Source organism: Corvus moneduloides, chromosome 1 (genome assembly GCF_009650955.1).
Source record: "Corvus moneduloides isolate bCorMon1 chromosome 1, bCorMon1.pri, whole genome shotgun sequence".
Taxonomy (NCBI): Eukaryota; Metazoa; Chordata; class Aves; order Passeriformes; family Corvidae; genus Corvus; species Corvus moneduloides.
Window position 1 is genome coordinate 82,705,495 of NC_045476.1, and position 144,179 is coordinate 82,849,673.

The following is a 144,179-nucleotide window of genomic DNA, read 5'->3' on the forward strand; positions in this document are numbered from 1 at the left end:
GGAGTCTTTAAATGATATGCTCCCTTTCCCTTTCCCAAAGTGTGCTTTGGGTATTTAAAGACTATCTATTTTGACTTTTCTTCATTCTACTCTGTGCATCCTTTCATAACTCACCTGAGTCTGAAGTTGACAAACTAGGAGAAAAAGCATAATGCTGTTTTGCAAAACTTCCTTTTACATTCTCTCACTGTGTCTTGGGGTGACTTTACAATGTGAACCCCCCATCACCTGCTCTATGCCCAGACATGAATCCTGTGCCTTTCTGTGCCTTTAAACTGGGTCCGAGAGAAAGGGGGGAAAGAGCCAAGCAAATTCTTCGGCATGGTTTGTGTTTCAAGGACTCACACTCTCCCCCGTGTTCTCACTGCTGCAGAGCCAAAAGCAGCACTTTCCTGCTTAGGAAAACTTTAGCAGCTCTCTGCAACAAGGAAGAGTGTTGCATTATCTTGCTTTTTAGCTAGCTTCTTGTTTGTTAACTGAATGGTGGCTGCTTCTTTTTCCTTCTGGAACTGTTCAGCAACACCGGAACACCATCACCGGGAGGCCCCACATCGCAGCCCAGAGGGGCCCACACAGCACCCCAGCTCTGGAGAGAGCAGAGCCACATCCACAGAAAGGACTCTGAATCTACCCAGGTTTTCCTCCACAGTGAGAGGGTTTATTATTTAACACCATTCATTCTTTTTCATGCCTGCGTGCACCCTGCTTGTTAAATAAATAGGGTTTTTTTCACTTTACTCTGAGAAAAGTTTCTCTGAAGCTGGTGGGGGAGGGGCTGCAGAAACCTGACTTCTATTAGAGGATACGTTCATTTCAGACGTTTCCTCCGAATTTGACTCAAACCAGAACACACCATCAGTCCACATTTGCCTGATGGTTTTCTTCTTTTCTCTCTTAGTTTACTACTGTCCAAACCAAATTGTAATCTAACATGGCACTAATGCAAGATTGTTCATTGTCATATCAATGATGTATCCAGTACTCTATAATTATTTTCTGTAAGCTTTTCAGCACTTTTAAAATTGTATTTTTTTCTTCATGGATGCTAAGTATGATTTAGGGTTTTCAGAGCACTTAAGGCAGTAGAACTGAATATTAGTAGGGTCTTAACCCTGTTTAATATTGGAATTCATAAGTGTTTTCTTCCTTCCTTTTCACTGTTGCCCTACTTAAAGTAGGACATTTTGTAAAATAAAAGGGCTCAGAAATAGGGGAAAAAGAGTTCTGTGATTACAATGTCCTGAGTGCTGAGAACATGCAAGCAGATCTCTAAAGACTATCTCTAAAGACTACACAGAGTAACTCTCAGTTATCACTGCATAATTTCACACTACTGATATGAATGATAGGAATACAACTGGTAGAAATACTTAACCAAAAAAAAACCTACTAAGATTATCCCTTTTTCTGAAAGATCAAATTGAAAAGCAGCAAAGTTAACACTGATTGAAGGAAATGCATTATATTACCTTTTAAAATCTGCTGTCATTTAACTTTCAAACATTTGCTAGAGGTTTTTTCTTTAGTTCCATGTGTTTGGGGGCAGTGGAGAGAATATATGCACCGTGATCTGGTAGGTAACATGCATATCTGCATTATAAGAAAGAAAATACCTCTGACAAGGTAAATGAATTTATTTAGTTGGTAGTCTTGACATTTTCCATGAAGCAATAGAAGTTAGCCACTGGATTAATAAAACTGATTTTTGTTTTTGTATGAATGCCCAGATATGAAAAAATATCTTGTTTTGTTATACACAAATATTCATTTTAGTGACATGGAATTAGTCTTAAAACCAGTCTACGTACAGAAGACTGTAACTCTTATAAGCCACTGCAACACAGGCATTTCTTCATGTGTGTTTTGAAGAGAAAAGCACTTAAAGCAGTTATTTTATGAATCAAAGAAACATTTCATTTGCAACATGTTGCTGCAGATCACAAAACCGGTATACCTGCATGACAAGCATTGTATCCTAGTGATGCCAAAATAAGGAAGAAATCTAGGCACCTGGTGAGTGACCATTTTGTTGCTAGACTTAGGCACGTTCATCAACCGGGAGGTTTATATTGGATCCATTAAGTGAAAAAAAAAAATTTTTTTTTAGATGTTTATTCTAAAAATTGCAAGCAACTTGTTATGCTTGTTTTTTGTGAGAACAATACGTGGAACAAGAAAAAGGTTATTTCATTCTCTGGCTCTTTAATTCAATTATATCCTAAAACTCATTGTGTGCTTCAAAAATAAATTAACTTGAGATGTTATTCTGCTCTCCATCTGCTGCATTCCTGTAAATGTATTACTTCCGCTCCTAGATCAGTTTAAGTGATTTTTTTTCCTATCAAACCCATAGGCATATTTTCTTTTTTTTTTAATGTCTCTGTTCCAGAAATTGCCTTATAAACCATGTGACTCCTCTAGTTTACTCTTTTTTTCCCTTGCATGAAAAGCAACCAGTAAAATGCAGCTAAAGGCTGTTTTATAACTATGCTGCTGTAGCCTCTGTAACAGCATGCTTCGTGTTTTCCATCTGTGGTCTGCGTCTCACTCGCAGAAGAGGGTTTGTGACTGTAGAGCAAATGATCAGAGTACAGTTGTACTGTTGCCCCTTGATACTGAGAGGCAGAAAATGGCAGAAGAAGCTACTTGAGATAACCAGATCTTGGGTCTGAATTCAGCTGATTTCCTCACTCGTAGCTGTTCCCTTCCAAAGCCTTTCTGCTTTAGTTTGATTGGCTGATACTGCTCCTCAAGGTTTCCACAGTAGTATTAGCCATGATAAATAAAAGATGCAAAATGTCTATATAGCACAGAATATTTCCTGTCTGCTCTTCGTGGTGTAAGTATAACTTTATGATCAGTGAAGGAGTAGAATAAACTTGTGCGTATTTCTCCCAAGTATTAAATGAATCTTGAATTAGTAGCATAGCTAAATATTTATGGTAAACTAATAAATCAAAATTATACCTGGTTGATAGGAGCTCAAGGATAAACATTAAGTTTCACTGGTTATGAAATGGGAAAACTACAGCACTTTTCTAAACAATTTAAATAATCTAAGCTATAATAGCACTGTCCGATTTTGAAATCTCTATATACATTTATATTCAAATTATTAGGCATGGAAGTCAACCATGCTTTCATTGGATTAAGAGTAGCCTGTCTGAGACTTTGTCCAGGAGGCCAAAGAAGTTGGTAAAATTTCTTTAAATATATGATTTGAGACTGGGCAAACCAATTATTCTTGCATCTGTTTTTCTCTTGTGAAATACATGTAGTACTTTTATACCTTAAAGATTTTTATTATGTGCAATTTGCATTTTTGAAGTTGTTTGGCATCCTTAAATGAAGATTTATTAAGAAACGCAGAAATTAACAAACCTTCAAGATAGATATATGTGCAGTTGAACAGATGTCTGTCTTGATACCTTTATGCTGCACTAATACTGCTTTCATAGAGACAAAAACTGAACAGCTGTTGAGTTTTCAAATGAATATAGTGAAATTGAGCATTCATGTCATGCCGATAGTGATCCTACAAAAAAAAAGACCAGTTTCATGCCACTGCTCCAAGTATTTAGTACAATTAGTCTTAAGAAGTCCTATGTAACTGTTTTGTCTAACTGTGTTATCTGAGGTTTTGAGCTTTGAATACCTGATTTAAGTCTTACGTCCTTCACAGAAAAGCCCATCACTTTTAGAAATCTGTTTCATGTTTTTCACTGCTTGTTGTACATGGGTGTGCTGGTTTTGTCTAGGGTAGAATTCAATTTCTTCACAGTAGCTGGTATGGGGCTGTATCTTGGATTTGTGTTGAAAACAGCGTTGATAACACTGGGATGCTTCCACCATAGCTGAGCAGGGTTTGCCCAGAGCCAAGGGCTTTTCTGCCCCTCACCCCACCCCCCACCAGCAAGGAGGCTGGGAGTGCACACGAACAGGGGACAGGAGAAGGCTGGGATAGCTGATCCAACTGACCAAAGGCATATTCCATACCATATGGTGTCACGCTTAGCATACGTATCAGGGGAAGAAGGAAGGGAGGGGACACATTTGGAGTGATGATGTTTGTCTTCCCAAGTCCTCATAACATGGGATGAAGCCCTGCTCTCCTGAAGATGGCTGAACACCTGCCTGCTGAACATCATGGGAAGTGGTGAATGATTTCCTTGTTTTGCTTTGCTTGTGCGTGAAGGTTTTTCTTTGCCTATTAACCTGTCTTTATCTCAACCCACGAGACTTTTCCTATTTCCTCCCCCATTCCACAAAGGAAGAATGAGTGAAAGGCCATGTGGGGCTTAGATGCCTGCTGGGCTTAAACTATGACAATGGCTTATGAGATTCAGAGGTTTCTAGATGATTTACAAAGGCGACTGGGACACAAAAATCCTATCTGAAACACATACACTATTCAAGTTTTCTTTAGTCAGTGTCTGTATATTCTAAATCAGAGTGAGAAACACTCTGAAACTGTAAAGAGCAGAAATCTAATCTGATTTGAATCATATCTTTTTCTGCACAGACTGTGCCTCCTCAGGGCTGATTCACCATTTTTTTGTATCAACCAGACCAATTTTCTGAGAAAAGGCAGCTGCTATTGTCTTATTCTCTTCTCACTTTGCCTAGGATGTTCTGTATCTCACTGGTATATAATGAATCCCAAAGCATCCTCCCCAAAAGAGAAAATATTGGGAATTTTCAATCTTCTTCTTTTGGGAACTTGTTCAAACAGCAAGTGAACTTAGAGGCAGCAATGATTCTTTTTCAATTTATCCTAACACTTACTTTCCTCAAGGGAAATGAGTTCCAACATGGAAGGTGAATACTGTAGGTAAGGAATGGAAGCATTAAGAAATTATTTATTATCATCTTAGATTCTAATTTCTAAACAGCCACATGTCTGGCTGTTAAACCTTTGTAAGCTACTTTGTGAGCTACTGTGTATGAGAAGGTGGAGAAAACCAAAAGGTGTTAGCTATCCGTGAGATGTAAGAAAGAATATAGTAACACAGAAAAAATCCTTCATCTTTAGAGACAAAATGATTCAGTTCTCTGAAATACTAATCTAAGTGTAATGGTGACCTTTCATCATAGTTTTATTTTATTCTCATCTGTTTTCTAAGATGATAATTTTGAGTTTAGTGATGTATTTGTTGTTTCTAATTTTCATAAAAGGTAAAAATGGACACATAAACCATTTATTTCTTGATTTGCTACATAAGCCACTAACTTCAGTAATTAAGGCAGTTGACCCAAAGTGTTTTTAAAGGCACTTCACTCTGTTTAGATTAACATCTGTCTTGTTCAAGGACTCTATTTCAAATGAAATCCTAAGTATGTGACTTCTGTTACAGATGGTAACCATAGGTATTTTCTCCTTCTTGGATTCTGAGGAACAACTCTTCTCCTACCTATCCTTGCCTAATAATGGCTTTCAAACTCTTCTCAAACATAACCTCTGAAAATGAGAATATTTCCTTTCTAAAGCTTCACTGCCAAAAATGTGGTAATTCCCAGTATGTGTAAGAGTAGATCTCTTTTTCTCAAATTAGATGGATGTGAAAAACTTGGTAGCTAAAAGTTCTGTAAGTGAGTAAGTTATCAGTAAATGATATGAAATTATTGCGTTCTGCTGAGAAAATTTATGAGCATTTCTGGATATACTTTTGATACTGTGAAAACTAGGAATAGCTTATTGAACACAAATAGAAAATTACTCCGTTTAACTGATCTGTATTCCATTACAACACATGGAAAAATTGGATATTCTGGGTACTTGCCATGCCATGGTGTTAAAAACGAGGCCAGCAACCTTTAAAAGGTAAGCCTGTTTATTGTGAACAGTGGAATATTGGAAACGAGGCCCCCAGGATAAGCCCAGGGCCTGCGCGACAAGCCAGAGTGAAAACAAACAGCGTGACACACTGGGTGCTCCCTTGGACTTTGAGGAGGACCTGGTGGGTTCTAAAGTCTTTGGTACCACTGGAGTGGTGCGTTTCTTAATCCTCGCACTGACTGGTCCTTTTCCTGTTCACTGGTTGGTCTATACCTCTGTGTATTCCTGACCAATCATTTTTGAATAGTCCATTTATTGGTTAGCTCGTTTTCCAATCATGGTCTAGGGTGCCATCATCCTCTCCAGTACCTTATGAGGTAATGTGCTGAAAGGTTCCTTCTATTAAATCCATTGGGTCCTTGTTATACCCCCGTCCAGTGGTTACATTCCAGTATTACACCTGTACATCAGCGCATTTAACTTAATAACTCATAACTCTTTATTATTACACTGATTATATCAATGTAATATTATTATTACTATTATTATTAATACTATTATTATTATATTATTAACCCTTGAACAGCCCCCTACGAAAGCCAACTTATCCATAACAGTAGTAGAGTCTACCATACTAGAGTGGAAATATAGCTTGCATTTCCTGAGTCCTCTCTCTTGATTCAGTGGAAGGACATACTTCCTATTCTACAATTTAAGAAGTCTGTTCATGCTGTTGAGTAAACTTACTGATTCTACTAAAATTCAGAAATGCTTCACATTAATTGAGGCTGAGTTTCATGCAGTCAAACTACATGTCAGTAATTACATGATTTGCATTAACTTATCTCCAGTTATCCTTGATATTCATTGATCTATTTATACACATATAAAAACTATTAAGAGAAGTTACTATTTAGGTCATTAAGGCAAAAACTGTCCATCTCCAGATTGACATTCAAAAGCCAGAGTTAGGAATTTAATGGCTCAGTATGATAGATTTGTATACTTATGAAAAGCGCTGGTATCTGTGATAAGAAACCATGCAGGACCTTATTAGTAGTTTTTTTAATACTCTCCTGAACCTAGATGTTTCATAATAATTAGAAAGCAGGTGGAAAGCCAATTTTCACTCCATTTGCTTTTGGACCAGGTAGGAAAACAATTAATTTGACCTAACATGATGGGGAAAGTAAAAACATAAGTGGTGGAGCTAATACAGACTTTCTGCAGAACTCAAGAATCATGGAGAATGCCTTGCAATTTTCCTATTCTGTCTCTACTTGAGCATAACAGCCAATCATCTTGAAACAAAGTAAAAATACTGGATGAAAACTAAGTACCCATCCAACTTCAAGTGTTAGTCCTAAATTATACCAAGAATCTATGAAGGAGAATGAAAAACATCCTGTGTCCAAATCATCATCTCCAAGAAACTGTGGGATGAAATCCAGATACAGGAAGTGGATAACATCCTACTGCAGTGAATTGAGAGCCACAAAAAGGAGCTGTAAAGGTGCAAAAGGGAAGAAGAAGGCGAAACACTCCTAATTACTGAGATGTCTTCCAGATACTGAGATGTCTTCTTCATCTCTCATAGGCAGTTCCACTGGAGTAGTGGGCAGGAGAAATGCAGCAGCTGAGGAGCTATGAAACTGATGGAGTCACCACCATTAGTTATGGCAATTAAATTGTAAAGGAAATGGTATGAGGTATTCCATCAAAAGTTGTAGGTAGCTGGGATGGTACATTAGCACAACTAACATTTTTTTTTCCATAAGACAAGATCAAGAATGTCTCATACACCATTTTCCTACATGAGTAGGAAACCAATCAGTAAACCAATATATTGGTTTTTAAGTACTGTATGCCCTCTTTCCCCCCAAAATTAAATTTGCATCCACACACAATCAGCATGGAAAAATAGGAGTGTCTTGTCCTAAATTGACGCGAAATGTGCAATAATCATGCAAAGGAGAATTTTTCATCCAGAGAATGAAATTCTTTGTAACAGAGGTGATCAGAAAATCCCATGGTTAAGAATCTTTAAGCAGCTAAAACGGATGGGATTATCACAGTGGTTTAATAGAGCATGAGAAGAGGGAACATAGGCAAAGAACTTTTCAAATCCTGGCAAACAGAATAATAAGCAGACAGTAATTCATAGGTTGAGGAAATTTTATTGTGAAGATATTATTTTCTAAGTTATCAAAATGGAAAACTTGTCCAACAAAATACCATTTCTCTAGTGCCAGTCTGAAGAGTGCTTAAACGGACTATTTTCCAGTAATAGAGCTTATAGTTATTGTAACAGTAAAATAAACATTAATTGTTGGCAGACATAGGAATTTTAGAACTCTCTTGTGTAGCCCTGCATTTCCCAATAATGCACTGTTTTTCTTAGAAGTTACACCACTTTCTGTACTGTAGTAGTTAGTAAGTCCCTCTATGGATGTTCAATGCTTTTAGCCTTTCTCTGCATGGTTTTGTGACCAAATCTCCCACACAACCAGCAGATCTTTTCACAACCAAAGGAAGGGAGCAAGTGAAGTCCATACATCAACAAGCATTTTGGGTTGCAGCTGTGTGCAACACCTCCATTTGAAGTTTTAATCTTCCATTGATTTGTTTTCTTCCATCAGAAAATGAAAATTTTGTTGGTTTTATATCAATGAGGAAAATTTTAGTTACCTTTCACGTCATTTTGTGTTTTATTATAGCACTTTAAATTAAATATAAAGTTCACACAGTAATTCTGTAAAAATCCCATACGAAACAATCATAAAGACCATTAGGTATGCCCACCCCACAACGAAATAAATTCAAGCTGACTTACAGACATTGATGTTAAAGGAAAACCCCTTTGCAGCAGGAGTTGTCAAAATGTCTGACATGCCAACTGTCAGTATCATCCTTTTGAATTAAATCAAATAACAAAGCATTCAAAACTATTTAGAGTCCTCTGTAAAAGTTTTTGATATATTTTCTTCCCAATAAAAGGAAAACCAAGGCTGAATTAAGCAGATATTCCTCTTAACATATGCAGACAAAAATGGGCAGCATTAGTCGTGTTTGTTTTCTTAAGAAAAAGATAACTGAATATTTATTGGCTGTGGAAGTGAGTGTGTGATAAAGCAAACAATCACAGAGTTACTGAAAGAGCGGCTACTGGAGGGTATCCATCACTGAGTGAAAAAACCCAAAAATAGTTTCAAGAAATGTACTTTTTTTTTCTTCTAAGACCTTTTCGTAGAAAAGGATAACCACATATCTATGTGGATACATAGATGGATAAATATATCTCCGTTTCTGTGACTATAAACATGTATGAAAATGACAGTCAAATAATTTCATAGTTAATCAAAACAGCTATTTTGATTCCAAGACCATCTTGGAATAAACAATTGGTAATATATTTGTTTCTACGTATTTTCCTCCAATGCTATGCATTTCATGTCATTATATTTACAAGTCAAAATTAATGAAAGCTGATCATTATGGAAGTAGGCTGTTAATTAATTAATTAATTAAATTTATACACTAAAGACTTGGGTAATAATTTCTCAGGTTTTGAAAAGGAGCAGCCTTCGGTTTTCAGTAATGACGTACACTGGGAATTAGAAGATTTTGATTTCTGTTCCACACCTTTGTTCCCTAATGTCACAAACTACTGTGTAATCTAGGTAAACTTTTCTTTGAAGAATGGGTTTATAATTTCTTCCGTTTTTCTTGTTTGTTTAAATTTAAAAAAAAATATATATATTCTACTGGTTGCCTTTTGTTTTACAGTTGCACAATGCTTACCTTGCCTATTACTCTAATCTCGGTGGGAACTTTTAGATGCTGTTGGAATACAGATCATTTTTTTTTTTCCCCGAAATGAATTGTGCCATTCTTGAGAAAAGCATTCTGAGATAATTTTAGGCCTCTGCCTAGAAGAGTATCTACGGAGGTGCCTGTAAAATAAAAGTGAGTATATCATGGACAAAACTAACTTGCTAATAGAAATACCTGAGTTTAATTGGTGCTTAAGTGTTCATCAATTCCTGGCATTCTGTCCTCAAACCACAAGACTTACTGAGTCACACTGCAGCTTACTTGAAGGCAGCAGAAGCCTAAGTCACTAAAGCCTAATTCTAAATTATTAACTTGTTTTTCAACCTTATGGCAGATCTAACATCAACAGTGTTCTGTTTTATAACACCAAACAGTGCAGGTTGAGTAGATTATAGTCATCAGCGAAACTGCATTCACAGCTATTCTATTTTACCAAAACAGCATTAAAGTAGCTGAAGTACATTCTCAAATATCTCTCTACCTCTTTACTGTCAGTCCCTCATTTTTCTTCCACAACCACAATATCTCTCACAAAGATACTGTGTATTCCTTTTCAATATTGTTAACATATACATTGCTATATCTATCATTTTCTTCTAGCTTATCTGTTCTTATTTAACACTCTGACAGCAGTCTTGGGAAATAAAGAAGAAAACACATTTTGAAGTCACCCTCCCAAGGACTGGGAAGAGCTAAAGGTCTTTAATGGCTTTAGATACGCATTGGTGTGCCAGGAGATACTCAGTGCTGTCCTGGATATGTGAAGGAGATAGGCAAATGAAATAAGTGCTCTGGAACTTGAAGGTGTTCAAACCTTTCCATGAACCAGGTGACAAAATGATATAATGTGTGAGTGAAGCAGCCAAACCTTATTTCTTTCCATATATACATTGTCACATGCACAAGTTATATGTATGCATACTTGGCAGTGTTCCTAAGTCTTAGACTACCTGAGTGGAAAAAAGAAAGTGCTCAGTCAAGTGGAGTGCAGTAGAGAATTACTGAAAAATACTTTTACTTATACAGTCGTATTGGGCTTCTAGATATTTGCAGCTTAATTTGTCTATCTTTAGAGGACTTACATGAACTTTCTGTTCCAAGAACTGTGCAAGTTTCCTTCTGAAGTTGCATCTCATTGCTCTCGATGGCACTGAAACAAACTGTCACCTTCCAAAAAAATCCTGTCTCTTGTTATTCCCCCTGAGGAATAAAAGCTAAGAGATATTCAAGCATCTTACACTGTCAGAAGTCACAGTCACATTGATAAGAGTGGGAGGTAGAAGCCATTTTGCAACTGGATAGTCCTTTTGGAAAACACCCATGAGTCTCTAATGTTGAACCTTCAAAACACAAGAGAGAGCAAGCTATTCATTTAAAAAAAAAATTAAGAAAAAAACTAATTAAAATTAAAAAAAAAATAAAAGTCTTGAAATATTTCAGTGTACACTTTTTAAGTGTATGCACTTCGTTCTCTAGGGGGAAAATTCAAGGGAACTGCACAAAGCACAGCTTTTTCTATAGACTCTGTGTCATATTTAAAGGATTTATCTGTAAATGGATACACTTTTCAGTGAAAACAGGTATATGATGAAATCTCTCCAGACCTCACAAGAGGGACCGAGTGAGCAGTGTTTTATTTTATTACCTGAATAGTGCATCTACATATTTACTATATGGGATGTGCTCTGGGTGCCCACTGCAGCACCACCACTGTTTCACCTGTGTGTTTGGTTTACCTTTGCTGTGAAACTGCATTCTCAGGCATTGGATTTCTACAGGTACACCTGTGTATGTAGTGGTTACTCAAGAGAGGCTCTGTGGCCAGGGTGACCAAGGCCTGATGGGGTATTATACTCACATGAATCTTCCCAAGAAGCAACTTGTGATTGGGTTTGGGTGCTTCGTGGAAGATCACTCTTAGAGGTTTTCCTTCTTGCTGTTCAGTACTGAAAAATTATGAAGAACCATTTTTAGGACTAAACAGGCTTCCATCTTCAGAACGGGAATGTTTTCTTTTTCAAATTCATCTGAGTATTTTCATTTTACTTTTTTTACCCCATGGAGAGACAAGTGACTTGTCATAACTCAGGAAACTGTAGTGTATTGGCACACGACTGCATGGATAAAATGTATATCATATTCTTTTGATAGAAAATATTTAAAGCTCTCATTAAAGATATAGTTAGTGATATTTGTTGATATACCAATGATGACATGTTGGTTTATGTAATTTGGCATTCTATATCCACTTTTGTATAGTTTTCTATTTAATGATCAAGTATTTCTATAGAGGTATCATTTTGTATCATGGTTGAATTTTTCCTATTATTTTTTTTACCTGAAGCTCCTTACATGCCTTGTTTCCAATTAGAAAAAAAAACCCATCGCATATACAGGTGAAAAATTTGGTGATCTGTAATGCATGAGGTTATTGACTTGATGCACATTGTGTCCCTGGTGTTCTTGGGATAGGTATCTTTAACTTGACTATTTTCATAAGGTCGGAAGCATGGTTCTTGCACCACTAGATCTGTGATGATCAGTACTAATGGGCCATTTGTCAACTTCTGCCCAGGGTGAGTGCTGTACCGAACAAAAACAGACTTGGTGAGCTAGAGGCCAACTCAGATGGCAGCTCTATCAAAGCTGCTTAGATTATAAGCACGATATTTCCATTCTTTAACAAAAGGAAAAACACAGTCTTTTGCATTGCCAGTAGTAGGGTACAGCAGGTAAAGCCTCCCATAGATGCCCAAAACAGACAAAAGGATATGAAATGAAAATAGTCTTAAAGTGCAAGAGGACTCTTTTGTAATAGAATCTCATTTTGGACATACAACTTGAAGTATTAAACTAGTTGTATGTGCCAAAGGAAGATGCTTCTTGTTTACTAGCTCTGACAGTCAAATGACATGGTTTCCTTCTCAAAACTCTCTTTGGAAAGACTTTCTCTTTTTCAAAACTTATAAAAGGCAATGAGACGTTGCTGTGGTGATCCTGTCTAATGAAAGCTTTATGTCTCCCTGGCCAATTGGCCCCCTAGATCTGACATCAAGAGCTTGCTGTTTCTAAAGCAGACTGCCTGAATCAGTGCTGAATACCACTAGTGGGACAACTGTGGATGACAAATATGTTTCAGACACTTCTGTGTGTATTCTCCCATCAACTTTATTAGCGTGTGTAACATATACACTTCTCTAGTTTGTGCACACATCATGCATTAAAATTGAGCTCAGCCCTGAGTATCACCAGTAATTTGTTACCAATTGTGGTAGTTGTGACAACATAGCACAGTTCTCTGTTCCTTCTGCTGAGACCTCTGCCTTAGCCACTTTCATTAATCATTAATCATTAATTGTTCCTGATGTGAGAGATATTCCCACTGTTTCAAGCTGAGGAACCTAACTTTTCAGGATGATGGTAGACAAGCTGTTGTAAAGTGGGTATAACCTGCAGGAAGTGGTACCCTCAGGCCTATAGAAGAAGCAAATTATAAATATGTGATGCCCCATCACTCATTGTGTGTTAGTAGTGAAACCATCTGGATCGTCTCCTACAGACATCTTTCTGTTGTTCAGAAGCTGCTGATCCGGGAGACAATACCCTCTGGTGGGATGGGGGAGTAGTCTGCCCCTAACATGACGGTTATCATTTAGGAAATATAAAGTGCACACATGTGGATGTATCCCTAAAGGCGCCTTTTTCTTGCTACAGAGCACAAGCTCACTTTCTTAGAGTTAATCTATAAGTAAAGAGGTTGCCATCACCAGCCTTTTAATATTTGTGCTCTTTTTAAAATAGCAAAATAGAAAATAGAACTGTCTGAATCCCTCCTTTCATCTCACAGATGGGATCCACTTCCAGCTCCCACACTAGCTGTAGCACAAACTAGGAGACTGACAAAGCAGTCTCTGTGCCTGGTGATCTGCCCTGAAAGGACAGAATATATTTTAAAACGTTAATAGAAAAAAATAAAAGTGCACTTTTCTCACAAAATTTCTCATAATCTTGTGTATGAAGTGATGAGTGTAGTGTTTTGTATTCTTCTAAGGAAATGTGCTGCTGCACCAGGATGAGGATTCATCTACATGTCATGGAACACTGGTGTGATTACTGCACACCAGAGGAGCACAGCCTTGCAACCCTCAGCACCTGCTAGAGCAGGTTCATTTGGTTAAGCTCAGAAACTCACAAAAACTCGTTGGAAGTGTCAGTCAATACACGGGCTGAAGATACAGGAAATAAGAAAAGTTTAAATAAATAAAAACAAGTCAGCAAAGATTCACACGACATCATTATCAGAGGCCATCACAATAGTGCTTAGCCTAACTCCTTAATCCCAGCTGTCTTTTTATGTGAATTAGCCAACAAAAGATTGCTTTCTACTACTTAGATGGCGTTTACTGTCCTCTCAAAATTCAGGCATTTCATCTTCCTCAGAAGAGATGGTTAGCATTTTCATATACACGTGATCAATATCAGAGATCAAGATAAATTTTTACAGTCCATTAAATTCAGCTAAATTATGAGAAAAGAATTTTAAATTTAAATAGATTTTTTGTGATAACTGTGATTTTATTTAGTTTTTCAGGCAAGCATGTCCTTTCCTCATCCAGCCTCAGTTTTTCCTATGGCTTGAATTTTAGTTTCAAATCTTCAGTAAATTTTATTGACCTCTTAACCTTCCAATTCACTTTTTATTTTAAGTGTCCTTTCTCCCTTCAAGTTCCTCAAAATCCGCATCTTTTGTGTTAAACTTTTAGTTGTTGATTTTAAGTAAACAGGTGCACTTGGTTTAAAGATTGAACAAATCCTAGTCAGAAAACAGAGAATTTTTAAAGTTTTAGATTCATGAAGCTGGCAGTCAGTCAGCCACTCAGTCCTATGACATTATTCCCTCAAAAGCCTTGCTCTGTCTTTATTTAAACTTTGTTTAGATATGTTTTCCAGAGGTGAAAACTTTTTCCACAGACATATTTTTTTGGTTTTCTAGGGGAAGTTTTTGGTTTTCTCCCATTTGGCCCCAAGGGATGCTGAGCAGGCAGGATTGCTCCTGGGCATGCATTCTGCTGCGAGCCCCTCTGTGACTGGGGGAGTGGTGCCTGTGCTGTGATGCGTGGCCACAGCTCCAAGCTGGCCACCTTGTGCCAACAAGGGGAGCTCCTTGGGAAAACTCTCAGCCAGGCTTTTGCAAGGCAGTGGAAGGTGTGCAACAGCTGGAAATCACTAATGAAAATTAATAATTTCCCAATTATCCTCTGTCTTAGAATAGACCCACTGCCTTCTTGTGTTCTGAGCTATTATTTACACCTGAACCAGTCTTACAGGCCACTGCTCTGACACCGCGACATTTTAAGTTTTTCAGGACAGACGCACATGATTCCACAAAGCAAGGGGTAAATAAAGCTCTAATTCTGCAAGTTCGATGTAGTTCTTTCAGCCTGATTTTCTTCTAATCCAGTTGAAGTGAGAGAAGAAATTAGACTTTGTTATATTTTGCCTTCAGAGGTTCTTTCATTTTCATGGGATTAGCAGGTCAGTCACTGTATGTGGCTTGCTTATTCTGCCACTTTATTAGACAACTCAGTGCTGCAATATTATAGCAGGAGCAATAGGCTTACTACATTTGAAGTTTAAAATAAGTAGTTTTTGAACATTATCAGTGTTCCAGGAAAGAGGATGTTTAGAACTCTTTCATAGGTAAGGGAAATGGATGACCTTATTAAAGTATTTGGCTCTAAACTTTAAAATGTTTTTCCAGAAATGACCTATGCCGTCTTTTACTGCAGAAGTGAATATTTGGGGAAAATAAAAGTAGATCAAAAGAAGGAACTTAAAAATGAAACCCTTTTGAAGCTCTGCTGCATTTGCTGGTAGCATGAACTGTTTTGCTTACACATGCATATTTATCGTTTTATTCTCCTGAAGCCCACCACAAAGCAGAAAATTTCTTTTTATCTGATATCAGTGAAAATGGTAACCCTTACTGATATCACTGTGCTTTCTAAACGAAGTATTTCCTGCCTACCCTTGTCTGACAGAACTATATATAACCAATATATGGATATAAGGTAATTCTGATGTTTTTCTTTTCTTTGTAAGCATGTGTCTGTGTATATATAAACACAGACCCGCCATAAATGTATGTAATCTATACAAAAGCAGAAAATGCAAAGTAAAGTCCATTTCTAAGGGGTTTTTTTATATTCTCAAATCCTATAGCTATATTACCTAGCTTAATGTTCTCAGCAGATTTTGTGAAGAGATTCACACGATTTATGTAGTGTTTTGCATGCAGGAATTCTATAAAATTATGTAGGCATCTGTTCCTGCAGATGCTTTTGGAGATGTGTTGAGCTCTCAGATTGAATGCAGTTACAGTATGCACATTGCAAAAATTATGAATGTGTTACATCTTCTCCAGATAAGAGCCAAAAATTGATGTTCATTTGTTTTCTATGACCCATATATATGTGTGTGTGTGTGTTTGTGTGTGGGTGTGCACACACAGAACATAGAATTAGTGATGTTCAGTGACTGCTGGTTTTGAGACAATAAGCTAACATCCTTTTCATTGCTCTGACTTTTCCTTCTTGCAGAAACAAAAATAGAATATAAAAGGAATTAAAATATCTGCCCCTTTTTCTCGCTCCAAGTAGATAAGAGCCTATCAAATACCAGGTATTTTTGAAACAGCAGAGATACTGAATTTCTGCTGCTTTTTCAGTTCTCACAACAATGTTTGTTTTCAAGCAGATGGGACAGACACTATCTTTTTTTAAAACTCATTAATCCTGTTGAAAATACAATCAGAATTTTAAACTATTGATTAGCTACTGTGGTTTTGGAACATTTCAGAATGTATAGTTGATAATATATCTCACCAGTAAAATCACAAGCCAGTTCTATTTCGGATTATAAACATGGAAATAAGGTTAGGAGTTACAAGTATAGGCATTGATTTGACATGTGGAAATATTGTACAGCTGGTTTAAAAAATCATAAATCCAAAGATTGGGAAAAAAAATACAGAAAGCAATAATACTGGAAGGTGTGAAGTTGAAATTAGATAGTGTGTTGACAAGGGATTTTAACATCACCTGTATCAGAAAGAGGCAATTGTGATTTTTAGCTGCTCTCACCAATGCTATGAATTGGAGAAGCAATAAATTTTTTTCAAGCCTCAGAACTTCTGTTGCCATAATTTTTTTACGGTATCTTACCAGAATGCTATTCATAAGATTCCAGTTCAGAAAAGAGCAATGAAAGTTATTGTGAAGAAGAGAGAAAAATATCTGGAAGAAGAAAAACAAGAAACATACAACATGGAGGAGGATTTGACTTAATTTTAACAAGCTCATACATCTATTAATTATCTGATTAATGATATAATAATATAATTAGCATATAATTCAAATATTCAGATGTTTTAGCAGATGAGAAATTGTTTCATGTAATCTACCTTTTATCACAGGAGCACATGTGCAGGGTATCTATAGTACCATTTTTTGTACAGGAATTGTGACTCTGTGGAAAGAACAATATTCTAAGAGATATTTGAAGCTGAATTTAATTTTATGCCATCATTCATTCTCTATTGCCATGTCATATTTTACTTCATATCATCTCTGTATTGAACTGCCTATGAAATAACAGGCAGACTTTTTTGGCAAGCCTTTATTCATTTTGAAAATTCCTTTCCAGGAGAGAGATGAAAAATTATCTCCATTTGATAGGTAGAGAAATGGCACAAGACAAGTTAAAAATTGTTCAAAACATACAGTGATTTTGAATCTTAATCTAAAATGACAAAAGCTTAATTTTTTTCAAGTAATTTACCATTTGAATAATATTAGTAATTTTGAGCCACTCTTGTGATATTCATGAGCGCTCACTAAGTTCTATCAATAAATTCTGTATTTTGGTTATTTAAAGAGATGCAACATCAAAATGATGGTCATTTATGAAAGGCAGTACTGGGAGAAAAGGTTGTTAACCATTGCAGAGAAATTTTGAAAGAGAAAACAGCACCTACATCTATGGGGAGAAGTGCAGCTGCTCATCAGAGTAATGCATTTTCTCTGTTTCGCAAGAGGTTTTTTTCCTGGATCTTCCCCACTGTAAACAAATACCTCGGTGTGCAGTCATTGTTTTGTTCCTTGAAGGTGCCTGGTTCTAAGTACAGAACAAGAAAAATCTGCAGAGAATTGACTACTGAATTCTAAGAAACATGCCCATTAGGATTGGACAGACAATTTTAATTTCAGTCTTCTAAAATTTTGAGATCTTTGGTTTTGTGACCCTTTTCATATATTTTCTAAAAAGAGTCAGGAAAATTATGCACTTCAAAACTTAGACCACTGTAAAAACTGTGAAATATTCGTGACATTGACAGCGACTGACCTGACTGGTGGGCAATACTGATGCTCACAAATCACAATTTTTAGTTTGGAGTCAGATCTTTTTGTGTTTAGGAGTATTATTAAATGTAGTCTGTTTCCACCACCTCTTACATTCATTTTTGCAGGAAGGCAGGAGTGCACAGAGAGCCTGGGAGGGTGGAACTGTGTGGTCCTCTGGCAGCCTCAGCTGCACCAGCAAGCAGGCAGGTACTATTCTCCAGAGGAATGAGAAAGGGTATGTCCCTGACAGACTGACAACTGTGTGTTAAAATTCAAACAAGTACAGCAGCAGCAAAGCAACTGTGAGCAAGCAAAACAACAATAAAAAGTGCAAATAGCATTTCTTTATTATAACTATGACAATGGTTTCTTTTTGTTGCTATTTTAAAAATAAATAATGAAGTATTATATGATGAGGTAAATATCTATCATGGAAAGTTTCACCCTTCGTGCATGAAGTTTAGCAAAATTATAAGAATCTGAAAGTGGACCCAAGTATTGGAAAATAATGTGCAGGATTAAGTATAAATGAGCTAATATAAATTTATAAGTTGAGCAATGATCCAGAGAAAGATAGATGATAGATAGATAGATAGATAGATGATAGATTCTGCAGATGAAGTTGAAATTTAAAAATTAGAGAGGATGATATATCGATATCTTTTCAAGAAAAGAAAGAATAGTCATAGAATAACACAACATTTTGGGTTGGAAGTGACTTTAAAAATCACATTTCAAACCCCCTGGTATGGGCAGAGGCACCTTCCAGTGGACCAGGTTGCTGAAATCCCCTTTGAACACTTCCAGGAATGGGGCATCTGGATCTTCTTTGGGGCAACCTGCCCCAGAGTGTCTCATCACTCTCACAGCAAAGAATTTCTTCCTAATATCTAGTTTAAACCTGCTCTCTTTCAGTTTGCTCCTTGTGCTATCACTACATGCACTTGTACATTTTGTAGGAAGATCTATTTTATATCAAAGCATATGTTAATATTTAATTATTGAGAGATGCCTCTGCCCAAATTAAGGTGCAAGCAAGACCATATGTCAAATTCAGTAATACAGAGTTTTTTTAGCAATTAATGTGAGGTAGAGAGATAGAAAGGATAATAAACAGAATAGAGAAAGAGATCAAGTAGAAGATAGTCACCACCTGTGGATCCAGTGGTGTCTTGAAGGTCCCCCTTCACCCTGGGCTTCTCAGCGGTGGGGATCCTGAGGCTGTTCAAAACTTTTCACCATTTATATATTTTAACAAACAAAGGAATTAATGCTCTTATTCTATTGGTTAAAGTATTCCCTTTTTTCTAGTATTAACTAGTCCACATGCTCAGTCTTTCTTCTCTTCTTATTTGGTGGGTTTCTTGAGTTGGTGGTTTATGATTCCCTGCCAGAATTACCTTGTACACAATCAGAGCTGATTCAGCACAGTTGTTGTTTTGGCTTTCCTTGTGGTCCATAAATTCTGTGTTCTTTGTGTCCAGTATCAGTGATGTGTTCTTCTCCCCCCAGTTTTGTTAACCTCCCCCTAGGTCTCAGATAACACCTGGACAATGGTACCACCTTTATCTTACCTCAAGTTCTCTCTGTGGCGGCTTAACTTACACACCAAGTTCTGGGTATCCACGCAGGCATGTTTGGGGGGGCGTTCACTGGTGGTCGCAGATGCCAACTGTGACATAACTTGGGGTAATCTTTGACCAGTGATACGTGTTCAAGCAGTTGCTTTATACAGTTTGCCACAGTGGGAATTTTGGTCCAGATGTGTTAACCAGGATGAGCTAACCAGATCTCCCCTCTGCTGGGCCTGGAGTTCACGCCATCCTGGTACTCCATTCTGTGCTTATTTCATGGCAAAGTGCTTCTGTGGCCTGAATAGTGTTTGAGACAGGCACCTGTGCTCTTTAACTCCTTACAGTATATGACGCTATTTTGACCTTAGGAGTGAGTCTGTGACACAGTTCTTACAACTCTTTTGTAATAAACCAGTAATACGTAAGACCTTACAAAAAGTACACAGAGAAATTCAGCATTGTTCAGTTTTGCCTTTCACAGATTTCTAACAGGTCCAGAGCTAATATTATTCTAAGTGACATTGGGAGCCCATTGCTGTTTCTGGGGCATGGAATGATGTACGAACTACTTCTCCAGTTCCATATGCATCTGGAAGTGTTTTGGGAATGGTTGTTGTAATCATATTCATGATATATCAGAAAAAATGTTATAAAGACTAATCTTGATATTTGTACAAATTTCTTCCTGGGAGATCTTGAATTACTAACTTAGTAGTTATCAGAAACATTCAAACTCCCTTAGCTTCTGTTTTCTAATGCAAAACTTGTTTATTATGGACAAAGGGCTTCGTTGTCACCTACTTTTAATGGAAGTCTGGAGGGACTTGAAGGCATTAAGGAAATAATAGACAGAATTCTCTTCTGAGCTGTGTCAATATAAACCTGTTTCAGAAGTCCTATGATAGTTCAAGTGTTGAAAGTTTTTTTTTTTTAATAGTGTCACAGCATGTCACTGAAACCTTTAATTGTGTATACTGTATTCCCACATCTGCAATTATTTCATTTCACTAGCACGAAACTTCCTTGATATAGAGTATCTCATGCTGTCTTCTGAACACTAAGCAGTGAGGGAGAGGTACAGACAAGAATCTAAAACCTTGAAGTTTGGTTCATTCATGGCAGTTTGTCAATTTTCACCTGAAGGTTTTGTTCTGTTCATAGTGTGAGGTTATGACTGTCAAGAGAATTTCTGTAAAATGAAATTTTACCTTCTTCTAGGTGTCTCTTGAGCTGAAGAAAGATCAAGCCTGGCATATTTATAGCTCTACATTAGAACATCTTTGGCCATCACTGTCAACATATGTAAAACTTGCATGGAACAGCATGAAAAGACTGTTCAAAAAATAAAGTAGGCATACTGTAGACACAGCAACCAGCAAAACCCCTTAGTACACAGAACCTCTCAGTGGTTTTCATTATGCCTCTCTTAAAAATTCTGAGTTTGTGTTGAACGAAGATGTTCATCCTATTTACTAGCATTCATTACATGGCTAGTTGGATTTCTTTTTTAATACTTTGGCAATTGACAAAAGTATGGAAATTCTGTGCCCATCAGTGCTCAAATATAATTATCATTTCACAAGCCTTACTCTTTGAATGGGTAAGAATTTTTGTGAATTGATAAAAATACATGATCTTTGCCCCACAGACCACATATTGCTTACACAAACTGATATTGCTTGTCCATATGTGCCACAAATAATCTCATAAATTTTGCATGATATGGTCAGTGATCACAAATTCAAAAACATTCTTCTCCAGCACTGCAGCATCACACGCATGTATATGTGCAATAGAAAAGTATTCACTGGTTTCTTGTTTCTCCCACACAGAGTAATGTCAATCCTCCTCAAGCAGAGTTGTCTTATTTCATCTATTAGTCATAGCACTTGTCTACTGAAATTTGGTATAATTTGATGACAATTGAAATCACCATGTTACATTTTTCTTCCCCAAATTAGACTGACAAGCTAGGTAGAATGTTTGCAATGAATTTTCTCTTCAAATGTATCAAGGAGAGATGGGTAGCATAATCCTTGACTATGTGACTGCAAGAGATTTCCTTGTTTTTCAACTATCAATTTTGCATGAAATTGAATTAAGATATTTCTTAGAACAAGCAAAATTGCACTGACATTACATTGACTTCTATTGCCTAGAAGCAATGCATTAAATCTTTATCTGATTAGAGTAATGGCTACCTTATTGATCACATCAGTATTATCCTTCTGTGAGAGTTGTGTAAAAATCAGCCTCTTACAGAATTAACCTATTAAGTATGGCAATTATTAGTATGGCTGGCAGTCAGATTATGCCCAAGTTAGTAAGGCTTCCCTTTATTCACACTTGTTCTCCTTTGTACGGTCAGAAAGTTCAAATAAGATACTTTTCACCAGATTCTCCAGAAACTCTGTCCTCTGTAAATTTGAATTGCCCTCTTTATCACATATAAGAGCATCTGACAGGCATAATAGAGATGAAACTTGCAGTGTCACTTTTGATTATTTAAAATTTAAATTGGCTTGTTCAAATATACTGCGGATAGTTGTGGATACCATTAGAAATTTCTCTTGCCATTTTAGAAGTTTCAGTGTAGTGTATTCCTATGTTATATCTGTTTCAATTTAAGCTTCATAATTTTATTTTTAAATAACTTTTTCTATAAAGAGAATTTCTAAATAACCATTCAGGTGCATATAGAAAAACATTCCTAACTACTGCTATTCTCAGAATCTTGACTTTCAGGAGTCTTACATGACAAGTGAACACTGCAAAAATCCTAGAATATGATTTTGGGAGGAATCAATGGAGGATACTTAAATAGATGTTCTGTAATCCTTGCAGTTGGTGAACTTGTCGCCTCAGACTAGAAACCATATTTCAGAGCAAGGGAGCATGGGTCAGAGGATGCTGAGCTGTCACTTACAGGCACAAATATTCACAAAAATAGTGTTTTATTTTTAAACTGAGAAACATAACAACAAGTTTGTCCTTAATACTTCTTTAGAAATGCATACTTTAGAATTTACAGAATAACTAAGATAAAAACCGCTGGTGAAACAAAAGGGTTTATTTCTTATGCTTGAAGTAAAAACAACATAAACTATAGAAATTAATCAAATTCATTCCATAAACCGTGTATCACATAGCTGAAGTATTATATTTGAAACATAATACTTCCAGCTAGTGTCCCAAAAAATTAATAGTATTTGTATAATCTTGTCCTCTTTCCAAAGTAAACTAAACTAGAAATTTTGAAAGTATATAATGGATGGTAATTATTCTTTGGCTAGATCAAGGTTACTTGAAAAACAAGCAAATAAACAAAACCCCATGCAATTTAAATAGGTAGGACAGATGAAAAGTGAGATAGCAGTATCACAGCAGATACTGCAATTATTCTATCACCGTGTTATTTATTTACTTTTACTTTGAAGATGGAGATATTAAGGTAGGGAACATGACACAAGAATAGGACAGTGAAGCAGCAGCAGGAAGGGAGTCTGTAAACAGACACAGAATTGGGGTCCATTTATTTTAGTAAGTTCCTTCTTATATTTCATAATATATGTGTTTCCTGCTTCAGCATAGCTTTTATCTTATAATATGCATCTGAATGCCTTATGGTTTCCCTCAATAACCTTTCGATATTCAAACAGGGATAGTCAACAATTTGGTCCTTCCCTTAGCAACTCTCAGTGTAGCAGGAAATTTAAGAATTTGCTGATTCCTTTTCAAGGCAATAAGTTTTCTTTACCTATCTTTATTTGTAGACTGTTTTGTGATACCCTGAGAGAAGCTCATAGGTCATACTTTCTCATTCCTATTTTTGTCAATATTCATCATTGTACAATCAATAATTTATCAGCTGCTTTCCCACAGCAACACAAACTAGTGACACAAAACCAGCTCAAGAACATACATGTTATTCATGGCTCCCTCAGTCACTCACTGCTATTGTGATATCTCAGCAGTGTCTTTATTTATGCAGTTATCATGCTGCTACATGGACCTTTGGCCCAAAGCTATGCTGTAAGTCACTGGTGCCCATTCTGCACAATCCATTTTACTAAGTGGATACACTGTGTACTGGGAGAAGTGCATTTCAGCAATGAGTAACAAGGCAGAATCTTAAAGGAAACAAAATCTTTTTGCTGTTTTGTTGTAAACAGTAGTTGTCAAACTTGTGCAACATTTATTGTTGATCTCATTCTGGCACTTTTATAGCAGACGTTACCTTGCTATACGAACAGTGTGAAATGAGATCGAATAAGAGTATTACTAGCATAGAAGAGCCATACCAACATTCCTTTTAGTAGGACAATGAGTTGCTCTGGGAGAGGAAGGTGCTCCCACAGGAACTAAAGACTATTGTAAGCATTATCTCTTTCACCTAAACAGATAACAGGATTTAGAGATGAGGGCACCTCTTTGGTTGTGCTTTCTCTTGGGCTGTATTAGCAAGCATTCAGAGAGCTGAGGGAAGTAATTCTTCCCCTCTGGCATTTATAAGACTGTGTCTGGAGTACCACATCTACTTTTGAGCTCCACACTACAAGATGGTCTGTGACATAGTCATGGAAGGCAGTGAGGAGAGCTAATTTCTGTATAGAGATACATGATGGAAGGATACAGAAAAAACAGAATCAACCTCCTCTAGAAGGTGCACAGTAGTAGGACAAGAGTCAACAAAACCAACTTGGAGTTAGTAAGGGTTGGTTAGATGTTAAGGAAAAAGGAATTGACCCTGAGTGTGGTCCAACACTGACACAGGTTGCCCACAGAGGCTGTTGGATCTCGATCAAGTACATACTCAAAACCAAACAATATAAGGCTGTAAGCAACCTAATCTAAGTGGAGCTGTTTAGGGCAGGAGGCTGCTCTGGATGACCTTCTCAAGTATTTTTCAATATGTAAGCCTTGGATATCAATGATTCCACAAAAAAATCCACACTGCAGACTAAATAAATGCTTTACAATATGAAAGGAAAGTGATAAAGAGAACACTACAGAATTTTATATCCAAATTCTCTAATCTGTGTAACAGTGCCAGTATTTGGATCTCAAGGGGAAATGTAAAACCATTAAAATATATAAAAGTATAATAATATACATGTTTACCAAAATTCTTTATTATTATCAAAGTAGCTACAGAAATAATATCATGTATTTAGTGCATCTTAAATGTCTTTATTGTAATTGTGCTTGTCATTGCAGTACATTTACATTGTAATTGATACTCTTGGCTTAAGGTGCTCTGTGGCTCCTCTGCTGGCATCGTATTTTATCCTATTTGTCAGCCACAGCTTGTGATATGTTATGACATGACATAAAGCTGTGCAACATAAAAAAGGGGGGTAACAAAGGCAAGTAATCCACTCTGACATAATTTCTGTAGTGCAAAACAATTTTTTATTCTAATTCAAGCCTCAGAACAAAATACAACCTATCAGTTGTCAAGCATGACTTGTGCTAATGCAAATATATTACCTCCCAGAAGAAAAATAAGGCCTCAGAGAGACTATTTTTATTTTGTTATAAACAGTTATTTCCTTGGGTTTTATTATATAAGGCAATTAGACTTCTCACATAAAGCATATTAAAAGTGCACTTCCAAACTGTCTTTAACAGCATACCTTTTAATTACTGTGCAAGTTTCTTTTCCATCACAACAGCTACTATGATAGTAGAAGATAAAGTGTATGTTAAATCCTAAAACTACCAGATCTAGTCAAAATAAATTTGAGTCAAAATAAAGCCTGGAAAAATAATGGAAATGGAAGCAGTTTCTCTAAAAACAAAAAAATGTCCTTCAAAGAAATCATTTCAATATTTTTCCTCTTATAATGTCCATATAGCATCTCCCTTATGTCAGTAATTTTGTCATCACATGCACATTTTCAAAAAGAATTGCAATGGTTGTTGATTTTTTTTGCTTACCTCTTGATAGACTATCCTCAATTTATTGCATTTCTTAAGTTCATAGTAACAGTAGCTACAGGATTTTAATTTTTTCTGGAAAGATTGCATATTTGTATCCTCACACATAGATTATATATCATGTCTAATGATTTCTTGAACACACAGGATTTTAAGGACTTTATTGCCTTTTCAAGTGTTATGCTGATAGATTTATAGTGCTTTCATAGAAAATAGCTCTTACGTTTAAAAGATAATACTTCTGGTAACATAAGAATGATTTTCTCTGTAATACCCGTAATGTGCAATCAATTGGTGGTTTGCATACCCAGTTTCATATGCTTAAATTTCTGTTTTTAAATAGAATTGCAGCAGTAGGCCAAATGAGAACTAAATACTTGGATTAACACAAACAATCCCAAACCACAATGACAAAGAGTATCATAGAGAGGAATAAATTGTCAACTATCTTCTCTGGATGACTTCATCGTGCGTGCAACCTAAGGTTACATGTAGGAATGTTTAAGTGGCTCTTTCATTCAAAAATCAAGTATGGACATAATAAAAGAATGGTATCATTCTATATAGGATTTAAAAATCAAAGATTTCTTTTTTAAATTAAGACTCAAACTAGTTCCATCAAATAACCCAGGTATTTCCTAAGTATAGAAGATATTGATCTAAGATTTGTCTTAGCTAGGTTTAAAGAATGGTAATTTATATTATAAATTGTTATAAGCTCACAACTCTTAATGGTGTGCTGCGTGCTAGTCCAAAAGAGAGCCCGGAGGTCTAGCCACGGACCTGTCCACACTACGGGAGGCACACGCTCACAAATATACGCAGGCAGACAGGGTATGCTCCTCACCCAAAAGAGCTTCCCCTTGAACTGCTGTGAGCGCACACAACAGCAGAGGTGAAGAAGTAAAAGAGAGGGGACTCTCCGTACGCGCTCCATGCAGAAGTTTATTGCAGTGAACTGACAGGGACAAACAGCCAAATTGCTAGGAGGGTCCAGAGATCTTAGAGTGGGTACAGATAGGCAGGGAAAGAGATCTCAGCCAATGGGATAGGGGCAAGTATGTGGGGTGGACAGTAAGGGAACCAATGGGAACAACACATAGGAGGGACTTAGGGAAGGATCCAATGGGGCGTCGAGGAACAAAGAACTTTCTAGAATATATGCATATTAAACAAGGGAAATGAATATACATAGACTCATACATAAAACGGGAGGGGGGGGCATTAACCTATCGGGGGAAACATGCAAATATCAGAACAAAGGACTCACGGGTTCTCACCGTAACTGCAGTGATATTACTAAACTTGGGTTGCTGACCCCCACAGCGGGTTGTCTGAATTCTCATCAGGAGACAGAGTGGCTGGAGCCACCTGCACCACCACACTTACTCTCTGTTAAACTTGCATATATACCTTTATAACGAATAGATGAGAAATTGAATGCTTTTATGGCAATCCAATCTTTGCCAGTTGTATGTTCTACAATGAAATGATGTACTTTGATTTAAGTGTACTTCAATGAGATTATTTGGGGCATTATAACACAAGTCATTGAGTTGCCCTGATACTTTTGTAGTATCTACTGTACTCTTATTTGACATTCCCCATACAAGATAGGTTCTAAGAAGCCTGGCATAACAAGTTTTTATTTTTGTATTTTTGAAATGAATTTTTTTTTTGTATGAAACAGGCTGGGAAATCTATCCTATATTTTCTACATTTATTTTTCTATAATAAAAATATTTGATTACCTTTATTACCTTTGATTACATTATTATTGAATAAAAAATATTTGATTACCTTTCTATAGCAAGAATGTACCTTAAAGGCAGGAAAGCTTTCCTCTTGTTTTTCATTTAACATTTTCTTTGCTCTCTCGGAAATTTCTGAGAAACTGGAAGTCTCTCTCTGTCATTTCTTCCTTTGATTTTTGAATGATTCATTATGATAAAGATTAAAATGCAGTGAAGGACGAAATTATGTCTAATTTTTTATTCATTGAAGGTTTTATCTTCTAATTTATGTCCTGAGTTTTCCAGCTGGAATTTCAGCAGGTAGACTTGAATTTAGTAAACTCTGTTTCCTACAGTCTTGGGTCCCCTTACCTGGAAGAACTTGAGAGACATGGCTCATTCCTGATCAAGTTTGGGTAAAATCTGGGGCCTATTGACTCAGCAGATATTCCACTCTCTAATTTAAGAATGCCCATCCAAGTAGACCAAAAAATTCCTTGCATAGCTTTTGGGGCAAGACATCAGTGTTGTTCTGCTCTTCCTCTACAGGACTTTCTAATCATTTGCAGTGGCACAGCTACACTAGCAATTCCTCTTCTTTAAAGATTCAGTCTTCAAAGAACCACCATTCTGGAATGACCCCATTAAGTAATTCAAAAAGGCAAATAATATTGCTTGTTAAAATGCTAGTGGGGAAAACAGAGACATCTCTACGAAAAATGTCAGAGATGAGAGGAATTTCCAAGACTGATTCTTAAAATTATGATTTTTAATATGACAACTTTTTCTACAGAAATAATAAATAAGGAAAAAAGGAACAATGAAAATAAGGCAGATTGACCTTGGCTGGCTGCCATGTGCCCACTCAGCTGTTATCTCACTCAACAGGATGGGGGCAGAAAAGATTAAAAAATTCATGGATCAGGAAAAAAGACAGTATAATGAATGAAAGTAAAGGAAACAAGAAACAAAGCAGAGCAAAATGATTTATTCCCTTATTTCCCACCAGCATGCAGAGTCCAGCCACTTCCTAAGAACTGGGGATCAAGTATGAATTACAGTTACTTTGGAAGGCAAATGCCTCTATAACAAATTCCCCCCTCCAGGCCTTCCTCTTTTCTCTCCGCTTCTATTGATGAACTTTACATTGCATGGTGTGGAATATCACTTTGGTCAGTTTGGATCAGTTGTCCTGCCTATGGCCCCTCTCAAACTCTTACTGTTCTGCAACCCATTAGTCTTGGAGAAGGGGTTGGAGAGTCAGCCCTGTTGCTGTGCCAGCACTGCTCAGCAGTAGGAAAAGCACTGGTGTATTATCAACCCCTTTCTACAAACATCTCTATGAAGGCTGCAGTGATGAAGGTTAACTCCATTCCAGACATACTCAATACAGAAAGTTTGGATATTTGGCTGTTATTCATTGTTTACAGAGAAAATGAGAGTGAGCCTAATACACCAGGATGTCAGCTTATGTATCAATCACTTTTACAAGTTCATCTCTCATGTAGACAAATACAATCCTGCTTCATGTCTATCCACTGAGTGCTGATACCTTATAATTTTATAACCAGTTGTATTTCATCATGTTATTCTTCTATTCTTCTCTGCCCATCCATTTTCTGGTTCCCTTTCTTTATATTGCAAAACAATACAAGCTTATCACTGTCACTCTGAGGTTGATTAGTCCATCTTCCACCCTTCCTGTCACCTCTAATTCATTATCACAAATATTGGTGCAGACCACCAGTCTGAGCTGGAAGCTTCCATCATGCTCCTCATTTAAGCATAGCCAGGCTTTTTCTACTGCTTCCCATCATTCTGCCTACAAATACATGAGCAGTTTTAAATGTTTTTCTCTTCAAAAGTCCCCTTAAATTTTTCTTGTCTTGTGTAGCATATATGAAGTTGCTGATAGCCTAAATGTTCTGTGCTCTTCTCTACTACAATTCTTCCTGTAGTTTCATTGTTTAAATTTCCTTTAAGACAATTTTCAATGTTTGTACAGCAAGAACCTCAATGGAGTGAGTATGGGTCTCTTAACAGGACCATGTGTTATCCTGATAATATATTGATAAGTGAAAACCCACATGATTCACAACCAAATAGTGGTGATGAGTTGAGTTTTTTTCCCTGTTCAACTACCTGTCACTAATTATTAGGAACTTTAAACAGTTTTTAAATTAATGGATTTATAAATGGAATGGAGGGCAGCTTTTGCTATAATGATGAATGTTTACAGCATTGTACTAGAAATTAATACAAATAATAAAGACAAATATAAGTACTACATAGTGGTTTTGAATTCAACTGAAATCAGAGGTAAGGAAAACTTTTTAAATAATAAATCATTCATTGTACAATTTGTTCCTGCTTGTTTTGGTAGAGCTTGATTCTACTGCCACACTGGGTTGCTTATACACTCAATGTATTATTTCACAATGTGGTGTATGAGCAAGTAAGGAAGAGAAGTTTGAAGTGATGACTGCTTGGAATATTTATTTTTGTTAGTCAAGTCTTTTAAATTGGCTTTTCTGTCAAGATTCAAAACCTGCTATTAACAACTGTATTCTTTCCACTGCTCATATACTGAGGGAATTTAGTCAGTTTGCATATTTTATAAACTGAAGGACAAATAAACAAAAGAAAAAAGAAAATAAAATCAGGAAGCAGTCCATATTTCTAAAGGCAATGCCAAAGGGTTTCCAGCCTGAAGAGTGTTTAAAAAAAACAAACCTACAAGCCAAAACAACTTTGGAGACATTTTAATCTCAGTATAACATGGCCATCATCAGCCTGAGGAATGCCGAGTGAGAGATTAAGTATGTTTACTAACTTGAGATCTAATTAAAAAGCTGTGTGACGAAAGAAATTAAGGAAAATATTTCTTATAAAAAAATTCTCTAAATTAAATCCTAGCTGCTGACAGAACTTGGACTAAGAATAAAGCCGAGGATCTTTATTCAATATAATGCTCCTGTTGAAGACAGGCACATAGCAATGTTCCAGTCTGCAGCAGATGCATAAAACCTATTCATTTAAATGAAAATACATATAGAAATTTTCTCTTATGCCCTACCCACCTCCAGCAGAGTAGATAGGTATTTGGTTTTCTGAAAACAAGTAATTTTTGAAGGAATGCCTTTATACTCAGAAACTGTCATGTTTGTTTTTGAAGTAATTGAAAAGGCAGTTGAGGGCTTTCAGAAGATTATCAGCATTTTAATGAGTTGGAAACTTGTCTTTCACTAATACATTAGAATAATGAGCCTGATTTATTAAAATTTGCCAACTTAAAAACATTCCAGTGAACTATTCAGAAGGGAGTTGAGAGGAAGATGGAGGATCTAAGTTCTTAGAGAAAGAATAATGATTCTTGGGGCATAGACGCAAGCTTTCCCTGTGTTTATTTCTCCCTGCAGTTGTACCATTAGGTTACATCTATCCCAATTTTAGTTTGACACTTGCAAGAGTCATTCTAGCCCATTGTTAAAGTTTTTACAGAGATAACAATGTCATGGTGTCATATACTGTGTCATGTATAAGGGTGGTAAATTCTAATGGGAAAGTTGCCTGAAGTACTCGCTTCAACTTTTTCCCACCCAAATTCTACCTATTTAATTATTTTTCAAAGACTGATGATTTATAAGCACAAAACATCCTGTAATCTGCTTCATGAATGTTCCAATCTTTTTGAGTCTTTATTTCCTTCAGCAGCTTTTCATTACTTTTTAAGAGTTTTTCTCTTTCACTCTATCATTGGTCTTTCCTAGTTTCAAGTAGGTGCACCAGTGGTGGTGTATTTTTTCCTTAATGTGCATTAGTTTCTGTTTTCCTCAAATTCCATCATTACAGTCCTTCTAAGAGAGACAAAATTGACAGGTTAACTCCATAGCTCTTATATGAAAGGACTTAATTTCATCTTTGTTCAAAAGCAATGAATTTAAAATGTTTCTCTCTCAATGTTTATATGATACATTCATGTTAAATCAATATTAATAAAAATGTTGTAAGTAACATGCATAGAATTGTAGAATCACAAATCTAAAATCTAAAATATTGAGTCCAAATGTTAACCCAGCACTGCTGTGTTCACCACTAAACCGTGCTTCCAAATGCCACATCCACACCCCTTTTGAACACTTCTAGGGATGGTGACTCAATCACTTACCTGGGCAGCCTGCTCCAATGCCTGACAACCCTTTCCATGAAGAAAGTTTTCGTAATATCCAATCTAAACCTCCCTTGGTGCAACCTAAGGCCACTTCCTCTTGCCCTATCACTTGTTAGTTGTGAGGAAAGATCAACCTCTCCCCTTGCTACAGCCTCCTTTCAGATAGTTGTGGAGAGCAATAAGGTCCCTCCTGAGCTTTATTTTTCTCCAGACTGAAAAACTCTAGCTCCCTCACTGCTCCTCCTACAACCTGTACTCTAGACACCTCTGTGTGTTGGTGAAAACACAGTAAATTGATTGAAAAAGTCATTGATATTAGTGTTATTAGATGAGGCACAAATTAGAATGATAATTTTAGTTAAAATAGATTGAAAATAAGCCTGTATTTAAGTTCATTTCAGAGCAGAACTTGTGCTAACTACTTAAGGAGGATTTTTGCTTCTCTGAGATATGTTTTAGAAAGACAATATTCAAGATTTTAGACTTTACTTAGAGAGATTACTCAAACAGTGGTGAGAAAACTACCATTAACAAATAAGTTTTTCAGCTGTTATATATTGATTTTAATGTGTCATTTTAAATGTCACATTATTATTAAATTTTAAGCAAAGACTTACAGGAGAACCTATGTACCTTAGGTCTAAATGGCAACACAATTTTAGCCTAAGTACATAAATTAATATATTTTTATTTATTCAGTCATTTTCAAAGCATCTATTGTTCTTGGAAATTTTAATAGTGGAAAAAAAAGTTGGACTATATGACTCCAATGATTCCATATTCTGGAAAGAAATAGAAACATGATTACAGGAAGAACAAGGCATGTGCCTGCAACATTTTTTCAGAACTTCAGCTTGTCTTGAAAGAGACAGGAATAAAATTATTAATGACAGCTAGTCAAAAACATTATCTATTATTTTGGAGACTGGAAAGATCGGGGTTGGATAGATTTTCTTACTATTCTCTGTGTCTTCTGAGTGTTGGTTTTGCCCGGCCTGGTTTTTGGTAGTGAGGGGGGTACAGAGGTGGCTTCTGCGAGAAGCTGCTGGGAAGCTTCTACCATGTCCGGCAGAGCCAATCCCTGACGGCTCTGAAAATGGACATGCTCCTGGCCAAGGCTGGGCCAATTAGAGATGGTGGTAACACCTCTGTGATAACATATTTAAGAAGAAAATCAAAACAAAGTTTGGGTGCAGTTTTAATTCCAGACAGAGAAGAGGAGGAGGTGAGAACATGTGAGGGAAACAACATGGAGACACCAAGGTCAGTGAAGAAGGAGGGGGAGGAGGTGCTCCAGGCACTGGAGTTGAGGTTCCTCTGCAGGCCATGGTGAAGGCCATGGCGAAGCAGGTTGTCCCCCTGCAGCCCAGGGGTCCACAGGGGATGCAGAGATCCACCCACAGCCCGTGGGGGAGGTGCTTGTGCCACAGCAGGTAGATGCCTGGAGGAGGCTGTGATCCAGTGGAAGACCCAGTAGAGAGAGAGGGCCCCTGCTTCCAGGCTGGAGCAGCCTGTCCTTGGAGGACTGTACCCCATGGAAAGAGAGACCTACGGCACAGCAGTTCTGGGAGGACTGTGTGCCTCTGGGAGGGGCTCACATTGCAGCAGTTTTGGGAGGACTGCTGCTTGTGAGATTGGAGCCACACTGGAGAAGTTCACAGAGAACTGTCTCCCGTGGGAAGGCACCCCACGGTCTCACAGGGGAAGGTGTCTTCTCCCAGAGCAGCAGAAGAAAACTTTGGGTGATGAACTGGCCAAACCCCCATGCCCTGTCTCCCTGCTCTGATGGTGGGGAGGAGGGAGGGGTTGTGGGAAGAAAAGGTGTTTTTAAGGGCTTATTTTACTTTTCGTTATTCTCCTCTGATTTGTTAGCAATAAACTCACTTGGTATCTAGGTTGAACCTGTTTTGCCCTTGAAGTGTTTTCTCCTGGTCCTTGTCTCAACTCATGAACGCTTTGTTAAATTTTTCCCTCCTCTGCCCAGCTGTGGCAGGGGAGGGTGAGTGAGCGGCTCTCGTGGGTGCCTGGCGTTGGGCCAGTGTCAGACCACGACAGTTTTACTTTGAGGCATGCAGACATTCAGGTTGTATACACAAGTTCATTTAATACTGTGGTGGAAAGAACAAAGCTGGGGTTTTTTTACATCATCCCAAATACTTTATGGCTTGTGGAAGATATTTAGTGGTTGTCTGGAATGCCAAACATAGTTTTTAATCCTAATTTCTTTGTTTGAAAAGTATATTCAATGAAACGATTTCTTTGAAGTCCATACTTCATCGGTCAGTATCTATTTTCTAAAACACCTCATCTCTGAAGTGCACTTAAAGATTGTTCTCTTGAAAGATTGTGTCATTTCACACACAGAAAACTGCTGTTGACTTCATAATTTTGCCAACTGACATCTAATCCATATTGCTGTTATTTTCTTTATAAGTGGCTGATAGCTGATACTGAGGCTGAACTGATAAGAGGTAATAGATCTCTAATGCATTTGAGAATTTACAGATATTCAAACTAAATCAGTGTCACAGTGCTTCTTAATTTCCTACTGCCATGACATTCAAGTTTTGAAGAGCCAGTGTAGCTTGGATGCATGATCAAATGTAAAAAAAATGGAAAGTGTTAATATCCCATGGCAGAAATAAAACTTTTTTATCCCCACTTAAATATTGCCACTTAACATTTTATTAAATATAATAGCCTATGGTGCCCAGGTGGCTTCCTCCCCTGGCATCTTTATTAAATATTTACTTTGTTTAAGAGTCAACATAGGACAGAAAAAGCCCAGAAAATGCATTTTTAAACATTCTCTGAAGGTTCATATTAAAAAGGAATTTTTAACAGAACTCTGTAAAATGCATTTTATTTGCATTAAAAAATATTTCATATCATGTTTCTTCAAAATTTAGACAGTTGCACAAGCTTCAGTCTTGAATTATTCATTTTCAGATATTTGCTATGTAAAGACATAGAAGAGGAAAAACAATACCAACAAAAAAGGAAAAAAAAAATATCCTGTTTCAGATAACTTAAATGCCAATTAGCAGTTACAAAAAAATTACATCAAGCATGTCTACATGAGTTCATCATAATCCCATGACAGAAAATAATTCTATTCACTTTGGACAGGGGCTTTTAGCAACCTGATGTAGTTAAAAATGTCCCTACTCATTGCACATGCACATTGGATTACATGACCTTTAAAGGTCCCTTCCAAACCAAAATATTTTATAATTATATTATCTGAAATTTATTATTAAAAAATGACATGCAAGTTTTGGGAATGGAATTTGTGTGAAGGAAGTCTACAAAAAAAGAATATTATTGCAAAATTGCAGTAGTATCTAGATTAATCTACAATAGTTTATGTTTCTTTTTGCTGAAATATTCCCTAAGAGAGATGGTGTTTCAAAATTCTAAGAAATTTCAAAGAATGGAAGAAATTAAGTATCCACCTTTATTCCAATGGGAAATACAGACATAAGTAAGACTTTTCAAAAGGTAGACAAGTTGTCTGTGGCTAAGACAGAAGAGAAAACCTGTTCTTTCTCTGGAAGATTTGCTCCATAACGACTACCAAAACACAGTCTTTCTTACTACTGTGGCAATTTAAAGCACTAGCTGTAATCTGCAGGCATCATTTATTAGAGGTTACCATGTGTCTTGATCTCTTTTCTGAAGTGACCAGAAGGCAAGATTTCCTTTTGCATCTTTTTTTTTTTTTTTTTTTTTTTTTTTTTTTTGCTTCTGTGATAAACAAACAAGCATGGTAGAAACCACACTGAACCAGATTTGTTTTTTTCACAAGTCTTAGAAGGATGGTTTTATAGTAAGCTGTATTTCCAGCATTGCACCACTGTCAGTCCTAAGCAAAGATTGTTAGTTTCCAACGAATATATGATGGATCTAAACCTCATGAGATTACACATATAAGACAATCTTGTTAGCCTTAATATTCCATGCTTCTAGCATAAATTTTTGTTCCATTTTAAGATTATAAGAATTGGTGAAATGCTGTTTGAGCTACATCTTTAGAAAACAGATTCATCATAGATAGTAAAAAAACACCCCAATAGGATTCAAAGCAGAACAGGAGACTAAAATATCCATAATGAGCCCATGAGAGAAGAATTTTCATGTGAAAGGGACAGAAGATAAAGCTTGGACGTATGCCTCAGGTGGGCACTATATTGTCAGCACAGATTGTTTTGCCCATAGAGGAGCAAAAACTCGCTTACTGATTTTTTTAGCTGTATCACTGTATCACTCCTACCAGTTAACAAAAACCAAATCAACCCAACAAAAAACCACAAACAAACAAACCACCAAATAAACAAAAGCAAAAACATAGTCAAAGTTCACTCTCCAAGAAACATTCCTATTCAATCCTGGCTCAGAAGTCAAGGTGAATCAAACCAATAGGCAACTTACAAGAATTATAGTTCTTAGGGGTTTGCTTAACCAGCAAAAAAATGTGATTAATAAAATGGAGTTGCTCTGTAAGCAGTTTTTAATGTCTGAAGACTGGTAAAATTGCTGAGTTTAAGAAAGAAAAAAAATTATTTATTTTTGACAAGTTAACATGAACTCTTGCAGTCCAGTTCTATGCTTTGAAATATATTTGCCAACAAGTCACTGTCACTTTTTTCTCTTGCTGTTTTGAAGGTCCTGCTTTTAAAGTGTTATTCCTAGTGCAATTTATATTAGTTCAGGTCTGGTGTATATATGTACAAAGTGCTGAGGGAAAAATGTGATTTTTGAAAAACATCCAGAATCACACTTTGCGGAACAACAACAAAGACTTGTTTAGAGACAACAAAACTACCAAGAAAAAGCAAGCAAGAATTTTAACTGTACACCTGACATATCTGGTTTTTGCTTATTTCTTCCTTCATAGTAATTTGTTCCATGTTCTTATTCACTTTTAAAATGTGTTACAAATAATGTCCTGGCTCTTTTAAATGGAATACTTAGTGGGTATTAAAACGCACAAATAAATTTCATAGATGTGGATGTTTCTATTTTAATATTCTGGCATAATTTTTTATGGACTGTGCAAACCAATGCCGTAGACAATTTTTATTGAAGAGTTTCCTTAGTTGTGAAGCAGTTGATGTATCAGTCATAGCTGTCTTTCTGTAGATGCAAATTTCAAAAAGAATCTAAAAAGAAGAAAAAATAGCAGCAGAAAAAAATTGAAGATGATTTTATAATCCAACAGAACTACTGTTGTCATAGTACACAAACCCTTTCTATGTTTGGAGGTTTTTTGGTTTGGTTGTTTTGTTTTTTGGTGGGTTTTTTTTGGCAAAGATGCAGACATTGATATTGTGATTAACATGAAGGTGCTTATGGACTTAATCTTGTGTGATAAAAGCAACGGTAACTATAAAAAAGACAGTATTTCTATCGAGAAAGAACTAGTTCTAGAATCATTATGTAGTACAAAGGATAGAATATCCAAGTGTTTTTTTCTCTTCTATCAGACAGTAAAAGAAAAAAGAGTACAAGACCAAAATGAGGAGACCTTCAGCATTGCAACAGGCAAACAAGCAGAAAGAAAATTTGTTAAATGAAACCATCTATCCTAAAAATCCATTCTGAGGAGTTGGTTACTACTAAGATTTAATTAGCAACTCAGTACTGGGAGGAGAACCAATTATACAAGCACAGAGATTTAACTAGGGAGGCTGGATCCTCAACTACATCTTTTAAAAAGGTTCTTGTTTAGAGAGAGAGGGAGGTTTTTGCTTTTCTTGTTTGTTTTCAAAAAGTAGTCAAACCACTGAAAATAATTCCAAGAAAGACTGCAAATTAATTTTATTTTGGATTGCCATCCAAATTTTAGACAGGTTTCCAAATGTATTTTAACATGCTAAAGTTAAAAACCTTAGTAAAACATGTTGTCCCACACACACACACCTTTTCTGTACATGTTATGGCTTGTTCATATTTGAGACATAGTAGTGTGCTGATCTTTCTCTATGTATCTATATTTTCTATATATAGAAAACATGAAAAGTCATCCAATGTAAAATCATAAGTCTTCCTTATTTTTTAACACATATTCTTAACCTACAAATTTTCTACAAATATGTTTCTTTTCCTTTTATATTACTAGGTGATGTTTACTGTTAAAACATTTCCTTTTTATTGGACTACAGTATACCACTTAATCAATGAAAAAATATTATTGGTTGCTTTGTATTTAATATTTTCATCAGTAAAGCTTATTAAAATTCTCAATTTACAGGCATTCACTTAATTCTGAAATGCACATTATTTTGAATACATACAAAGTTAATTTGTAGCACAAGTACTTGCTTAAGTTTCTACATTAATTTAATCTTCAAATCTCTGCACTTATTGTCTATAGATACGACATAAAATATTTTTCAGTACTCATCAAATTCTTTAGTCATAAAGATTGAGTTTGTCTCTTAGACCTACTGCTGCCATACACTAGAATTCTCTCAGTTGTTCCCAAAGACAAGCAAGTGTTGAGTATCTGACACTTCTAGGACAAGAACTAGAAGTTTTTGAGAGTCTGAGATTTCTGCAGTTTTCCATCTGTGAAGCCAATGTCCAAATGGTTCTGAGTTCTGCAGGCTTGTGTTTAAATCCAAATGATGGGGTTTGACCTCTTTGTTACCAGCTACTGTCCTTATATTGCTATAACCTGGTACATAGAAAAACCAAGCTCAATTAAAACACGGTCATACATAACCAGCAAAAGGAAAAGGTTCAGAACTCTTCATAACCAATAAATAATGCTCACAGCCACCTTTTGAATGTGTCAATGATCCAATTTTGTATGCCATTTTTGGCAGCAACCACATTCGTGGTTAGGTGGAGCTGCTGCTTAGATGGGAGAGTCTGGAGTCAGGAAAGGTGAAAACTCATATTTTTTTCCTTCAATATGTGCTCTAGAAAAAAAAAAGACCTTTTATGCATTTTGCTCGTATCATGATGACTCCAGCCCTATCAGTGTGCTCATCTCCTCAGAAAAGTTGTTTCTTTCTTGGCCAGCCTGTATCTTTCAGAAAGTCATCAATTAATGTGTATTTACTGAGTTAACAATACTCAGTACCATGATTATACAAGCCAGTGACACTAGAGAAACAAACATTTTGAATACTTGTATCTAGAGAGCTCTGATTGCGACAAAATCTATATGAATAATATAATTTGATTTGGTATTTGGTATAACTATAGAAATCCAGAGTTACTTAGGACATCTGGATGCTTAGCACAATAGGCAATAAAAATTAGCAGTTTCCTAAAAAGCAGATTTTTAAATACTCATCGTAATAAGTATAATTCCACAAAATATACACCAACAAAGCACAACTTTGAGATTTATGTGCTTTGTTCCCTGAAAACTATTAGAGCTGTTTGGAGCTAAAAATGTCTGTTCACCTTGTAAGGTGTTATAAAAGTCCCTATTGCTTTTCTGAGTAAATTATTTTTCTGTAGCCTGAAGCTGCTAACAGTACCTGAAGAATTAATAATGGTTTTGGCACGGGTCTCCATGTATTCTGCCAGTTTCTCTCCCACTGAGCACAAGCACTAAGAATACAGGACTTGTGACTCCAGTGGGGTTTATTACATTTGCTTATGGTGAAGATGGCAGCAATCTTAAGTGCCTGTTGAAACAGGAGGGCAGTAGAAAAGATATCGCTGAAATACAACAACAAAAGAAATGAAAGTTTTCTGGACTCCATCAAAAAGCCCTTGGAAGAGTTGAGGTTATCAGGTACTCCATCAGTGCTCCACTGAGGAAGTTTCACTTCTTCCTGCAAAAACCTGTCAAAATTAACTGATTTTACCTACCTGAAATGTTAGACAGGAGTTTGAAAAATCAAAATAACAAAATCTGATGTTAATTCATAGCTTTGGTTAGCTGCTGGTTTATTAGTGTATTGAACAGTCATCTTTCTAGTAGGTTTGAAAAGTCAGGTGATGTTCCAGTACACTTAATGGGGCCAGGAACGTTGTATTTTCCTTAATTTCCTTATTTCCTTGTAAGGGTTCATGAAGCTGCTCTGGAGACTGGATTTAGGAGTTTTAGGAAAGTTTGATTAATAGGGATGAGCACTTTTTGATTATGATTGGTTTTACTTTTCTTTCCTGGTATGAAAATGAGGCCAGAGCAGGGTCCCATTATAGAAGTCACTAAGCAAACATATAATAAAATGCTAATCCCTGTCATAGAGACCTCACAGCCTAAACAATAGCCTGACATTTCAACAATGCTAATCTAAAGTATAGAAGTGAAATTTTATTCTCAGCGATATTTAAGCCTTAAGAAGTGTATATGAATATGAATACAACTTGCCTCAGAAATTAATATATTTTAAATTATAATTTTAATAAAATAGTATAATTCTGAAGTGGTGGATACTGTGTTATAGCAAGATGTCATATTTTTTAATTTAAGAAGTAAATTTTTGCAAATATTATTTTTTAGAGAACATAAGAGAAACTTTTATAGAAACAACCAGATATTTTCCACACACAAACATGCAAAATATTATCCTTTTGGGGAGAGCTTATATCATCTTGGAACTACATTTTCAATCATGAGTTAAATTACAGCGTTGCTAATTCTGAAGATCAAATTAAATCTCATACACATACCAAGAAGAGTTTGTTTGATCATTACGTTCATTTCTGTTCTATCCAAATTGAAGTAATGAATTTTACTTTGAAAAAGCTGTTCTGACTCAGTTTAGACATGTCATCCTAACTTTAGTGATACTACCAGAATACCTGTAGACAGTCCAAGCTCCAACAACGATCTGGTGAAACGACGTGGAAATAGGTGAAAGCAGTGCTCCCCCACCGCGATGTGTGCTGACAGCAGGTGGTGCTGTGCCTTTAAATTGAGGCAAACTGCAGCTCCCCCATCACATCTGCGTGTATAGAAAAGTATGGTTCAAGCTTCATCTGCCTTCCTTGGTAGGAGGGAACAAGAAATCTGAAGCACATTTTAATTCTTTTTTTTTTTTTTAGATCGGTATGGATTTACATAAATATGTGTTTATATATATGGTACCTGCTATTTCTGGTTTTTTAGTTCAGAAGTTCTTGTGCGAGTTGTCCTCTTTGTGAGGCTTTACAGAGCTAGCAGTCAGGTGGCTGATGTTGCAGTTAGAATTAATCTTCTCAGATATGACACTCTTCTTAAAGAGGAGAAACCTCCTGGTTATTTATTTAATGCTTTAAAGCCCGAGGTGGATAAGGCATATGGAGCTACCTAGAGTGGAACAGCTCACATCTGCGACAGGTTTCTCTTTGGTCGTCATTGCTGGTTTTTAAGCGCTTCGAATGCATTATTTACTTTTTTTTTTTTTTTTTTTTTTTTTTTTTTTTTTTTTTTTTTTAATGCCAGATCTGCTGAAGGGACAGCAAGGCACAGCCATATTATTTAATTTTCCTGGGAGAAGTTTGGGCTTCCCTCTTAAGTCCTGCTCCAGCTGTATGGTTTAATTAAAGGATAGATCTGTAGATGGTGGTCAGGACTCTCTATGTAGAACTGAAGCTGAATTTCAATGTCTCTGATGGAAATAGTCCAAGTAAGTAGTAAATTACAGCTAATTACCACATTCTTAGAGGATCTTGTAGCGAATATTTATATGAAATCTGAACCAATTCATTTAACCTGTCTCAAGGAAGGGCTAACAGTCATGCTAATCAAATGCACAGAATGTTATAGATCTCTTGAGATTTCTTCCTCCATAATAATTTTTATATATGAAGTTTCCTTTCTGTATTCATATAACTTCACTGGCAAATAAGAGGTTCAAATAGAATATCGTATATGGGAAAAAAGGTGTACATGCGGTGTTATGAAAAAGTTCATATCTCTTTATGAGATTTAATATGCAAACTCTGTGATCTGCTGGGTTAAAACATAGTCACTAAATCTATGCATTTCCTGGTTGTGAAGTATTATGAATGATGAGTCACAAAATTGACTTGTTAATTAAAATCCAGCTGAGCATTATAAAAGTATCACTACCACTGCATTCTCCATTGACTACATCTACAGAGACTCCTTTTCCATTTAATAAGACAACAAAAAAAAAAAAAAAAAAAAAAAAAAAAGAAGAGGTTAGTCTAGATCCTGATGGTACCTAAAACAATTACCAAATAAACTTATTGAATACCTATTTAAATACTTGCCTGCTAAAGCTAAATGAAAACCATAGTATTTCTTGTATTCAATTTACAGTCAAATGGACGTAAGGAAGAACATTATTGACAATCCAATTATCACTTTGAGCTGGATGTGTGATACACTTATTCTCAAAACTTAGCTTTCAGTTCTATTGATAGAGAAGCAAATGATGAATTCTTTCAATAAAAGCGGTTGTTAATATTAGAGTTGAACTGCATACTGTATTATTATTACTGTTCTGCAATTCAAACAAAATAGATACTTGTTAATAAGAGAATGATCTAATTACTTTTTAACATAAATGAAGAAAATAAAAGAGATTTCGTAGTATTCCTGTAGCTTTCTAATATATGCTAATTATAAAATATGTTTTGATTATATAACTGTTTTCAGGACTGCTGCTCATGTTGAGGGTTTTTTCTTAGGTAGTGTTAAAAATTAGGAGAAACCAAAATAAATACAACTTTCTTTTAGCCTTTCCACATATAGATAAGATTTAATTTGACATTTTTATATGAGTTGATTAAGACCCTGGTGTTTCTCATCCTGTGAGATATGGTAGGTACTAACAGAAGAGCATGGCTCTTCTTTATGAGAAGACTCTCATAAAGGATTTCATTGTTTAAAAAGGTTTCTCTTAAGCATACAATATTTTCATGTTTTTTAATTGTTATTTAATTTTTAAATTTAATTTTATTACATTTGAATATTCATCATATTTGTTCAAAGTGAGTATTTCTACAGTGATATGTGTTCTAGAAGGAAACATCCTGGGTTTGCTGGTGTTAAATTCATAAATTCTGCAAAAGACTAATTTTAAAAAAACAAACCAACAAACAAAAAAACATGCAATATGCAAGCTTCATTTTGCCTCCTTTTAATAATGCTCTTTTCATCACATGCTAGATCTTGTTTAAAGTTAAACATTTACTTAGCTCCTTCTTTGGGGCCAATGTTTTATTAATCATCTTACAGATGATCAATAAAATATTATTCTATTAAAATTTCAGAAAATATTTGGAATAATGTCATGCTTGCAGTATATGTCACTGAAGTTCATTGCAGTTCTTTTGGAACCAAGTTGATATAGTCATTAGCAGGGAAACCCAGAAACAGCTTGTACAGCTTTAAAAGTATGCTTGTCTAGACAGCAGATGAATGGAGAAGAAATTCTTCCTGCATTGGCCTTGAGCAAACTCTACACAAAATCACAAGTACTTATATAAGCCAAGACTGCAGTGACCAGACAGGAGAACTTAAAATCCTCACTCTAGATTATATGTTATGTAATCATGACTTGTCTATGTGCTATATATGAACATACATCTTATGTTTTAGGTACTCTGCGGTAGTGTAATGCATGGCTCATGGAACCCCAATGTTAAAAATTTATACGTAGAAAGAATTAACTCTACAGAAGGAGTAGTGATAGTATTCTTTCATCTCTCATTGTGTGCCATTCTTGGGAGAAAAAAATAAGCTTCAGGACAGAGCCATTAATCTGATCTTTGGTACACTCAGAAACATTTGTAGTGGTCCTGCAGGCTGACAAGAACTGTGAGCCTTCCCCAGTGAAATCCTTGTATTTGCTTCCCCAGTGTAGACCAAAAGGCTCAGTTTTTTACACAGAAGCCACCCTCTTCCTCCAGGGAATTTCCAACATCCAAAGCAGACTATGAAACCTGGTGAGCAAAGAGAACACAGAAACTCCCAACACTTGGTTCTGTCCTGCAGTCACCAAGAACACAGCAAAGTTGGCTGATGGCTTTCACTTCCTAAGAGCAAGGGAGCTCTTGCTCAAATATTGCCTCCCTTCCCCCTTCACTAGTGTGGAGGCAAATATTTACTCTGGTAGATGTTTGCATTTGCAGTCAAAATACATCATGAACTGAACTAAGGGCATATATCTGCACACTTAATTCATCTGTAGTATAGCTTAACCCATAGTGAAAGAGTTCAGATAAATCATGTTACTTCACAATTGTTGCAAGCTAAAAACATACAGTGTATGTGAAAGGCAGCTCAGCAGATGCTTGGTAAGCCACATTAGCTTGATTCATTATCAGTTCCCCAGGAAGCAAGGCCACAAATCGTATAAAGTTGCATAGGTTAAACTCTCAAGAGGTTTTCACAGATTCCTGGCATAGTGTATTCAATATATGACTGTCAACATATTGACATTTGCGAGTTTTACCTGAACTCTCTTCAAAACATCTTCAAAAGAGAAATTCTGCCCAAGATTAGTTATTATAAATGATAAAAAGGGTACAGCAGATATTGGAAGCATCAGAGTATGGGGTCAAACCTCAGGATTCAGGCAAGGAAGATGTAATCAACGCCACCTCTAAGTGTTGGCACGGACTTGATAAAAACCTCAGGGGAAAGGAAGCAGAGAGAGCAGTTTGAGCAGCTGTTTTCACAGTGTGCCAACATAACCTCAATGGGAAGTAAAAACTGGACAGAGTGGATGGATCTCGTGCTGCTAGTGCAGATCCTGGAAATGTTTTCCCAAGTCAGCATACACACAGACTCTGGTGCCATTCCTAAAAGTACTGCATATGAGCTGTGAGCATAAGCAATTAAGAATGATGGTAAGGAGCTCAGAGCAGCAGAGATCTCACTGAGCCATCTCTGCTGCTCAGCTCAGACTCAGGAGTATCAAAGACTCAATAATGACACAGTTTAACTGGAGGAAGCTTAATACAAAGCACACGTATCTTGCCCTACTAAGTCAGCCTCTCAATCTACAGACAATGGCAAAAAAAGGGCATTTTCAAGCACAGCATACTTCATGTTTTACTGATGCCTGAGCTTACATAATTTCCCATTTGCATAGTTAATACAGAGGTAAAATATGTGGAATCTGCTTGTGACCTGAAAACTTAAATAGGGGGCAGCACACTGGGATGAGCTTGGTGGAGCTGATACTTTCCTGATTGTATCAGAAGGTTAAATGATTAGTTTCTTCAATCATCCCAGCAGTGACTTAAGCCACTGACTGCCAAAATTTTCTTTGATCCATTCTCAACTGAAAAAATACTAACTTTTCCACATTCACCGTGTCTGATGCTGTACTTTTTTACACTCAGTCTGCTCTGCTTTGAGGAACTTACCCACATCTCTGATTGGAAGCCAGAAGAGTAAGCAAAACTTGGTCAGCGAGCAACAATTTCCTGAGGTTTCCATTTACGTTTTGTACATTTGTTAAATTCATTAAGTCATTCAGAGCAGTCGCCCAAAAGTCACGTTAGGGAGTCATATTGGCAAAAGGGAAAGTAAGCCTGATCATTGTCTTTATTAATAAAATAAATAAAATTTCAGAGAAATTAATTGTTGCAGCCCCGACAGGATAGGCACAAAATGAGGAAGCATTACTATAAAACTTTTGGGAACAGCTGAAGAAAAATCATTGGTTTTGTTTCCTTTCCATATCAGAAAATGTTCATGGTTATTACTTCTCTGTATATAATATATGAAACCTGGGAGTAAATTCAGGATAGTACACTTGGTTAATTTATCATGTTAATTTGAATCCATTAAAAAAAAAAAAAGATTACATGTCTTTTTATCTACCGTAACAAATAAAATTTCCTTTTTCTAAGGAAGTAAATCTACATACGATTTTTCTCTGAAGTCATTAATGAGCCTCAGACCTTAAAATCAATTGGATTTTCTTCTACCGGACACCTTGCTTCTCATGTTAATGTAAATAAAGCTCTTAATTTTATTTTATTTTTCCATTGGCAGGAAAATGGTGAATAGGAGCTCTCAGTCACAACCTTCTCCTCAAGATTTCTGCATTCCTAACTTCACCAGAACAGGCAGAGACAAGCTGGCAGTCAGCCTGGAGGAGGAGGAGGGGTTGACAGTCAGGGCACTCAGGCTCCAACAACTTGCCAGAGAAGTGCATGCCAATTTTACTTTCCCCCTGCAGTGAGAAAATTAGTTGGATAAAAGCCTTTCAGACAGGCAACAGGCAAACTACTTTTTTTCCATTTGTACACCCAGTATGGGATTTTTCTGTAAATCATCCTCTCTCTTTCTTCTCATCTCACTAATTTTAAAAAAAAATTATCTTTATCCCAATTTGCACCATCAAAAATACCTACAAAAAGTGTGGAAGGAAAAGCAGATGGATGCAGATAGTGTTGGAGAGAAGACTGAAGGCTGAACAGCTTTGTATGGTTAACTGGCTGGTTAATAGCTCATATCACTTTACAGTATTGCAGAGTAGCTGGAAGATTCCTGTTGAGGTGGAGTTGGTTGAAGGAAGCGCAGCACAGGGCTTCAGAGGTCCAGTGGACTTACAGAAAAAACGGTGCTGAGTAGTAAAAATGAAGAATGTTTAGAAGACCAACCATATTGTGTGGCCGTTGGAATCCCTGATCTAACCTGATTATTTGCTAAAATATGTCAATTAATGGATTCAGTTAAACTTCTATATGTAGTGCATAAATACAGTGAAAGCAAAGAGCAGCTTTGAAGACCAACAAATAGGTTGTAGGAAAGAAAAAAACATTCAGCAGCTGTGTGCCTAAACAGTATGGAGGAAGACACTGCAGTCTATCTTCTGTAATTGCTAGTTACAGAGTTTCCAGAATTTGTAGATCACAATGCACTTCTGTGGTTTCTTTCAAAGCAGGACCCTGAAGAGGTTTTAAATAAATGTTTACAGTTCATCATAAGCTTGGAACATGTAGTGCAGTTGCATATACTTAGTTTGTCACAGTGAGAAACATTTTAAGTTCATATTCCTTGAAGAACCGAGTAAGGACTCCGAGCTACTTCAGTAGAAGTATGCAAAACTTTGTGTCCTCCCATGCTTCTTCATATGAGTGATGACCAGGATATTTCTGTAACTTCCATTATTGACTTTAAAAGGTGATTCTAGATAAAAAGATTGCAAAAAAATTGAAAAAAAATAGCATTGATTTATTTTCAGGATAGTACTGTTACTCGTGTATTTTTTTAAACCGTACTCCCTCCTCCTGCAATCAATTTTCTGGGAATTTTTCAGGTTTTTACATACTTTAATTCCTTGGAAAATGTGTTGCTGGTTTTTAATTTACTTTTAGGCCTTGAAGTGTCCAATAATCAATTGGAAATATAACTAAAGTATGTACTGAGTTTTCATTTAGGTTTGTTTGGGTTAATTTTATTTTAAGAAAGAAATCAGCAGGACTCCAACTTTTAAGCAGTCTTGAGATTTTGGAAGGAAAGCTGATACTGAATTCTTGTGGCTGCTAATGCTGTGACAACAAATATTTGACTATGTTAGCAAAGAGAAAAAATCAAGCAGTGTGTCACATTATTTTGACTGATTGTGGACGAGGGAATTTAAAATTTAATTCTTGACTTTTTACAGAAGTATGTTGGATTTCAAGCTAGTCATAGACAGGAGACTCACATGACAGAAGGGAGAGTACCTTTATTTTTATCTACAAAATGAGGAGAGTACACCAGGCCTGGGTGTACCTGCTAAACCTTTGGCCTTGCTGAGGACTGGTCTGGTTGGGTGCAAGCCAGTAAATTGCAGAGGTACCAGCACCACAACAGGCTCACAGAGAATTCAATGCTTACTGTTTCTTTGCTGTGAAAAATGTGATGTTTACAACTTGGGCTAAGGAGAAGATGAGATACAACTTCTGTTTTGGGTATTAGGTCAATGAAATAGCTAGTTTCTCCAGAACACCCTACAGAACACAATACACTGGCTAGACTTTTTGCAAGTGCAGCTGTTCACTTATGGCTAAGCTGTAAGAGCTGTGCCAATGTACATCAATCAAAGATCTCCTTGACTAGGAAATATGGAAATACAAGAAATCAAAATTCAGACCTAAGCCACATCATGAGATCTTTCTGGGTATTACTTTGTGTTTTCTCCTCAGGTCTTCGGTTTATCACTTTCATGGTATTTGTTCACTGGACAAGTAAACTGTTGAAGAGGGAGAAATAAAGAATAACACAGTGTTGATTTATGGGACATAACGTTAAACTTTCACCGAATTTTATTAGCTAATAATATTTTTAATTCTCAGAATAATCAACTCCATCAAGTGTACAGTACAGCAAAGAGGTCAGCTGGGCACAATCATATGGTGGTGTTTCAGGGAATATCCCTCATGGGTGGATGGTGCTCAGTAAAAAGAGGGACTGAAAAGTGTTCTTGAGGAGTGGTCTAGATCTGTGAACTTCATTGTTTCTGGCAACTGAAACCAAAAGACAGTTGTCTATATTGAAAAGTGAACCTGTTGCAAACTTGTGGTTTCTGAAAAGGAACAAAGTTCGTCCTAAAGGTGTGACCTCAGTTAAATGTAAGTGAACTTCAGAAGAGGATTTTTTCTTGCTGTACATGTGTGTGCCCTAGGACATGAGAAGCAGACCAGGGCTGATGCAGCAGGTAAAGGATGTCCTCCTGCATTCTCAGCAGTCTGGCCAGATCTCCAGTGGCCAGGGGCTACCACAGGGATCACATCGCAGCTACTGGATCCTGATTACAACAGTTTTGTTGAAAGAACATTTATCCATATTTTGTTACATCTCAGACCTAAACAGCAGCTGTGTATCTCCCTTACATATATTTTTTTTATTATTTTTTTATTTCACTCCTGAAATGCACACTTCTCTGATAGAACCAAACTAGAATTTGGAAGAATCATCGGGGAAAGATCATAGCAATGTACTTAAATTATAGTATCAAGTTGTAACAACAAAATGGAGACCCTAAATAAGGCCATAACACAGGCTGTGTGAGTTTATATTAGCAATTGTATGGCCAGCAGCACCAGGGCAGTAATTATCACCCTGTACTTGGCACTCGTGAGGCCACACCTCAAATCCTGTGTTCATTTTTGGGTCTTTCACTACACGACAGACATTGAAATGTTGAAGCATGTCCAGAGAAGGGCAGTGGAGATGGTGAAGGGTCTGGAGCACAAATCTTATGAGGAGCAGCTGAGGGAGCTGGAGTTGTTTAGCCTGGAGAAAATGAGGGTCAGAGGAGACCTTATCACTCTCTACAACTGCCTGAAAGGAGTTTATGGCCAGGTGGGAGTCGGTCTCTTCTCCCCAGTAACAAGTGACAGGACAAGAGGAAATAGCCTCAAGTTGCACCAGGAGAGGTTTAGACTGGATATACAAAAAATTTCTTCACTGACATGATGCTCAAATAGTGGAACAGATGGCCCGGGGAAGTGGTGGAATCACCATCCCTGGAGGTATTTAAGAGATGCGTAGACATGGTTTAGTGGTGAACTTGGTAGTACTGGGTTAACAGTTGGACTCAATGAACCCAAAGGTTTTTTTTAAACCTAAATAATTCTGTGATTCTATGTAATTTGTGTACAGTTGTTTAGCAAACAAAGATCTACATGTATCTTTCTTTTCTATCTGAAATGATTCTTCTCTTGTTTGACTGAGAAATTCACCTGATTTGGAAGTTGTAGCTATAAATCTATAGTATTGGCAGAAACCTATTTATAAAACATGGAGATTTCACTGTAAGTTCTGGAGGAAAGTCAATGTTGCAAAGTGAAGTGTAAAATTATTCCTGTCTCAGTGTTATTTTTGAGTCATATATCTCTGCCTTTTATGAACAGCAGGCATATTTGGAAGAATTATGTCTGAGTCATAAATCCCTATTTGCCTGGGACATGACTAATAGGTGTCTTTAACACAGTAAGATGATATTACTGTCTTAGCTTGCATTTTTTTTTTAAGCTCTGAAGCACATACAACAGATGAAGTTTAAACAGTACAATGACATTTATCTATGGTCTATCAGGATGTTGTTACCACCCTCCTTTTCTGGTCCATTGATTCCAACCAGCAGATGCTGGAATTTATATGGGTCCCAAAATTTATTATTTCAATATTTAGCAAGCACAGTCAGCACGGTTGCTTTCAGAACCTGCTGAGTGCCATGGTCTGTGGGAGAAAAGGAGCGAGACAGTCGAGGCAGGGAAGGAGGGAGGAGATCATTGTTCGAGCACTCCCTCATGCTGCGTCGCCTGAGCTGTGACCAGGGAAAACAAGAGTCTGTTTAAATGAATAATGTTGCAAATCTTCCTGCTGTAGCTACCAGTGGGGGCCGGTCTGTTTGTAGGCAATTAGCAATGCCTTCTGTTTCGAATAGCTATGCATCTTGAGTGCAAAAAAATAATCTTCAGGAGCTGGTTTCTGTCATCCTCATTGTCTTGTAGAGAAGACAGAGAACAACTCTAACAACACATCTTAATATTAATATTTAATATTTGTGAATATCTCTGCTAGTCTAAAGTCTGCCAAGCATTGCTTATGAATAGGTTTTGAATTTTACAGAAGAGCTTATTATTACAGTGGAGACAACGCCACCTTCTCTACATGCCTTTACTAGTTTCCTCCTTGCCATTATCACTATTATTAGCTATTTATCTATCTGTTGTAGGTCAGGCTGTGCACTCCTGCACAGCATTATGCATGGTTACACTTGTTGCCCCAAGCTATTCCCCTAAAAAGCCAGTCTCTTCATAAGGGTGTGCATATGCACAGTGCGTTATATGGCACGCTGATACATAGTATAGCATGTAACAGGAATGAACAACGCTTGCTGTTTCCTGAACATCCTCAATTGTTCCTGAAAGTGTGTTACCTGCAATACTAATTTATCTTGGCTGGGCAATGTGAAAACACCATCGAGAAGTTTTTGTGGGAAATTTGGAAATTTTTTTTTCCAAATATTGAAGTTTGCACTTCAGTATTCCTGGTATGCATTTGTCCCTTAAATCACATGGGATTGTATTTACTCAGTCAATTAGATGGCCTAAATTCCTAGAAGAAAATAACTGTTGAGGAATAATGAATGAGGAATAATATATAATACATCATTAATATGGAAATTAATCAAAATTTATGCAGAAACTCACAAGCCCTTCAGCAATTATCAGCACTTTTTATAAATAAAATGGTAGCTGTCCAAGTATTTACAAACAAATAACATGCCCTACCACTATTACAGGCCTAACTGATGAGATATATATGCTAAAGCATCAACAAATTATGGTTTACGCTGTTCGATCAGTTCTAATTAATTCTAGATGTTCCTCAAGGGAGATTCTGTTCAAATGAACCGATTATTAGCAGTGAAGAGAGCTGGATGGTTACAAATGTATCGTTTTCTACAGCCTTCAGGAATGTGATAGCATTTGGTTGGACATGAAATAAGTCATTTAAATATGACACATAAAAGAGATTTTCTTCTTCTGGTAGAAAAGACCATCAGAGGTTTTCTGTATTTATTTCTTTCCACACCTTTTAGCTAGAAACATAGTGCAAGATAGTGCTGCAACGCCCTAAACCAGAAAGTGACTGACCGTGGCTAGGATTCAGCTCACCAGCCCCTACCTTCAGATAAAGCATGCTGGTGGTTATTTAGTTTAGTACTGGGGAGGAATTTATATTCTTTACATTGGAGGATGACTTTGTGAGCTTTGGGCTCTGCTTGAAGAAGAAATGTCATCCTGAGGTACCAAAAAGTACACATTTAAAACAAACAGCTGAAATGACAGCAGCTGTTGCCCCCAGGCTGATCAAGCTGAGCACTGAAAAGGATGATTTTATCTCCGTGCTGTGGAGACTGTCACTTTCTGATGCAAACAACTAACATGCAGCATTTCTTCTTATAATTGCAGGCAGTGTGCCACATATGAAAGAGAAACTGTGCTACTGCATCTGCCAGCCCTTGAAGGCTACAATTGGTGACACAGGCTCCAAAATTTAGACAATTATTTGAATTCCTTTTAATTTAATTATGCTAAACTGTTTTAGAGAAAGAATAAAAAACGAGGGGCTGTGAGAAAAATGCAAGGACAAAGTTGATCATTTTTGCTTTTTCTCCAAAGTAAAAACTCCTATGTTATCGTGCTTAATTTTAAATACATATTTAGATATGTTTGGAGTGTGGATTTCTAGCGTCAGAGATCTAGCTTCCTCAGACACCATTGCCTAACGAGTGGAATTATCAGATGTGCATCCAATCTCTTTGTGATTGAATTTTCATCACTGCTAAAATTTCATACTGCTTTTCTACACCCGTAATGTCCTTTGTAATTATTCCATGTTCTTAGTGTAGTATATTTATTTCTCACAGAATACCACAGTTTACATGTTTTTCAGGTTTTCATAGAGCTTGTAACTATTTCATGTCTTGTGTAGTCAGGAACGCGTTTTGGCTAAAGCAAGACGATAGAACTAATCAATGCTTGAAATATACCTTCATTGGAAAGCTAATTTCCTACGTTAAGAGAAATTGAACTCCTGGACTGCAGATGTTGCTTTACGCTACTTTTAATCAAGGATATTTGTTTTAGACTAAAAATAGCTCTTGAATAGACATTACTTGTCAAATACTTTCATTTTTTATTAAAAAGGTTAATTTTGTTTCAGAAAGTTGTCATTTCTGATCTCATTTCTGAAAATACATTGCTCTCCATTTACCAAAGAACTCTCAGACTGTAGTCTCTGTTCATAACCAAACTGAGTTACAAGCAAACTGTGTTTCTGAGTACAAAGATCAGGAACTTCACTACCAGGCTCCTCGGCTGCTTGAAAACCTCCTTCAGAAAGTTTATTATTTTAATTGTACAAGTAATCACAAAGAAAAACAACAAAAAAACCTGTGGAAAATTTGGCTTAAATACAGTTTCCATATTCTTAATATACATGTTCTTCAAGAGCAGTCAAAAGCAATATATCGTGAGAGGTTTCTGAAGAACCACTGAAATGTTCAAAGTGCTTTTTACAAGTTTAAGATATGATCTCATTACCATACTACTGAGGTAACAAGAAAAAAGTGTTCAAATTCAAATGTTTGAGTTCAAGTGGAGAGAGAGAAAATAAATTTGCAGAGAATTTGAAAAAAATATCTTTTCATTTTGGCATGCGCTGTGAATACTGTTGGCTCAGTGACCTGTAAGGGAGAGAAAAAAGAGGAAAAATATCCACCTTAGTTGAAGTGTGATTGTATATATACTATTGAGTAGGTGAAATATCATTATCTTGCCAACAGTATCTCTCTGTTGGCAATATATGCACCGGGTTTTTTGACAGAAGTTTATATGGGACCAATGTACTAAAGTACAAAACTTTGTGCTTTACATGTCATTAAAGATCTTTTTAAAATCATATGGTAGTAATGTAGGAATTACAAGAGAAATGTAACTTTGATGTCAGATTCTGATTTTGCCTGGCATATAAAATTGTCATTTTGGGACCCATAAATATCATAGCAGACCACTAAAGAAGAAAAGCTCTGAATTCCCATTGAGTTTTGTTACAGCATTCTTGCTATACTAATTGAATCTTGAATTACTAATTCAAATGATCAGCTGAAATTAACTCTGGAGACAGTGTTAATAGCAGAAAATACCATCACTATTTATTTTCACAATGGAAGAAATCGAATTATTTTAGTGAGGATTCAACTCTGAAACAAATTCCTTTGGAAGTTAATAGTCTCATGTAAGAGTACTCCTCTGCAGTAATTTCAGTGGAATACCTATGGACATACACTCTATTAAGTTACTACTGTTTTATTCACTGATGATCAGGCCTGCTAAATCTACCATTGCTTTCTCTCCATAGGTTTTCTTTATATTCAGTCAAATTTTATCGGAATGTGTCTGCCTCACATCTCTAGCCAGCATGGCAGCATGATATTTCTAAAGTATTTCTGTCGTTTCTAGGATAGAAAAGTCCAGTCCCAGAATACTCCCTTTTATTTTTTTATTTCTGAGAAACTGGTACATTTTCATGTTCCTAAGAAAGAGTCAGTGAATAACAGAGGAAGAGATTTAGAAGCTGGGTTAGAAGCTGAGTATTTTTCTGGCAATGGAAAGTTTTGATAGTTTGAAAAAGCACCGATGTTTACCCAAATAAAAAGTTTCTGAAATTCTCCTTTGTTAGATTTGTGTTTAAATCTTCTGTTTGTATATCCATTTATGCCTGCTTACTACACATTGCAGTGGTGTGGGTGGCTTATTTGTATCCATGATAGCTTCTTTATACTTCCACTTTCAAATGTTAAAGACATTTTTCTACTGAGAGTAATAAAACAAGACCAAAATCTGCTCAAGAGCTACTGCATTTCCTCTGTCTTAGAAATAAAGGATAGCTGATGGATATATAGTCCCTAGTGAGCTTTTACATGCATCTTGGACTAGACTTTTTGCAGAATCTAACCTCCTTCTGCAGAGAGACATAAGTCTTGCTTCCTTAGCTGCTGCTAGCAAGAAGGACATCCTCCATTATCATCAGCGCATTTCTAGATACTAATTTATTTGCCTTTATAGAGATGGTGTTAGTCATACAAATCTTAATAGACTTTCGTATTTGTGTTCCTCTGCATATTCAGTAAAGTGCGTAGTGAACTCCCCAAATCGGTACAATTTCACTGACTAAACATATATTTTACTAGAATGATGTAGCTAAGAATTACTGGGAACCATTTTTTCAAGATTTATCTCAGCTTCAAGCTTCATTAAAACACTAAGAATATAATGACATTAGAATTTTATCTCAGACATCTAATTTAATCAGAATTATTTCTCGCTCTATTTTTTCAGCTCTATAAACTTGACTTACGCAAGTTATTCTTAATGTTTTTCAGTCACAGTGCAATCGAAATCAAAGCTTTCTAAATGAAACAGAACTGATGGACATTACTGTATTTTAAATGATATTGCTTTCCATTTATTATATTTTTTTAATTTTTATTTTCTTTGCCCTAGTGTTTTTCGTTTGGTTGGTTGGTTTTTGTTTTTTGGTTTGTTTGGGTTTTTTTGTCCTGAAAACAGTCTCCCTGGTATGTATTTGAATAGGCAAAGTGCTAAAACATATGAGAAGTTACAAATAAAATATTGCCATTTACACCCAAGCAAACTTCCACAGTCCATACACACTTCTAAATTACTTGCTAGTTTCAGTTTTTCAGGTATTACTTATGCAATATTGTCATTACCTGGCACTTGCAAATTAATACTTTTAAGCAATGTCTGCCTCTATCATCTACTCACTTGTTTTCATTGCTTACAGGCTATGTCTTGAAGTAGATTAGAATAAACCAGAAGTAAGTAGAAGTGAATAGATGACATTGAGACAGTCTGCCTGTTCAGTTGGGGAAAGAAAGAAAACCAATGGTTTACATATTCAAAAATCAGATATTCTGTGATCTTCTCTGTACAGCAACAACCTCCCCAAAAATAAATGCATAAGGCAGAAGTTCCTTGCAAAAAAGTTGGATTGACACCCACCAAGACACCACTCAGACAAATCAGGAGTATCAAGTCTTACCTTTCTCTCAAGCATGGAGCAATGTCCATATATAAGGGGGATTACTAAATCAGTTGCACATAGTATTTCCTTCATCTTTATAGCATCCTTTCTTACCCATTTCTGGGAACAGGTACCACACTTTAAGCAGTGTATTTTAATTACTACAGGTATCATAGGATTATAAAATAATATCTTTGCACCATTTACTACCTTGTCTGTAAGTTCCTTTACTACCTTGTGTGTAGGTTCTTTTAGTTTCTGTTGTGATAAAAGTCTGCAATAACTGTATTATATAGGTTCCATGTTCTGAAGCAGAACAACAAGCCTGCATTTCTTAATGGATTAAAATTCTCTTCAATGTTTTTACATAATGCAAAAATTTCACCTCTCCTTGGATGTATGTCTATAAATAGCATTAGGCCTCAGGAAAAAACCTAACAAACTAGAGTGTGTGTGGGGGGTGGTGTCAACGAAAAAATACGTGTCTGCTTCACAACTCTGTTTTGATTTTCCTGACTTATCTACTTAAAAACAACATCAGGATGATTCCTTTGGTCGTCACTGTGCTTGTGACATAAAAGGGAGGAGTTGTTAGGACCCACTCTGTCCAAAGCAGAGACAACACCTTTTGGTACTAGTGGTACTATGCGTTGCCTGTTCAAAGTTCTTTTGAAACTGCAGTGTTGGAAAAAAATGACAAATATTTCAAGTTTTTTAACCTAAATCTTAGACCACTACTTCAGTATTCTCTTGGAAAAGCAAATTGTTCAAGAATACTTTTAATTAAAAAATAGAATGAGAAAATTAACCATTTTCTAATGATTGAGACAGATATCAATTACCTTGCTTCTTTCGTTTCTATAGTGTGAGTGGAAAAAAAAAAAAAAACAACCAGGGAGAGGACAGTATTCAACATTTCAGCAATAAACAAAAATCCCAGGTGTTCCTTTGATTTCTTAGTTATATGTAAAATTAGGAGAATGTGTACTAGTTTCTTGTCTATAGCTATTAATAGAACTTGCAATAATCTTGTATAGACCACTGTATTTTTTATGCTGCAACATGCACCTAGACCATGTCTGTTAAGTCACTGGCTGGATTTTTGTTCCATCTTATTTTTAGTGCTCTTTCTGCTAATGCACTTGGAAGCTTGAGCGAGCAGTCAGTGTAAATATACAAAATCTGTGTGAACAGTACTGAAAGTTTGTTGAAACAAACTCTGTAAAGCATTTAAAAATGTAAATATATAAGTTCAGAGATATCAATTTCCACATGCTACAACACTATGAGATGCAATTAAAGTTGAAAAAATAGATAATTGCTTCCATTCATATTTTCAGTACTATTAATTTGGTTCTGTTCTAAGCCTGATAAATGTTCATTATTTATTTTTGGCAGGGAGTGTGAAGGATCACTTGTGCTTTTATTTCCAACCTACTACTTTTTTTCATCTAGTAGTAGTGGCCTGTTTTCAGCAGGATGGATGGACGCACTGGCCTACATACAGCAGCAGTAACCAAGGTACAGAATCAAAGATATAACCCCCAACTAATAGAGGTTTTGTGGACTGCAAACATATGTTCTGTGAACACAGGGGTTGGAGGTCCCTTGATGCTTCTCGGGCATCTTTGTGGGGAATATTGAATGAAATACTACTGTGCTATATGCTGTATTCACTTATCCAGTGGCTGATAAATCTTGCCACCTCCAAAAGCCTTAGGAGAAGAGGGTAATGAATTTCAGGGTGATGTAGAGGTACACACTGGAAACAAAAGGAAGGGCACTCTTGTTAAGACTGACTGATGTTAGAGCACAAACTGGATGTGAAAAGACTAGAGGAAGCAAAAACTCAGTTGAATTGCAGCCCCTTAAAGACAATGCCAAAATACCCTGTAAATATTTTTACTCTCTGTACGCTCTAAGGCAACACTGCATCCCTGTGTATGTATGCTCAGGCTCAAAGGGTTTTTCCTAACCTGAATTCCAGGAACAAACCTTCAACTGGTTGGTAACTATGTGGCACTTTTCAGTGCTTTTATGCTTTGCTATGAAACATATCCAATCTTCTCCCAGAACAGTTTCTATCTTAATGAAAGTGTCTGTATTCAGATTTCACACATTAGGGTAGCAAAAAACATAAATGAGAGAACTTGTTAAAAGTTTTAAGAAACTTGTAAAAACAGCGTGTTGATTTTTGAGGTCAGAATAATAATTGCATCCACTTTCATCAGTAGATATTAAAACACTTTAAAAAGGTACACGTAAATTTCATGCTGCTCTTTTTTGGAGGACTTGCAAACAAGTACGTGCTATGACTTTTTTAAGGTCTGCCATGCTGTTCCAGTACAGTGATTTAACACATATCTAGCCTTTGTTTACAGAAAATATTTTTTTTCTTTATTATTTTCTTGTGAAAATAGTGCTGCTACTGCTGTGAAAACTAGTTTTAGATCTACATGTATAAAATTATTATTCAAGTGTAGCATACATGATGTAAACACCTGATGGAGATGAGTGCATAGTACACAGAGCACAGTTGCAATCTTAGCCAGGTAGAAATGTAATTTTAATAAGTATAAAGAACTGCTACTTATTTGGAAACTTCTGCAAGTTTATTGTGCTTCTTGAGAGAATCTTTGCCTGGATGTAACATCTAGACAAGTATATAAAATATATATATAATATAGACAACATATATATGTATATATTATATTATATATAATATAGACAACAGACTTTAAATAGTTGCCTTATAAATTAAAATAACAGCAACAAAATGTAACATTGTTTTAAAGATAATGTCTATTGCTTAGAAAAGGTATTGTATTGGGATTTCAGAGTTTCTGAGTTGCAGGAAAATAAATTTACCTCTCAGTGAAATAAATTCACTGTCTTGTTAGAGATGTAGTAAAATAAGAAATGTCTAAAAATGGATTACATTAATATGTATGTATTTATAATTGCACTCCTGTGAAAAAGCTTGCAAGAATCTAAGGTTAGTGATAACAATTTATGGAGACATACTTATCCCCAGAAGAAAATAGTGATAACTTTCTAGAACACAACAGTTTCAACAGTACTATCAAAATATGTAGTGTAGAAAACTTACCATTTAGGAAATTTAGGTCAATACAATACATTATTTAAAAGCAAAGTTTGTACAGAAATTTTAAAAAAACAAAAGAAAACAAAACTATTTTATGAAATACTGTCTGTGTACCTTAGGGCTGATTTCCATTCTATGATAACCACACATAGTTCTCATCTGTGCTACTGACATAAGTTTGTATTCCTTAATAATTGCTATAGCCTTCGCTGTCCTGCTCATTTTGATAATCCATTTGGTGCTGGTGATGCTAATTAAGTTCACACACAGCCAAGTTCAGTTTGCATCAATTTGACATATTTCAAAACTGTATGAGTTAGCTATATGAGTCTATTTGACTTACTGCTTTTGTGAATGCATCAAAACATGACTGTTTTACTGGTAAGTGAGATGAGTACTCATTTGTATGCGTTGGTGGTGGAGAGCAAAGCTAACTGAATTAGCAGGAAGGTCTTAAATGGGGATAAGCCTCAAAAGAAGGCTGCAAGAAGACTGTCCTGATGCTTTGTTTCATGTTTTCAGCAGAAGGCTAGGCAAAGTGTGACTCAGTGCTGGAATCACCAGCAAAGAAGACTATTCAGCTGGTGAAATCTGCTCTCCCTTTTTTAGCAGTCATTATGTCATTGTCTAAGATACAAGAGTAAAAACAAAAAATCGACAAATCCACAGAACACATTCTAAGAACTAGTATCAGTTGCAAAGTTGAAAAAAACCCCAGGTAAATAAACATTTTATATTAAAAGGTTTACAAATTAAATGTGGTACAGGTTAGGTTTCATGTCTAAAGGTGCATCTTCCAATGGGTAGATGGATAAAAACACTACAATGTGCAGACATATAGACATTACGGAAAGTAGGCAATTGGATGAGACAAAGATAGTGACATGGACAGTGACAAACTGAAATCTTTGGGGAAGGATGTAATCAGAAATACAAGAAGTTCAAAGTGCCTCATGAAAACACTGTTGCATCCTGTTTTGTTTCTCATATCCTGTGTTGATGATGACAATAAAGATGTCAGCCATGCCTGCACTGTTCAGTTCATAGAGTGCTCTGCACTGATTGCACGTGAGAGTTCTCTCTCATGTTTTGTTTAAAGTGCAAGTTCTTTAGAGAGGGGATTGATTATTAGGATAACAGCATGACAAAGAGAAGAATGGCATTGACCCTGCATAAAGACAGTGCTCAAATTCGAAGGCCTTACCTTTCTAATAATCCTGAGGATGTACCTTACTAGCACAGAGCACAGCAGCCCTATTGTATCCAGTATTAGACACTCAATTTTAGGAAACAGAAATCTGTTGAATAGAGAAGAGAGCAGAATAAAAAAAATGATCAGAATCTAGGAAGCAAAAAGTCCTGTGAAGAGAGATGGAAGGAATGGGGATTGTTAGAGATGATATATCTGTATTTCATATCTGCATTATATGAAATATCATAGCAAAAAGGAAGAGAATAATACGCATTATGCTAAACCAGAGTACATGTAGATCAAAACCCAGAGGATTAAATTTCAACCAGGCAGTTTCATGTTAAGCACCTGGAAAATCTTTCACTTGTAAACGTAGCTAAAATGTGGAAGAAGATAGTTGAGAGACTGAATTTTCTGTCCTTAGAGGTTTCTAGGGACAGATTAGACAACATCTGGAAATGACACCTGTGATTTCTGACTCTGCTTGTGACCTTAGGGAGGGATTCCAAATACTATCCAGCTCTACTTAGGATAATGCTGGATCTCTGGTTGGTTTCTCTAGGTGTCACTATAACAATCTGTATAAATAACTACAGTAAAAACAGAAGTCTGATGGCTACATGGGTAACTGATGAACAAGGTGGGAAATCACTTAAGAGGCAGGTTACCACTTTATTAATGTAATATACTGGTTTAAGTTTAGGGAGGTCTAACTGCAGAAGTTTCAGAAATTATAGAAGACACCATAGGCTCCTAGTAAGTGTACCAATAAAATTAATCTTTCTCTTTGAATCTTGTCTAGAATAAGGTTGCCCAAACAAAAGGAAGCTCTCAAAGACTGCTTGTCTGATCTCACATATACAAGTAAATATCTATCAATTAATAAAGTTCACAAGTGAAATCTCAGATACCTTTTACCTATGTTGTGCAGCAGCATGTGGGGTTTTAATCCTAATTTTACATGTGTACATGAGTGAATTCTCTACAGAAATGGCTAAACCTTGAATTCCACCAGGCACAAGTCAGGTGAATAAGTAGCTGCACAAATAAATTCAGTTATTCTCATAAATGTGTTTCCATGATGCTGCAAGGCTAAAAATCTCAGACTTTATCTTGGCTGTCATGGGAAAACTTTCTTTTAGACTCTATAAAGGGTATTTGTCCAGCTTGCATTTTCTTAACTGAAATCTTTGAAGGAGGACTCTGAGCATCTAGCAAGAGAAAGAAGAAACTTGAGGTATCTGGACCAATATTAAAAGAATTTGTAGGGATATAGGGGCAAAATTCAATCATGTTTGCTTCTACTGGCATGAAAGGACCTTTTCAAAAAGGAGGACTTCCAGTTCCTCTGGATGCATTTTTTTCCATGCTACATACATTTTTAACTTTAATGAGTATTCTCTCATAAATAAGTAGCCCTGTCTCCCCTTTAGAATGACACTAAGAAATGAGCTATTCATGCTTCAGTGTTTTCTTAAAAAAAACCCATTTTTAAAAACAAACGGGATTTTAAAACACACACATACTTCTTTATGACAGATAGCAAAATTGGAGGCTAAAATTAGCAGTTTAACTTCGTGGCTTTGCAAAGACTCTTATACTCCTTTGTAAATGATACTGGTCTGTTTTCTAGGGTTTCTTTTGAACTGTCAATTGTCAAACTTTAATTCAAACTGTAAAGCTGAAATAAAGATAATTTGAAGTAGTCTTTTAAGTGTTGCAGTAGTTTTGCAGCTAGTATGAACTTTATTATTGTTCTACTTCATTATAAGGGAATAACTAGACTGAATGAACTTTTTACAGCCACCTCTATGTTATCATTAAAGGAAATGCAAAACCAACGTTTTCCTTGTCATCAGTTAATAGGATTGACAGAGATGAAAGTTATACTTGCTGATGATCTCCTGGATTTAAAATATGGAATGTCTTCAACCCTTCTCCAGTAACTACACATTTAAACTGCTGTGATTGGAGGACACTTTCATGGCTTGTTCACATGATGGACAAAAAAGAAATTATTTCATTTTTTAAGTCCCTAGGAGTTATTTCAATGTCATGACACCCACAGCTTTTCCCACAACAAAGACAGGACCCCATTAGTTATCTTTCTAAAGAACATTGTAACAGGAGAACCTAGTGGCTTTGATAATCTATACAAACAGTTCTTAGGCCATGAGTTTTTTTCTGGTTAACTACCAGCATTTTCACATTCAACACAGTAACTGACTGTTTTGAGGAAGCTGGACTTTGAGGAATAGGTTATGTATTAGTTTTGAGCACACATCATATCTGTAAGGGATGAGAGAGAGCTACAGGACAGGAATGCTGCAGGACTGGGGGGGCTGACCAGCTGTGGAGGAGACCATTTCCCTACCGTCAATATTAGAATCTTTCATCTTTATGGGCTTAATGCTCACTGGGAGAAGAAGGTTTTGATTTTGTCGTGGTCCTTTATCTACATGATAGCTCCCAATCTATTAACTCTGGGAGAAGAAACACCCTTTTTTCATGTTATCTAGTATAAGGAAAAATCATGCTATGAAAAGCCAGTGTCCATAAAGGATACAGAGGAGTCCTGAAACTTTATTCAAATAAAGGGAGAGAGTCCACTGGGGCACATGCCCGCGGGGTTTTCTCTCTCAAGGTTTTGGAGGGCACAGCCTCCTGTTATCCTAAACTCCCGGCCGCATGTTGCCCTCTTCCTTTTCCCCATTGGCTGAGGTACCAGGAAGGTACAGCCTTCCTGAACTGCCTACCACATATTTCCCCTTGAACCTGTCATTTTACCCCAAAGTTCTGAAGTTCAGGCTTGTGCAGATCCACTTGTCTGTTTCAGGAGCCAAGCTGTCTGCGCTCTGCAACAAACCTGCTGCCCAAAATTAGTAGAGACATTAAGACCCATTTCAAAGACGTTAACACCCGTACCTTCACCCACAGAATTGTTTGTAAAGACATTAGCACACATCTTCCCTACCACTAGGAATTTTGTTTTAACAAGTATCACAGCTACATGCAGTTTGATTTCAATTGTAAAATATTGCGTGGCATGTGCAAAGATAGAGAATCTTAGTTTGTCACAGCTTAGCCTAACATCTGTGGTTTTATGACTTGCTGGCTGGCTGGAAAACTCACCAATCTCCTGCAACTGGACGGCAGTACGAGGTCTTTTCCACAATGTAGCCTGTTGTGCATATGTCTATGTACATATACAGATGCACAATATGATGAGTTTGGCAACGTCTCTTGTGCTTCTGAATTTTATGATGTTGGTATGCCTCAGATATACTCCATACTTTTTATTTCTTGCAGCACATATCCTGTATACTCACTACTCTCTGCAGAACGTTCTCTGACTTGATCTGAGAAGCACACATGAGCAGACTGATAAAGACTTTTTAAGGCTTCTCCAGTGATAAACTATGGATCAGGGGTATTTTTCTTTTGCAGGTACCATGCTCAGAACTGGCATCACATTGGGGAAGCAGTTCCCTGAAGGTCAGGGAGCTCTAAGCTTTCATGCAGCCACTACCAGAAAAGCTCAGCACACCCTACCCTCTTCCACAAGTTACTTTTGGAAAAGAGGGCTGATGAAACTGAGCCTAGAGGTCATACAAATTATCCTGACAGGCTGCAAATGGCCCATGAGCCAAAAGCCAAACCACCCTGAACTATGTCCTTGTAATGCAGAAAGTGGTACTTATTTTGGCTGAGAGGAAGGCCTTACCTCATACATGATAGCTGCTTTGTGTTTCCCAGAGTAGTTAGGCCTGTTTCCTTATTTGACTAAAATTAATGAAGTTGCTGCCTGCCACATGAAAATCCATGCACGTATCTGTAATTTATTTGCCTGTCTCTGCCAAATGAATATTGTTATATATAGCACTGCACTTTTTTCAACTAAATTGAGGGAAACCCAAGTGTGTTTTTACCAGGCAGGCTATCTAATTTGCAAGTACAAACTTCAGAATATTGAAATGCTATGAAGGTTGTATTGTCCACATGGAAGGGGAAGTGCTAATGTTACATGACTCACTTATCTCTGAGTCTGTGTATTTTAGCCAGGTTTGTTTTGTTCAAAATTTAATGTAAGTCCTTTTAAAATGTTCTATTTTTGCAGTAATTCATGTAGCATACCTTTACTTTAAGTCAGAAAAACAGGCTCTCAGGATTAACCTATTTTAAAACAGTTCTTGCTTGCAAATAAACACCAAGAAACAAACAAGAAGGTGGTATATTTACTATGAGGGTCTGGGAATAAAGTTATAAGGATCTAAAAGTAAAGTTATTTCTGCAAACATAAAGCATTCAATGTCCTTGATGAACTGGTGAGGTCATATCCACTAAATAAAATTCAGGACTGGCCAAAATAAAAATCTCTCTTCTCTAGGTATGTTATTGTGACTTTATATGCCACTATTTATGTTCTTTTTTCTTGTTTGATTGAAGTACAGGCATGTTTTGTGGTCAAAAATATAGAAAGTCGGTGGGGAAAAAAAATGATGATGTCTGGTTGATAGATTGGAGGGTAGTTTTTGTGGTGGGGTTTTTTGTGTGTTTTGAATTTCTGTGTGTGTGGGGTGTTTTTGTTTTTTTTGTGTGTGGTCTTTTTGTTGTTTTTTTGTTTGTGGGGTTTTTTTGGTGGGTGTTTTTGGGTTTTTTGTTGTTGCTGGTTTTTTGTGGTTTTTTTTTTTTTTTGGGTCAAGGGCTATATCTACCAGATTGCAAACACATCATCCTCCCAGTCAGTTGATTGCAATGTCAGGTTTTTAGTTTTCTCACTGAATGTTACCCAGCTTTAAAGAGTCCAGGTGGGGATAGTTTGGACAGTCAGAGCTTTTTTTAAAGCAAAAATCAAAAAGGGAGATTATCCAGCGCTCCCGAAGCACAGGGTGGTTTTCAAGCAAGGGGTTAAAACTACTTTTCACAACTCACAAAATTTCCAATGCAGACGGTGTATTTTTGTGGGAGGGGGTTACCGAAAGGGAATCCTCAATACCAATTGGCTGCTCTCTATCAGCTGCAGCTGAGCTCAGGCTGCTGCTGAAGTGCAGTATTGATCTGAAGGGTAAATGTGCAGGGAGCCTCAGAGAGCGGTTCAGTCGTACCTGAGAAGGGAACCAACCTCATCCAGTAAGAAAGTGGTTTCTACCTGCCTTTCCTGCCCGTGAGATCCTTTGTGAATGAAGGGGAGCACGAGAAAGGGCAATTTGTTGCTACAGCGATTGAGAGAGCGAGGTGCTGCCGCTGTGCTCGCTGCTGCTGCCGCCGGTCTGGCTGGTGCTGCTGCAGCTCCATGTAGCAGGTAAGGCTGCTTTTCCCTGGAAGCGGGAGGCGGAGAGGTCGGGATGGCCCCGCGGTGGCCGGGGCTGTGGCGTGGGGGCCCCTGGACCCGGGCACGAGGGGACGCTGCCTCCACGGAGGAGCCGCCGGGGCACGCGCGAGAAACCCGAGCGTGCGGGTTTAGCAGCCGGTATTCCCGGCTCATCCCGGTCTGGAATCGCCAAACTTCAGTAAGTTCCGAACAAAGTGTGCGAGTCCTCAGTGCCTGAGGGAAGAGGGAGCAGCGGACGGGGAGGAAGGAGCTGCACCTTCCCCTTCCCTCTGTGCAGGCGTCCAGCCCTCCAGCAGTCGGGCAGTGGCTCTGGGAGACACAGGTACCTGGGTGGCACAAAGGTGTGGGCTCAGCCACTCCGGCTGTGCTGGCTGCTGAGATCAGGGCTGATCAAAGGGAAGATACAGCGTGCCAAACTGGGCACTCAGTTAAACGGGAAAATAGCTGAGAGATGGCGTGAAACTCGTGGGACTGGAAATGTATTTGCCATTTTTTATGTCTTTTTTTTTTTTTTTTTTTTTTTTTTTTTTTTAAAGTGCTCCGTCCTCTCTGTGTGTGAATACGGGGTGGGGGGGGATATTTCTGCAGCATTGCCGTTTAAAGTAATAAGGTTCAATTAAAGGAATGAAGGTAAGGAACGTGAATTCGACTTGAAACTTTGAAAACACCTGAGCAGCCTTCTCCCTTCAAACAAACAAAAAAAGGCACTGCAGAAAAAATTTAATGGTGAGAAATGAAATTTAGCCCTGACACAAGATTTTCAAATGTGAGCTGTGATTTATCATTATAATATTTCAAACTGATCTACAAATTAGTCATGTGATGAACAGTATGACATACATAATCTTTATACATACATTTTGATAGTGGATTTTGCTTTGAATTACAAATCATGCTGCAAGTGTGCCTATGACAGAGATGTGTGAGGGTACTTACCTTGAATATTTCATGTAATTTTTGATGTGAATGGCTCTGTGGCTTTTGTATATTCTTAATTTAATCTAGAGTAAGGATGATACATGTTTCTTTTCTTTTAAATACTCATTTCGATGTATGCTATGGTGTGGTGGTGATGATGGACTTAGTGTAAATTTCTGTGTTTATTGAGTGATGGTTAACTGGTGGGGTTTTTTTTTTTTCTGTATCTGCAAATATCTGTACAGAGCTAAATAGGATGCTGGATAGCATCAATGAATGGTTGAGGTTACTGGTATTTTTTCCCTTATTTTCAAACTCAAATATAAATAGCAGAAACCGAACAATTCAGGAATACTAAGTAGGTCTTATTATAATGCACCTTTTGCTGTGTTTGTGATTGCATTTCAGATTCAAAATAAATTAGTATTAAAATATTTCCATGAAACCATGCTTTTAGGAAATTAATAAATTTGTCAGGACGTCTTTATTTCAGTCTTCTGCACATGTTGTTAAACCTTTCATTGATCACAGGGTGTTTTCAAGAGGTTTCAAGGCTTCTTACAAAATATTTTCCCAGATCTGAAAGCCAGATGGTTACATTGAAGAAGTCATAAGCAGTTAATTGCTAAACTGATTTGAGTGCTCCAGAACATAGCATGCAGACCAAGGGCTTCCAACGCAACTGATCAAACTAGTTACCTGATGTTGCCCTTTGCAGAGGTTGGGGCCCCTGTGAGAAGCAGTAGGGGAAACAGATTCTCCTTTGGGGAAGCAATAAACAAAATACTATGTTTTGAAAAGACTGTTTTAAAAACTAATGTATTTTGTCTTTCTTGCATCTATCTCATACGTGACATTCATCCTCAAGTTTGCTTTATTTCAATTAATTTGTGCCTGTCCTACCCCCCTCACTCCCAACTGCTCTGAATGTCAGGTCTATGGTATTTGTTTATCCACTGTGCTCAAGGGACCTCCTACAATTTCTATTCATAATACTTAGACAGAATTCCCTCAAAGTGTTCAATATTTTGTAATTTCTTCTTCCAAATATATAAGAAGAAATAATATTTCAGTTGCAGTGACATGCAATAGAGAATAGATAACAGAATAAGAATATAAATGCTATAGTTGTCTCGCTATATGTAGTTTCTCATTTTGAACCCATCAGTTGGATTTTTGTTCTTCTGATGAAAAACATGACCAGTAATCAGTATGCAGAAATACGCATTTGCTTTCCTTTGCTTTCTTTTAACTTTAAATAACCCATTAGTTCAATAAAACTGCTTGGGATGATTTAAAAATTTTATAGGTTAGCAAATTCCTAAATTGCTTTTCCTGTAGTGAGTTTTAGACTGACAGCTTTTTCAGTATTCAAATTATTTTAAATACTTTTATATAAGAGAACGTTTTAGAAATCACTGACACCTGTGTAATAGGAAAATGTCATGATGTTTTTGTCTTTATTTAGATGCTACTACCACGCTATCTTAAAGGTATGGTTATAAATGTTTCATGAAAGGTTGCAAAGTTGTGCTTAAGTAAGTATTTAAACAGTTATCACAGAATTAGAGAAGGGAGTAACTTACATGTAACTGTGCAAGGCATCATTATCAAATTTTTCAAATACTCTTATATTAACCCACAGCTCAGGTAAATTGCCTTTAATATGCTCAGAGGATCTGCTAGTCCCATATTAACTTTTCTAAACTATTCTGACGTGCACAGGCAATGTGAAGTCTCACAGTAAAACAGAGCAGATAAAGTCAGGGTGGAAAATTGTGCTGTCTTCATGTAATGAAGCACAGAGGCTTGGGGGTGGGCATGCAGCCTGGTGCTGGCTGTACGTGACGGCCACTGAGGTACATGAAACCACCTTGTCATTGGTGGGGAGTGGGGCTCTCCTTACCACGTGCCCTGCTGTAAAACTGGTAAAACATTCATCATTTCCTGTGCAATGACTGATTCTTAAATTATAACAACTAAGATTATTTGGAGCACAGGTTTCTCACTAGGTATAACATCGTAAATATCAACTTTCTTGAGAGAGGCATATAAAGGGAATTTCTGCACATACATGTCTTCATGACAATGTCTGACCAGAGGGATCTCATACCTTTTGATCTGGAATGCATTGTTTTTATTCATCCTCGTGCTTTTAAAGATCATGAGAGAATGCATGAGCTCGTTACATCTCTATTCCTTATTTTCTAGCTATAATAAAATTGTCTGAAACAACAAAGAAAAATAATATATTTTAAGTTTGGGTATATTTATTTATAAAATTTTATTTTTGTCATATATTTTACTTCTGATTCCAACAATGTATACTGATTTTTATATAAAAAAAATAATAAAAGTTTACTAAAACCTTTGCCTCTATTGTTTATACTTCATTACCAGACAACATAGTTAATAGTGTAATTATTATACTGAGTACTGCGTGAAATCAATTTTGTGATGAGAACTCGCATTTTGATTAAATTACAGCAGTTGTCCAATTCACAGTCATAAGGCTTTGAAAAATGATCACGTATATGTATTGCTCTTGAGCATCTCTCCTTCTTTTAGGAATACCAAACTGTTTTCAGAATTTTTTTCATAATATTGACAAACAGTGGTACGTGTGTGTGTATGTATTGAACTATATGTGTGTCCAGAGAAGGGCAATTAAGCTGGTGAAGGGTCTGCAGCACAAGTTTTATGAGGAGCAGCTGGGGGAGCAGAGATTGTTTAGCCTGGAGAAAATGAGTCTCAGGGGAGACCTTATCACTCTACAACTGCCTGAAAGGAGGGTGTAGCCAGGTGGGGTTGGTCTCTTCTCCCAGTTAACAAGTGACAGGACAAGAGGAAGCAGCCTCTAGCTGCACCAGGGAAGATTTAGATTGGATATTAGGGAAAGTTTCTTCAGTGAGAGCGTGCTCAGGCATTGAGATAAGCTGCCCAAGGAAGTGGTGAAATGGTCATCCTTGGATGAGTTCAAAAGGCACGTGGATGTGTCACATTCCGACGTGGTTGGGTAGTGAACGTGGCAGTATTACGTTAATGGTTGGACTTGATGATCTTAGACCTCTCTTCCAACTTTAACAATTCTATGACAAACTATAAATACAAACTCAAATATAAACAAATTGATGACAGTTCTGCTGCAGTTATTTAATGGTTTTTGAAAGGCTGGAAAAGAAACATAGTTCAATTTTAGTGTGAATTGTTTTAAACAATAAAATGTGCTGATTTTTTTTCCCAGTAGGTTGCTGAGTGGAACGGCCACCTTTTAATCTTATTTCCACATTTTCATTCATTTCTGGCAGCTTATGTATTTGAACCTGTGTATTAAAGACTGTTAATAAAAAGAGGAGAGAAACACAGAACAAGAAAAATTAAAGCTGATGCCATAGTGTCTTTGATTTTTCTTAATTTAACCATGGCTTTCTATTCATGTGTTAAAAGAAGAAACTCTAATACCTCTGCATTTGTCAGATCATATGTACTTACCTATAGCATCAGTATCTTTGCTGGTTTCCAGGCTTTTCATTTGCAAAGCACTTTCAGGTATCTTGAATGTGAAAATCGTTATATGAAGCCAAGTACTGTTCTGCTTTTAAGTGACTCATAAAAATGTCTCCACCTAATGCATTTTTATGTATACATGAGTTTGGGTGTGTTTATACATACCCTTTAAATGAAGTCATTTTTATGAGACATTTTAAAATGTGAACATGATTTGAGTTTGTATAGCACATAGAGTTGACGGTATCACAGAGAAATGAATTATGGTTCAGGGTGGCAACAGAGACTTAATAGACAAATGCTATTAAGAAGGTATGTTATGTGAAGTGTTATGTTTTATAACACTGCATTATGAAAAAATATCATGTGATCTTTGCTTTTTTGTAGGCACTTGACTGTTCATTAAAGGAACTGGAATATAATGTCTACTATGAAAGATGGCACCTCTTTTTTCAGCTCTAGAATTCACTTTTAGAAAAGTCTTTGATGTGGATGGAGGTCTAGGGTCTGCTGTGGTACACTGGTTTCTCTCAGGGTATTCACTCCTACTGGCCTGCGTTTAGGAGCTGTATGATACTTATAAGTGGTTGTGTCATAGTAGTGGAAATAAAGGTGAGGTATGTTTTCACATATGTGTTAATTTGTATTGTGATACTACCAGATTTCACAGAGTAAACATGACAGTGTGTTTACTTCTTAAGGCAAAAGGGTAAAAGGGTACAGATTCTGTCACCCCTCATTGATACAAGTTGCTGCTCAGAAACCTAAATTTCAGAAAGATGGTTAAGTCTGTGTCTTTTTAGGATGCCACTTAAGAGTCTGCCTAGTATTAAGAGATAATTCCCATATGTGTCAGTATTGTTCTAAGAAGCCGTCTGATAAAGAAAGTACTCTTTTTCCCTGAGACATAGTACAAGATATTAATCATCTCTCATTACTGAAAAACTTACATTGCTATCGAATAAAACAGGGCTAAAACATACTATTTTGGCCTCTTTGTTTTAAAAGATCCTCTTTCCTAATTTCATTATTCTTTATTGGTTTATCTTGGCTGATTTGTTTTCTTCTATTCAGTGAAACCAGCTGTGAGTGACTCTGAAATTGCTACTTTGCTAAACACCAGAAAGGGATTGCATTTCCCTGAAAGATCAAGTGGATTTTGTCATAGCTTGTTATACCTACCTCCTTTTTGAAATCTCATAACAAATATTTTGCTTCTTTTTTTTTCTTTGTGTTTATTCTCTGCTTTGTCTCAGCACATAGATTCTTCCTATGTACTATAAAATTTAGTTCTAAACTGAATTTTGAGATGCTGTGACCACTGCTTCAATGTAGACACTCCTGCTGCACTTACTGTCTTTTAATTCCCACTGTCAGTTACCAAATGACAGATTTTTTTTTTTTTTTTTCCTTAACATCTGTCCTCTAGTAGCAGAGTCAGAGGTGGTAGACTGTGCAATGCCTTCACTCACAGAAGCAGTCTCTTTTTCAGGTCTGTTCTGTACATTATGTCTTTCTTATCAACTACTGAAAACTTTGACAACAGCATGAAAAACAACAGGACTTGCATGGAATTAGAGATGAACCTTGAAAATTACTTCAGCCACAGGAAAACACTTCAAAATAACAAAATGGGTCTCATGGATAATGTGTTAATGATCTGATGGATTGAACTGCATAATAAAAACTAATGATGGTAGATATGGGAAATAATACCAAGGTGGAAGAAGAGAAATAAAACCTATCTAAATTTAAATAAAAGCTCTTTGCTTCAACTTTCCTGTCATTGATAGAAATGGCCCTACTTCTGGTCTTTGTCAGAGAAATAAAGCTGCATGTTTCAGTGAAGAGACAGCTCAATGAACAAGCATGACAGGCTTGATTCATCAGAGTCTTTCATGTTGTATTCCAGTAATAATTATTTATTCCTGTAGACATTTGCTTTGAGGCTAGGGTTTTGGCTAGGTTGATTCTAGCCTTTTTGGGAGCATAGAGAAGGAATAAATCTGGCTTAACCTTGGCTGGAGACTCCCTCAGTAACAAAGCTGGTACTGTTCCATGACTGGCAAATAGCAGGCCTTTGGCCAGGCAGAGTATGGCCACCATGTTGCTTATTACATACCTGCTGGTAGAGCTTCTTTTGGGAGCTGCTGTTAACATGATTTAGGGAAGCCCTGAAACTGAAACCAGTGCTCTTTAATATCTTTATCAGTGACACAAACAGTGAAATCAAGCACACCATTAGGAAGTTTGCAGATGGCCCCAAGCTGAGTGGAGCGGTTGACCCTGAAGAACAGGATGCCATCCAGGCAAGCTCAAGGAGTGGGCCCATGAGAACCTCATGTGGTTCAACAAGCCCAAGTGCAAGGTGCTGCAGCAGGGTCGGGGCAATCCCGAACATGAGTACAGACTGGGAGCTGAACTCATTGAAAGCAGCCCTGTGAGAAGGACTTGGGGCTATTAGTAGGTGAAAAGCTTGACAGCAATGTGTGCTTGCAGCCCAGGAAGACAAATGCATCATGAGCTGCATCAAAAAGAAGTGTGGCCAGCAGGTTGAGGGAGGTGATTGTCCCTCTCTTCTCTGCTCTTGTGAGACCCCATTTTGAGTACTGTGTCCAGCTCTGGAGTCCCCAGCACAGGAATTGTGTACTCTTGTTGAAGTGGGTCCACAGGAGGGCCACCAAGATGATCAGAGATCTGGAGCACCTCTCCTACAAAGGCAGGCTGAGAGTTGGGGTTGTTCAGCCTAGAGAAGAGAAGGCTCCACATAGACCTTTAGTGGAATTTCAGTACTTAAGGGGGGCTTATAAAGAGAGGGAGAGCGACTATTTTCATGTGCAGATACTGACAGGAAAAGGGAGAATGTTTTTAAACTAAAAAAAAGAGAGATTTAAATTGTATGTTAGGAAGAAATTCTTTACTTTTGAGAATAGTGAGACACTGGCACAGGTTGTCCAGAGAGGCTGTGGGTACACCATCCTTTGAAGAGCTCAAGGCCAGGTTGGATGGGGCTTTGAGCAATCTGATCTAGTGGGTGCCGTCCCTGCCCATGGCAGGGAGTTTGGATCTAGATAATTTTTAAGGTCCTTTCCAATCTTAACCATTCTATGTTTCTATGAAATATTGGTATTCATTCTCTCTTTCTTCTGGTAGCATGGTATCTCAGTGCTAGGAACAAAGACTAATTCTATCTATTTATAAACAAATATCAGTATAAAAGAAAAAAAGAACCAGTAAAATTTTGCTAGCGTTGGGTTCCAAAAGCTCATCCACATAAGTCAGGAGACAAGAATGAATTTTCAGGACAGTGTAACTATTTTTTCTACAGTGTGCAACTCAAAAGAAAATTAACTAAGTGTCAGTGTCATCTGTTTGGCTATAACAGAGAATAAGATGATCAAAGAATAAATTGGAGCTTTTTTTTAGTCCTGTATTCCTAACTCTTGTCATAAGCAATTGCATTGATTTCTATACATTCTCCCCTAATTTGTTAGTTGCCCTTTTACACTGAGAGAATGCATTTTTATTCAATTACTAGATCAAATAGAAATCAAGAAGAACTCATCAGTGGCCCACATACGATCCTAACAGTTTAAGGGTAAAAATCTTCTAACTATAAAAGTTGATATGCTTTTTAAATTTTAGAGACAATTATAGATAACATCAGGGAGGTTCCAGAAATACAAGTGTAAGTCAGACTTCAAAGTGAGAGGAGGGTCTGATACAGTAGCTTACTCAGGCGTCTAACATTCTGCAAAGGCTGTGTGTGGTTCATGGGGACCTCGTTATTATGCACAGGAAAGGCATTTCACTGGATTTCTTTTTCCCACAGCTGTAGAGTGAATTGAATTGTTTAAACATGAATATGAATGTCCTTCTTGAAGCTGCAACTGGAGAAGAAAAATTGCATACCCTCATACACAGCTCTTGAGAGTAAAAGCTGCCCCAGTGAATTTCAGTCCAGTGGGGGAAAGTGTCAGAGGGTCTTGAAGAGAGTGTGCAGGTAATGAGTATGCAATTTGGGACTATCAAAAGAAAAGTATGTCCCAACAAAGAATTTAGCAAGACAACAGTAAACAACAGTGTATAGTAATGTTTAGTAACTTATTCTGGTAAACATTTAGAAATGTAACCAAAGTTATTCTATGGGAATGCCCTGAAATTCAGGAAAAGTGCTGCAAGACCCAGTTCCTTAAAACACCTTACATATTCTCAGAACAGCTGTTTAAGAGAGTCATATGGTAAATGGTCACAAATATTTTTTAATTTTCAAGGTAAAAGTGAAGAAAGTGGAAGCTAATCATCTGTCCTTCCTAGAAGGAAATAGAAGTGTTTTCAAGTGATTACCAATTTCTCACTATTTATCAAGTTCTTTGGCATATGCTCCTCCCAAGTTACCCATGCAGTTCTTGAGAAGATCTCTTCTTCTCAAATGTGAAGCCCATTCCTATGTTTTTCAGGAAAAACTGGTTTGATGGTGTATAATAATTTGATTAAAAACATTCATTTATTTCCTTCCCTTATTGCAAAGAATTGCTATAAGCTTTATAGCTATAAAATTGTAATTCTTGATTTAAACTTGATTTCAGGAATATTTAGGGGGAAAATAACTCCTTCTTCATTTACGGTTCAGCTTCAGAGGATGTCCATATTTCCTTGTTGCATCCACAACTGAATAAAGCTGCCAGGATGCAATAAGAAAAAGAGGGTGGTCAGAGTCCTTGAAAGGTTTGTCTTAACTGTTTTTAAAGCTCAATCCTGTTATCTAAACTGAACAGTGAAGAACTGGTATTAACACCTGGACTTATGTCTATGCAAAATCCAGAGTTCCTAAAGTAGCAGTTAATTGGCTTAATTCTGAATTCTGAAGCTCTTTTCTGAAGGGCAATGTTAATTTGTCATGTAGTGCTGATTCAGAACAACTGGAAGTGCATTAATTTTCATACAGTCCCAAAGTCTTAACTCCTTGCACTATGAAACTATGAAAATTTGTGAGGAATAAAAAAAAAAAAAAAAAAAATTAGTGATTCTCTTCTTTCTTTCTTTAAGACAGAAACCAAAACTGAGACACATAGAAATACCTGTCTGTATATGTGCAAATAACTTTTAATGGAGCGTTTAAAAATTATTCTTGTGTAAATCTTAGGTTTTCCCTTCATTATTGCCTATCCTTTAAGAACACAGAATCTCAGTGGTACTTGGGCTGTATGCTGTAATAGAATATAAGACCTTGGAGCATTAACAAATCTCTCAGCTTTTAAATAGACTGTGACCTATTCATTTACAGGGCTACTTCAATAAAGCAATAGCTCACTTAGGCTAATGATGGATCATGGTGTGATTCGATTTGCAGACTGCAGGCTTGCCCATTATCCCCTAATGTTTGTATGGGTCATGTTATCACATCCAAATAATGATTCATTCCACCCCTTGTTCCTGAAGATATCACAGTGATTACAGGAAGCTCAGTGTGCTAGTACACAAAGCCTTTAGGGTTCTGTTGGATGCTGTTGAATTATAATTTTTGGCTAGAGCATGAAAAAGCAGGAAAGTCTCAGGTTTCTCTGTGACACCTTCCTCTTGTGATTCAATTGGCCATCTGGCTGAGCAGACGGGCTGGACATTTGCAGAAATCAGATCTGTCTCTCCCTGTCTTTTGATTCTTTCTTTTTCCTTAATTTTGGTGAGGAAAGTTAGCTGGCCGTGACCTGCTGTGACAGATTATTTACAAGTCAAGTGCTTTATGACTTTCCCCTCTCTACCCTCTCACAGCTTGAGTTTTTAACATGAAGATGGAGCTATTTCCAACAGGGAAACGCATCAGTACTACGTCCTCCTGTAGTTACCCACAGGAGAGACTCAGGCTGGTAGCCACACTGAGAAGGGGAAAAAAGGATATGTATCCTAGTTATGAATACACCGTGAGTATCAACATAATTTCTTTTCCCAGTGTTGCCACACTGTCATTTACACTGAAGAATTGTTGTCACTTAGACATAGCAATTCAAGACAGTCTAAGTCATAGGATGAGAAGAAAATTTGGCTGTGATTGTAAATGTTTGTAAAACGCTCTTAAGGTTTATTTTTACTTCTCATTTTTGGGGACAATCTGGATTTTCTCACCCTACTATTGTGTTTATGCTGAATGACCATCAGGCTGCTTACTGGTTCAGCTGCTGACAAACACTAAATCTTGATAAATGCTTCCAATAAAACTGCCATAAACCTCACTAGCTCTAAACTCTCCTAGACATAAACCACTCCTAGTTAATAAATAGTGCAGCTAAAACATGAATGGGTAGAGGAATAGTTTTCTTACATATATTTTTTTTTTTAATACAAAGATAGAAGACCTATGGAAATTAAAAAGATTAATTTATTTGTCTTCTACCCAACTGCATGTGCAACCTAGATACAGAAGAAATTGCCATAGAAATAATGCTGTTCAAGTAAATTAGTTTTCTTATAGCTGAATTTAAAGATTCTCCAACAGCTTCTGTCACTAAGGAGATACAATGGTTTCACTCAGTTAAAGAATATTTTTCTAAGGAAAGCCACTGACAGTGGAAAAAACCTAACTTGAAAGTACCTGTTAAGATTGTTTCTTCTACTTTCTCTGCTTCTACACTTTGGCAAACACAGCCACACTCAACAGTATCAAGTAGTGATGAAATCTTTAAAAATATGCTTTTTTTTAACCCCTTCGATTTTTTTCTCATTCACCCATAAAAACATTTCCTAATGATTTTGAATACTATAGAGGGTATTTGCTGTTTAAATCAGGCACTAGAAATAGAATTGTGATTGAAATAATATTGCTGTGTTGACCTGTTGGGCATGGGATATGGTAAAAAGATGGGCACTTAAAATATTTCATATATTTGGCTCTCATTATATAACATTTTTATTTTGCTTTAGAAGTATTACACAAGGACCTCCCCAGAAATAGTGCCAAGGATCTCAAAACTGTAAGCAGATTTCAAACCCAAATTAGGTTTCCCAGCTGCTTAGTGGTATATATTCACATTCAAATAGTGAAAAATGGCTTTTGAAATGTGTACTACATTAGAACTCTGAAAAGTTGTATGTATTTTAATTTGCTGAGTGTTGCAGCAAATTTAGGACTTGACAGTCCCTTGTGATAGCTGCCTGAAGCACTTATAGAAAGAGATTTTTCTTCCTTTTCCCCTCCCCTTGCATCAACAATATAATGATTTTTGAGGATCAATATTGTATTCCTGTGTTTGAATGCTTAAACTCAGGCAATTTTATTTCTGTCTAGTGTTTTTCCTCCTTAGGCATGTAGGGCTTATTGAAATTTTAAAGGATATTCAAACTCACCATTTCCAAAGACCAAAATCCAAGATCATTCTCTTTCCTTCCCAGATCCCATTTCCAGTGATAAATTTCTCAAAAAATCCTGGTGTTTTAATTGTGTCTAAGAAACATACTGACTTAGTTTATAATCTGAATACAATGACCCATCTTTCAAGCTCAACAGACTAATACCAGAAACCTGTGTGCTTTTTGCAAGCAAAGCAAAGATTTTCACTCAAACCATAACCACAGTTGTAACTATTACCTACTAATTTTACAGCAGAGTGATTTTTGTAACGAAACATAAAGACATTTCAAGATTTCAAAGTTTGTGTTAATGCTGATAATTGTAGATTAAGCTAGCTGTTAGGTATAACAGACAAACATAGCATTTTTCCATTTTGTTTTTATTTTTATATTTATTTTCAGTATGTAAATATAATGTAGCATATCTGTATCACTGTATCCTTATTTTCTTTACATTGAAAACAGCACAATGAAAATATGTCCTGAAACAAACTGTTGGTTCTATTGTTATTTTTCATTTAAACCAGTGGAATCCATCTCTGGAAAGAAGAAATTGTAAATGTCACCACTATAAGATATCGACATAGGAATTTGTGAACTTGTTTATTTTCCATGTGAAAATATGTACATACTTAAATCATTATTCATTTTATTGTCTTTGAGATGATAGAACTAGTGCGTTTTTTTTTCATGTCTTGGTATTTTAAATGGGAGAAGAAGCTTCTTAGACAACTGAGGGCCATAATATCCTTCTGTTGCATTCTAGCTCTCAAGTAGGAGCTAAGTGCTCAGATTTTTTTGAGGGTGTAAGTTAAAACATTATATAGAGACTGAACCCTGATAAGAAGCAATGCAAAGCAAGAAGTCATGCTTTTTATCTCAAGTGCAAAGTGAAAAGCTTTGCTTCGGAAGCTGTCAAAAATCTCTTGCCTGTGTCTTACCTAAATGCCCACAGACATGTAGACTTACCCCTGTTACGGGAAGCTCATTAAATCCTACTCTTAGACAGAACACCTGACAGGAAAAGAATCTTCCTCTCACAGCTTCTCCTGGAGTTTTCCTTATGTCATGAGCCTTTTCCTCTATGAAGAATAGACTTTTAAAACTTTTCCAGACTTAGTTCAGAATTACAACATTGGGCTTTCTTGTCCAATTAATTTAAAATGACATGGAAAATGTTATTTCTGCCTCAGATATAATTTAACAGTTACAAGAAAAACTTGGTGTCATGGTATGTTGGTAAAAGGAATGAATAAGTAAGAAAAAAATGGCCTTATTTTGGTAACAATAGTGCTTTTATGATGACCAGTATCATTGTATCATTTCAATTCAATTTACTCATTTATTTGTGTAATATGTGAGGCTAGTCAGCACTAATGCTGTAGGCAATGTAAATTAATTTCTGTGGATCAGCTTATTTTTGATGTTACGCATCTAGTCCTGGTTCTTGGTGCTCTGTACTTCCATTTTGTATGTGACAATTTCTTATTTTCAAACATTTCTTCCCCTGTTAAAGTTGTCACCCAGTTGCAACAATAGATGTTGTCATAATGAGATTCTTATTAAAAAAAAGGAAATTCAACCAGTGGAATCATAAAATCATGGTGGTTTGAATGTTATCTAAGTAAATGTACAGATGTGATGGTTCAGCTTTCATAAATGGAGAAATGAAAAGAAAATTACTTTGTGAATTCCTGAGAATGAGTCAGCTTTGTCAGCCTTGGGAAGAGCTGTAGAAGCCCTGGTCAAAACTTTCCTGAGGGAAATATTTTTTCTGTTGAGAATTTGATTTGTAGCTGAAGAAATCATTTTGTAAACAGAATTTGCTTTCCTGGAGCAAAATTAAAGGAAATGAATAAATAGTTGAAACAAAATATTCTTCAGACAAACACGTGAAAACTGGAAGTATTTAATTCAGAAACACTGTATGGCGTTGTAGTTGTTGCCTCATGCTCCTTACTGAAAAGCAGAGACACTATTTGTGTGTCCCTCCATGTAATGCTTCATGACTTGTCAGTCTTGTTCACTAAAGAAGGCATTGATCTGTGGAACAGCATGGAGAATACAGTGAGTTGGAGCAGTCCCATTAAAAAGAAGAGTAAGACTATAAATCTGAACCCTCTCTTTCATACAGGATCAACAAAATATTCCAACTGGGCATTTTAGCTAAAATTATATTTTGTATTTCGGCCCCTCTTTTCTCTATAAAGCAAATCTCTTTATTTTGAACATTCCTTAACTCTCTTATTTAATACTACCTTAGTTCACATTTTATGCATAAGATTTAAGCCCCCAAAGTGTATTTTATCTGTTGCATCTGAACTTAATAATCTGGAAAGTCGTGTTTATCCATCTTCTTTATGGAGGTTTTCACCTCTAGTTTATTCACCACTCAGTTTATTCTATTGCTTCTTCACTCCAAATCAAGACTTGAAGGAGTACAAGTGACACCACAGACTAAATTGTAGAAGTTTAAGTGCTTGGAAGAATTATTAGGCCCTAGTTGTTGTCTGACAACCTAAATAATTATTTTAACATCGAGGTTTGACCCTCTTCTACACTTAGTGGAAAGACTGCACGCTGTTTCAGCATTCTTGTTAACAGCTAAGGCACATTATTTTTCATCTTTCCTTGAGGATATTTATCAGATAGATAGCTTAATGTTGGTACCTTATGATTTCTTGACAGCTGGCCATAAAACCTGATAAATGCTCCTGCCAACAAAACAACACGTGGGTTCCAAAAAAGTTTGTGATTTTTAATAAGGTAGATTATTTGATTGATGTGCAGTATGCATTCTAATTACAAAAAAAAATGAGGAAGAGGAAATTTGTCGCTTCCCCATTCATTATTCCTTAATTAGACTACAACTAATCAGGATTTATGATTGGCTAAAATAACCTCAGATTTAATTTACTGCACTGCCATTACAGAGAAATAAAAAGAAATCATGAATTATATCTCACTGCCAAGACAGCACAAAAGAACAAGGAAATAAGATGAACCTTGAAATATTGTAAACATGACTCTGTCTGCAGTCTCTCAGATTAGTAATTTATTACAACAAATGAAATGCTTCTCTTTTGAAATGACAGAGTACATTTTTTTTTTTCAATATGTAATATTTATGTATATTCTGAGTACCAGGAGTAGATCAGTACTGCATGTGAGACCATTGCATTTATTTCGGTTTTGGCTTATGTAAAAGCATTTTGCATACTTTGCTTAACATCAAAATATGTCAAATGGGCCAAATGAGTGGTGATAATGACACAGCTCTGACATTGTTACAGCTTCATTGTGGAGCCTAAATGTAGAATGAAAACTTCTATTTAGATGGGGATTTTTTCCCTAAATCAGCTTTATTCTACCCATCTGGGTTTGCTGTGGTGTTTGTTACGTGCTTCCACTACGTACATTGCAGGTCTGTGTTTTAATGTGTGTATATTAGGGGAAGGAGACAAAAAGAGAGAGTGAATTTTCCTTATTACGTTCTCATTCATGCTATTTTCATGGATGGTGACATCAAATTTACTTGTATCTCCATGATACACACATGTGCATACGAAAACAATGTATTTGTTTGTTTATGGGAATCTGCTAACTATGCAGGCAAACACACCAGGCACCTGTGGTGCAAGGGGTGGAAAATTCCGATTAGTTAAAAGTGGTTCTTCTTCTGAAGTACTGTCATTGTTTTGTATGCTCAGTAGAAGAAAAGAGAGATAGGAAGAAAGATGTCAAAACAGAAGTTAGCACAATGGTTAGCAGTTAAGGAATACTTTTGGGATATAAGAAAATAAAGTTTAATCCCTGTTTGCCTGGGCTTTAACCCAGGTCTCATTTTAAGTAAGTAACTTCACCTCCATGTTTTACAGCCTGAGTCTCTCCAAGGAAGTTTTTTAAATTTTTATAAAAATATTAAAAGATCATTGGTAGGGACAGGAACTGTAAATTACTCTAGCACAGTGGGTGGAATACTTACCCACTCTTTCAGAGGCAGGTTGGGTTTCTGTTCTGAATTGATCCAAGCAGAGGCTTCAAATCTTGGTCTCCCTAAACCTCAGATGAGTTACCTTCTGCAATGTTAGCTGGTCTAAAATTTAACTTTAGGCTTTTTACAGCTGATTCAATATTGCCTGTCAGGAGTCTTCCCACTTGAAATCTGTAAAAGTGTGTAAGGGAGAAAAGGCACATTTTAACTACTTCTTCATCCAGCTACTTATTTTTTGGAGTTCTAATCTAGGGGATGTGTTTCGGCTGCATTTATTTTCTCTTGTATTAGCGTAGATCCAAAATGCTTCAAAAATAAAGGCAGACAGTGAGAAACAGTAATCTGAAGATCTGTAATCCTGAATTTCACAGTGCAAAAACTCTCAACGTTCTGGCTGCAATAAAACCAAGTCATTGAAAACGCTTATCTCCTTATAGTACAGCTGCACACAAAAACTGCTGTTGTGACTCACTGTGGGCTCAAGCAACAAGCCACAGGGTCATTTTTATTTCCTTTGATTCTGTGTCTTGTAATTAAGTAGGCGCAGTGCGTAAGATTGAGTCATGTTCAGTCAACCATTGGTTCTTACTGCTTCAAATAGCATATGAAAATGATCAGTTCACTAGGCTGTCATCGACAGTGGATCACTGAAAATGGCAGAAAACTGTGACTTGTCTCTGTTTCTGCAGTAAGGTTCTTTCCTGCCTGCTTTTCCAGGCAGAGCTTGTCCATGATGTGCAGGGTGTCCTTTCTGTATATGTGTGCACAAGTGAGATCTCAGCATCCTGCTAGTGCTGCTGATGTTCTTATTATCCCTTTTTTTTTTTTTCTTTTTTTTTCTTCTTTTTTGATTTTTTTTTTTCATTTTGCTTTTTCTTTCGCTTGCATATTTCTTTTCTTCCATTAATTTCTGCCTCTTCTAGTCTTTCTGTATTTTCCCTTCTATTGGAAAGAGGTAGTGTAGTTCAGTAATGCTACTGTATTAGATTTAAGGAACCTTCTGTTTCATGCCAAGAAAGCTGGGTCACATCTGCAGCAAACAATAGTTCTCAAATGCATCAGATAGAGATAGAGAAGCTTGAGGCTTTATGTAGCACAAAAAAAGCTGGAATATTTTTGTAGTGAACTTCATTTGCATCATGCTTGTACCTCAGTAGACATCTCCCATTTGATTGCATATCTATTTTTACTTCTGTACTTTGAAGCAATACACAATTGCACCATGGAATTGAGGATGTGAAGACACATCCAATCTTTCTAAATATTTGTCTGCAAAGACAAGAAAATATGCATATATTTAATGGGCATTATAATGGACATATATATTATGGACTGATGTATGAGAAAATTATTTAAAGGAACAAACTGGAAACTCCAAGATATAGGTAATCAATACAACTGGATTTCTGCAAAAGTTCTGATAGCATTTTATTGTGCAAAGCTGAATCTTAATTCTGATTATTAAAGCATTATGTATTAGAAGGATTCTTCAGTACAGAAGAAATAATTTCCTAATTAATTTCCTTTTGTTATTGAGGCACTTGAATAATTAGGCAACCAGCAAAGAAGAAATGGGATAGCCTATTTAGGCTAAGCCTAGACTCATATGCTTTTTAAAAGGTGCAGAATTATTTTTTTTTTTTTTTTATGTTCATTTACTTCAGGCACCTCCCGTTTGACCTTGGCAAGACTTGCAATGAGGACTTTTACAATATGATTTCAAGGAAAATGGATGTATTTGAAATTTCCAGATGGATTCAGACATCTCAGCATTCTTTAAAAAATGCCCAATGTTTTATTTTTTGAAGAATTTAAGTTTTTTCTGTCAAGCATACAGGCTCTGGTTTTATCCCATTTGTTGGTAAGTTTTGAAAGCTTTCCAGGTGCTGCTGCGTCTCTTAAAAAACTAAAATAATAGCTTTGGAAGCTATGCCATCTGCCTGCATCCTTTGAAATATGTTAACTGAAAACAAGTAGCCTTGGAAAAGGATTAACTCTTTCAGTACTGACCGTATAAGCTGCAGCTGAACCTTTAATACTGTAAAAGCCTTGGCTGTAACTGGGGCTGAAGAACCACACAGGAGCTTCTCTGTTGTGTCACTGAGACTGTGACTGGCACAGCAGGTGGACTCCAAGGAGGTCTGTGGCCTTCTCAACGAAGAAAATCTGTACCAAATAATGCATAGCTAACAAATGGTTTCTGTAGGTTGAATGTTTCATTATTTCTTAGTTCAGGGAGGATTTGCACAGATGAACAAATAAATGCTGCTTCCCACGTTGCCAAATAGGATGGGGCAAGAAAGGTCTAAATAGGAAAGGTGGAGAAGGAGAATCTAGTTATGAACACTTGGCTATGTGAGACTGCACAGAAGTTAGTTGACAAGTTTAAAATTGCTAATTGAGTGTTCCAGCAGATACTTCGATTAAAATTTTTCCCCAAGGAGAACTATCCTTACTTTATTTTTCCACAAATCCTTTTTCTGAATGTGGCTTGATCATTGTACAGAATATGTTAATATTTTGTCCTGTATAATATTTTATTTTCTTATATGGCTGACACCTATAGGAAGTAACTTCAAATGTAAGGCTTTAGTGAAACAAAGAAGAATAAGTATACTGGTGATAGCTTAAAAAAAGCTGGAAAGTATTTTCTAAAATATATTTGTCTCTATATTACATATTAAAAGAAATGTATAAAACTTCATCTAGTAGTTCCACCTGGCATGATTACTTTTGGCATAATTAATCTTATTATTTATCCATATGATGAAAATGAGATTTGGCCACTTTCAGTTTCATCAAAAAGCTGCAGCTGATTAACTTCCTTTCATCTGAGTTCTTCCATAATGGAGTCCTCACGACACCAAACAAAAAATAACTAATTGATCAGCTGCCACTTACCATTTCTTCCTTTACACTGGCTTTTTCTGAAAATGCATCTCCTTAGCCTGAGGCGTAATCCTGAGACGTGCATGCAATTAGGGATGATAAAGCTGCAGGACAGGGTGATCAAGCCATATAGATGTAGTGACAAAGAAAATAGATCCCCTGTGTTCTTTATGTGGCTTGATTTTGTTTAAAATCTTATTTACACACTGCAGGGGATAAGTAAAGAGTAAAACGATGCAGACAAGGTGTCATGAGCATGGCTGGATACAGATATTACGTATATGGTACATATATTGGAAAGCTAAAAGAATAGAAGAGCACAGCATTGACAACACTGTCAAATGGTTCACCTACTAGGGATTACACATTGTATCATATATCTGTGTTTTGTAGATCATGTTCTTCCTGAAAAGTGGCATAGCTGGCAGCATCCTAAATCAGGGTTTGTGACAGCCTGCAGGTGAGAGTCTATGTGCAACCTAAGAGTTCTAGGAAGGAGAGGTATCTTGAAGGACTTCATCATTATATTCATTAATAGAGAAATACACTGCCCTAAATAGAGCAGATACGTATATTTTTCAAGCAGATATGTCTATTTTATCATTTATTATTACATAATCTGTGCTTCTGAAAATACAGCAAGTTTATTGTTTCAAGATATCTTGTTTCTGACTCTTTCCCTGGCTTTTTCTTGTGTTGATGAATTGAAAGAGCATTATTTTTATCCTCTGAGAGCTATACAGTATGTGGTTCCCAGTATTCTTTCAGAAGTGAATGTCTTCCACCAGCTTTAATAATACCTGACTTAGTGACTTCTTCCAAGATTTGAGAACATATAAGTACAATATTTGTTTCCACTTTTCCTTGCTTACTCGTGCACTTAATTCTCCCCAAATGCACTTTTCCCCCGTGTTAACAGGTTTCTGTTTCCATTTTCCATTCAGTTAGTTCATTACATGTTGGATTTAATTAGATCATCTTAACTCCTAAAAAAGCATTATCCCTTACTGCTGTAAGGAATGCACTTAAGATGACCTTCCTTACTCCCTCTTACTTGACTTGCTCATGTTATATGTGGTTGAGTTATAAAGTGGAACACAGTTAGGCTTTCATAGGTCATTAAGTCTGTGTTGCCATGAAAATGTGCAGGTTTTTAAAATAACTTTCTCTAGGAGGCTTTTTATTAGCAGTAGACAAACTGAAATTCTATCTTTGGTACTGGTTATCATATTTGGTGTAATAATCTTCTGTCTACAAGGGGCCAAGTGCTGTGAAAAAGAGTTAGCAGTGAAACAGAGCAGATGGTGGGGCAGCTAGAGAGTAACCAGGAGGGTGCTTCTGCAAGCATAATATTTCAGTTAGCAAATGCTGTACTACAGCTATCCTCAAAACAGTGTTTGCCTTAGTGTCCCTTGGAGCTTTACACCTAAAAGGGCAGCGACAGAATAAAGACGGGCAGAGACGATAATGAACCAACAGCAAAAGTGCTGCTTCTGCAAAACTTCCTGTTCCCTCAGCTCACATGGGTGTGCAAGCCTTGCTGAGCAGAAGAAGTGGAAAGAGAAGATTGTCACTATTTTATTGTCTTTTGGAATCTTTAGTTAGTATTCAGGCTGTCCTAATGGTTAAATTACCTTGCTATGGTTTTTATATCTGCGATGTGGACAATTTGGATTTCAATTCTCAGTTATTAGGGAACTTGTTATAGGGAGGACTGAGATGCATTTTTCTCCTTTGAACATAACCTCTGCAAAGAAGAGGAACCTCTACATTCACTCAGTGCATTTGTGCAATATTGTTTCTCATAAAAATGACCAGTTTTATCAAGAAAAAACAGTAAACCAGTTAAAATAAAAACATTTTAAGGCAATTTACCATACAACTGTTAAGAATTCCTCCCATTTCTGGATAAATGCCTTCTAAAAATTATCAGGTCAGAAAGCAGAGATGCATAAAAGAACGTGGTAGCTGCAGACTATCAATATATTAGATAAAATAATTTTCTTACAGTGTAATTACTACACATCTCTACAAGCAGATGAATTTTTTTGCATGGATTTACACATCCAAGATTGTCTTTCTCACCCATTTGGGAGTGCTTAAAATGCAGTTAATTTGCAGCTTAAATATTCAGTTGTTTTTCAGTCTCTGCGTTGTTGATATGGGCTTAGTTTGTTATTTAGCATTTCAGAATTTAGGATTTGTGGATTGCTAAATTGAAGTAATAGAACTGGTACTCAATTTGCCATAGAGCTGTGATGGACTTTATACTGTTACTTGGGAAGAGAAGAAGTAAAATATATCTGTCACTGCTCCGGGCAGATAAATATAAGTACTGCTCAGTGGTATTACAGAATCAGAAAAAAATATTTATCTCTAAAAGTCTTTTCTCACATTACATGCTATTTCTAACTTCATTACATCACCTTACCTGAATTTCAGTTACCTTGAAATAAACTGCTGCTAAATGACCACTGAAGCTTAGCTTTATTAGAGGTCATGGTTCTGAAAGCTTTTGGATGGCTGAAAATACAACTTTTGATTCTGTACTTGTTTCCATCAGTTTTTCAGTAGTGTCACCTGATGGTTTTAAGCGAGTAAGTTTTTGAGTTTGGGCAGAGCAAATGACAGCAAAACCAGTTTGAGGTCATTCTTACTTTGCATATAACTGGTTAAAAAATGAAAAATAAAAATCTTCATCAGGCAAGAAGGGCTGTGTTTTACTGTGCTGGCAATTCCCTGCAGAAGAAGTTCTCTCTCTTCTTATGATACATCATCCACTAGCACTACAGTAAAGACCATAATCCACAAGGCAGGGAAAGAGGACATATAAAGAGTTTTTTAGCTCAGTTTAAACCTGTCTTCTCTACAGAGATAACAAAGGTGAAATACAATGTCTATGTACACTTTCATTAAGATCTTAAAGCACCTGAATGCCTGTGTCTCACAATTACACCTCTTGCTTCCCTTGGTTCTCCTTAGAAAGCTGCTCAAGAAGAGGAATAATAACCCTACAAAACTGTCTAAAACAGTTGGCATACAATTTTTCATACAGGAACACATCTCTATACACTGATACCCACAAACCCATTGCTGAGGTACAAAGGAATTTCAAGTGGCAGCTAGTACCTGGTATGTTCATTTATCAATCCTACTCTGCAGGGCTTTGGCTTATTAAAGATGTAACTTTGGAATCAGCTGATACTGAAACTGCTACTGGTTTTACATAAACCTCTCAGAATCACACCTTTTTCTGTGTATACATTTGTGATACTCAAACTCTGAGAACTCACTTTGTATAAATGGTAATTGTTCAGTAGTATTTTTAGTTTCTTGTGGTTCCCCTGTTGGCCTATTCTGTAGAAATTCCCCTCAGCTTTTTCTTCAAATTAAGCAGTCTTTTTCCTGCTTTCCCAAAGATATCTATCAGTTTCTGAACTACATATAGCTGCACTTCCTAATTTTTGGTACGATATATATTATTCAAGATGTACTTGTATATATATATGTATAGGACAGGGACCAAGTGACCTGGGAGACCTAAGAGAAAGAGAAACTAAGAAGGGTTTATCCAGTAATGAGTAAGAAAATGAGCAAGGAAAGCAGGACAAATTGTTTCTTCAACTGAAGAAATTATTAAAGACGGTTTGGGGGCAACTGAACTAAGTTTTCACTGTCACAGATTCTTGGCAGTGGCTGTCCTAGTTTCAAGCAGCATGAAGTGACTGAATTTATAGCTGGTGTGAAATTATGCTCTGGTATCAGCAAACAGAAATATTGAGTTCAGATCATTCATATGTGCTTCAAAATCTAGAGCTCTGAAATAGATGTTTAAGTATCTAATTTTAGGCAGTCTGATTTGAAACTGGACGTATTATTTGTATATGTTTTGAAGACCAGCTGACAGTTTATCTCACCACTTTAAATCTCCAACATTTCAGACAGTTTCACACTGCTAGAAGGTATGATATTTGAAAGGCACTTTACTGTGTAGCAAAGCATTCATTCTTACTTCAATGAAAGCTGAAATAAATTTGATGGAAGTAAACAGATTTGAAATGTAATAGACTGACAGTTCACTAGTTATATCTGAAATATCTGACCATGAGCAGTCTAAATTTAAAACCAGTTTTTCAGTGTCAGAGAATGTATTTGGGTTTTAGCTGAAGGGCAACTAAATGGTTCAATTTCCTGCTCGGATCAAACTTTTATTATTTTCTGGCACGGTAAGGACCAGCCTAAAATTCAGCACCAAATTAATGTTCAGGTAAACAGCAATAACACCAGTGAATGTTACTGACTTATATTAAAAATTGATAATAATTGTCTCTTCAACTACAACATTCAAGAGTAGAAACAGTCAAAATGGGTGTTTTCAGTTTTAATAAATATACCAACATTAAGGCTACAAGAGCATGAATAAACTTGGAGCATTGTGGGAAACAGAGGAGAACTTGCAGCTCACAAAGACCAGACATATTGCAAAGGTTTGAAGAATTCATGTTAGATACTAGAATTTCAGTCAAATAATTTTATAGTAAAGATAAATTCAGCTGTCAATTTTAAAACCATAGTAAATTATTTATAATTTTTTCAAAATTACAACTTTCTGAAAACACCCCTATTTTGAAATTGTTTCAAAAAAGGGGTCAAGTTGACAGATGTTTTTATGGTTTTGTTGTTTTTTTTCAAAAATTCAGATTTTTTTGTTCAACTGTAAGTAAAAGATTAATATATGGCACCTTTGACATCTGGGATTTTGTGTGTGTAAGACTTGCTGTAAGGGATAGTGATATCAAATTTTGAAGTGGACTTTTCAGTAGCCTTTGAACAAACGAGGCATTTACACAGGTGAGCAGGCTGCTCAAATAAATTACCTCACTTGCTGATTTGGTCTAGCAAAAGCCTTGTTAGCTGTCCTAAGTTCTTACACTTAAGATTGCTTTATAATGAAGTTATTGAAGAGAGGTGTGTCCACCTCAACAGTGAGTTGAACCAAAGATTTTTATGTAATTCCACAACGAATGGCAGAGTTTAGGTTGATATAATATTGCAAACAAAGCTCTTTAGCAGAGCCTTATGTATTAACTCTCTATATAAATATTTGTTTAAAAGGAGTCATCTTATTAAGAAAAAGCAATGACATTTAAGAAGAATCCTATAAATGTCAAGGCAAAGGCAGTCTTGAGGAAACATTAATCTCCTCTTAATTATTACAGTCACAAATGAAATTATCAGAATGGAAAATAATTAAAATGAGCTGATTGGCTTAAAGGATGTTTAAAGTGTGAATAGTATCAGAACTTTTGGCAGAGTGGTTGAACTGAGAAGATATTTTGATTAGAAAAACATAGTGGCATGGCCAAAATCCTTTTCTTGTGTGCTTACAAAATTCTTTCTTTCTGTATGTGCATAACAAAATCCTTCTTTTGGCATAAAATGCTTGCAATAAGACTATATAGCAGGTCAGAAAATGCTGGTATGGTTAGGGTTTTAATTTTTTCCCCCCCCCCAAAAAAAAACAGGTTACAGTTCAACAAGGATTTTCTCAGGAACCATTGTCAGCTTTAGCATAGCCTGCAAGTGTTACAGTACAGGCTGTGTGTGGATGTCTGTGAGAACAGAGTCATATGCAGGAACCAAAATGTTCACCTCTGATACACAAATCACAGGTTGAAATCTCAGTTCCCGCTGGCAGGGGAATTCAATTTGCATTAAGGTCTTGAAATAGAAGACTTGCAAGGGAGAAATGCAAACATCATAAAAACAGAGAGCATTTCTTTACAAGAGGTTGTATGTAATTATTTTTAAAAGGTGGAAGAGCATAAAATATTAAACAAGGCATTTACTTCCAAACCCCGTGGTCACAGACCTTACAGTGTATAAAGTAAACAAGTTAAATCCTCCAGGTAAATAAAGCAGACATTCACCTGTGTCTTCTGTGGCCCAGGTGACTGGTCTAACCACTGTGCCTTTAGCCATACAGGGACAAGGCAACACGTTTGCTGACAGCAAACAATGTATTGTATTTTTGGGAGAAAGTAGGCGTGACTGTAGAACATCCTGCCTGTTGTTTGTGTTGAGCAATGGAAGGAAACAAATGGCAGCTCTACGTGCTTAGACATGTCTGTAGGTCTTTTGTAATTCTGAAGCAAAATATTTGAACAAAAATTCTCTGGATCAAATGAATTTTTTTATCCTTCTTCCTTAACATTATCAAAACCATTTTCTGTTTCATTCCAAAATTAGTCTAAAATCTTGTAATTCCTATGAAACATCCTACATTTTGGTCAGTTGTACTCAAGAATTTCTATTTATCTCCTCCAGATATTGGTGTGAAACAGTTGTTCCAGATTCAAATAATTTTCCCGTACAAAAAAAAAAAAAAAAAAAAAGGAAAAAAGAAATGGAAAAAACCAAAAAACCAGTTAAAATTGCTTTTTGTCTGATCTTAGTCATCAGTGGGTTGCAGATCTGTGCCAAATCCCATTGAATTTGATGAGGTGACCTGCTTAAAGATGCCATTATGGCATATTGGGACATAAATTTTTAAAACAGAAGAAAACTTACACAAATATTTAAGTAAATATATTAATACACTTGACATATCCAAATAAAAAAACCCTTTATAACTGTAAGAAAATATAAGCCAAAAAGAAATTTCCAATGATTCCTTTATGTACAATCTTACTCATCCAATGGACCTTGTTTAATTACTGCATTAATAATAAAGCTACACTTGCCTTTAGTTTTTTACTCTTGTGTATTTTGGGGCAGTCAATAATTCTTCATCTGTATTAGCTGTCTAACACACTTGTGAGAATAAAAGAACCTATTGAGTGCTTGGACAAAAACCAGTGTTTGCTATTTGGTCAATGTGTTTGAATCTGGAAGATTGAGTCAGTTTTTTCACTTTTGCTATTTACTGCTAGTAGTCTTTGATGGGTACATAAATCAGGTGGCACTGTTTCAGCTTCCTAATTAGGCAATTGATGTTATTTCTGGGGAAAAGATAGTAAAAAAATCAGTAAATTCTTTAGTTTGCATATGTATGCACTTATTATTCACATGTCTTTGGTGGGAACTACTGTCAGTGCTCATGCATTTCATGTAGAATTATAGTAAATAAGATTACAGAGAAAGGAAAACAAATCATATCCTGTCGTGTGTGGCAAGTTTTTTAAGCAGGAATTTTCCATCTGATTTTCTTTTATGGAAGAAAAATAATCTCAAAATTTACTACTAGGAAAACCTCCCATCTGTCTCAGGAAAGGCCTGATGCAAATTGTTGAAGGGTGGGTTGATACTGGGAAAAAACACTGATGTTTGCCGTGTTCTTCCACTCTTCCCCCAAGCACATTTTGTTGATCGCTGGAGGAGACAGTACACTAACATAGGTGGACATTTTATCTGATCCAACTATGTTATCTAAGGTGACTCTTTCCACCATTTCCCCGTATTCTTATAAGGAAACTGCTGACCTATATTATTCCAAAAACCTATCCTTTGTACACACCTCAGCAGGTCAGTGACCTTCTCCAAAACTTCTTATGCTTCGATGTTTTCATGAGATTGATTTAGAAATTCCTCATGGGTGAGATACACTATAAGATCACAAGAACCTGGAAAATAGACAAATCTTTTGGAATAAAGTAGGAATAAAGTTAAAACTGACCTAAAAAGTAAAATTCATCTTTATTCAAAACCAAATTCAAGCAAAAATTAGAAATATTTAATGGAAAAAATTTATAATTAAAACTCCTGTTTTTCTGGGTGCAGAAAAAATTTTGAGTTTGTATTCGTTTTCTCTTACGGTAGTTTGGATCACTATCACTGGCAGCGTTTTGACTTGAAGATGGAAAACTGCAAACTTCTTAGCAGCTTGTTCCTCAAGCCTTCTGAAAGTAATTTCTCCTCCAACAAATATTGTGGCAAAGGTAGATCAACAGGCAGATCAACAGGCAAATCTACATACCAAACGTATGTGGTATCTGAAATTCACAAAGCTTATCCTAAGAAAACAAACTGCTGGATGCTTATTGGGACTACTACAAGAAGCATTTGGAAATATTTTAACTTGTTGGGTTGGCTGTTTGTCTGTCATCATCTTTATATGGACTATTTTTTCTCTGTGCACCATCATAAATCATCTGTTCAAAGTAGGTTTCTTAAGTTCTCATAAGATTTTTAGTTTTGAAATAATACATAAAAAATGTTGCTGTTGCCACAGATGACCTCCTCATTTACCAGAATTGGAGATGAAATGCACCGAAATGTTTCAATGTTAATGATGTTCAGAGTATGGTTTTTGTAATAAGAGATTAATTATCAATTCTTATCCAACTTCTCAGATACATGCCACTGATAATGCCTGTGGATTAAGTTGGCAGTACTCTTAATTTGTCCTTAGATATGTGTTGTGCAGCATAATGTACATGTTTTCAAAGGCTGCAAATCTGCCCTATTAAAATAAAAACAAGTTTTAGTGTCTACTACCAAAAGACAGTAAAGGTAACAAAAATGTAGAAGAACTGGAAATAAATACTATAAGAATCCCTTTTAGAGTAAGAGCACTTTTACTTTTAAAACTCAAGAAAGGCATTTATAAAGTTAGGATTAACTTGTGCATGACTGTCTCAATACATTTCACTGGCAATACAATAAAAAATAAGTTAAACTTTCAAATATTTATTACTTTAACTGTGTTTGGTTCCTTGCTTACAAATGTATGTGCCTTTCCTCTCTTCCCTCCCTCTAATGACATCTGGATCATAGGTATTCCACAGATCATGGTAGAGTATAATGATCTGCAGTTGGGTTATAAGACTGTTCTGAACTAGAAAGAAAACCTACCAGTAAGATACTTACACATTTGCAGTTCTAGCCACGCATGAAGTGTATATGTCCTGCTATGGAAAGACATGAAAGGTGCATTAAAGAAGGATTTCTTCTCTGGTTTTAGTATTTTCTTAATCTAGTAGTATTTTTTTAGACTTTGACATTCACTTGAGGGACCATACCTTATAAAACTACTACACCTTATGTTCAAGAGCAGGTTTAACCTGGTCTAGTGGGAGATGTCCCTGCCTGTGGCAGAGGGATTTTGGGACTAGATGATCTTTAAGGTCCCTTCCAACCCCTTAACATTCTATATTCTATGCTTCTGTGAAATTAAACTTTACTTTGTATGGACTTCACATGAAGTGCATCAAATGCAGAGTATAGAGGAAATGTGTTATCAGAGTTCACTAAATAAGTTTTTCTGCAACTATTTTGAACATCAGAGTGACAAAGGTATTTGTAAACATCTAGGCAGGGAAAAACTGTAGGGAACAGTAACTTTTTTCTTCCTTTTTTTGACACCAAAATGAAAATTACATCTAATCACGTCCCCTCAATACTAGATTATGCACCGAGCATTTATAATAGTTTCTAAAGAAATGTGAACTTACATTAAAGGACCAAAACATGAAGTATATACTGAATTAATCACTTAAAACTGTATCATAGAAGCACTGCTACACAGCAACATGTTCTGTATAGACCAGCTGATAAAAACCAAAAATTATTCCAATTGTCTATATGTGATCACTTTTTTCCCCCCAAGGGTTCAGGGAAAATCATCATAAGATCCTTGAGAGTAGTACTTGTTTAGTGTTTTCAGAGAGCAAGTTACTAGTTCCAAGTGTTTATTAAAGATTTAGGGCTATGTAGGTATCAGGATAATCAAAGTACTACAGTTTTGTTTAGTTTTGGTTTTTTTTCCTCTGGGATTAAATTTATATGGAACGATTATCTTGCTGTCTTCCTAATTCTTTCCCAGCTAACTGTGGAAATTTGATATGTGGACATTAATTTGCTAATTTAGGTCTACATTTTCAAGTTTGAATTAGGATATAGTATTTTTTAAATGAAATCTCCTGAGAAACAGTGTTTTTAATTTTTAGACAAAGAGATAATTTTAGAATTTCTTTTCAGAAATTCACTGACTTGTTTTAAATTCTTTTGGTTTCTGAGGGCTGCTTGGTTAGAATTCTATATTTTTCAGTGATTTCCTCTCTCCCTCCCTCCATTAACATTTACTGGTTTTATATGTTCTTGGTTATTTTTCTGCCTAGAATACATTCTGTAAATGACAATGTTGGAAGGCCACAAAGATATTCTTTTATCATGTAATACTCTTCCTGGTTACTGTATCTTCTTTTTTTACTATTTTAATAATTGTCTTCTCCAGTGAAAGTCTCCATTTTAATGTACAGTTTGTGCTTGTCTTCACATGTAGAGTATGCTGAGTTTTTTGATAGGAGTACTAAACTACAGGTATATAAAATAGAATAATTTATGCTAGTTTATTAAAATAGGGTTTTTTGTGGGAGGTGAGTGAGTGTATGAATCAATGCTATTACAAAAACTTCTTGAGTCCATCAAAAATCTGTGAGGAAGGCAGGTTCTCATACATCTTAAATGACCAAAACCTGGAGAATCTGTTTCTCTCTTAAATGACAAAAAGCTACAGAATCTGTCTCATTCTCTGTCCTGCCTTTCAAAAACTATATGGAAAGAGGCATGTTTTTTTGAACACCTTGCAGCATACTCATTGCAATAGAAATATGGAGTGTGAGATGCTGGTAGAATAACTGGCAGATTTCAGAAATCCTTACCACTCCACTGATTGTGTTAATCAGCAAAATATGTGTCTTTTAGTGATTATTAAAATCTCAAGCATTTTTTTCCTGGAACGGGGTGAATATTGTTTGTATTTTTTCAGTCATCTTTTTTGATTTCTGCCAGTTATTAAAATGTTTTAAAAAACCTCCACATTGTCCAGAAATGTCACCTCAGTGTCTAGTGTCTTCTCTGTTCAATAATTATTCTGAGGTATTTATACCAAATATACTAAGTTCATTTTCTTCTCATCTCTCTTATCAATTACGAGTCATGAGTAGTACAGATGGTTTCACTAGTATCTTTCACCAATATTCATGAAGCTAACATTTATGTATTTTCATTTGCTTATGCTCACCTGTGTGTCTGCCAGGAAGAAGTACACTCATACAGTCTATACAAGAGCTTTGTAGTAAAATGAATGCTACATTCAGCTGGGTCTTCCATTAGGAAGGAGCATTCCACAGGCAGTGGTGCAGCACAGTAGCTCTTTAGGATAGGAAAGATCAGTTTCTCCCTCAGCTGAGATTTTCAGAGAGCCTTCAGTAGAAAGCCTGATGAAAAAGAATCAAATGAGAGAAAACTTCCAGCACAAATCAAAATCAGCCTCAGGCTAGGCAAAACCTTGAGATGGTGTGCTAACATATACTATCTCTTCCTTTCTGGTTCTTGCTAATACACCAGTGCAGAGACAGGAATTCTCAAAAGTAGTGTGTGGAAACCTGCTCCCCAGTGCTGCAACACCTCAGAAATAAGAGAGGGTCTTCCAGTGGCTGTTGATCCCAGCATACCCCAGCACACCCTATTGATACCACAGCATGGCAGTGGCACAGCCTCAGGGGCAGTGGGGAGGTAGCTAAGAAACCCTTTATGATTACAGAGAACAGATTTTTAGAAATGAAGGACAGAAGGAGCTATTCAATTGGCTGGTCTGATCTGAGTTCATAAGCAAATTGGAATGAAGGACTTCCTCAGATTAATTATTCTTTCCAATCAGGCTTCATTCTTGATTTACAAATTTCTGGTTTGGATAGTTTTCTGCTGTGCTTGGCCAGTGGATCCAATGACTAATTACTGTCATTATGGAAACCACCATGTGCTTTATTTGCAGGATACATTCAGCTTACATTAGCTTACAGACATGGGTTGGTTTTTTGTTGTTGTTTTTTCATATTTTGCTAATTTTACCTGGTAGAATGCATATTCTTTCATTGTTAAATGGGGAACAGAAAGTTGCAAGGGTATGAGAAACCCAAGTCAGTAGTAAAATAAAGCAGTAAGATAAGAAAATCTGATCCAGTAGAATATCAAATACTATGTGTGGTAATATTTGTGTAAGATTATTTCCTCTATGAATCTCCTTAATTCTATGCACATTTTAACACTGCAGCTATAAATATGCCAGTATTAGCTAAATTTATAAGATATTTTAATGAAAAGGGTAAAGGAGGGATAAATGACAATGTAAAATGACTGGAAATCAAAATAAATTTGGAAAACCAAAATAGATTAACAGATTTTGTTTTGGATTTGGGGAATATAATTTTACTTGCATTTTGCCCTTGACTGCCATAGATTAGAACAGTCAAAATAGAACATGTAAAGATGACATTTTTAAAGAAGCTAAACCAAGAGAGACTCTTTGGACTTGGAGCATTGCTTCCCCCTTCCCCCTCTCCAGAAACATAGGATAGAATGTCTTAATATTGGCTGGTAATAAGGAATATAAACAACAAATATATTAGAAACCACGAGGCTGTGAAGTTACATCTTACATGAAAATCATCTTAGAGTTTGTAAAATATTAGCAATTTTTTTTTTTTCTTATCAGATGTGACTTATAGTCTTACATAAATCAGGGAAATTAAAAAATAAAACCCATGAAATGCTGTGTCAAGCATAAAATTAAATTCTTGGAATATTTTTTTTTTTTTAATTCATTATCTTTTGTTTTACCAAATATGAAATTCATCCTCTTTTCTGAGGTTGAAGCTAACTGCACAATAGTCATTTTCCATATAGGTCATCAGTACTTTGTGCTACTGCATTATTCCCGTACTCTTCCCTCCCCAATCTCCCCCATTAGTTACAGAGTCATTTTTCTGCATATGAAGTCACATGTAACCTCTCTCTGCTGCTGTCCTGTGTCCAAGCTTTCTGTAATCTTAAATTCATAAAATCCTCAGTGGCACTGCTTTGCTTTGCTTTGCAGCTAGAGCATCTGGCATGTCCAAGTGGCCTCGTGCATAAGCCAGGAACGGAAGATACCCACTCTAGTCTCTCTCTCTCAGTCTGTGGTATACATACAGCCCTGGTTACTGTAGTTCGATCTGTTTACACTCTCTAATGGATTCATACAAAATTCCTTTGAGATACAGAGGATGTACTGCTGTTCTCATTTTATAGGTGGGTGTTGAAGCACTACAAAAAACCTCTGATGCTTTTTGAAAAAAAAGAATTGTTTTTTCTTTTGCTTTTTATGACTTTCAACACTTAGATCTCTGAAGTCAAGATTCAAATGAAACACTAATAATTCCAACTGATCCTTAATTACTGTCTGGGATGTTGTGTAACAGAGAAATTGATGTGGCTGGTGGCCCCATCTGGTTTGGTAAAATCATGTAGTCTCGATTACTTGGGCTCTGTCCTCACCACCTCATCTGCCTCAGTCACTCTCTGTCTGGAAGGAAATGTGAGTCATCAGCAGACAGAACCTCCTATTTGGCAAGAGCTGCCCTGACTTTAAAGAATAGCTTTCCAGGCTATGTATTTCCTTATGGATGCCCCTCTTGTGTTTTGACCTTTATCTTCTTGATGGACTGAGATCTGGTTCTCTAAAGGTGCACTGGACCTTAGCCAGATTTTCTTTTCCCTATTTCCTGTTGTTTTATTTTTAATTTTTGTCTAGCTAATAAAAGTATTAGAATTTGAGTGAAATTCTGCTCATTAGTGCACAGGTGACTTAAGGAGATGTTTAACACGGTTAAAGAGATGTTTTACTAAATCTCTTAAATTTTGCAAAGTTGAGCATTGACATACTTAAAGCAATCTGGGAGTGTGTATCTTTCCCAAGATCAAATAGGAGTGTTCTGTCATTTTTCAAATTTACCACCAAGATTTTGTCTTTTTTCCGTTTTACGGATCCACATACCTGGAATGCTGTATGTGGAATCAAAACTACCATTGTATGCATTTGTTTCTCATTGCAAGAAAAGAATTCTTACAAGATGGGGCACTGAAAACAAATTACCTCTCTCACCAAACACAGATGTTTTGAGTCCCTGATGAAGTTCTGAAATGTAAGTCTCTATTTTCTCCTCAATTTCACACTTCAGTTTTCCTAACACTACCTATTAAGAGTGAATTAGGGTGAATTGCAAAGAATTTAATAAAAAATAGTGTGGTAATGTGAAAATATATATAGGTTTCATCAAAAATACTTCTGCTGTAAGAATCTTATTACTTAGTACACGTTATATATCCTCTTTGATGTAAAAAGAAAAAAAGAAAAAAAGAAAATTTGAAGTTGTTTTAGAATGAATGGCAAATCTTAAGTTTTTTATGTTTCTTGTTTTGAAGAAAACAAAGCAAAATGTGTGCCCAGGATTTGTATTAATTACTTTATTTGGTTACATTATAACTGGTTGTTTTTAATTTATGTGAATTCATTGATTAATCTTAAAACTGAAAAAATTTCATGGGGGAAAATCTTTAAAAAAGGGATTTGCAATTTAGACATCCTTTTATATGCTTAGTTTATCCTTACACAATACTAAGTACTCACTTATTTTGGTACACAAGATCTGACTTTCATTCTGTCCGTAATTAATTTCTAGCAAGAATAAGAGAGGGTAAAAAAAATATTTATCTGAGTGCCTGATATTTATCTGTTTGCAATAGGCAGAACCCAGAGTGAAATGATTTCTAGAGAGTTACATGGCTAAACGAAGAGATGTGAGAGTCGTGTGTGTTACAGGGAAAGTGGGAAAGTTGCCATGGCTAGTTTAAGACTTATAGCCCACTTCCCTCTAAGCCTGCGGATCAGGTTCTTATTTTTAGTAATAACAAGGGTTCAAATGTATTCCATTTCTTTTTGTGATTCTTACTCTACTTGTAAGAGAGCTCTCAAAATCGGGTTTTGAATGTTCTAACCCAATCTTTGCACTTAAGCCAACAGTCAAATTATCAAATAATGCCAAGAATTATCAGATTTATACATAATTCATAGAGTGTATCACTAGTTTAGCCAGACATATCTGTTTTCCTGTAGAAGTTAATCTATCCTTTTTATGAATTAAATTTTATTTCATATGAATAGTGTTTTTTGTTGTTACACAAAGGCCTATTTATTCAATATAAAGGCAATTATCAGAGTTGTTGAAGGAAATATTAAGGGCCGACTTGGTATGTTTAGGAAAAAAGAAAAAATTCAAATTGTTCTGAATTTTAATCAATTCCAATGGCTTGCATTTGGTAGAGTTAATATAAATGAAACATTGTAATGTTATGTTTCATACTCAAGTAGTATCTCTCTTCTTGCATTTCAATGATTTGCCCTTTTTCAAGCTGCTGGATGAGAACCCAAACTCTGCTAGAGGTCAGCCTGGTGCATGAGATACCAGTAGATAAAGCAGATGGATATATCTTACCTGAAATGAGGCATTATCTGTTCTGTTCATGTGTGTATTTATCTCCACAGACATTACAGCTACTGGTAACAGCAATGAATCTATTCGGAGAAATCATCTAGCTGAGAAAAAAAGAGAGAGGAGTGAGAAAAAACCAGTGCCCCACACCTAGAAATCTGCTTATATAGTTCATGTCAGCAAAACAGTTTGGACATTTAAGTATCTGCTGTTCATTTAAAACAATCACTTAAGAGTTTTGCTGAATTTAGACTTCAGAAAGGGTGAGTAAAACTCTTACCTATGGCCTTTCGCTTAGTTTTAGAAAATCAAGTTTTACTATTAGGAATCATTTCTGTGGAGGGTAATAATGCCAATAAGATGCTAATGACTCTAGGACTGTTACTGTCTTTGTAGAATTGGCAGAATTGTGGGTTTCTGAACAGGGAGAAAAAGTATCACTTATATGTATGCAAGAGCACAGAAGAGAGAACAGTACCAGATGTAATTTTGAGAAATGAGATTTGCATAAGGTCTTGGTTCACAATGTTTGCAGGTGTCGTGGCAAGGACAAAATAAATTATTTAGATGTGTCAAGGTGAGGAGAGGACCTACATTTATATCAGAATACTTGTCATAGAGGACAGAAAACCCAGCATGGGAAAAGAAGAAGGTACCTTTTCAATGCAAGAGAGTCTAAGTATGAACAGGAAGTACAATAATGGCTAAGGAGGGAAAAGGCACTGCAAAGAAGAAAATGCTTTTGAGTGGGAAATGTCTATAAAGATACAGAATCTAAAAAGCATAAGAGTTTTCTAAATTTATGATAGCAAATTGAAAGTTTAAAATTTAATACTATGAAGAGGAAACAGGAATCTAATATGATGTTGAATTCAGTAGCAGAGTTAAAACCAAGAAAAAAAAGTACAAGAAAATTCTGAAAATTGAAACCATTGAATGAATACTATTAGTACTACTATTGCTACTAAAGGTTAATTAAAAATTCCTCCAAATCATAGATCTCCCTTACTAATTTTGAAAACAAGCTATCTGAAACACCAGCAGACTGCAAATAGAATAGCCTTTATAATGGAAACTGGTCAGAAAACGACAAAACCAGTTCCGGATGATAACATTGCTTTGTTAGACTGTGGTGATTAAGAGTGTGTTAGTTATTGAGATTTCACCCACTTAATGCTTTGTCCTTTCTCGAGGACACAATAGTATAATTTCATGATCTCAGAGTGCTGATTACTGGACTGATTAAAATTAGCCAGGATAGTCACGACTGAGACTTGTACTTGTTTAGCCTTGTATTGAGAACCTGTAAGGGTCCAGAATGAGAATCTGAACTCAGTCTCTGTGTGGTGCAGGATTGTGAAAGGATTTGTGACGAGCTCAGGCTGCAGCTGGCAGCTTGATGCCGACTTTCTGTTTCCAGTCTTGGGTTATAGGTTTTATACACCTCTACCAGGTACAACTTATAGAATCATATAATATGCTGAGTTGGAAGGGACACACAAGGATCATCAAAGTCCAACTCCTGGCCCTGCACAGGACACCCCAAGAGTGGCACCATGGGCCTGAGAGCACTGCCCAAATTCTTCTTGAACTCTGCCAGGCTTCATACTGTGGCCACTTCCCTGGGGAGCCTGTTCCAGTGCCCAAACACCCTCTGGGTGAAAAACCTTTTCCTGATATCTAACCTAAACCTCCCCTGACTCAGATTGAGGCCATTTCCTTGGGTCCTGTTATGAGTGAAGAGATCCATGTCTGCCCCTCCTCCTCCCCTCACAAGGAAGTTTCAGACTGCAGTGAGGTCTCCCCTCAGTCTCCTCTTCTCCAGGATGAACAAACCAAGTGACCTCAGCTGCTCCTCATACAGCTTCCCCTCCAGACCCTTCACCATCCTCATGGCCCTCCTTTGGATGCTCTCATAGAGCTTAATGTCTTATACTGTGGCACCCAAAACTCCACACAGCACTGAGGCCACCCCAGTGCAGAGCAGCGTTGCCTCGTTGGTGATGCTGTGCCTGATGTCCCCCAGGACAGGGTTGGCCCTCCTGGCTGCCAGGGCACTGCTGGCTCATGTTCCACTTTCTGTTGACCAGGACCCCCAGGTCCCTCTCTGCAGCGCTGCTTTCCAGCATCTCATTCCCCAGTCTGCAACAACTAGGGTTGCCCCATCCCAGGTGCAGAACCTAGCAGTTGCCCTTGTTAAACTTCATACATAGTAGGTGATTGCCCATGTCTCTAATTTGTCGAGGTCTCTCTGCAGGGCCTCTCTGCCTCAAGGGAGGCTCTGTGTTTGATTGCATCAACAGTTGCAGAAATACAGTAAATATTTGAATGCAAGTTAGAACCCATATAATTTGAGTAATTTAAAATGGTGTTATATATATTCATACATGATGTGATTTTCAACTGAGATGAGATTAATCACTTTACAGGTGAAATACCTGTCCCATTGAAAAGAATGGACAGAATGAAGGACAATAAATTTTAACAAAATAATAGGAAGTAAGACATTGAAGTATTAAAATTTTCTAGCTGAGAACTGCATAATATTTCAGATTCATCTGAGTCTCCTATCCCTTTTAACTAAGAAGAAATGTGTATTGACAGAAAAAAAGATTCATAGGTTAGCCTGGAGCAAAATGTTCTTATTTTTCTGAATCTTTCACTGCATTTGAGAAGATGGCCAGTAGTATGGTTTATATTTTTCTGACATCTCTGCTTTTCTCTTTTGCCTAAAGCAGAGTGAAAGTGTAGGCAAGAAGGAACTGTAGAATCCTCCTTTCAAAAAATGCTGAAGGCCTGCTGCTCCTCAAAGTGGAATTTTTCAAAGGACAATTAAGAGTTTCTGACTCCCAGCTAAAATCTTATTTAAATCTGAATCAAGACTTAACCTAGCTGTTTTAACCCATGTCTTTCAAGGGTGGGAGAGCTCTACTTAGCCAAGTGAAACAGACTTCCACTTTGTTAAAATATTAAAGTTTCATATAGATGAAAAGAGCTGCATTAATTCCTGTATAAACAAGTCAGTTATACAGTATTTCTGACACATAGGAGAATTCAGAAATGTGCTGATAATCCTTACACCATGATTCACAGAATTTCACATCATTTTTTTCTGTACAGAATAGCTGTTTTCTTTCTTTAAAAAGATGTCAAATATTTCACATGAGCTATGTGAATGAAGCAGATGTAGTGAGAGGATACAAAAGAGTATTACAAAGAAATAATAATAAAAAAAAAGGAGATTGTTTTTTCATTATTGTGGTTAGGAGTTGTACATATTTGGCATTTCAGACTTGTGTCAAAATGTATTTCAACATTTGCAAGGATAGGTGTGGGGAAAATACCTCATATCTAGTTTCTAAAGGAGATTAAAATCTCTGCGCATACAAAAAAACCTGACCCAATACTTGTTTAACAAAACCAATAACAGTGTAGTCTTATGTTCAGTTTTCTTCCTTCCAATCAAAGAACCTCACAAATTGCACTATGAGTGCGTTCAATCAACTAACATGAGCTCTATGTGAAAATTATATGATTTTTCATCATTTAAGATAAGGGATTTGAGGTTTAAATTAAGAGATGCAATATTTATTACAAGTGGATTTTTTTCTGAGGTATTCTGGTTTATTAATCAGAAAAAGTACCCTGCAAGCTTTTCTGGATAGAATTGATACAAGTTTTTTTTGAAGGGTGTTATTTGCTTCATTGTGGTGCTTCCCAGCTGTGGGAAGTGCAGTACAGTTTACAAGATGTTCTTTCAGCTGAATTACCAGCACAATTTGCTGGATGTTCCAGGGATTCTTCCCTCCTTCAAGTATTTCCTCATCTGGAGTTCCTTATTTTTTTACTAGGATAAAAGGATATGACTGCAAGCCAAGATAAAAGAGACATACAGATCCAGGAAGCACTGGATTTAGGCTCAATACTTTAGGTATACATGTTCGGTGAAATTGCAAACACCTGAGACACAAGTGTAATTTCCATATATACCTTATTAGGACACTAAGTGGTAATACACAGTATATTCAGCTTCTGTGAATAGCAGTTATAAAAATTTTGCCGATTTCTGATAAATTGAATATACAAATGGTTTTGCTTTAGTACTGGTGCTTATCATTTGTTTATTATGTTCTATTCCAGGAACTAGATGTAGTTCATTTATTCTATTTGTTTCCAAAATGAAGATAATTCACAAGACTATTATCTGACTGCACGAAGGAAATCAAAAAGCTTGATAGAACTAGTATTAATCAGGCTAAATTCTATCTAAGCATGTGCATATATACATGTAGGCATAATTTACATGTATATATGGTATGCATATTTGTGTGTAGTATGTAAATTTGGTTATAGATACATATGTTACATATATATCTTCAAGTGCAATAACTGTAGATCAGTGAATTGAGCAATAAAGGCTATTTCTCTACAAAACATTGACGTTTAGATACTAAAGTATCTTCCTGGTACTAAATTATTATAATATTCCAAACTTTCAAAAAGGCTTGTTCTTTTCTCCCCAGTGATGTGCCAGTTTCCTGCCTTAGGTAAAATTTATAGCCAAGAATTACAGTTTACAGTTTATAAGTTTACTTGACCTAAGTTTGAGTGTCAAATTTACCAGTTATCTCTTTACTCCTCTAGTAAAAAGTCTTTCCATCTTTGTGATCTATTATCTGCTGGGAGATAAGAAGGAAGCCTTTGGGATTTTGGGTTGATTCAACTTTCAGTCCCTCATCAATTATTTCTCCTGACCCTGTGAGCAGCAAGCATATCAAAGCTTTTGTAATACCAAGAGCCACAAGACGCAGTTCATACCATGTAGACAGGCTGAAGAGAAATACCTGGGCACTCCTGAGAAAAGAGGTAACTATGGTTTCCCAAGGCTTGCTCTACTCTGCTGAGGCAGGAGATGTGATTGGGTTGTTCTAGACACTAAGTGCAAGTATTTAGCCTACAGCCAGGGAAGGGAGTAGTTTGGATATCAGCAGTCATTCCTGGCTCATTTCCCTCACAGATGGACATCCCAGTTTCCTTTTGCCCATACATCGCCTTCCTTGACTGATGATGTCGCCTTGGACACAACTGGGCTGCTTGAGCTGCATGAAGCTGACAGCCACTGGATATTCACCTCTGACCCAATGTTACTTAGATTAAAGGGGAAAAACTATCTGTAGACACAGGTTCTTTTCAGAGCAGCTGTATCAGGGAAGATTAAACATTGATCCAACATGGTGTGTCATCTCTAACAGTGCTCAAAAGTTGTAGCCTAAAACAGTGTAAAATGAGGCCCACACATAGAGTCAAACAGGATGATTGAGGTAGGAAGAAAATCTGGAGAAATACCAGGACCAATCTCTTTTCTCAGAGGAGGGTCAGTTAAAGCAAGTTGCTCAGGATTGTGTGTCGTTAAGTTTTGAGTATCTCCACGAATGGAGACTTCAAAACCTCTCTGTGTAATCTGTTTCAGTGTTTGATCAACCTCGTAGTATAAAAGCATGTTTTTGTTTTTTGAGGTGGGTTTGGTTTTTTTTCTTTTTAAGATTTGAATAGGATTTTTTCACATCATTTTTGCCCATTGTCTCTTGCCCTGTCACTGGATACTACTGAGAAGAGTCTAGCTCTATTCTTAACTCTTCCCATCAGATATACACACTGATAAGATCCTCCTGAGCCTTCTCAGGGCTGAACAGTCCAGGCTCTCTCTTGGCTTCTCCTTCTGTGTCAGATGCCCCAGTCCCTTGATCATTTTCATGGTCTTTGCTGGACTTGCTCCAGAAAATCCGTATCTGTCTTGTACTGGGAAGTCCAAACCTGGACACAATAGTCTAGATTTGTCTCATCAGGGCTGGACAGAGGGGAAGGATCACCTCCCTTGAGCTGCAGGCAAAAGTCTTCCACATACTGACCAGATGCTGTTCATCTTCTTCACTTCAAGCACACGATTGCTGGTTCATGGTCAACTTGTTATCCACCAGGTCTGCTAGAAAACACTGCTTTCCAGAAAGTTGTCCTCCAGTAGGTATTGATGTAGGGTATTATTCCCCTCACATGCAATTTCCATTACTGAACTTTATGAGCTCCCTGTCAGCCCATGCCTTCAGCCTGCTGAGATCCCTTTGAATGACAGCAAAGTATCAAACACTCCTCCCAGTTTTGTGTCTTCAAAATTGTATCCATTGCCCAGATCACTGATGAAGAGATGACAGACAATTGTTGTGGTATCAGCCCCTGGGGCACTTGTGGCTCCATCCTCAAGGTTCAGCTCACTGACTTCCTGAAGTATATGTCCTTTCTGTAAATTCTGTACTTTCGTAAGCATGAATTGGTCTGTCATGAACTTTTCCTCACCTCATTTAAGTAAGGCACTTGCATGCAGAGGTAACATGCCTGGATGTCAGTGATACTCAGGATTTTAGACCTGTCAATGCAAAACCACAGGAGGGTCAGTAGGGTGTTTTCAATTCCCAACAGTCACATTATTTTTTCTAAGAGACACTTGGTTATTGAACTTTTTAAATTTATTTAGAGACAGACCTCACACAGTTGGTAAATTTATTACAGTTTCTGCTTATAATGTGAAAATGTGAGAGCTTAGATATTGTGAGATATCTTTTGACAAATACTGTCACAAATAGCAACTACAGTATTAGTTTATGAGTCCTGTTTAATTATAAGCTTTTTAAAATGATTGCACCAAAGTTATATAAAATCTGCATTTTAAATGTACCAGTTATGAAGAAAATTGCCTCTGAAAATCAGAAAAGATTATAATGATTCACTAATTATAAAATAACTTAGTTTGTGTTTAGCTGATGTTTTTTACAAGAGACTGACAAATCAAGAGAAATTGAAATCTGTTTGTTGGCTGAATAATTTTGAAGCTCAAATTTCAGCTAAATGGTTTAAGTGGAATCAAGTTTATCAGATTTTAAAAAATTGATTGACATGTGAGGGAAAAATCCATGACAGTAGTGTAGTACATGAACACTTTGCAATGTGTAAGAAGCACACAATTATCTATGATAAATATGGATGACTCTAATGGCTTGCGGGAATTCTTTTTAAAATTTTGCCAAGGACATCAAAACCAAAGTGATAGTAAGAAATTACAACTCTAAGCATGATTACAGAATGGTCAGCATTTTTCTGTGAATGAAAAAATACCTGAAAAAAACACTTTTTGCCCCATTATTTTTCTATATTTTTATCAGCTTTTTGTTTAATCAGTGAACATTTTTCATAAACACAGTAATATTAGACTTTTTTATACAAGTCTGGCTCCTTTGTTTATTCCTGTTTAAAGAAAAAAAAATATACACTTGTCACTCTATGGACCTCATGCTATGTTACTGAATTTTGCATTATTACTGAAATACTTTGAATTTGACTTCAAGTGTTTGAAATTATACCCTATGCGAGAACACTCTCCTATTGTGACCTTATATAGGTAGAGACAGAGGAAAGTGACATGGACAGTCTAACTTAAAAGCCTTTTAAAAAATTTTGGCAGAAATCTACTAGTTTCACACACTTGTTCTTAATTTCAGGATATGATAGTGATGATTTGGAATGCCTTTCCCATGGCAGTGATACACTGTATGCAACAGTAACACAAATCACAGTTCGTTCATGATATCTCAACGTTCACCTTTTTTCCAACGATGGTAAATCATATGATTAGAATATAATATTCTGTGACCTAGAATGGGAGGCTGATCTGTCTGAGTTCAGCATTGAAAAGCTAGACTTGCCCATGGCTTTGAGACCAAATAAGGTATGAAGTGATTTTATTATCTTTTATGACAGACTCCTGAGAAGGTGAGACAGATGAAAAAATCTAAATATCCTAATTTCTAGAAGAGGAAACAAAGTTTTTTAGCTAATAATTTCCCTGTAGTCAAACAATTTTGCTGTAGTGCTTAGAGGTGTTTTGTAAACAAAACTGTGCTTGCTGTACATTTAGGTGCGTGTACTTGCAACCATAGTGAAGTGCTGAAACTCAGCAAAGTGTGTTTTATTTGTCAATTAATGTACAATTCAGGTGCATTGTATGGCCGAGTGCTTTTACCACCGGAAGTATTAACAGGCTAATAAAAAATGCCCTGGAGTGTCTTAATACTATTACTGTATGTCTCTTTGAGCACCAATTAATTTATTTAAACCATATTTTTAAAACATTTTTTGTCTTAACATTTCTTCTTTCTACATAAAATCCTTCTAGCAGTAAAAGAATAAAATAGGAAACTCACTATTTTATTGTCATAGTATTTTTTAATTCATTATATATATTTTCATTTGTATTCACTTTCCTGTATTACACTTGAATCATACTTTTTCCTTTCCTTGCATCTTAGCTCTGCTTTCTCCTTTCATTGCATTTCCAATTCTTCATATATGTTTCTTCTTTCACATCACAGCAAATGTTGTCTATTTGATGCACAATTTTCACTGTTTTTTTTTGGTTTTCTTTTTACCAGCAACTGCAATTATCCCCATATTTTAAGCTACCGAAGTGCTTAAGAGCTACCCTAAGCTTTTCAGAACCTGCAGGGTTTGTTTGAGATGCTTCATCAAAATGCCCTAGGTAAAAATGGTAGTTATAGAAAGATGGAAACTTGTGCTGAATCTTATATAGACAACTGTTCTACTTGTGGGTTGTCAGGTTCCTCATGGGTTGAAGAGATATGCTGGTTATTTTAAGCCCTTGCAGACCATAGGAGCTGTGCCCTTTAAATTCTGTGAAAGTCAATTGTAAAAATGTATAATATATCCAGGAAAAATATTCCACTTAGGAAATTGTTATGCAGCAGATTTCTAGTGTATCTGACCTTTTCCTTAGTTGTGTAGATGTAACCATACAGATATAATGAAGTGCAAGCTGCCATCTACTTTAAACAAAGCAGCTATATGGGACAAACTTTAATCATAGCATATTTCAAAGATGTATTGGATTTTTTTTTTTATGATTTCTATAGAATCATTGTCAAAATAAGACCATCCACTTTTTGCGAATAACTTCTGTTGACTTCCGTTAGATAGATACTATGTGGTCCCTTGTGGATGGCAATCAAGGGAGGTGTTGTAAAAATGAAAAAAAATTGTGTGTCTCTACAATGTTTGTCAGAAAACTTCATGATTGCCATTTAAGAATATTAAAGCCTTTTAAAGTTCAGCTACAACTTTAAGAGCTAAGTTGCGAGCTTCCATTTATATTTCTACATGAAATCAAAAAGGAAAGTAAATCATTTCAACATGTCTGAAATGCTAATGAGATGAGCAGCCAAGCTTCAAAGAAAATTGTCATCTAATTCTGGAGTCCACCAGTTACATCTTCTCTCAGTCTGCTCGACTGCTGAAAGGCCTGCCTTTCACCACAGAGGTAAATTAGCTCTCTCTGAAGTGCTACAGCCAGGTAGGAAGGGCAGTTTCTCTTTGAAGTTTGGCCACTAGCACTTTTTTTCTCAAGGAACTGAACTTCAAAGAGAAATATTGTTTCTCTTCTTTTTTGGATGTTGTACTCAGTAGCATATGAGAGACAGCTGCTCTATGTGTGTGTGAGGAAAAAACATTCTTTTAAACAATATTCCTGCATACATATTAAATTGAAGTTTCAGATTAGTTTCTCTGTGATAGGATAAGCTGAATAGCGGTTAGGAAGAGCTACTAGAGACTTATAACTCTCTAATTTACAGGATTTTTAAAAGAAGTTCAAAAAATGGGTAAGAAAGAGAGAAAATATCAAAATGGTGATTTCTCTTACTAGCATTCAATTTTATTTAGAGGAGGGACCAACCCTTTGCCAAAGAAACCTCCAAATCCAATGACTGGGCATCTTGTTTAACTTTTATGCTTTACTGGATAGCATTTAGGAGTTTGTTATAGAAATGGTGGTTAGAAGCACCTATGGAAGCCATCCAAACTCCTGCTCTCAGCAGGATTATCACCAATAAATCACATCAGCAGTGGTTTGGTCTAATGAAGTCTTAGAAATCACCAATGATGGCGGCTGTGCTGCCTGCCTAGGTGACCTGTTCTACAGCTGCAATAGCCTCCAAATATCTAATTTGAACCTCTTAGGTGGGTGATTTTATCTGCTTCCTCTTTAACTTTGTTGTCTGCCACCTCTAGGAAGAGTTAGGGTCGGTTGTCTTTGTAACTTTCCTTCAAGTGCTCTAGTTTTCTCTTAGATTTCCCTTTGAGCTTGGCTTCTCCAGATGAAATAACCACGTTTCCCTCAACTTCTCTTGAAGGTCATGACCTTTTTCAGCTGTGGGGCCCAAAACTGGTCACAGTATTCCAGGTTTGGGTCCATTGTCATTGGGTAGAGTGGGATAAACGGTCTGGTAGTCATAGTCCTCATAATGTAATTTAATTGCTTTATTTGTGATGAGAGAACACTGCTGGATTATATTCAGTTTTGTGTCAACTGTAATATCCACTTTCTTTTCAGCTGGTTTCCATGGAGCAGTAAAACTATCATAACTGCAGCTGGTCTGATTCATACCAAGCAGCCCCAATAATATGCCACGGCAGTCAGAGAAAGAGGAGTTTGTCATTTATACAGCTATATGGAACATTTCCATTACACAAAGCTTAAGTAATGCTGTTCATAAGCTCCACACTTTTCCTTTGCATGGGAGTGTTTCTTGCACATTAATAATACCCTGAAATTCGGCAGAATGAACATCAGTTGTAATGATGGAGAGAGCACTAGTGTCTTCAAGACCTCATGAATTATCTTTAGAACTTTTTTCTCTCATGATTAAGCACTAATAATCTACACTTAAAAGAAACCAACTTACATCCATGAAATATTTAAGGGTTTTGTATAGAGTAGATGAGCTGTAAAATTACATAAAGCCTTTCACAATTGACCATTTTCAATTAACTTCAAGGAGGGATGTTAGGAGTAACTTGAAATTTTAGTAGGTGCTGTAGCAGTTAGGAACATCAGTACAAAACTCATTGACTTCAACAGGTCTGGAGAGAAAGCTAAAATACAATTGCTAATGAAGAGGTAGAATGGTATAGTCCCAAGTCTCACCACTTCTTCCAAGATTTAATATGATACAAAGCCAAAACAGCTGCACATTTCAAATATTAAAATAGACTATAACTAAATTATGTTCTACAGTGACAAGGAGAGACTTACAGCTATGCTATATTTTTGCAGTCTCCAACATCAGTTAGGAGTCCCTTTAATCTCTGTTATTGTTGATCACATTTTCTTACCTGTGTGTTTCAGGTTCTGTTTGGTTTTACTTATTTGTATTAATCCTACTTTACACAAACATTTTGATCTTAGCCTAGGTGCTTTTGAATTTTATTTTTATGTATCAGAGAGAAAGAAGTTGCATTGCTTGGCCTCAGAATTATGCTGAAATCTTTCACAGTAAAACAGACCAGTTAGATTTTCTGATAAGAATTTTTTAAAATTTTATTGTTTGTGTGTGCAAGTGTTTTTTGTCTTTTTTTAATTCTAAATATGCCAGTGTTGTAGAAAAAGGAACCTAGGCAAAAGAAGTAAACAAAATGTGCTGTAAGCCTGATAATTTTTCTATAGCATGGGTCAAATATTGTACTTCGTTTTCTTCCCGTGCTTAGATTTTGTATGCATTGTTTCATGACAGAGACTACTTCTCTTATGGAGATATACATGGTTCACTGAGGTGACTGCTGATACAGAAATAGTTTCTTGTGGCAGTCTTCAGGTTTTTCTGTACATCATCCCTGTAAACAGAACTGTAGAATTTCTCAGTGAACTGAAAAGATTCTGAATTCCTACTTTCACCTACTGGAGTGAATAATTTAAATGAAAGAGCTGATTGATCTAGCAACACAATAGTTTGTTAAAAAAAAATAAACTGCAATTCATCAAATTAAAATGTTATTGTCCCACCAGTGTATAAGAAAAAGAAAACAGTGAAGATTGCTTTTCTGTTAGACGAAGCTGTGAAGATAAATGTAGGGAGATATATGTGAGGTTTATCCAAGTTCTTGGAGGATTGTGGTGGGTAAGTCTTGGCTAACAGTCAAATCCCCATACAGCAGCTTGCTCACTCCCCTTGTGAGGGGACAGAATAAAATGAGAAACCTTATTGGTTGAGGCAAAGATAGGGAGATTGCTTACAGTTACTGTTACAGGCAAAAAAGGCTCTATACAGGGGAAATGAAATTATTGTCAATTTAAATAGGTTTAAGTGGTAAGCAACAAAAGACAAAAAATAAAGCAACACCTTTCCTCACCAGTTTGTCATGCCTAACTTCAGTCCTCCACTCCCAAACAGCTTCAATTTTTATTTATTTTAGCCTTTCATGTCAGTCGTAGAAGACAGATGATACCTGGTTTGATAATAGGGTTTTTTTTCCAAATTATTTAAATAGCAGATTGAACTTCTACCAAATAAAGGCTTTGTATGACTTAATTAACATTTTTTTATTTTAACCTAAACCTAAATCATACAGAACTACTATCCTGATTTTTCCAGAAGCTATATACCAATTTACCCCTCAATTACCACTGAATGCTACTACAAAATACAAATTTTTATATCTATCTATCTATCTATCTATCTATATCTATAATATATATATATACACATATACACCAGACTGGTAATCTGATTTTTAATGACACACTTAGACAATATTTTGAAGTTCTTGCTCATTATGTTGCATTAGATTGCTTCATCATTTCTGAAAGAAGGGCACTGTTTTGAGACGTTTGCACTAAAAAATACTCAAAGGTAGATGAGTTTACTGTTAGTAATATCAATTGACATTTTCCTACCAGCGTAGTATATTTTACCACTTCATCAAGTGCTTTAGGAAACGAAGCAATGTAACGTAACAGAGATATTGCTTCAGAAAAGTCAGTCTTCTACAGTAGGTGGCTTGAAATGTGTGCCAAGTAGGATGGAAAAACAAATCAGAACAAAACAACTCTTCATATGCCTGTGCTTCCCAGTATGAATTTTATAGCTCTGACACCCTGGGTTTTCGTTGTCAGTAAACTTACATTGAAACAGTCTCTGTCTCATAACACTGAGGTTGTTTTTCAGAAGTTCTCTCCCATCAATTCTTGCTTGAAGCCATATAATTAAAACCTCACAAGGTGTTTCTTGGTAAAAGATGAGTACTTTTTACATGAAGATAGAACACAAATCCCACTCTTAATACAATGGACCTTCTAACCTGGCACTCTCATAAAACCAAGATGTTGCCAAGTAAATTGGCTGCGAGTGCTATTAGTGCCCTGCAGTGCTTTTGTTAATTATATTGCCATAGTGCCTGATGCAGATAGCAATCTTTCCAAAAGAGCAGGCAGATTTAAAGAGGCAAAATTAATTAGAATTGATTTGTGCAGTCTGTCATGTTGAGCTCTGCTGGGAGAATTTTCTTTCCCCTTCTCTCTCTAATTCCTGCTGTAGTAGTTCATGTAACAGGTAGTTGCCTCACCTTGGATACTAATTATGGTGAATGAATGGGATTTGTCTGCTGTGATAGGTTATTCACAGGATTAGAAGACATCAAATTTACTTCATTTGAGTACCACCCAGAGGGAATATCTTTTTCTTCCAACTTTCTGGGTTCATAAGAAAGAGGTCTAAAAAAGAAAATTTCCAAGGTCACAGTTTTTGCAGCTGAGGTCGTAGCTTGCTTCAGTATATCCAAAGATACAAGGCTGTAAAGCTTTGTTGCAGGTATGATAGAAAATGGCAATGTAAGACGTGCAAGAATGAAAATACTCCAACATTATACAGAGAAATCCAAATGTGAACAGTGAATTTATTTCCTGTGTATGAGGATACATTTCCTGTGCATGATAATGTATTCATTATTAAGGAATACTGCTCAAGAGTTCCTGAGCTCTTTTACTCCTTTATCCAGTTCAAATTTTCTATAGAATTCTTCTTGTATTTAAAAAGCTCAAAAAGTTGAGCATTATAAATAACCTTGAAGAAAACGACAGCTGTTTCTTTTATAGAGATTGGCCTATCCTACTGGCAAATAATGGGCATATGTGGGAAGAATTCATGCTCTTTAAGTATTTAAATCAAGTCACTCCAAGCTGGATTTTCAAGAGCTTGCTTCTTTGAAAAATCCTTAACTTTTAGATTTGGTATCTAGTTTGCAGTCAGTTTTTGTCAACTGTGATTTATGTGTATAAAAGTAATTTTTAATATTTGGCAAGGTGAGATAGGAATATGGTGAAGGCACAAACTATAAAACCAAGCTTCTCCTTATATTAAACACTTCTTTCCAGTGTTATGAAAAAAAAAAAAAAAGTGTATTTAAAATAAGAGCTAAAGTGTATTTATTAATGAGGGGCTTATCAAGCAGGACTTGATACATTCAGTAGATTTTTTTTTAATCCTTTCCTGGATTTTTTTAACTTCAAAAGCTTTCCCTGGGTTTCCGGTGCTGATGCTGCAATTTGAAAAAAGACATCTTGATCTAACTTTGAAGAAGGATTATAATTTGTATTTACTGTGAGAATTGGGATGAATATTTTAAGCAAAAAATTGCTTTCATGCAACTCTTTACTGAATCAAACTTTGAAAATGTATTTAAGGTGTCCATAACTGTTGAAAAACTGATACAGCAACTGCTTGTCTTGTACCTTCTTAAATTATTATAGTCCTCTGAGTGGATAAAAACTAGGGAAGAATCAATTATTCAATTATTATTTCTATTTCCATATTTAAGTCTAACAAGCAAGATGTTTCCATTGAAACTGGCTATTCAAGAGCAGAATTTGCTTTATATTACATCACATTTATAGAAATTCTTCTGGGGAAAAGGGCAGAGGGGGAAATTTGTTATAAGAATAAGAAAAAGAGGCAGACACAGTAACAAAGTGGAAAGAAGCTAGATAGCAATTTAAATGTGCAAATACAGCCAGTACATGCCAAGTTATTTTGCCTGATACATTTCTTTCATGACCATCCTTTGAGCCTGCACTTCAGCCAGCTTTTAGTCCATTTCACTATCTGTTTATCTAGTCTGTACTTCATTAGTTTGTTTTTAAGGATGATGCAGGAGACACTGCTGAAAGCATTACTAAAGAGCAGATAAACCACTGCTTTCCCTTGAATTAATATCTTGACACAGTAGTTTTCTACTACTCCTTTTAAGTAAATGGTGCTATGTAAAATGTATCATGAGTGCTTAAGATAACTTTTAACCCCCAAAACCAGTTCAATGTATTGGTAAACCAAGAAAATTTTACTGAATTTAATAATAATTGGGGTGCTAGGAATTTATCTTGTTTTTCAGTGCAACTTATTAACTGAGCTCAGCCAATCTCTGATGATTTTAAGTATATGCAGTTAGCTCTTCAATGTTGATAAACTTTATCCAGAAATTAAGTTTTAAAAGTCTTTTTCGAGACTAAAGAAGTCTGTTTTGAAAGTCTTTCAGTCATGTAGATAAGTGTTTGAAGCTGTCTGATAGAAAAGTTCAATTCTTGCTATAGCCTGATGAAACCAATGAGAAATCTTGAATAGTAAACTGAATGGAATAATGAATTAAACCTCAAAAGAACACACAATTAGTTCTTACCATAGAGAAAAGTTGAAAGGAAGTCACATCACCACTACATTTGTAGTAGATTGGCTGTACAGAACGGCCAATTACTAAAATCTTAACCAATGACAATACTGAGATAAAGCAAATCCAAGCTTCTCATTTTATTCAAATTCAACTCTCTTCTATTAAGAACAGAGGATTTTTATTTTCATCAACCATTTTCCAGTGACAGATGGAATTATAACAAGTCTTCTATCAGAATAACTAAATTGACATGAAAGTAGAACTCAACAGATGTAAATACTTTGATGGCAAAAAACTTTAAACTACAGAACTATGAAAACTGATGTCTCCAACATCTTTATTTGCTTAAAATATTTTTATCTTGATGATTTAAATGTTATTTTTTAAGCAGGGCAAATCTGATTGTTTAAGTAGGGATGGGGAAAAGAGGTTTCACAGCCAGGCTGCAAGTTAGTAGGTGTTACTCTGTGTTATTTGTATCTAATAACAGTGCTTTCAGGTGAAGGTAATTTCCAGGCTTCTGAGGAGCCCTTTAATTATTTCTCTTTTGAGTTACAGCAAGCAGATGTGAGATTAAAACACTGGGGGCGGGGGGGGGGGGGGGGGGGGGGGGGGAAACAACAAAAAAAAGTATTTTAAATTATCTTAACAAGAAGCTGCAAGCTACTCAAATAGAAGGGATTAAAGCATAAAATGGAAGCTGTACTATGTACCCAGTAACAGAGTACTACAAAAAAACCCCAAATTTTTAGATTATATAAACCAGTATTCTCCATTTAAAATCAGTAAAGTTACACTAACCTACATCATCTCAAAACTTTATTTTTAGGAAAATACCACTGAGATGCCCTTATTAAAAGTACGACATTTATATAGATCCCAGGTCAGCAGCAGTTTTTCAACAAACCTTGATAAGATTAGTTTTGAGAAACCTGTACTGTATATTTTTGCTGACAGTCAGAAAAAAGCTAGGAATCAAACAGGAAAAGAATGATGTCCTGAGAATTTCAGGTATGAAAAACTATACTGGAGTTTTCTGATTCTCTAGCAGACCTAGAAGCTGAATCCAAACCTAATGAGTGACTAGGGAGAAATCAATTCTGCCATCTATGCTTTGGTTTTCCTTTCTGCCCTTGCTTCTCTTATTCATTCACATTCATCTTTTTTGAACATGACTTATTTCTGGCAAGAAATTTACAGTTGCTGCAATATGAAATAATTGCTGGGAAACAGAGACCTTTGATTCTTCAAAGTGATCCTCAGATGAGCATGTACAATGATTATGAGAGCCCCTTTTCTAGGAATGAGGCATCTGAGGAAAGCAGCTTTAAAGCCATAGTCTTGGCTAAATTTACTCATCTGTGTTTTTAAACAAAACACACATTTTTTATATACACATTTATTAGAGATGAACAAGAAAAGAAAATATAATCCTAATGGTTCTAATTTCCAATGACATTCCAGGCATATTGCTCCCTTCAGATTTAACAGATTTTCTTGCTTTGCACTAATGGTATCAAAGTGGAAAACAAATAAAAAAACATTTAGTTAAATAATAGTTGGGGTTTTTTTCTTAATAAGGAAAGAAATAAAAAACAAGGCACAAAGAAGCGGTGAGCATTCGTTCCATACTGAGATCTCTTAGTCACAGTTTCATACGAATATCTTTTAACTGGGGTTAGAATTACATCTGGGACATATCCCATATGTCATCAATTAAATTATGGTGTTACATGTATATTTTTAAATTGTCTTCTGGACAAGATAACTTCCAGAGGTCCCTTCCAAGCGACACCATTCTGTGGTTGTGTGATTCTTTGAAATGTCCAACAATATTTTAAAATAGCCAGGAGGGTTCCATTTAAGTATTAAAGGGAATAGTGAATCCTATTTAGTCCTATATGGAACCTTACAATGCAGTTAATATACCTTAACTCCATCCTGTGAAAACTAGTTCAAAAATCCATCAATTCATTTTAAAGAGCTATCTTTAACAACAATATCAACAACAACAAAAAAAGAAAAATTGGTATTAAGCTTTCTGCATTCCAGAATGAAACTTATTATTGCTTTTAGCTAACAAAGTTTGAGTTTTTAAATACCTCTTCATGAATATACAGTTGTAACAACCTGCCACTTTCACAGAAGTTAAGCAGTAAATAGAATGACTTTGAGATTTGTTACAGGAAAAATTCAAGCTTAGTCATCCATAGGGCTTTCATTTACATCCTTTTCCTAGTAATGGCAAGTTGTGCTCTGCTTCCTAACACATAAAACATGCCAAAGTAGAGAGTTAAAGTTTCCTGAATTATCAGTAACTCTGTCAGACTTTAAATTATCACATATTAATATTGATGTTGGTATGTTAACAAAGCTTTCAAGCAGTTCAAGTATTGAGAGAACCAATAATCATAGAACGATCATTAATAGTAACCAATCTAGATTACTTGGAATAAGACCTGCAAGTAATATGCAAACCAAATTTTTTTTCAAAGATTTGAAAATTGAATAATTTTCTTTTACTATATTGGTCTTTGTGGTATTTGAGAATTTGCTCCTATGGCTTTTTTCTTTTTTTCTTCTAGACAGACGGTACCCAGAATTGTAAAGGGCAATGGTCTGAAGTGCAGTTCACCATTACAGTTCTGTGAAATAAAAAAAGAAAAAAAAAAAAAAAGAGAAAGAGAACACCCACAAAAGCCATCTTAACTTTTAGATACACTTTTATAACACCAAATAAAAATATAAGAAGCATTAAAACAGTATAGAATTCTAAAAGCTGAACTTCCAAGTCTATGTGATGGACCTTACAGTGACATATGCAAGTTTACAACCCAACAAGGGTTATATACCTGGAATCTTTTCATGCCTGTATTCCTTGAAGGAGAACTGAGATTTACTTTAAAGCAGTCTAATCTAATTAGCCTGAACTCTTTATTTAATCTAATAAGCAGTCAAAGACACGAAATTATGAATTACATTCTTCAAGAATCATGTCTGAGGGAAGAAGTGTTTCCTACAAGTGAGTAAAAGCAAAGATGATTTTACAATAATTAATATCTTTCTTTCCCCTCTTTATTATAATTTATTACACCAAGTTACACCAAATACTGCTTCAGACTTTGATACCAGAGTTGTGCTTTTAAAGCCTGTTTTTCAGACTTCTTGTGTTTTAGTAATACTGAGCAGTAGGGCAGATACTTTGGATTCAGGCAGTTTCAATTAATTCCTGAATATCTAAAAGTATAATGATGTAAATAGTCATTTGGTGAAAACTCAGGACCTCTTTTACAAGCTCTTGTCTGAGCTACCGGACCAGGTCTATTAGTCCACGCCCTGAAGCAGATTCAAAGTTTCACAGTCAAATTGTCTTTGGGAAAGAAGGTTCATAGAAATAAAGGTGTGTAATTTTTAGTCCTCTTTAATCATTATTCAAGGTGTTTTGCCATGAGCTTCTGAGAGTCTCCTGCTTGAAGGCCATCTAAAATACTCATTTAGACCATTGGTCATTCAGACTAAAATTTAAACATGGAACTGCTCAAGTCCTTGAGTAGCTGATGAGTGCAGTGGTTTTCAAAGGCATTACATGAAGTCATGTGGGGCTGCCCAATAAGAATTGGCTACAACTCTCACAGTAGTCCACATGGTTATTGTGCTTTAGCTCTGTGGTTAACCCTTCACATTTTCTGCAGATTGTATGACATAGACATGCTTTATGCTTTTTAATTCTTCGAAGGGGAAAGAAAGACAATTGTAGTCTTACATTTCTAGATATGAATATGAAGTATTCTGATTGTAAATACAAGAGGATCCATATATGACACAGTATTCTCTATGTCACTTTTCTTCTAGAGAGATAGAAAATAAAATCTTGTATGTGATCACATTTAATTTTGTCAGAATTCCTATTGACTATATATATGGAATTTTTACTTTTTCCCTTTACCTTTTTCTTGAAATAAGTGCTCATACTACTATGATTTATACTATTATATTATATAAATATTGTCCTATATAGAGAGAGGACAATTTTTGTTACTTCTTAAAAATCTAAAATCATGTCACAGTGAATGTGTTATTTAAAGTCTTTTTCTATGTTCTAAGGAAGGATTTAGTGTTTAATGAAGAGTTGTTTTTAGTTCCTAAGTGGTGTTTTAAAAGGTGAAATATATTAGTGCACATTACAGCATTTTTCTATTGTTTTGTCTGGTGTTTTGGAGCGATTGCTGAACATTTTCATTTCCCCTTTCCAAGTTTAAATAATTCGTGGCAGAAGATACAGCTGGCTGCTTATACTGAAAAACGTTTCTAATTAGCTCTTAAAGTCATCTTCCCTGAAGGGTGTTAGGACTCTCTCACAGATCACTTGTTGCTTTATTTCTCCCATCTATCTTCTTCAGGCATCTTGACATTTTATAGTGCATTATTTTTTATACACCTTGAATTGAGGCTCTTAACCTGATCGGAGAAAGAGTATTTTTCACTGAAGAGGGAAAAAAAAAGACTTTCAGTTTTGATCAGACAATTTCTGGGCCACCTGCTTTAGTGGTACATGAACAACTGCTGTGCCATACTTCTATTCAAGTCTGTGTCTAAAGAAAATGCCACATAGGCTTACATTTATTTAAAGAACTGAACAAATTTTTTACTGGTGCTTGTTAATTAAAAGACAAGGTGACCTTATTATTTTCTTCTTTTAATTTTTTTTGTTGTTTTGGGACTGGAGCTGCAGATAATTGGCATACTTCTTAACAGTCTCTAAAGACCAATTAACAATAGGGAGCCATGTACTCCGCCAGTCTGAGTTTCAATTAAATGTCTGCTCCAGGAGGAGCTAAACTAACACACAGCTATTGAACAGCAGTTACACTATTGATATAGCTGAGTCCACCACAGAGGACAAAGACTCTTGCTTCACGACAGATGGCCTAATGCTCTGGCAATTAATACATTTTTATGACTTTTGAATCTTTCTGACCTTTTACTTTTCTGTCTGAATTAGTAGGGCACTGTTTTATTAGTGGAATGGAAGTTTAAGAACATGTTTATGTGACATCTTTTCAGGAACTCCTTTTTTTAAAAATGTAAAATACATTCTGTTGGCAAGACTTAGCAGTCCAATTTTTAATCAGTCAGGACTGCAATGTACTTATTCTGACTGTAGGGAAGTTGGCAATTTCTGGTGAGATTCTGTTGTTTTAGTATAGCTGGGCCACCGAGGTACGTAGAGATTAGAGAATAGTAATAATTAGTAAATGTTATTAAGAACTCAGTGGTGAACATATATGTAATAGAATTTGATACTTTTGTCCTAACTCATCGTGTCCTAGAGTTGTATCTTGAAAAAATAGCTTTCCAAAAAATAGAAACTTAAGGATCAAATCAACATGGCATATATTACCATGTAGACATTCTTTCAAATTTCAAATTACAATTTAGAAGTATCTGCAAATTTTTGTTAGCGTATACAGTAAGATGGAATCTAAAAATGTAGTCAATTTGACATTATAAGCTTTCCAGTATGAGAAATGTGCCAGTTTCACTCATTTACTTGTTTCTTCCCCTAGAATGTCATCCATATAAGGTTAAAATAATAACAGCAGTTAAAAATGAAAATAATATATTTCTCGCAGACATACCTTATCCTGAGTCAGTTCTTCAAACATGTCTAGAAAGAAATTATAAGTGCCTGGTATTTGTGAAATGAACAAACATCTAAAACCATAGAAAAAATGATAAAAGACACAAATTATTAGGTGCCTAGCACATACTGAGAGTGTTTTTAAGCATTACTTAATTACTACTCCTCTAATTTTTTAATAGAATAAGGATTGGACTATTTGTGTATGCACAAAATGCTCTATTTCAATATGTCTTTATATTACATTTTTTCACTATTTCTATCAAGTGTACATCATCTGAACAATGAAATCACTTAAAAGAAAACAAACACAGTTAGGCACTGACTTTATTTCTAGACTATAGAAATACTACTAGTTTGTTTAAACTTATATTTGTGTTCTAAGGCAAATTTATTTATTTGTGGTGTTCCCTAATATCTAAGTATTAAGATTATCTGTAATGAATTTCCCGTATTAATACATAAAAAGTTTTTGGTATTATTTTGACTACAGATAACTTAAACAATGCACATGTGCTAGTGATAACAATGAAGTAACACTCAGGAAAAACAATAATAAACTTTTTGTTCCATAAAAATATTAATTAGTTTTTAAAAATTCACATATGTAGCTCCCCCCAATACACATACACATACTTAGAAATTAAGATTTTTATTTCTCCGCAGATTTGTTGGAAATCTTAAAAGACTGAAGTGTTAAACTTCTGTCATCCATATCGATTGCTTGGGAGTTGACATCAGCAGAAAATTAGACAACTCAGTCAAGCTCCTAGTTAAGGCAGCCATAAATTTTGGGAACTAGTCAGCTGACCAAACTCACATGTGCTCTCTGAAATTCACTGATTTTCACTGTTTACACTTTATTGGCCAGTTAAATTTCCCACACCTAATTGCATGCAAAGTTTTTAATGCCTAAAGTTTTTTGTTGAAAAGTGTATCTGCTTTCCATCTGTAATGGTATCTAGAAGTAAGATTCATTTTGATCCTTCCTGGGTATATACTTCTCTTGCAATGTTTTTACTGTGTGTGCACAACTTTTCATTGCGCAGACAAGAATCTAGTAAGATTTTGTCTGAGAAAACTAAAACTTAAAAGAACAAGGCTGAAAATTCTTCTCTCCATCTTTCTAAGATGGGCAAGGTGAACTTAGAATCTAGTTTGTTTTTTTTTTTTTTAAGGAATGTCTGTCAGACTATTCAGTATCAAGGAGTTGATACTTCCCCATTGTCTGTGCTAAACATGGACACTGGTTATTACTTGTAGGTGATCTAAATAAATAAATAAAACCACCACCTAACCTGTAAAAGATTGACTAAAGAAACTCTATTTTTCTTTTTATATTTTGTTGGGTATATATAAGCCCCTAAGTTCCCAAGCAGGCCTTTTCTAAACCACCTCATCAGTCACAAGGGAAAAAGGAACACCAGATGAAAGATATCAGGACCCTTTTTTGATATAGGAACAGATAAACTGTGGGTGAATATTTGGCTATCTAGAGATAAATGAAAGGTTTACCAAGCAAACAGCACCTTACAATTATGCCTGTATTTATGAAAACAGGATTTATTTGAAAGTAAAAAAAATTGATTGTCTTCAGAAACGTCAGGTACACTGTAAAACCTATAATTATTCCTGCCTTATAAAAAGAGTTTTGTTTTCAGCATAGAGCTTTACAAGTTAACCTAGTATTTTTAATATCTCATCCCATGTGAACAAACTCCTCTTATTTTAAAAAGTTTACTTTGCTCTTATAGCTGTGCAAATATATTGTGGTTGAATTTCCTTTCCTTTTTACTCTTCAGTACTCTAAGATAAGGAACCTATTAATGAATAGAAACTTTTAAGTTTTGTCTTTTAAATTGTGTTTTTCTGTAGTTTCCATTAGTCTGTAGTGATAACTTTGTTCACACATAAGTCTATTATCTCCTTTTCACAAAGTAACTTCTAACCTTGGCTTTTTATCTTTCATAGACTTTTGGTTTGGGAGATTTATGGGCATGTGAGAAACCATATGAGAAATTTGCATTTTACTTTCCACCTAGGTATTTGCTGTTCATAGCAAGTGATTACTGAATGGAAGAAATGAGAATCAGTTTTTATTAATAGCTTGGTTATAATTTTATTGCTCACAAAGCACCCCAAGCTGGCAGCACTCTAGAATGCTATCAGTTGCTTAGCTGGGTGTAAGTACAGGATCATTAAATCTATGCTTTTATAGTCCTATTTAGTGACACTTCAGCTCCCCTTAGGTGTATGATACCTTTGGGACCAAGAGTTTATAACTGTTCTTAAAGCTAGTTCAAGGTGTGTGAAGATCCACCTCTATCGTGCATGGTTAATATGGTTTGATAGGAGTTTATCTTCTTTCTGTCTTCCTCTTTCAGTCTTCCTTTCTCATTTCCTGCAGCCTTCTTCAGCACACTCTCTTTTCCTTTCCGTGCCCTTCAACCCCTAAAACAAACCCCATCCCACACTGAACTTTTCAGCATTTCCTGCTACCTGAATGAAATAAAATTAATCTGCCAACCAGTGTTATTCCAATCTATAAAAATGGTGTGAGGGAAGGCCCAGGGATCTGTTAGTCTAAGTACAGCTCCTTGAAAAATTATGGAGAAGATCACACTGGATACTAATGGAAGTTATTTACAGAATAGTACATCATCAGGCACAGTCAACACGGATTCACAAAGGGAAGTCCTGTTTCAATAATTTGATATCCTTTTAGGATAAGGTCACTCCCCTAGTGGATGAATGGAAAGTGGTAGATGTAGTTATCCTGGATTTTAGTAAGGCTTTTTTACTGACCCTCACAGCTTCCTTCTGAACAAGTTGTCCAGCTGTGGGATGTGTGGGTTCACAGTGCACTGGCTGAAGAACTGGCTGAAGTGCAGAGCTCAGAGGGCTGTGGTGAATGAAGGTACATCTGCCTGGTGACCGGTCATCAGCGATGTTTCTCAGGGTACAGTTCCAGGGCCAGTCCTGTTCCATCTGTTTATCAATGATCTGAATGCAGGAGTTGAATGCACCATTAAGAAGTTTGCTGATGATCCCAAACTGGGAGGTGATGTTGACTCTTTTGAGGGACAGGAGGCTTTGCAGAGGGATCTAGATAGATTGGAGTTTTGGGCTGTGATTAATGGTGTCGCAGGTTGGGTTTGTAACCAGGCAGAAACACCAATTTAGTGTAGTGGTTTGGTCCAAAATACTCATTACTGTTTATGAAATTTGGCAAGTTCAAATGCCGTTGTCTCAGTTTTGAGACAAATTTAAGAGAAGACACTCTGCAATGAGTAGTCTCTTCTAAAGGATTTCGGTAATCCCCCTCCCCCAATAGAAGAATGAATGCTAAGGAAAGTGAAAAAAACTCCTAATAGTTTATTAACTACAGAATGCTCACAGAACTCACCCCCTGTCCCACAGAGACAGAGGAGCAACATCCCAAAAATGCCCAGAGAATGGGGCAAATGTTAAAGAAATGTCCTTTCCTGACGTGTGGTGCAAGATGGCGTTGGCTTTCACGCTGAGGGAAGTGGACATTCCATGGAGGAGTTCTAGCAGTAGACAAAACCCTGGTGGCTCTCTGACATCCACCTCCTCTCCACAGCACTCATGGTAGGCAAAAGACCTGGGCTGGAGCCTCTTGGTCTGCTTTCTAACTCTCTGGCTTGGCTCCCCAAGGCTTGGGGCTGGAACAGGGCGGGCCTGCTCCCACCCATCCTGCTTCTCTGGTCTTGGGCTAGCAGCCGTTCAGTTCACCTCGACGTAGCTGAAAGATTGCTGCTGCAGCTTCTGCCAGCCAGCAGAGAGAAAAGCTTTTTGCCTGGGCCAAGAAAACCAAGCTAGCCAAGCAAAACCGAACTGCACAGCTCCACAGGACACCTGGGCTGTGAGACTTTGAAAATGCCCTCCAAAGAGCCCAAAGCTCCCCCCTCCCTGGCCCCACACACAGCTGGTCCCAGGCCTTAAAGATACAGCAGGCATTTTTGGGGCATAGAGCAGAGGATCATGGAATAGATTAGCATCAAAATCACTCCAACACTGCCATATTCTGTACCTAGGATGGAGTAATGATGGGGAAGAATATAAATGAGAAGAGGCTTGAGAGCAGCTCTGCAGAAAGGGATCTGGGGGTGCTGGTTGGCAGCAGCTCAGTGTGAGTCAGCAGTGTGTGCCCTGGCAGTCCAGAGGGCAAACCACACCCTGGGGTGCATCGAACACGGCTTCAGCAGCCGGTCAAAAGAGGTGATTATCCCACTGTATTCAGTGTTGGTGTGGCCTCACCTGGAGTACTGTGTGCAGTTCTGGGCCACACCAGTAAAGAAGAATGTGAAGGTCCTTCAGCGCGTCCAGAGGAGGGCAACAGAGTTGGTGAAAGAGCTAGAAGGAATGTCCTGTGAGGAGCAGCTGAGGACTTTGGGCTTGTCTAGTTTGGAGAGAAGAAGGCTGAGGGGAGACTGCATTGCTCTCTACACCTCCTGAGGAGGGGAAATTGAAAGGAAGGTCCTGATCTCTTCTCCCTGCTGCTCAGTGACGGGATGGAATGGGAATGCTTCATAAATGCACCAGAAGAGGTTTAGAGTATATGTTAGAAAGCATTTCTTTACCAAGAGGGTGGTTAAACACTGGAACAGGCTTCCTGGAGAGATGGTTGATGCCCCATGACTGTCAGTGTTTAAGAAGTATTTGGACTTGACAATTTGGTCAGCCCTGAGGTGGTTAGGCAGTTGGACTAGATGATTGTTCTAGGTTTATTCCAACTGAAATAGTCTATTCTAGTCTGTTCTATTCTGTCTTGTGTGTTCGAAGGGAGATTCATTTAAAAAAAATAAAAAATTGGCAGGTGTTTAATTATGTATACAAAAACCTTTTCCCTTAAAACACAAGGTATTGAGCAGATACGTGCTTTTAAATAACAGTGAACAAAACATCAACTTCACAGGAATTTGAATATCCTAGTTTTGAATTTTTTCCTACTCCAGTATTGTTTTTGAAGCTGTACTTGTTTTGAGGTTTGAAAATGTTAAGACCATGATAAGCTCAAGTATTCAAAGGCTACATCTGTTCAAAGCTTACAGATGGTCTTTTGTGTTATCTCTGGGTGCTGTATAATTATATGTGACACTGTGCTTCTCAGGGAGGTGTTGCAATGTACAGATACATTACAACTGAAACGTTCCAAAGGACTTTCCTTAATACTTACTATTGTCTATTCCTCAGTGTATTCACCGTAACCTCAAGACCAAAGATTAAGTTCCTGTGCATTGATTTGTTCTTGTTGCAGAATCCCTGCAGTTGAAAATTACTGTCTTGTTAGGTTAAAAATATTTAAAAGCTTTCCTTCTCTTTCTGCATAATTTAATAGAGAAAAACCCCACATTTTTTAGTTTTTCAAACCATGCTACAGAAAATTATGGTTTCAATATTTGCATAAAATGCATAAAATAAATATTAAAAATTTACTTTCTAGTAACATCAGCAAAAACCTTTTGATTCATGTTTGCTTCTTTATTATTCTTAGACTTTCAAGTTTCTCTCCTCCGTGAGAATGCCTCCTTTCTTCCTTCTCAAGTAGGTTAGCAGTTTTAGCAATATTTCTTCTATTTGACTCCCAGAATCTCCCTAGTTTACCTCACAGAATAAAACTGAAAGGGTTAAATATTGCAATGTGACTCTGAAGTTGATTGAAGAACCATGTGGAATTTCTTATGGATGAGACTTGTACACCTGAGTATTGAAACGAAAAGGAAGAGAACTATCTTGAATTATTTGTTCTCTTAGATTCTAACTGCCTTTTTTTTTTTTTTAAGGGCACATTTTTCTGAATAAATAACCAATTCCTGAAGGTATAGCTGCTACACTTGAATCTCGTTAATCCTAATATGAAGGACAGTGAGACATTTAAGCAACTAAAACTCTATGCAATATATGAGGGAGACGTGGTGATATTGTAGACTGTTTTTGTAAGGGGAAAAAAGTAAGGAAAGGTTTAATATATTGCTAGAAGTGTATTATATATTTCATACTTTCAAATCCCTGTGCATAACTTGAATATTATTAGATTTTCTGTTTCTTAATAGATCTTTGCACTGCAAAGAGTATGGAAGCACCATTGTATCAATGCAATTCCACAGTAACTAGGGAGTGTTTTGTTTGCATTGTTAATTAAAATATCAGGTAACGACAGGATAATGAGACAACTGCTTCTATTGTCTACAACAAGGCCTTGCAAACAAGTGTGTAATCTGCCGGTGGTCTACTCTTTTCATTCTCAGTACCTCTTGACACTTTAATAAGAGTTTTCTGCATCAGGATGAGAGTTGAGCAGATTTTATGTTCATTATTCATAAAGCTTGCTGCAACTTCATCTGTACAGAGTTTTGCCCACTTGAAAGTGTAGGATAAGCAAATATTGGCCAAATCATGATGTTCTTGCTGTTTTCTTCTGAGTTTTCATTTAGTCCTTACTAAGCACTCCTTGTATGAATCCTGATTTCCTAGTCATATTTTAGGGCAGTTCAGCTCCATTGGAGCTATGCATAGTATTCATTGCAGTAGAATTGGAATCATGAACTCACTAATTAAAAGTGCTGTTTTTCAGAAAACAAAGTCTTTTAATTATATTTTTAAGTGTAAAGCTTTTTTCAACATTCAGCAAAATCATTACCACAGATTTTCTTAATTCTAGTGACTTTCGTGATATCCTGGGTATTCAAAACCAAAGTAACAGTTGAGCCTTCAGTTCATCCTATGCCATAGAAATATTTTTACCTTAATAAATGCTTTCCTTTAAATTTCTCATTAGAAACATTACAATTCAATGAAAGAAAAAAAAAGAAAAAAGAAAAAAGAAAAAAGAAAAAATATGAGATTCGCTGAGGTTTTAAATTTTATATTTAACTTCATTTATCTTTCAGAATGTGAATCACCATAAATGTGTATTTATGGCAAGCAACTGATGGTACTAAAAGAAACCCCTCCATGCATACCTATTAAGTGTATTTTTTGTTAAATATAGCCATGAAATTTGCAGTAAAGAGGAGCAATGCACACCTAGGTAAAACTGATATGTGCAGGATTACATTCATTCAGGTAAAGAGCCCCAGCATTTTGACTCAAAGTGCCCAGTGCTTTGAGGCATAGTACTTTTTCCTATTCATTTCTGTTCAACATGTGTTTTGTAGAGTTGCATAAAGTTCTGCAGGACTTAAAAGTGATAGTGACTTTTGGAACTGGGCTGTGTGAATGCTGCTGCTGTTTTTCTTTCCTTAAAATAAGCAAGCTTCCATTACAAGAAGCAACGTTAGTAACTGATTAATTACTAATAATTACAGAGACAAAATATACTCATTTGAAATGCTGTTCAGGCTGTTGTAAAATATGTTCCAAGAAAATAAACCAAATTAAGAGTATAGACAAACAAATAGAGCATTGATTTTTGAAAACTTTCTGACATGCTTTGAATATGGAAACTCAATTATCAGTAAAAGTCAAAGCAGCAAGTAAAAGTCTTTTACATTTTATCCCACTTCCCTTGACAGGACAGTATTTTCAATGGAAAATGTTAGAATCATATCAGATTTTTAGAAGCACTGATGGCATGTGGACATAATTTTTTTCTCTGGCATGCTTTTTTATCAACTGAGGTACAAATTGAACTGTTTCTTTGTAGGCAGACCTAATGACCACAATTTATTTAATTGCCATATTTTAACCAACTCCCGTAGTATGTTGTAAATGGTGATACGCTAAAATATAAACAGAAAATCTTAATAAACCCGAATGCTATTGCCTGGTTCCATATAGATACATTGCATCAATTATTTAAGAATGTAGTTTGCTTTTAAAATTCAAATTTCCAGATAAATATCCACAGTTGTGCAGAGTCTCCACTCTAAGAACCATTTACCTTCTCATACAATAGCTGACATCAACCAGAGAATGTCATTTCCAGATGATCTTCAAGTTACGTGGGACAACCTTCTTTTACCTTCAGTAGTCCTGTAAGCAAGCAAAAAATCAGGGGAAAGATAGAGTCTTAAAACGGACCAATTGACAGCCAGTTAAGGTCAAATCTTTTAAGCAATTTGATGATTTAGGCAAATATCCAATACTCATATCACATATTAGAATAAACAAAATTAGACTACGCTATATCTTGCCTGAAAAAATACTTATCAAATTCACAATCACGTGGAAATAGACCACTTTCTGCAGAAATACCTAAACAAGGGAAGATACGCAAGAAACATAAAAATACCAGCAATGTATTGCAGAAATACCTTTCCAGAAATATCTCACGACTTTATAAATTATCTGGAAGGGGGAATAAACTGTTTATCAATGAAATTGCATATCACACTAGGGTGGAATTGTCAGCATTAGTCAAAAAAGAGGAATAGGAAACTAAAGGGTATTCAAACATGAACAAAAACAAGATAAAAGCCATCCTGGTGAGAGAAACAGTTAATATAACCGAGGAAAACAAACCAGCATGCTCGCTGTCAGCTGGAAGGCAGTAACACCTGAAAGAACAAGGCTTACTGTCATTGCAGGGGACAGCTGCATTTCCATGAGCACATCAGGAAGAAGCAAAGGAAAGACTAATGCCATATTGGGCTTTTTGCACAACGGAACATGAATAATAGACCCTTATAAATGTGGTCCAGGTGTGACCACATCCTGCTGCGTTACTTGGATTGATTAGAGTTATTTATGCAGTTCTTATAACATGGTTCAATGAAATAATAGGGAAAGAAACAAAGATAAAAGATAGGCATTTCATTGTAAACATAATTGTTCTTGTGTTTAAATGGAAATCTTTTTTTTCCCCCTAGAAGTAGTAAAATTTGCATACCTTTAAACACTAAAACCCTTAAAATATCTTGGCAGATCAGTCTTTCTAATCCTGAGAAGAGGGACTATCTAGTGGATGTTTTCCATTTCACATTTGGATGTTTCTAGAAAGAGGACATAGTTACTCTGTCGTTCATCCTTGAAGTGAGTGTTCATTCTGTGTGTCCATGTCTATGGAACAGCTAGGTTTCTAGCATCCTAAAGAAGTAATTTGCCTGTATTACTATGCTATTACTGTCTCTGTCCGGCTCTGTGGCTCGCACGCATGCACGCACACACAAATGCACAGCTAGCTTCAATATAAAGACAGCTGCAAAGAGAAGGAAAGGGCCTTTGCATGAGCTCCAGCAGGAGCATTTATTGCTCCTACGCTGCCGAAGATTCAGGGGCAAAGATGAGAACAATGCCGAACCCAGGGGTTTTATCTGGGGGCGGGGAAAAGGCAGGACTAGGGAACAGGGACCAATGGGGAAGCTCTGGGGAAGTGACGAGGGATAGAGGCTGACAGCCAACTGGGGAATTCAAACTGGGATAGATTGACATGACCGAACAAGCATCCTGGGAGAGACTTCTTTCCCTCGTCATGACTAGTAAGTCTCTGGCATCAGAGACTGTCTTACCAAGAGATCTCGCTGTCCCTTGTGCCACAGGCCAATCGGCCACCACACTATGCCACCACATCTACTAGAGGAATCACCTGGCTGGCCAAGCAGCATGTCCATTGGCACAGTGACATATGACTGCAAGTAGGAATTATCTGGTTATTCTGTGACTGAACTTGCACCCTAAAAGGGATTCATAAAACCTGAAATGCTAAAAAACTTTTACATTTCTGACAGTATTCATTCTTGGCTTGGTATCAACATTTTTGTAAAAGTATTTGTTTAAACTGTTCTATTACAATGTCCTTTCAAGGATGAATATTGAATCTTTAACATTGCTAGTTTGCTTCAAGCAATTTTTATGTGCCTCCTTCAGCTCATATTCAGACCAAAGATGTGTGTCATGAAAGCTGAGTTTTAAATCACCTCTCCATAACTTGTCATATCCCAAAGGCAGCTCTGGACTTCAATCTCTGCTCCTAACCAGTCGAAATGAAAGAGAAATATTGCCTCTTCTATATATGTGTGTGACTACACTTGGGCAAGGCACTGAAGAATAAAATCCAGAGAGGACAAATATTCCATCACTATAAGAATGAAGTCTTAGAATAGAAAAATGTAAGCAAGCTTAACTATCATTGCAAGTAGTGGTCCTGCTGTAATACTGGTTTTGGTTAACTTTTAAACTTTTCTGTGAAAAAAGCACTTTCTACCTGTAATGAAAGCATAATATAGTTACAAGTAATGTCCTACAGTTCACAGTGTAAGACTCATTGATTGCCTCAAACAGTAGACAATGAGTGAAGAAGAAAGTTGCTCTTATTTGGATGCTTTCAGAGTGCTTTTCTGCCTTTGAGATAATTTGAAATAATTTTTATCAGTTTCTTTCAGCTGCAAGTGATCAGTCATTAATAAATGGTTCTTAAAAAGAATAATTCCTCAGAAATATAAAAAAATCTTTTACATTTAGCTATAGTATGTGGTATGGGGACTACTATCTGTGACCCTCAACTGGCCTCCATGAACATAGGAAGGATAATGCTGGGGACATTTTTAGATTAGAGATTAGAGAATGACTATATCTTATTTTGGTATGTTAGGGATATCTGCTTCCACAGACTTGTGTAATGAATTGACACAAATTTTCAGCAGTGAATTCTTTTATCTGATCCTAGGCAAAATACCACCACTGCCACCATTTAAATTATATCATGGATTTATGTAAAGATATTTAAAAAATTTAAAGTGTCGTTTAGATGTGCAGAATTATAACTTTAATTACAAGAAAATGCAAAGAATTTTTCCTGGAGTGGATTGTAATGATCAGCATTTGACTACACATAGTCAAAGGAGGAAAGAGAAACATATGGTCTTCCAGCTGTGGCAATACACATTGCTAAAGTTAGTAATAACTTAATAAAAAACCCTAAAAATCTGTATACTATACTGCACAACCATTCATCACACGTGCAGGGACTTAGGGCCAGAATAACATCATTATCTATTTAGATTGTAGGAGACAGAATCCTCAAGCTTAAATAAAAGAATATAAATTTGTCATGTGCGTATAATGCTCCCTCCCTGTTTTTAGACCTCCTGAAAATTTCTGAATGGGAAAGATGAGATATTGCATTATTACCCGCTGATCATCCCAGTGTACAGGTAATTATCCTATTCAAAATCACACAGTTCCTGTAGCACTGATAACCCTTTTAACTCAGGATGGCACTACTGAAAAAAAAAAGCCTCTGAGCCTTCAACTTCATTAGGTCATTGTGTTCTTTGCATTTCAGTTTGTATTCCTCTTTAGGCTTTTGCGATACCAAGAAACCATTTTCTCAAGAAACTCTCAAACCAGAGGACATCTTCATTGTAAAGAAATGGTATGAGTTTCTGAGGAACGGGCAGATGAACATCTATGAAAAGAGATATGTAATTAGGTGAAATACATCTTTGTCAGCCTCCTCCTGTGCCAGAGCTTCCCTGCAGTAGGATTCTGCTGATTTGTCAGCAAAAGTCAGACTAGAGCCACAGTCCAAAGCAACCTGCAGCACTGCGAGGGTTGGGGTGGATAAGGGCAAGTTCAAGACCTAAGTTAACATAGCTAGCAAATATAGCCAGCAAACATAGCCTGGGACCACCATCTCTCCAGATTTTGAATGAAAGCCAAATTCTAAACTATTTGAGAGTGCCTGTAAGAAATGCTGGTATTTAACAATATTGGCTTATATAGCATGTTGAAAGTGACTACAACAGAAAACATGCCCAGTGTCTTAAGTTAATCAATATCTAAATCAAAATTAGCTCTCCAGCCTCAGAGTTCTCCAGCCTCAGGAAGAGAAAAAAATAATCACTCTAAATTGTCATTTATTGTATGTTTACATTTTGTAGTAGGATGTGGTCTTGATCTTCAGGTTCTAGAATAATGAAAGGTATAAGCAGTCAAGTACAGCAAGTCAAGTATCATAAGTGAACAGAAAGTTCTTAACAGGAAGATCTTTACAGTGCAGGTGCCTGTGCACTGGAGCAGATTGTCCAGAGAGGTTGTGAAGCCTCCCTCCCTGGAGATACTCAAGAACCATCTGGATACAATCCTGTGCCATGTGCTCTGGGATGACCCTGCTCGAGCAGAGAGGCTGGACCAGATGACCACTGTGGTCCCTCCAACCTGACCCAGTCTGTGCTTCTGTGAAAGTTTTCAGTAGTCATATGTACAATAAAGGTGAACAGTTGTATGAACATTTCAGAACATTGTTATCTGTGCCTTCTGCCAAACAGAGGGTTTTAAAAAACAACGGGGATTTTCTAAAGAAAAAAACTTCAATTATTTATAAAAACTAATCCCAAATTATAAAATTACATTAAAACTAGCATATGAAAACCTAACACATTCATTCTAATGAGAAAAGAGTACATCCTTGTGCTTTTTTTCCTTTTTCTTTTTGTTGTTCTTCTTGTTTTTCTGTTGGGGGTTATTTGGGAGGTTTTTTGGTTAGTTGGTTGGTTTTTTAGAACTTAAAAGTCTAGATATTTAGAAGGCCAAACCAGGTAATTTTCCCAGCAAAGTCAATTGGTATTAATATATATTTGAAATAGTTTTCTGCAGCTGAGAATCTCCAATCTTAATTTGTGGTGCTATCTCTAGAGAAACAAACTGGTATTTCTTCTTTACATCTAATGAGCAGTAATAAAATATTTTCCTGGATTTCTATTCATTTGTTGCTTAACTTTCATTTTCTTATCATACCAAAATGAGATAGAGATTAAGGCAGTGCTGAGCCTCTGTAAAAGAAAACCCAGCTTGCCGAAGTTAATGGTTCTGAGTTGTTTGCAATTTACATTAGACTGATTCTGTTTATCTCATGTAAGTTTATTTATAAATATACCTTAGCCTCGCTCAATTTATCTTGATTGTAACTGAGAAAACTAAAAAGTGGTATTTTTTTTTTCTGAATGCTTAGTTACCTAGAATGATTGTATCATTATCAGTTCATTAATCAGTTTGGGTAAAATTAATATGTAGAACTGGGTAAAACATTTTGTTCATTGATATATGTGGTATTAAACAAATGGAGTTATTTAATCTATGCCAGAAACAGAAGTGTGGGCTTATAAAGGCCAGCAGCAGTGAATGCATATGGAATTGCATCCACATACATCCAACAATATTCAATCCTTGTTCTTTAGACAGTTGAATTAGAAGCAGTTATTATAACGCCTCCCATGAACATAAGGGATACCATCCACGTGGATTCATCACCACCAGTTCCTGGTTTGCTTGGCTATCACATTCCTGCTCTTCAAACAGTCTTGAGTTCTGGATAATTTCTACTTTTATTGTACAAAGAGACTAACTGAGATATTTTTCTGCATAATTTTATGAGTTAGTCTCTTGATGATTTTTTGTTTGTTGGTTTGGCTTAATTTCTTTGGTTTTACTTTGCTTTTCCTGGATAATAGCAAAAAATTTTACCATGTAAAATTTAATATGGGTTTATTTATTTCCTCCTGTAGGGTTTTAAATAAGCTGCATGGATTAATTTAAACTAGAATAGGATGAATCTAATTTAAATTTCCTCTTGGGAGAATTAGTTTTGAACATCCACATACATTTTAAAGTCTAAATTTTATTTTAAAAATCAGATAATTAATTTTGGTCTAAAGCATTATGCAAAGTAAAAGCTAGATATCTTAAAAGTATTATCAAACTAAATATTAAGACTTGTATACTTTTGTGCTCAGAGTAGATAAAATGTATGCCTACTTACAATTAAGGACTTACTTAGAAGTAACTTATTTACAAGTAAGTCCTTGTGAATATTTGTCAATAATTCATTTATACATATTCCTGATGTTGTGTCTTTCAATATATGTGGCATATTTTTTCAGCCCATAGAGTCAATCACAACATTCTTGGTCAGATATCAGTCAGGAAAAAAATGCCTAATGAATATCTAGGCATTCCAAGCTAAGGGTTGAATAAAGATATTTGATTTCCTTCTGCAGAAAGCAGAATTACCTGCACAAATAAATGTATATTTGTATTCAAGTACTGTAGATTTAATGGAAAGTAGAAATTTTATGGTGGATGTAATCCAGGAAACACAGCAGATTCCCAAACTAGCAGTGCTTTGTATTCTTCCTAGCAAGAAATAGTTCAGTTTTCTTTAAGATTTTGGATGTGTTTTAATCTTTTGTTTGATTATCATGTTTTCTGTTAGCAAGGGCTTTTATTTGGCAACAGGAATTATACCCTTCCCCCATGCCATTTTTTTAAATGTTATTATTTATCACTTTAGCTTCTCAAGAAAGATTGGCCCAAAGATATTTGCCAGTGTCTAACAACAGCTATGATAAAACAGGTATGAAACAATTTGTTGACATTTAAATACTTTGCATACTTACCATATCTCCAGCTGTTACACCAATCTTCTTAAAGAGAAAATTTGATAGAGAAACATCATTGCGTGATATGATCATATTGTTTCAGCTACAGCTTTTACAATGAGATAATAACTTTTAAACAAAAAAGCTAAAAAGCAGAAAGGCTTTTTACTTTTCTTATCTCCAGTTGTTGAATGCACTTTATATATTTCAAGATTGAACATTTCAGAGTTATGTTGGACATCCAAACTTTCCCTTTTAAATTTCCTCTGTAAGAGAGTGTTTCTAGCTTTCAAAATTTCTATGAAAACCTAAGTAAAAATGTAGAGATAATTGATGAAAACTACCCGTTTTGGCAGAGACCATATATTCTGAAACAATTCAGAAGTCCTTCCAAAGTTAGCTTTCTCTAGGAAGTTATGATTAAAACACAGTATTTTTTTTTAATTTCCAGCATTATGACCCAATCATTTTAGCTGGCAGAAAGAGAAATGAACTATGTATGGCATGTAATTATAGGAAACCAACAGAGTTTTTTCTGAAAAGGGAACATATTTACTTGCTGAAAGATAAAAAACATTACGAGAAGACAATGCACAAATGAGTGATGGTGATAATAATAATCTCATCTCTGATCTTTGCGTAAACCCAGTAACAAATTAACAGTGAATGACAGAGTGCAATGAGTCCAAAGTAAACACCCTATATCCATCATTAGAAAAAAACCTAGTTCTTATCTGCTAAACTGTCTTTCTGACTCATTAACCTTATCAAAGCATCCTTTTGAAAGGCCTAGATTTTTTTCTCTATTTACAGTGCCTTCCCTACTGTAATAATAATAATTAAAAACAAAAAAAAAGTGAAAAAAGTGAAGGGGGAAACAGCTTTCCAATATTTTCCATAATGCAACAGTAAGGGAAAATGCACCGGCAGTTTTAAGCAGTCTTAGAGCAAATAAAACAGGTTGCATTTTTAAAAGTGCAAGATTAAAAGTAGCTCTGATTGCCCTGGAATGTTGTCAAGGCTAAAAGTATGTTTAGAATAGCCATACAGCAGTGGCCAATAACAAATGTCACCCAGACACAATTTCATTTTCAGTCATATTCTTAAATATTTAATTATGTCTCTCACGGAATTAGCATTTTCTGTGCTTTTTATTCTGCTCCTTCCTGCAGTGTCTGCTGCTCATCCTTCTCAGGATTTCAGGCTACACAGACCTTTCATATGGGCAATTACAGGCATTTTTATGTTCACATTATTCCAGTTTTGCTTTCTGCCTGGTTTCATTTAGCTCTTTTCCACCACTTATGGACTCCATTGGAGCCTGAACATCTGTAACTTCCTTTCCTGTGGATAGATTCAGCATCTTCCTTCTCAATGAGTCCCATTTTTCTTTATCGCTTTCTTTCCTCTTAGCCTTTTCTCCTAGCATGTGGAGAGGGCATTTGCATCCTTGCCTCTTTTCAGCTTTTAAGCATGGCATTAGATGTCCTGAAAATGTCTTTGATTAAGCTTTTTCTCATCTTCTTCATTTTGGGGTTAAGCTGTGAAAAGTCTGTGTAGCTGTGTGGCATGTGGGAGTTATAACAAGGATCTGTGTAGCAGTGTGGCCTGTGGGAATTATAACAAGGGTATCCAGGATGCCAGCTTAGTGGAACTGAATCCGAGGAGTTGCTAAAACACTGCAGTATTTTCAGGTTTGATTAGGCCCAGCAGTCCTTTGGTATCACAGGCACTGCCTTGGGACAGCACAGGCAAAGTCATTTCAGGTTGTCTGCTGATCAGCAGCTGTGCAGTGGGACAGGGGCAGGGACAAGGGACAGCCACTGGCAGAGTAGCAATCCAGTCAGAGAGGTGAAGGAGGCTGACAGACTGCAAGTGCAGCTCTCAGACAACATAAAATATAAGAAAAGGCTCTGGGGCTTTTTATGATTAGCAAAACCTGAGACAAAATACGAAACAAATTTCATGTGAAGTAAAAGATTATTTTTTTCTGATTTAACAGTTTGTTCTTGACCTCTACGTTACCTTCTAAGTTATCTTAGCTCTTGTGTAATAGGAAATATATATGCCTGGACAAATTAATCTGCAGCCTTTACAGAGAAAAACAGTATTGTTTTCTGTGTTTCTATTTATGAACCTTGAAGACAGTCTGGAGGCCAGGAAGTGCATGTTTTGGTTTTTTAACAATCAGAAATTAAAACAGTAGAATACAACAAGTTTTGAGTTTGTGGTTTGTTTTTTTTTTTTTTTATCTGGGTCATTTCTGAGGGGATTAACAAGCACTTGAGTGCCTAGGGATAAGAATTTTAGTTTCCTACTAAATTTCAGGCTTTCTCTGTTTTACTTCCTAAACCTAACATTTCTTTCACTATTTTAAGTTATCAATTTTTCTAATTTTTCAAAACTTTGGCAACAAACAAATCCCCTACTGATGGAATTTTGGAAAATGTGTATTGTGTCCAAGCTTCAGAAACTCCAAACAAGACTCAGTTAGATGAATTTTACCTGGAGGTGGAGATACAAGACAGGAGACAAAATGATGGCGGGGAGAGAAAATGACAGTCTGAAGTGGGAAAATATGCAAAACTTTTATAATTGTCAGAGACTTCTGGGAGAGGTTTCACTGTTGGTGTCTCATGAACCAAGGTCATGGACAGTATTCCGTTCTCTCTGAAAATCAAGATTCTTGCTAAGGCCTATGAGGGAAGTGAACATAATGCACAGAATGGCTGTTCCGTGTACTCTCCCCCGCTATCTCCTTTTACAAATTAGTTTAGTATCCCTTATATTTTTATGATTTATTTTCTATTCCTTGTCTTCCCTTATGTTTTCTTCACTTGTTTTGATTTATCTCTACTTACTCTGGATCATTTTATCTTTTCTACTATCATTCTCCTGAATATCCTTTTTTAATACATTTTATATTACAGTTTAATTTAGCCTTGCAATCAGTTTATAGGAAAAAAACCTTTCGTTCTGGAGGGTTTTCTTGTTTTGGTTTGGTTTGTTTTTTTTTTTTTTTTTTTTTTTTTTTTTTGTTGTTGTTGTTGTTGTTGTTGTTGTTGGTTGTTGTTTTTTTTTTTTTTTCCTCCTTTCCTTTACCAGAAATTGAATATGATTATGGTGCAGGTCTTCTAAACAACCAAATTTGTTCTGAGCCAAATAAAGTACTTTCCAAAATCAGCCAGCAGATAATTTCTCAGCCTGTCATTACTTTCACATCTGCTGCTGCTGACAGAATCTTCTGCCTTGAAAACGCATGCTTGAAATGAGCGCTGCGCACAAACGGCAGGACATAAAGAAATATAATGAATGTAAACGAACAATAAAACCCCCTTTCAAATACCATTTATGGGCTCAATCTTGCAAGCTGCTTGGAGGTTTCAGAGAATATAAAGGGCAATCTATACCTCTGAAGAAGTGGTCAGGATCTTACCAGACCAAGATCCGTAAAATTGTGACCTTCCCTTCAAAAGTAACCGTAAGAAAAATCTTCCTGTTGCCAAGTATGACAGAAAAGAGGAAAATCATGCAGGCTTATTGTGATTTGAAAATACAGCCTATCCTACCAAAATTCAGTAATTCATTGGAAAGGTCAGCCACCTACTGTTGACATTTTAAATGTCATTTTTAATTTCTAAAATAGGAAAAAGTGGATCTTCGACTCTCAAACTGATTTTTGAACCAAATATAAATCAGTGGACGAGCCTGTCACTAAAACCAAAGCTCTATAATACATTTGAATTCTATCAGAAGTCCAAAATTGTATCTTACAACATGCGGGCATTTCTTGTCACAAAAGTAGAGTGGTACCATCATTGTACTATTCCCTTCTGGAAGGAGAGAGGGTCACTCTTCTAGATTATTTGTTTCTCTTCTGCAAGGCTGACACATCTCTGCTCATCTGCTTCCCATGTTGTATTTTTTTAATCTGTTATATTCTTTACTGTGATGCCAAACCACAAATACAGCTCATTTGTATGTTTTCTGTCATAGCACTAGCTGGTTCATAAATCATGATAATAACAGGTGTATCAATATTTAATTCTGCATTAGTTTTTCTGTCAGAAAACAGACAGTCTTTCCCTGTCTGTGTTTAGTATTGCCAAAATTTAACTCTGAGGATAATACAGTCCATGTTTGCTGTCTGCTTCAGGCTTACTTTTTGTGAAACAAGATTTAAGACAGATGTTTTATTAATATGTTAAGAAAAAAGAGCAGAGTATTATTTACCCAAAAAATTCCATTGCTTCTTGGTGCTGGCAACTAATTTTTGAATGAGGCCAAACTGCAATGTTTTCCAATATAAAGGTCTATCAAGACCACCATCTTTTTGTCCTACCTATCTCTGAAAAATAAGACTTTTACTATCCTTATTTTTATCAATTCCATTATAATAAAATATTTTTCTAAAATCATTCACTAAATTGATTGCAGGTGCCAGTTGTGTCCCATATATAGTAGCTCTGATATTATTTCAATTGATTATCATCTCAGTTTTTCAGATGTCATGCTTCTAGAAATAATTTCTTGAAGAGATCTCTAATGCACACCCACTCACTCTCTCCTTCTTCCCTCTCCCTCCTCCCTCCCCTAATTTCTAATTAGCCTGGCGGAAGTATAATTAATTCAGCAACAAAGTTTGGGCCCTTTTTTGATAAAACTATGAATGTGTCTGGTAAATAACTATGTGACGCTTTTAAAGGAAGTTCTCAGGATCAGAAGTCCTCTGCCTGTATTGTAAGCAATTATTTATATGAGAGTAACAGGTCTGTCAGGTTTAATTTATTGTCTGTCTGACAAAACTTCCCATGCTACCATACAGTATTAATTCAAATGTTAGAGTTCTGTATAGGCTACTTAAAAAGTCTGTCAGGTGGAAGATGAGTGCCAGGAGAACAATATGTTGAAACATGGAAATATGTGAAGGAGTGATACGGGACAAAACGTGCTTTTCTGGGAAGAGTGCTCTGCCTTGTGCCAAAGGCAAAGCGCCATCCTTGGCTCTCTTCCTGAGCTACCAGGTGACACCAGACAAGAAGGAATAATCCATACACAAAGAGAGAAGGCTACAGAAGCAATCTTTAGACTAGTATTTTCGTACTTCTGTACTTGAGTTGTATTGTTTTCATTCCTTTAATATATCATAAAGCCTATTTCGATGACTTGAAAGACTTGTTTTCCATTTTTATTAACAAAAGAAGGACTCATTTAAGAGTGGTGATGCTTTGTTCTCAAATTATAAGCTAAACAATGTGACTGAGTGGTCTATATCCTCTATCCCACCCTTCTTTGTTACTGAAAATTTAGAGGTTCATTTAAAAGAAAAGCCAGCAGGAGTCACACTGAGTTTATGGGCTTTACATCACAGTGAGCAAGTGTAAAAAGAACAAAACAGAAATAAGCTTTGGAAAATAAATAAAGTCTCTTCAGAGGCAGTGATGGTATCTCCAATTAGTAATACTGGTGATGGCACTTATTTTTAGGGAAGGGCACATGCTGCTTGTATCCCTATTCAGCATAATTAAAGAGAAGGAACCTAGGATTATACTAGTCACTTACTGTAGCTCCGAATTATTTATGAAGACTAGCCACATGATGACTAGAGGATTATCAATAGGAGGAAGATATCAGCATGTAGCTGCTAGGGAATATCCTTCTCTTAGACCTCTTTATAAAGAACTGAGCATGAAGATTATGTGCAGGAAACAGAAGAATGCACTCAAAAGATCCATCCCAACAGTAAAAAGTTAAGCTACTATTTCAAATGACTACTCAATACTTTCTCCTTCATGCCTAAGAATTGCCAGAGCTTTCCAATGCAAATTTGCCTTTCCTTAAAAGACAGTTTTACTGTGTTTATGCACAAGATGGCTGAACTCAGGCTGCACAAAGCATCTCAGTTCTGGGATTTCTTGCTTTATCTATACCACATTTAAAAACCTTTGAAGTCCCAGTATGTTGCTGTACATTAGTTCATATGTGGAAAACAAACAAGCTTTCCTTCCTGCATTCATCAGTCTAGGCTGTTACACAGACTGAGCTCTGAATAGGTTACCTATCAGGTAGCCAAGAGGGAATTTAGATAATAGTTTTTGCAGTTTCGGGTAACAGACTCACAGGCTTTATGGATTTCTACAAGAACATATGTACTGTTAATTATAGAGGCTGTTTCTTGCTCTTTCCCCTGACTTAACTAATCTTTGCTACCCTAACCTTTTACTCCTGTTTCTTCACCTTTTCTGTACTGTTTCATTTACATTTCTTGCTAGGATATTGTATCCACGTTTGGCTCCCTAGTGCCTGCATCACAACATGGACAGTTCTGAGGAAAAACACACAGTGTAACAGGCTGGCATCTGGTTATTGTCCATATTTATTTATCAGATGGACTTAAAAGTAAACAGTACCTGGAAAGTTTTTCTTTGTAGCTTCACTGGCAGACAGCTGATACTACTGCTGAAATAGAGTAAAACTGTCCTTTAGTATTAGTTTTTTTTGGTATTCACACTTATGAACTCTATATTGTCAAATATTGCCCAGTTGTATAATGAAACAGATTTTCCCCAGAAAGTTTATTATATATGATGTGACTTACTCAGATTTTCAGACCTTAGATCTTTGAAGATAATGAAAGACAACATTCCAAGTCTAGGCTATCTAAATAAGGTTCTCAGTGCTTTGGCTTTGAACCTCACAATTTTACAAATAGATGACCTGTAACATTGTGCTGTCTTCCCATTCTGAGGAATGAATTTTATTCATCTTTTTAAATGTCTTGCTTCCTGCTAAAGCCATACTCTTGTCTGGCTCATTACCAGTAGATATAGCCTTTAATTTTTAAAACCAAAAATCAGAAGTGATTCTGATCCTATAGAAAGAACGACAAAAGGGAATAAACCACCATACCATATAGGCTTGAAACTGCTTACCTGTGGCCTCTATGTCTTTACTGCTTTTCTTGTCACACATTTTTTAAATAAAACTACCTTTCTTCATGCTTGTATTTACAACCTCAGTTCACACTTAAACTGTTTTCTGTTCCTGCTGCCATCTATTGCAACAAAAACATTTTCATATAATTCCAAAGATAACAATGTGGTACTAATCTTTTTTCAGGAAAGGAAATGCTTTACAGACTGAAGTGGGATGCACAGATTGATTCAAAAAGATTCCAATATCCAGAAGAATTATATCAACTAAAATTATTTGTTCTTCCCCAGCTAATGCTGCCTTCTAAACTTCTAGAAGTCCTTAATAAGAAACAATCAAAGCAAATTGTAATATTTTTAAGGAGGAGAAAAAGAAAGACATGGGGAGCTACAGGATGGTCAGTCTCACCTCTGTGCATGGTGAGATCATTGATCAGATGCTCCTGGTGGAAACTGTGCTAAAGTACATGAAAAACAGTGCAGTGATTGGTGACAGCCAGAATGACTTCACTAAGGGCAAACCATGCCTGAAAAATGTGGGGGCCTTCTGTAACAGGTTTCAGTTACTGGTGAATGAGGGAAGAGCAACTGACATCATCTACCTGGACTTGTGCAAAACATTTGATATTGTCCCACATGACATCCTTGTCTCTAAAATGGAGAGACACAGAGCTGATGGACAGACCAGTCAATGTATAAGGAATTGGCTGGATGGTCTCACACTCAAAATGTTGTGTTCAATGGCTCAGTGTCCATGGGGAGACCAGTGGTAATCGGCATCCTCAGGAGTCCCTACTGGGACCAGCATTATTTAATATCTTTTTTGGGAGCATGGACAGCAGGATTGAGTACACTCTCAGCAAGTTTGTGGATGATGTCAAGCCATGTGGTACGGTCTACATGCTGGAAGGAAGAGACAAGGCAAGGAAGGGGATTTTGAAAGGCTTGAGCGGTGGGCCTGTGAGAACCTCAAGAAGTTCAGCAAGGCCAAATGCAAGGTCCTGCAGCTGGATCAGGGCAATCCCAAATATAGATACAGGCTGGGCAGCAAGTGGATTGAGAGCAGCACCAGAGATGACATGTGGGTTATTGGTAGATGAAAAGCTTGACATGAGCCTCAATGTGTGCTTGCAGCCCAGAGAGCCAACTGCATCCTGGGCTGCATCAAAAGCAGTGTGACCAGCAGGGTGAGGGAGGGGATTCTTCCCCTCCACTCCTGAATCTGCTCTCAATAGACTCCACCTGGAGTGCTGCATCTAGCTCTGGGGTCCCCAACATAAAAAGGACACAGATCTGTTAGATGGAGTCCATGGGAAGGACACAAAGATGATCAGATGGATGGAGCACTCCTCCTATGAAGACAGGCTGAGAGATGAGAGAGTTGGAGTTGGGCAGCATGGAGAAGGTAAGGCTTCAGGGAGACCTTCTACCGTCCTTCCAGTACCTAAAGGGGCTTATAAGAAAGCTGGAGAAGGGTTTTCACAAGGGCATGGAGTGATAGGGCAAGGGGTGATGGCTTTAAACTGAAAGAGGGTCAATTTAGATTAGATGTTAAGAAGTAAGGGTGGTGAGGCACTGACAGAGGTTGCCTAGAGAAGTTGTGGATGCCCCATCTCTGAAAGTGCTCAAGGCCAGTTTGGATAGGGCTTTGAGCAACCTGGCCCAATGGAAGGGTACCTACCCACGGCAGGGGACCTGGAACAAATGATCTTTAAGGTTCCTTCCAACCCAAACTATCCTGTGATTGTATGATTAATTGTTTAGCTAATTTGTTATCAAGTAAATACCTCCTACAGATTTGAAATTCAATTTGGAAGAATAGTCATGTGTGTTACACTTCTTAGCAATTGACAGTCTGTTTGAAATACTGAATAATAAATAACAAAGCCCTTTAAGAATATAAACATTGAAAAATAAATGAGTCATCTTTGTATTTTGCTTGATTGTTCTTTCCTACTCCTGTAAAGAAGCAGATGGTTATCCTGACGGTATAGCAGCAGGTTCTGGGTAGTTTTTTCCAGCTGGAGGTACACCAGTGTATTTCACCTACGGCTAGCCAATAGCCCTGTGCTGATGTGCATACCATAAGTTAGTGCTGTTGTTTAGTTGACACGGTGGTATTTGGGCAAAGTTTGGTCTCAGTGATCTCAGAGGTCTTTTCCAACCTAATGATTCTGCTATTCTATGAACACTGAACTAAATTAGGCCAAATTAAGCTAAGTGCTACACCCAGTCATTTCTTGAACACTTACAGGGTTGGTGACTCCACCACTTCTCAGGGCAGCTTGTTCCAGTGCTGGACAACCCTTTACGTGAAGAAATTCTTCCTGATGCCCCTGGCACAGCTTGAAATTATGTCCTCCCATCCTGATACTAGTAGCCTGGGAGAAGAGACTGACCCCCACCTTGCTACAACCACCTTGTGACAACTGTCAGGTACCTGTAGGGAGTGATAAGGTCACCCCTGAGCCTCCTCTTCTCCAGGCTAAACAACTCAACCTCCCTCAGCTGTTCCTCATAGGTGTTACTCTCTAGACTCTTCACCAGCTCTGTTGCCCTTCTCTGGACGTGGCCCAACATCTCAATGCCTGTCTTGCTGTGAGAGGCCCAGAACTGGACGCGGGACTTGAGGTGTGGCCTTTTCATGGGTTAGCATAGCTACGGAAGTGATTTTCTTGCAAAGAGGTGCTTACAGCTTCCTCTATGACCCAACAGAACCAATCAACTGGCTAGTTTGACTATTGACAATTTTTTAAGCCACTCAAAAACTTGACACACCTCTGTGGTCCACATTTAAGAATGGACCAACCCCAGGAAAGCCCTCTCTTGCTTCCTGCCTTGGGACAGGTAACCGCGCTGGGCCCATGCAGTTCCACCCGTGGCCGCCCCACAGCCCTGTTACGTGCAGGAGGCGCGGCCCGGCTCCCTCCCACCCCTCCAGGGTGGCCAATATTCAGCTGAAGCTGCACCGCTGTCCGGCAAAGATCATGTGACCAACAGCGATAAGCGAAATTCCAGCTGCAAGGCCTGGGTGAGATTAACCCTTTTAGTGCTGTAAGTTTCCTCCAGAACAGATGAAGCCTGCAGACATTAAGTAAAGAAAGAAGAGCTGAAACCCTGAGGGAGGAGAAAGAGGAGATGCTTAGAAGCTGAAATTCTGTTGTAAAGCTATGGTGGTGATGGACTATGATA